The sequence below is a fragment of the Lissotriton vulgaris genome, unplaced genomic scaffold (genome assembly GCF_964263255.1).
Source record: "Lissotriton vulgaris unplaced genomic scaffold, aLisVul1.2 SCAFFOLD_620, whole genome shotgun sequence".
NCBI classification, from domain to species: Eukaryota; Metazoa; Chordata; class Amphibia; order Caudata; family Salamandridae; genus Lissotriton; species Lissotriton vulgaris.
In genome coordinates, this window is record NW_028253177.1 from 59,386 (window position 1) to 203,564 (window position 144,179).

Consider the following 144,179-nt stretch of genomic DNA (forward strand, 5'->3'; position numbering starts at 1 on the left):
ATGCAATGGAATAATGGGGGAATTAAATGCTACTTTGTATCAATGAGCAGGTCCCAATAAATGTGAGGGAGTACATTGGATTGTCTCAGAACCTGGCTGAGGGTCTTTACCTCTTTAAAACTTGATGTTGAATTGAAGATAGTCGAATACTGCAAAGCTTCTGGGTAAGCAGCAATTTATGTGGAAGGCGGAAGAGATTTAGGAAGCACCCCTACTTCCGAGATTCTGTGACAACTGTGCTTTGCGGCCTATGCAGTGACAGTGGTTTGCCTTCGATCTAGCAGTAAACCTGATCCCTCTCTGGCCTTGCAGTGCCGTGGTTTGATGATGACCCGTTTTTCTGGTTTGAGAACAGAAACACCCTGCTCCGGTTTCTGGTGTCTGTAACCGCACGATCTGAGAAATCTTTCAAATAAAGAAGGGAATGGTAAATAAAAGTTAACATGCTTTTGCTAGAAAATACTGATAATTTTGCACTGTATCTACAGAATGGGAACTGCTCAATTTTAAATTGTTCCATAACTAAGTTCAGGCACAAAAAAAACTGCAAGACACCAGTAAATCCTGGTTTAAAGACCACTATTCTAACTATTGAGCTCTGCACCCTCTAATAAAGCAGGGACTACTTGAATGGCCAAATAAACCCCCTAGATGTCATACTGCAGTACACATCTTATAGCAGCTGGGAAACCAGACATGGAACATAATAAGTTGATAAGTTCTGGCATAAAGCATTTTAGTTAGCCGAAGCAGTGTGTGCCCACTAGTTACATTTAATTAACACTTTCACCTCATTGTCAGTGTTTTCTGTGCTGGGAGCACTGTTGACTAGGTCATTCTGTGACACTCAAGCAAAGCAGAGTTGTAGTCCTATGCACAAGGCCAGCATTAGATGTTCAAACATGAATGGTAAAATATCCTAGTTTGTAGATGTTTTCCACATAATTATAGCTCTGCCATATTTTTCCACATGATACATCTGCCGCATAATCTTATGGTTTTATCAAAAAAATTGTTTGTAGCGCAAACGGATCAAAAGTTACTAAATAACGTGAATTGTGTTGCTGTGGAGTGGATGGCCGTATGCAACGGTTGACTGGTCACCTTTCTCACCGCTGCATTGGCATGTTACACTGGGATTAATGAGGTGAAAGCTTTCCAGAGACTGTTAGTATGTGTAAAAATGTCAAATTAATAAAGTATCAGAAAATGTGCTATATAACCCTGCAGTCTTTTTTTGCTTCATAATTTAGGCATACCTCCAACATTATGTTGTCCTCCTTTGCTGCATAATTGCAGTGGGTCGAATGCAGGCAGCACATGTTTAAAGGGATTGTGTATGAAGACGAGATACCATGAAGTTTGGGACATATTCATGGGAATGGTGGCGCAGGGCAGCACAGCATGTTACTTTGCTGCACTGCCCTGTATCGCAGGGAAAGGGCAGGAATGCACGTTATTTATCCGTGGCTTTTAAAACATGACTTTGAGCTTTGCATTGTGCATGTACCACATTGCAAGCATAACTACACCCAGCACTCCCCTTGCTCCCCCTCAATTCCTAGCATATCATTACCCTGCTTCTAGCATACCCGGACCCAGCCCGCCCTTGCCACCCTCACTTCCTGGCAACGCTCATTGCCCTGTTTCTAGCATACCCACATCCTGGCCTCCCCTCGCTCCCCCTCACTTCCTGGCAACACTCATTACCCTGTTTCTAGCATACCCACATCCTGGCCTCCCCTCGCTCCCCCTCACTTCCTGGCAATACTCATTACCCTGTTTCTAGCATACCCACATCCTGGCCTCCCCTCGCTCCCCCTCACTTCCTGGCAATACTCATTACCCTGTTTCTAGCATACCCACATCCTGGCCTCCCCTCGCTCCCCCTCACTTCCTGGCAATACTCATTACCCTGTTTCTAGCATACCCACATCCTGGCCTCCCCTCGCTCCCCCTCACTTCCTGGCAACACTCATTACCCTGTTTCTAGCATACCCACATCCTGGCCTCCCCTCGCTCCCCCTCACTTCCTGGCAACACCCATTACCCTGTTTCTAGCATACCCACATCCTGGCCTCCCCTCGCTCCCCCTCACTTCCTGGCAACACTCATTACCCTGTTTCTAGCATACCCACATCCTGGCCTCCCCTCGCTCCCCCTCACTTCCTGGCAACACTCATTACCCTGTTTCTAGCATACCCACATCCTGGCCTCCCCTCGCTCCCCCTCACTTCCTGGCAACACTCATTACCCTGTTTCTAGCATACCCACATCCTGGCCTCCCCTCGCTCCCCCTCACTTCCTGGCAATACTCATTACCCTGTTTCTAGCATACCCACATCCTGGCCTCCCCTCGCTCCCCCTCACTTCCTGGCAATACTCATTACCCTGTTTCTAGCATACCCACATCCTGGCCTCCCCTCGCTCCCCCTCACTTCCTGGCAATACTCATTACCCTGTTTCTAGCATACCCACATCCTGGCCTCCCCTCGCTCCGCCTCACTTCCTGGCAATACTCATTACCCTGTTTCTAGCATACCCACATCCTGGCCTCCCCTCGCTCCCCCTCACTTCCTGGCAACACTCATTACCCTGTTTCTAGCATACCCACATCCTAGCCTCCCCTCGCTCCCCCTCACTTCCTGGCAACACCCATTACCCTGCTTCTAGCATACCCACATCCTGGCCTCCCCTTGCTCCCCCTCACTTCCTGGCAACACTCATTACCCTGTTTCTAGCATACCCACATCCTGGCCTCCCCTCGCTCCCCCTCACTTCCTGGCAATACTCATTACCCTGTTTCTAGCATACCCACATCCTGGCCTCCCCTCGCTCCCCCTCACTTCCTGGCAACACTCATTACCCTGTTTCTAGCATACCCACATCCTGGCCTCCCCTCGCTCCCCCTCACTTCCTGGCAATACTCATTACCCTGTTTCTAGCATACCCACATCCTGGCCTCCCCTCGCTCCCCCTCACTTCCTGGCAATACTCATTACCCTGTTTCTAGCATACCCACATCCTGGCCTCCCCTCGCTCCCCCTCACTTCCTGGCAACACTCATTACCCTGTTTCTAGCATACCCACATCCTAGCCTCCCCTCGCTCCCCCTCACTTCCTGGCAACACCCATTACCCTGCTTCTAGCATACCCACATCCTGGCCTCCCCTCGCTCCCCCTCACTTCCTGGCAACACTCATTACCCTGTTTCTAGCATACCCACATCCTGGCCTCCCCTCGCTCCCCCTCACTTCCTGGCAATACTCATTACCCTGTTTCTAGCATACCCACATCCTGGCCTCCCCTCGCTCCGCCTCACTTCCTGGCAATACTCATTACCCTGTTTCTAGCATACCCACATCCTGGCCTCCCCTCGCTCCCCCTCACTTCCTGGCAACACTCATTACCCTGTTTCTAGCATACCCACATCCTAGCCTCCCCTCGCTCCCCCTCACTTCCTGGCAACACCCATTACCCTGCTTCTAGCATACCCACATCCTGGCCTCCCCTTGCTCCCCCTCACTTCCTGGCAACACTCATTACCCTGTTTCTAGCATACCCACATCCTGGCCTCCCCTTGCTCCCCCTCACTTCCTGGCAACACTCATTACCCTGTTTCTAGCATACCCACATCCTGGCCTCCCCTCGCTCCCCCTCACTTCCTGGCAACACTCATTACCCTGTTTCTAGCATACTCACATCCTGGCCTCCCCTCGCTCCCCCTCACTTCCTGGCAACACTCATTACCCTGTTTCTAGCATACCCACATCCTGGCCTCCCCTCGCTCCCCCTCACTTCCTGGCAATACTCATTACCCTGTTTCTAGCATACCCACATCCTGGCCTCCCCTCGGTCCCCCTCACTTCCTGGCAATACCCATTACCCTGTTTCTAGCATACCCACATCCTGGCCTCCCCTCGCTCCCCCTCACTTCCTGGCAACACTCATTACCCTGTTTCTAGCATACCCACATCCTAGCCTCCCCTCGCTCCCCCTCACTTCCTGGCAACACCCATTACCCTGCTTCTAGCATACCCACATCCTGGCCTCCCCTCGCTCCCCCTCACTTCCTGGCAATACTCATTACCCTGTTTCTAGCATACCCACATCCTGGCCTCCCCTCGCTCCCCCTCACTTCCTGGCAATACTCATTACCCTGTTTCTAGCATACCCACATCCTGGCCTCCCCTCGCTCCCCCTCACTTCCTGGCAACACTCATTACCCTGTTTCTAGCATACCCACATCCTAGCCTCCCCTCGCTCCCCCTCACTTCCTGGCAACACCCATTACCCTGCTTCTAGCATACCCACATCCTGGTCTCCCCTAGCTCCCCCTCACTTCCTGGTATTTCTCATTACCCTGCTTCTAGTATACCCAGATCCAGCCCTGCCTCACCACCCTCACCTCCTGGCATATCATTCAGACTAAGTGATGTTTTTGGTTATGGCTGTTAGCGGCACTATTATGGAGTCAAGATCCCTGTATTGAAGTAAAATAAGAATGAGAAATATGAATGTGCATGCATCAGGAGAGTTGGAGTGAGCTCTCTAGGTCTCATACGGGATGGAAGTGATGTGCGCTCTACAAATCCGGCTAACGTGTGCTCTACAAAAGACCGTATAGTGCTACAGGAGCCTGTAGATAGGGATAATAACAGAGAGTGATGTGAATGCTTCTTGTCACCGGCACACTACTTATCAGCGCATGGGCTTTGCTTTGACATGTGCTATCAATTGGGATCACAGAAAAGGCTAATTATGCAGCAAACAATGAGAGCAGGGTCGGCCCGTGCCTGAGGTTTTACCAATGCCAATGGTTATGACAGTGTGAGCCGGTTCAAGGAGTAAATAAAAGCCGACCTTGAGATGGATAGCCTGGAGAATGAGAGCCACCCTAATAGCAAAGCTGAGGAATGATCGCCATCCACACATCAGTCCAGGACCTGGCAACTCAAAACCCATTAATGTTTACACCCATTCCAGCGGCAGGCGGAACCTACAGCTTACACCCAGCACACGCCCTACCACACTGGCCCTGGACCACGTCTCACCCTTCTCCGGACAGTCCAGGAATGGCTGTAACCTTTGTGCTCCCCCACCCGTGGCACCTTTTAGAAGAGGAGAACATTTTGCAGTGCTCACATTTGAAAAGTCATTCCCTGCTAGTATTTGTTACACAACTGTGTTTGCCATGTCTCATGTTTGTAAACTGGATGTAATTTAAGAGGTGGCTTCATGTGGTGAAAACTTTTTTGCAACTTTCAGGGGCGGCTGGTGACATTTGAAAGTGGTGAGGCGTAAACTAATTTGCATATTGCACCGCAGCGAGCGAGCCCGAACCACCTTGCATCCATCCATACATCATTCATGCATCTACCCATCCATCCACCCACCCACCCATCCTGCATCCATACATCATTCATTCATGCATCCACCCATCCATCCATCCATCCACCCATCCATCCATCCACCATCCATGCATGCATCCACCCATCCATCCATCCTGCATCCATCATTCATTCATGCATCCACCCATCCATCCACCCATCCATCCTGCATCCATCATTCATTCATGCATCCACCCATCCATCCATCCTGCATCCATCATTCATTCATGTATCCACCCATCCACCCATACATCCACCAATTCTGCATCCATCCTGCATCCATCATTCATTCATGCATCCACCATCCACCCATACATCCACCAATTCTGCATCCATCCTGCATCCATCATTCATTCATGCATCCACCATCCATACATCCACCCATCCATCCACCCATCCATCCATCATCCACCCATCCATCCTGCATCCATCCTGCATCCATCATTCATTCATGCATCCACCCATCCGCCTATCCATCCATCCACCCATCCATCCTGCATCCATCATTCATTCATGCACCCATCCATCCATCCATCCACCCTGCATCCATCCTGCATCCATCCTGCATCCATCCTGCATCCATCATTCATTCATGCATCCACCCATCCATCCATCCACCCATCCATCCACCATCCATTCATGCATCCACCCATCCATCCATCCATCCATCATTCATTCATGCATCCACCCATCCATCCACCCATCCATCCTGCATCCATCCTGCATCCATCATTCATTCATGCATCCACCCATCCATCCACCCACCCATCCATCCTGCGCATCCATCATTCATTCATGCATCCACCCATCCATCCACCCATCCATCCTGCATCCATCCTGCATCCATCATCCACCCATCCATCCACCCACCCATCCTGCATCCATCCTGCATCCATCATTCATTCATGCATCCACCCATCCATCCTGCATCCATCATTCATTCATGCATCCACCCATCCATCCATCCACCCATACATCCTCCAATTCTGCATCCATCCTGCATCCATCATTCATTCATGCATCCACCCATCCATCCACCCATCCACCCACCCATCCACCCATCCATCCATCCATCCACCCATCCATCCATCATCCATCATTCATTCATGCATCCACCCATCCATCCATCCACCCATCCATCCATCCACCCATCCATCCTGCATCCATCATTCATTCATGCACCCATCCATCCATCCACCCTGCATCCATCCTGCATCCATCATTCATTCATGCATCCGCCCATCCATCCATCCACCCATCAATCCTGCATCCATCATTCATTCATGCATCCACCCACCCATCCATCCTGCATTCATCCTGCATCCATCATTCATTCATGCATGAGGGCAAACCGATATGTTGTGGGTATTAAATTGCTTAATAAACGACAATATTGGAATTAGAATTAGTAGAGGGGATCTTATGTTATCATTACACCTGTCAAATGACTGCATTGTTACTTCATTCAGTGTGTTTAAGAGTTTAGTGAAAAACGTTTTCTGCACAGGAAAATGTATGTTTATTTCGGTTTTCATACTTTTACAGACTGGCTTCCTCTGTTCTAAGTGAAATCTTTTTGTCATCTGCCTGGGGCTTCTTATCTCTGTGTTCTGGGAAGTGCGGGCGGGTTTTCTACACAGTAATATAAGGCCAGCTTTACGTTAGATGCCAGCCCCCCAAATAATTGAGAATAACACAATGTTCATGCATGTAGATTGTTTTTTTTAAAGTAAGAATGCCGCAAATAAGTTAGGGACACTGCCTTAGAGGAAGGCCAATTGTGTTTACAGTCTGCCTACTCCTGAAATACGTCCATTATTGCAGGCTACCAGAGCACTGTCCCTACCAGCCAGGAGGCCAGTCCATCACAGGACCAGTGCCCAAGCTGAGTCATGCACATTGAAGAAAGTAGGGCAGACCATAGCGACAGTTCAAGCACCCCACAGCCAGGTGGCATGGCGGTAAGCAAAGCAAGCCACATTGATCCCCAGCAACTCCTGCATACCACCCAACACTTCTGCGCATCCTTGCTTCAGAATGCTGCACACCCCACCATAGAGCCTCCATAAGTACGAGCACACCTGGGTACTTATAATGAATCTGGGTCAGAGCTTATAGAGGTACCAGCAGCAAACGTCACTACTAAGTGGGCCTAATCAGTAGATTCTCTAACCTCGGTGCAAACGGTTTGAGATGTGACCCGTATACATCACACTTTCACAGGATGGCAGAAAAATACAAGCGAGTAAGAAGCAGGTGATGGAGTGAAGAAAAGAGAATGGTTTGGAGATAAAATACGAGGAAAGGCAGAGAGAAAGAAGACAGAAGCAGCAAAGAAAAGGGATAAGGAGAATTATGCACCAGGTGTTTTATTCCCCCCACTTACTTACTTGATGTTTGGGGAGTTCGGCTTCAGAGGCAGTCCAGGCTCCTCGTGCAGGCCCGGTTCAGCGAAAGGGTAGAGCTGTAAAGGAGGGGTCAGGGACCTCTGGGCAGGCACGGGTCGGAGAGTAATTTACAGGAGAGGCTGGTGGGGCTGGGTCAGCTTTTCAGTGGCTGGCTGGCGAGCAGATATGTAGCAAGTCAAGAAGTCCCCCAGGTGGCGTCCCTCAGTCTGATTGACACCAAAAGAATCATTGGTCACAGTGGGGGCTGGCAGCGTTGCGAGGTGTGAATCACGGGCTCACAGCAGCCACAGGGCCATCAGAGTAGCCGTTTTCACACCATGCTACACTGATGGCCCTTTCACTCTCGCTTTGCAGGCCCATTAGACACAGCAGGGAAGGGGAGGAGGCCGGGCGCCCTGCAGAGGCCTCCTGAATATTCACGGTGCACCACTCGTGCGGCGAAAAAAAAAGTGTACTTTTAAAGTATGGCAACTTTACAGTCCCCGGTACGCTCTATCAAATGTAAGAAGTAGGGGAACGGACTAACACAATTTTAAGAAGTAGGGGCACGCCGTGCCCTTCCGTCCCCGCCCACTTCTAACGCTGCATTCACTTCAGTTTCTCTTCAGCAGCGACGCACAGGCTGCTTCAGGGCTGACACCTGTTGTGTCGGGTGACCTACGCTCATCAAGGGGCATCTAACCCTGACTAGGCCTAGCACGTGGTCCTGGAATAAACTCAGCCAGACACTGGGAATAAAGTTGCTTGGTCGGTCGGCGCGCGTCTCTGAACGCCCTCTCACGTGCTCGACCTCTTTTTATTATATGGCGGTCACATGACCAACTTGTCCGTCCCTCCGGACCTCGGGGGCGGACCCTCGGGGACACAACATTCCTCCTAAAACACGAAAAACAACAAAACCAACAACACACTGTAACACTGCAAATATAGTCTGATCGAGCCCACTGTCTCATTAGCATCGGGATTGATACCTTCAGCGTCTTTCACAAATGCTAGCGCATTCGGTTCAAAACATTGCAGGCGCACGTATAAATTAGAACAGTCTTACGTAAAGTAGTCTCTCAGCCAGCTGGAGGGGGTGGGGTTAGCACGTAGCTGGCGCTGGGACCCTCGCTGCGTCATCGGCTCGGTTCCAGTCTCCACCTCTTGGCTTGGCGCCTCGTTGTCGGCCCCCTCCGGATCTGGGGCCTCATCCAGGGCCTCCAGGTCTCCGCCCACATCCTCACCAGGGACCGGCTGCTCAGCACGTGGCCGGACCTCGTGCTGAGATGTTGATTCACCAGGCGGCACCATAGTTGCAGTTTCGGTTTCTCTGTCGCCTTGCTGGCGCCTTGGCTCACTACTCGCCGGGTGGTAGAGTTTGAAATGGGATACGTTGCGAGTCACCTTGTCTCGTCCTCGAGTAACTGTGATGCGGGTGCCCTTCACACCACTGACTCGCCATGGTCGTTTTTCATAACTGAGTTTGAATTTTCCCCCAGTGGCCCGATTTTTTATGAGTACAAGGTCACCTCTTTTGATGTGGGGGGCCACCGCCCTCCGTTTCTTGCTGATCTGATCATAGGCGGCCCGCCTCTTCATTTCTACAGTCTGTTCCTTTATCAGTTCAGGGGCCCACTGGGGATGATGAGGAATGGAGTCCGTTATTACTCGTCCTACGAGAAGGTGTGCAGGAGCTACCCCCGTTGTAGAGTGAGGGGTCTGGCGGTAGCTGCGGAGAAAGGTGAAGATGGCCATCTCCACAGACTGTCCTTTATCATGTGCAATTCGGATTACTTTGTTTAATGTTCTCATGAATCGTTCGGCCTCTCCATTGGCCTGAGGCCATCTTGGGGTGATGCGCCTGTGGCGAATTCCTTGGGATAAGAGATAGTCTGCAAAGTCTTGGCCCTGAAATGGCGGGCCATTGTCCGTTCTGAGTTCTTTCATGGCTCCGTGCGTGGCAATAATTTTCTCTATTTTGGGAATCACACAGTCGGCACTGGTGCTGGTGATGATTTCGACTTCCGGGTACTTGGAGTGATCATCGATCATCACTAGCGTGTGCCGTCCATCCGGAAGGCTGCCAAAGTCCATGCTGACCCTTTCCCAAGGACCTCGGGGCCTGGGTTCCACGATAATGGGTGCTTCGCGGGGGCTGTCACCTGTGGTCTGGCAGGCCGTGCATGTGCGCACAGCTGTTTCCACCATGTCGTCCATTAGCGGGAACCACACCTTTGTCCGCAGCCGGGCCTTTGTTTTAACCATTCCCTGGTGTCCTACATGCGCCAGTTGAACTACTCGGCTCGTCAAGGCCGTCGGGATCACCAGACGATGCCCTCGCAGGAGGCACCCTGCCTCGTCTTCATTCAGTTCAGCCCTCACGTGGTACAGACCGTCCATGATTTTCTGGGCCACGGGGGTGAGCACCTTCCAGCTCTCCCTAGCTTTCTGCCAGTTGGCTGTCCGGAGCAGATCTTTGGCCCGCTGTATGCAGGCGTCCTGAGTCGTGGCGCTCACCACCTCTTCCAGGGATATGGGGCGCGGGCATGATCTGGCCACGACCCATCGCACATAGGCCTCCGTCTCTTCAGCTTCCTCCATCTCCTCTGGGGTGGCCGCCCGGGGGTGTCGTGACAGATAGTCCGCCGGATTCTTTGCCCCTGGCTGGTACTCAATGGTGCAGTTATACTCCTGTAATTGCAGAATCCACTTCTCAATTCTGGGGGGTGGTTTGGATGATGTACCTGAGAACAGCGACAGCAGTGGCTTGTGGTCCGTTACTACTGTGAAGGGTTTGCCATATACATACAGATGGAAGTGCCGGCATCCCCAATGAATTGCAATGGCTTCCTTTTCAATTTGGGAGTACCTTTGTTCAGTGTCCGTGAGGGACCGGCTGGCAAAAGCGACGGGGGCCCAGTCCACCTCGTCCCGGGCTCTCTGCATCAGGACGGCCCCCAATCCCGCCGGTCCAGCATCTACAGCAATGAGGGTGAAACGTCTGGGGTCAAAAAACGCCAGCGTGGTGTCGCTGGACAGCGCACTCTTGATGGCTTGGAATGCTCTTTCCTGCTCCGGTCCCCAGTTCCATGGTGTGGAGTCTTTGGTTAGCTCCCGCAGAGGGAGGGTCAGGTTAGCTAGGTCTCTTATGAAGCGACCACAGTAGTTCACCATTCCGAGGAAGCTTCGGACTTCCGTGACAGTCGTGGGCGGAGGTGCATCTTTGACGTCTTTGACCTTGTCCGGATCAGGAGTAACGCCATCGGCCGAGAATACATAGCCGAAGAACCCCAGCTTGGTCTGAAGGAACTCGCATTTGTCTCGGTGCAGAGTGAGTCCAGCGCTGCGGAGCCTGCGGAACACCTGTGCCAAGCGTTGATTGTGCTCAGGAATTGTCCTCGCGTGCACCATGATGTCGTCACTAACATTGATCACCCCCGGTATGCCAGCAATGAGCTCTTGGATGACATTCTGGAATACCTCGGCAGCACTGGAGATCCCGAAACTCAGTCTGGTGTACCTGCGCAGTCCGACGTGAGTGGAGAACGTCGTGATGTTCCGAGACTCTCTATCCAGCACGAGCTGATGGTACCCCGCTCTGAGGTCCAACTTGGAAAACCACCGGGCTCCAGCCATCTCTCCGATCAGGTCATCGATCGTGGGGGTGATGTGTCTTTCCCGTTTGATGGCCGCATTGGGGAGGCGCATGTCCACGCATATCCGGACCGCTCCCGGCTGCTTGGGCTTCCGAGTGACCACGATGGGCGATACCCAGGGGGTGGGTCCGGACACTTTCTCAATGATGCCCGCTGCTTCCAACTTCTGTAGCTCTTCTTCAACCAGGGGCCTCAGATGAAACGCGACCCGCCGGTGTCGCAGGGCCACCGGTTGGACAGTGGGGTCCACATGCAAGTGTATTTCCCGGCCCTTGAATCGGCCGATCCCTTCAAACAGGTCCGAAAAGTCTATGATCAGTTGCTGCACTGACTCCTCGTGCACCCCAAATGCAAAAGAGACCACTCCCAGGTCTTCTGCCGTCCGGCAACTCAGGAGCATGCCTTGGCCTTCCTCCGACACAAAGATGTTGGCACGCGTGATCTTATCTCCGTGCCGGACTGCTGCTTTGAACTTTCCTCGAATACGGAGGGGCACATCCTGGCCATAGGCAAAAACAGTGATCGGAGTGGGGCGGAGGCTGGGTGGAGTAGCCATGTCTCCATAGAGGGACGCACTCATCAGGTTTATTGATGCGCCCGTATCCACCGTCGCCATGATGTCCTGATCAGCCACTTGTATTGCGCATTGTGGTAGGGTCATTGTGCGTCGGGTGGCTGTGCCGATCATGTGCACCTTGTGTGGGGACCTTTCCTCCTCGTCGTCGTCCATGTCACTGTTGCTGGGCCCTCCTTCCGCGCTTTCAGGCTCCACCACCGCGTGTACGGTCTGGCGGGGCTTGCTGAACTTTTTAGACCGACACACCTTTTCAAAATGGTTCATTTTCCCGCACCCGGAGCAGATCTTGCCCCGTGCTGGACATTCTGGCGCCGGGTGTCTCGGGCCTCCGCAGTAACCACATGACTGCGCCGAGGCTCCGCCCTGCGGAGTTGTTGTTCTCTTCACCCATTTGGGCTGTGGGCGGACCTGCAGTTTGTTCACCGGTTCCACTTTCATATTGGCCTGCAGAGCTGCTTCCATGTGGGCTGCCCTGGCCTTGGACAGCTCCTTCGTGCGGCCCAGCGTGAGAATGTCTGGGAGGGGTTTCCCGGACTCTTCTAGAATTCTCTCGCGCAGTTTGGCAGAAGCGCAGCCCTGAATGATCTGTCCTCTGATTTCCTCCGTGACATCCTGAAATCCACACGTTAGTGCCAGTTTCTTCAGCCTCGAGTGATAGGCGTCCAGTGATTCTTCTGGCAGTTGCCGCGCTTGCCTGAAGATGAACCGTTCATAGTCTTGGTTGGCCATGGGTTCAAAATGCGCATTGAGCGCATTTATGAGCGTGTGGTGGGTTTTGGGAGTTGCTTCCGTGAGGGTGCGGGCGATGGAATGAATGTCCTTGCCACCAAGATGGAGGATCATGGCCCGCTTCTGCTCCTTGTGGACCTTGGTGGCCTCAAAGAATATGAATAGCCTGTCCACCCATTCTTTCCACTTCGGTGCGAGAGTGGACGGTGCACCTTCCACCACGAACGGCTCAATGGGCGGAATGTTAGCCATCGCTTTGGACGGCAGGGAGGATATCCGTGGGTAGCCGGGATGTGATCCAGCGGCAGCCGGAGCGCCGGACGCGCCTCGCGCGACCAATCAGACTGCTGTGCGCCGCAGAGAGATGCAGGCCAGCGCTGCTCACCTGATGAGAGCCAGGGATCAGAGTGTTTCCTCCAGGCGGGCAGAGCGGGGGGGGGTGTGTGGTGGCAAGGCACGAGCACCGCGGACACGTGGTAGTGCCCGCAGCCGCCTCACCCCAATAGGGACACACACACGCACCCCGAGCGGGGAATCGATCACCACCCTCGTCGCCAATTGTTGTGTCGGGTGACCTACGCTCATCAAGGGGCATCTAACCCTGACTAGGCCTAGCACGTGGTCCTGGAATAAACTCAGCCAGACACTGGGAATAAAGTTGCTTGGTCGGTCGGCGCGCGTCTCTGAACGCCCTCTCACGTGCTCGACCTCTTTTTATTATATGGCGGTCACATGACCAACTTGTCCGTCCCTCCGGACCTCGGGGGCGGACCCTCGGGGACACAACAACACCATCTACGCTGGAGGGCAGTGTTCCTGTTGCCAGTTAAACTATTTATTATTTCTGACCCCCCCCCCCACCCCCCCCCCCCCAGCCTTGCAATGCAGTTTTCTTGCGCCCGAAGCGCAGAGGCTTTGAGGAGGAGATCGGATCATCACCAGGACTCCCAGCAGACGACCTTGGGGGGCCCTTTGCTCACCGAGGACGGACGGTATCCGTGTGGAAACCCCCCACATAAAAACCTGCAACGAGACACAAAACTCACCCTAGAAATGTTCTCACGCCTGACGAAGTCATTGCATTGGTACTATTTATAAGATTAATTTAAATAGAAGGCAGCGGAACACCACTTCCTTAAGAGCAGCCTACGACGGGTATGAATACATCTACAGGAATGCAGTGTTCCCTGCTCTTGCGGGAAATGAACCTGCCATCACTGGCCCGGAAGAGGAAAGTCCATTTCGCCTTTCACCAGCAGAAAAACACAAATTAATAAAACTACCAGAATGTTAGCCCCAGAACTCCCAAGTGCATTATGGGGTATGCAGTTCACTGTAATGTTTCAAGCATGCGACATTCACCAAGAGAGAATAGTCCATTTGGTCTGAGGGAGCCTCATTTTCAAATGTCACTAGCTCCACTTTAGCAACGAGCGCACCCCCATGTTTCGTCCACTGCATTGAACCCACAGCTTCCAGGGGCGCTTCACACAAAGAGCTGAACGCTGCGGGTGAGTCAAACCCCAACTGGCCAGACCAACACACGTTGTCACAGTTGCGCACGAGCAGGACCACGCGTCACAGCTGCGCACGAGCAGGACCACGCGTCACAGGTGCGCATGTGCGGAGCGAAGATAGGACTGAAATCGCCGAGTTAGGACGTAGTCCTGGACAGATCTCACTCAACCTGCGCAGAGAAAAGACACTTCCTCCGCATAGAGGAGCCAACCCGAGGCGCTTAAAGATATCTCAGCATGTGCGGTGTGTTGTCCTCAGCGCATGCGCAGTTAGTCTAAGGGCTCTTTACCCCGCGCAGTGGGAAGTCACCAGCGCATGCGCATTTAAACATGTTGTCCAAAGCGCATGCGCAGTTAGTCTAAGACCTCTTTACCCCGCCTGTGGGAAGTGCTTTCTATCACCAGCGCATGCGCAGTTGTTCATCCACGGCTCTCTTTTAACCCGACCATAGCAGGGCCCACAGGACCCACATGAAACCCCAGGTGAGGTCAAGAGGCACAAAGATTGTCTGGTGCTGGAGGGTCTCGAGCCTGCAGCTGTCCGGGATTCATACGTTGTTGTTGTCTGCATCGATCGATGATTATTTGTATCAAAAATGCTCATTGACCCTCATTGGTCATCCATTCCTATGTGACCCTTGAGTATATCCATTCGTGTCCCTTCCCTATGTATATAGAGATAACTCTAATCACTAGTATATGCAGCAGACCTTTGTACTCTACCATTCCTATGTGACTCTTAGAGTATATCCATCCGTATGGCTTCCCTATGTATATAGAGATAACTCTAATCACTAGTATATGCAGTAGACCTTTGTACTCTCTGACATTCTTATGTGACTCTTAGAGTATATCCATTCGTATCCCTTCCCTATGTATATAGAGATAACTCTAATCACTAGTATATGCAGTAGACCTTTGTACTCTCTACCATTCCTATGTGACCCTTGAGTATATCCATTCGTGTCCCTTCCCTATCTATATAGAGATAACTCTAATCACTAGTATATGCAGCAGACCTTTGTACTCTACCATTCCTATGTGACTCTTAGAGTATATCCATCCGTATCCCTTCCCTATGTATATAGAGATAACTCTAATCACTAGTATATGCAGTAGACCTTTGTACTCTCTGCCATTCCTATGTGACTCTTAGAGTATATCCATTCGTATCCCTTCCCTATGTATATAGAGATAACTCTAATCACTAGTATATGCAGCAGACCTTTGTACTCTCTGCCATTCCTATGTGACTCTTAGAGTATATCCATTCGTATCCCTTCCCTATGTATATAGAGATAACTCTAATCACTAGTATATGCAGTAGACCTTTGTACTCTCTACCATTCCTATGTGACTCTTAGAGTATATCCATTCGTATCCCTTCCCTATGTATATAGAGATAACTCTAATCACTAGTATATGCAGCAGACCTTTGTACTCTCTCCCATTCCTATGTGACTCTTAGAGTATATCCATCCGTATCCCTTCCCTATGTATATAGAGATAACTCTAATCACTAGTATATGCAGCAGACCTTTGTACTCTCTACCATTCCTATGTAACTCTTAGAGTATATCCATTCGTATCCCTTCCCTTTGTATATAGAGATAACTCTAATCACTAGTATATGCAGCAGACCTTTGTACTCTCTCCCATTCCTATGTGACTCTTAGAGTATATCCATCCGTATCCCTTCCCTATGTATATAGAGATAACTCTAATCACTAGTATATGCAGTAGACCGTTGTACTCTCTACCATTCCTATGTCTCTTAGAGTATATCCATCCGTATCCCTTCCCTATGTATATAGAGATAACTCTAATCACTAGTATATGCAGCAGACCTTTGTACTCTCTACCATTCCTATGTAACTCTTAGAGTATATCCATTCGTATCCCTTCCCTTTGTATATAGAGATAACTCTAATCACTAGTATATGCAGCAGACCTTTGTACTCTCTCCCATTCCTATGTGACTCTTAGAGTATATCCATCCGTATCCCTTCCCTATGTATATAGAGATAACTCTAATCACTAGTATATGCTGTCGACCTTTGTACTCTACCATTCCTGTGTGACTCTTAGAGTATATCCATTCGTATCCCTTCCCTATGTATATAGAGATAACTCTAATTACTAGTATATGCAGTAGACCTTTGTACTCTCTTCCATTCCTATGTGACTCTTAGAGTATATCCATTCGTATCCCTTCCCTATGTATATAGAGATACTCTAATCACTAGTATATGCAGTAGACCTTTGTACTCTCTACCAATCCTATGTGACTCTTAGAGTATATCCATTTGTATCCCTTCCCTATGTATATAGAGATAACTCTAATCACTAGTATATGCAGTAGACCTTTGTGCTCTCTTCCATTCCTACGTGACTCTTAGAGTATATCCATCCGTATCCCTTCCCTATGTATATAGAGATAACTCTGAACACTAGTATATGCAGTAGACCTGTTATATGTGACTCTTAGAGTATATCCATTCGTATCCCTTCCCTATGTATATAGAGATAACTCTAATTACTAGTATATGCAGTAGATGTTTGTACTCTCTTACATTCCTATGTGACTCTTAGATTATATCCAGTCATATCCCTTCCCTATGTATATAGAGATAACTCTAATCACTAGTTTATGCAGTAGACCGTTGTGCTCTATTCCATTTCTATGTGACTCTTAGAGTATATCCATGTCTATCCCTTCCCCATGTATACAGAGATAACTCCAATCACTAGTAAATGCAGGAGACCTTTTTACTATCTTAGAGTATATCCACGTGTATCGCCTCCTTGTGTGACTTTACATCTTGTACATTTGCAATTTTTTCCGTGTGTATCCTTCTTTTGTAACGCATGTAATCCTAAGTCCTTATGTTTCTCAACTGGTGCTTATTCAAAGTGCTCTGACACCTTCGGGTAAAGTTCGCGCTATAGAAAATCGCATAAATAAATTGGTGGAGTTGGGTCACTCTTTTTTTTCCCGCTGGGTCTGGGTACCTCAAGGTCTGTACTGCACAGCAGCTATACTGGGTCTCCTTGTGTCTGCTGAGTTGGGTCACTCTTTTCAAGGCCTCAGCAAACGTTGACATTTTTTCAGCCTGAAAACTCAGTGTGATGAGAAGATCGACTCGAATTCCGTTTTTGGCTTTCACCAGAGTAAAGGGGGGCAGCCCCGTCAATTGAAAGTGAAAGATCACACTCACAGTCAGCACATACACGCACGCACACATACAGAGACACCCTACTCCCCCGTCGCACACAGAGACACACACACGAGCACACCTACACGCACGCACACATACAGAGACACCCCCCTGTATGTGTGCACATAGACACACACACAGAGACACACACATGAGCGCACATACACGCATGTACACATATAGAAACACCCCCCCCCAACCGTCGCACACATACACACACGCGCGCACACATACACGAGCTTACCGACACCCCCCTGCCGCCCCCCCTACAAGTAAGGCTCACTTACTGGCACTCCGGACATCTGCAGCCTACGCGGGGCTCTCCCTCGGGCATAGGAGCCCTGCGTCACCACTGCTCTTCCAGGCACGCTTTCACCAGGCACACACACACCACCAGCCGTCAGAGCACACTTTCACCAGGCACACACACACACCACCAGCCGTCGGTGCACGCTTTCACCAGGCACACTCACACCACCAGCCGTCAGTGCATGCTTTCACCAGGCACACACACACCACCAGCCGTCAGTGCACACTTCCACCAGGCCCACACACACCACCAGCCATCAGTGCACGCTTCCACCAGGAACACACACCACCTGCCGTCAGTGCAGGTATCAGAGTGCTTTAAATCAGCATGCTTATAACAAGCAAGACTAGCACTCTATATTACTGCCAACTTTGCTTAGCATAAGCAACAGCTAACCATTCACAAACAATGTTTATATACCAATTGCAAATTAAAAAAAAAAAATTAATGCAAAGCATTGTCATTTACAATGCCAGTAACTCTAACTTTAATGCTGCGAGACCTATTGCATTGTAAATGCTTGTTCTAACTGCAATTAACCTTTAAATAAGTGTTTGCTGTATATGTACGTTTCTTTTTCATGTTAGTTCTGAGTCAAGTAAACAGCAGCCCAGTGCTGCTGCTGCCGAGGGGCCCGCATGTAAAGACCTGGAGGGCTGGGGCTGCCCTTCCAGATGCTCACACCCTGCACAGCTCAAGAAGCTGCCATGGCTTAACAAGAGAAACAGGAAGAATCTGAGAAACTGACACAGGTCAGACACACAGTACCAGAGAGTACTAACTGAGAACTTGCTTGTTTGCACAGTCTCTTTAAGCCAGAGTATTTTGAATGATTGAATGTATCGCTTTTAAAATTACTCTGGATGCTTCTAAGACAATCGCATTTTAAATTTAAAGCTTTTTGAAACAAATGTTTTTTAAACTGAAATTGCATTGAATGCTTACTCACTGTGGGTAAGCCTGACTTACGTCGAACAGTAGAACGGGAGCTGGGCTGGGCAGGACCAGTGACCACAGCTGGAGGACTCGCCCTCGTGGGGAGCGAGGGACAGGTCAGCGCTCTAGTAGTTAAGCATAAGCCTACTTATGGTGCCCACAGCATGGACGCGCAGCGGCACGCTGCTGGCGCCCCTAAGGATAGCCCGCCTGTTTCCGGACACGGTCTAGGGCAAGGAACCATGCCGGATTCGTCCCAGAAAACGGTAAGCTCATCACATATGATAGAGCATTATTACTCTCATTTAGATACTCGGGTAGAGCCCATTGTGAGATGATTATTGCGCCAACAAGCTTGATAGGGTGGAAGATGTCATGCTCTATCTGCCGGACTAAGTTTAACTCAGGCATGGTGATGGATGTGGTGGTTATGGACGTGGTGATGGTGGTGGACATGGTGGCGGTGGATGTGGTGGACATGGTGGTAGTGGACGTGGTGGTGGTAGGTGTGGTGGTGGTGGGCGTGGTAGTGGTGGACGTGTTTTGTACACAAATACAGTGCCATTTAATACAATTAAAAATGTGTCAATTCACATGAAGAATAATGACAACCTGTATTTTATTATTCTTCATGTGAATTGACACGTTTTTAATTGTATTAAATGGCACTGTATTTGTGTACAAAAGTATTGTTTTATATCGAATAAATTGTACAATTTTCTTAATATTTTCTCAAAATTGTTTTGATCTTATTTTTCTATTTTTGTGTTTTATTAGAAATGTGGTTATGGTCTGTGAGTTATGAGTGGTCGCATTTTGCATTCCTTTTCATTTTTGGAAAAATAGGGACTTGCTTTTATTACTAGTCTCGTATATACAACACATATTGCATTACAAATGCTATAGGTGTCACATTTGCGAAAGTTATAACTATTGGCATTGTAAATGACAAAGCTATTAATTTTGCTATTTTCAAAACCAACACATAAATAAAAAAATTGTCATTTACAATACCAATAGCTCAAACTTTCCTAATGCGAGACCTATTGCATTGCAAATGCTTGTTTAAGTATTTGACACAATATTGAATTTATAACCTTTGTTTTTTATGGTCATGAGTCACCAGAATACTAAAAACGTGTCTTTTATTTTCAGGGTCAATTAAGTAATGGTCACCAGCTTGGAAGCTCTGTTCATTCTTCAGTATTTGTCATTGATCTCCACTTGTGGCTGGTTTGGGTCTGCCCCCTGCATCGTTCCCGATAACTCGCACAGGTAAGGAGCTTGTAGCAGCAACATGATAACCCCATACTCGTCTGTAAGAAGTGCGCTCTGAGGCAGGAATCCGATCATTTTTGTGAAACAAGGAAGGGCCAATATCTGCTATGTATATTTGTAAAAATAAAACAGTCAAATCACAGTATACTGTTCCAGAGGTTCGTCCCAGAGACAGTTTCTGTAACTGAATGCAGACATCCTAGAAAGCATGTGCTTTTAAGACAAGTTGTGTTTACTCACCTGAAGGTGACATGTTTCATCATTGGGCTATACTCCTCACCAGGCCGGTGCTACAATGCCTGGCGGGCACCACTAGAAGGCACTCTGTCGGAGATCTTTTAATAAGTAAGTTGGATGAGCATAGTAGGACAGAGGATGTTGTGTCATAAGATGTGAGATTGGTGAAGTCTGAATATAAGATCAACTATCGACCAGTTGCCGCAATATACTTAATGTGATCTTCCTGGTCCATGTTGAGATTAAAAACAGTGGCAGAGAAATTGAGGAACTAAGGGCGCCTATCACTGTGTGAAAGTGTTGATCACCTATGGACCTGCGGGTAAGCTGGGGTCTATACTTCAGGTCAACTTTGTTCATGCCTTGTGTAGTCATGGAGCAATCTGTTGGCATTTCATCAGGACCAAATATGGGAAAATGGGTAAATAGGACCTAATCTTCTCCACAGCGTGAGGAGCTCTGTAACTCAAAGCCCTGCACCATGCATAGGTGATAAGGTGCCTAGTAACATCTTACTACCACAGGTGAGCACTCTCTAACAGAGTGCACTAGATACGGTAACCCTCCTAAAATTCAGGACAAACTGATTTATTCAATAACTTGGACGCCGCATCAGGGGGCAACTGGTTTGAAAAGCACATGCTTCCTAGGGTGTTCAGTTAGAGATAATGTCTGTGGGACTGAACCTCCAGAACAGTATACTGTGGGTTGATTTATACAAAGAATGTGTATACTGGACTGTCTATTCCTCGTCATCTCTTATGATATGTAAAATAAAACACAACACACCTGGAGGCCAACACATCTATCATAAATTTAATGCAAAAATAGCAAAAGGCCAAGCAAACTAACAAGTGACAATTGTCTTTGCAATGGACAAGAGCATCCACCCTAAAGCATGTTGGAGTATATAATGCTAATGCTACCCATGTATTTTTATACACTTTTCTCCTAATTCAAGTCAATAAAACATGAACACGTGATAGAAACAGTTACTAAAACAATACTAATGAGTAGGAGGCAAGATCTTCTCTCGAGAGGAATGTGAGGAGTCCGTGAGGTGCAGATAAAAAATACACAGACAAGCTGCAGAATTCACTGTTTCTGGAAATAACACTTCTGTTTGTCAATATTCAATTTACGACAAGGTGCAGGAAAGTGTGGAGATGGACATCACTAAATAAAACGGTTCTGGGCCTAATAGAATCATGTAACTTTGCAGGCATATGAAGGCGAACAGTCGCATCAAATTAATATAAGAACATTGTAATTTGGTAATGTAATATATTAATGCACGTGCGGCATTCATGTGTAACCAATTATCGGTGTTAAAGAAACCAGTATATCCAGTTATGCTTTCTCAATTCCTTCTTCCAAGAGGCCACCACTGCTGCCATCCAGCTGTATTCATCAGTGCCACCTGTGACCTGGAATCCTGCATTTAATCAATACCAAAGGTCGTCAATGCTTCTAGCCAACTCCGGTCACTGGTGCCACTCGCACCCCACCACCCTTGGGCCTGTTATTCTTTTAGCCAGCTCCAGTCAGTAGTGGCCCCTTGGACCTGTATGTAAGCCTACTAGCCAGCTCCTGTTAGTACTGGTCCCTGGGACCTGTTATCATCCTAGCCAACTTGAGTCATTAGTAGCACCTTGGGACTAGTGATCATACTAACCAGCTTCAGTCAGTATTGGCTCCCTGAGACCTAGTATCCTGCTAAGTAACTCCAGTCAGTAGTGACCCCTGTACCTTACATCCTGCTAATCTACAAAACCAGAGGTCAACTCTACTGCCAACCAGTTCCAGTCAATATTGACATGCATTGTTAGCCTGCTTGTCATGAATACCAGAGGCCAGCTTTGTTGCTAACCAGCTTCAGTCAATATTGGCTCCCTGAGACCTATTATCCTGCTAAGTAACTCCAGTCAGTAGTGACCCCTGTACCTTAATTCCTGCTAATATTCAAAACCAGAGGTTAACTTTACTGCCAACCAGTTCCAGTGAATATTGACATGTATTGTTACCCTGCTTGTAATGGATAACAGAGGCCAGCGTTGTTGCTAGCCAGCTCCAGTCACCATCGGCCCGTCACATATTATCCTCAATAGGATCAATGCCCAAGGTCTGTGCAGCTGCTAACCAGCTCTAGTCAGCAGTGACTTCCCGGACCTGTTATTCTGCATATAATCAGCATGTCTTCAGACCTAAATACACTCACCCCACATCCTTACTGTATAATAGCAATTATTTACTTACATCATACAGTAGGTACCGCACTATATCACACGATCCCAAAAACAAAGAAAATAAAAAACGCCTAAGCCTTCAGTACTCCACCTTGTCAAAAATGACCAAATCACACCAAGCACTATAGCCTGCCACATCACATGGCACACTCAGCCACAACATGACGATACCACAGCAGGGATTTGGGGCCATTAATCCTCTGTTCTAGGCATGTATGCTGTAGATGCAATGCTTTGCATACTCCTGCCATCTTGTGTTGGGTCCGGATGTTTGCAAGTTGTTTATCTTTGAAGAAGTCTTTCCAGTCACGAGGTAAGGTGACCATCTTTCGGTGATAGTGCACATGGGCATTGACTCCATTGTTAGATTGTTTTTTACCCCAAACGGGTTCGGGTGCATATTGCTGCACTCTGAAACCGCTCTTCGGGTTCCCCTTAGTGCGCAGTCCACTCTACCCTCAACTGTATTGTTTCAGTACACATTTCCCTGTTCTCCTCGTTTCAAATAGTTTGGAAAACTCTCCATTTTTGATAGAAAACCTTGTGGGCAACCGTCGGGCCTTGCTGCGTAGGGCCAGCCATCTGCAAATGGAACGGACTCCATTCTATTTCTGTCCTGAGTGCCACACCAAGTACCCTCCACCGACGTACATCAAGTTTGTAACTTGTTCCTCTCTCCGGAGCACAAGAAGGAAGACTGCGACCCTTGTAAGTCGTTTTGGTCCAAGAGAACTCTACCCGATCATCAGGCTCGATGACAAGAGAGGCAGCATCAAACCGTTCAGCATGAGAAGAAGTTCATCTCGATGCCAGAGCACAATCGCTGGGGCATGCTGGGGCAGTCATGTGATTGCAATTCTACGTCATGCCAGTACCATAGGCGACTGACAAAATGTATAGGTTATCTTGCGCCCTTCTGACATCTAAACAGGCCTAATAAACAGCATTTGGGTGTCAGCTCAATACTTAGTTTTGTGGCATGCACCATTTCTTCGACAGCTTGTTGCTAGAAGGAGTGTATTGCATCGCAGGACCATGGTTAATGTACGAAATCAGCCCCCACAATGTTGCAGCGCAAGCATATATCTGGCCAAGACCCGACCATTCGATGAAGGTCTTGCGCCGTTTAGTAGGTTCTTCGCAGAAAATTATAATGTATCAGTCGAAAATGGGCATTACTAGAAACCATGCGTATTAGTTCACAGGCCTGCTGCCAGTCTTGATCTTCCATTGGAATGTCAAAGTCTAAATCCCAGGCCTCTCGGGCCCGTGTGTAGTGCCTACTGTATCTGATCGCATTGTTCTGTAAAGATGCATAATTAGGTGTCTACACGCACCATAGGTTAGCAGTATCTCAAGGGTTGGAGTATGCGGCCGAGCTGTCGGACAGCATGGCCAGTTGTGCTTAGTTGTGTCTGCCAAGCACGCATGTTGTAAAAATTGCCCCTGGCTTAGACCAAACTCTTTGCGGGCATGTTTAAAGGGGATAAGTCTCATCTGGGTGCAATTCACCTTATTGCTCGCATCCCCCTCACTCCATGCCTTGAAGGACATACTGAGTGCCATCTGCCTGATTGGTTTTAATATCTAGATTAGGAGCTCCCTATGGAATGGTGCGCGCTTAAGTACTCTCACTACAAACCAATGCCATACTCTGGCCGTTTGTCGCACAATATATGGATTATCTCTTGGTGTTCCCGATTCTTCCATTAACAGCTCCGGAAGACAACCAGCATCCACCATTCCCGCCGAGAGCCGAATTTCCCAACTAGGGACTGTGTTGAGCCATCGAGCTGCGTGTTGAAAATGAACGGCATAATATTAGGGGTCCAAATCCCCCGCTGCATACGTCCTGGTCAGTGTGGCCAAAGCCACTCTGCTATGTGTAATGGCCTTGTTGAAAGATTTAACAAGACAATGAAGGGCATGATCGGTGGACTTCCTGAAAAACTCAAAAGAAGAAGGGATATCTTACTTCCCTGCTTGCTTTTTGCCTATTGGGAAGGGCCACAGAAAGGAGTAGGGTCCTCCTTATCTTAACTTCTGTTTGGGTTTCCTGTCGGTACCACTGTGCCTTGTGAAAGAGGGATTGGAGAAACCTCTTGTTGAACCATAGCAGATATAGTGGACTATGTGTTTGGCTTTTGCTCCAGGATGTATGAGTACGTGGAAATAGCAAGCAAAAACGTCGAGGCCAGCCTAGCTCCAGAAGCTCTGGTAATGCCAAAAGGCTGCTATGGTTGAGTTCCAGCCAGGGCAGATGGTGTGGGTTTTGGGGCCTGTGACTCCTAGGGCTCTGCAAGGTAAGTGGAGTGGACCCTACCCTATCCTAGAAAGAAAACTGGTGGTCACCTACCTGGTAGACTCTGGCTCAGACAGGAACCATAAGAGGGTCGTCCATCTTAACCGCCTTACACCCTACTATGACATGGCAGATGTGACCATGCTCATGGTTACAGATGAGGATCGGGAAGCAAAGAGTGAACCTGCCCCTGACCTGTCCAGCAATCAAAAGATGGGTCAGTGGAAGGTGTGGTCTTGTCAGACACCCTACCTGCCCATCAGGAGACTGATTGCAGGCAAGTCCTAAATCAGTTTGCTGAGCTCTTCTTTTTGACCTGTCGCCAGACTAGCTGGTGTATCCATGCTGTAGACGCTGATGAAAGGCTACCTTTCGAGAATAAAACATACAGGCCGACCGAACATGTGAAAGAGAGCATCAAAGCTGAAATAAGCATGATGCTGGAATTGGGAGTTCTAACGCCTTCTGAGAGCCCCTGGACCTGCCCAGTTGTCTTAATCCCCAAGCCTCATAGCCAGGATGGTAAGAAAGAAATGAGGTTTTGTGTGGACTATTGGGGCGTGAATGCTGTGATCAAAACTGATGCATGCCAAATTCCATGGGCAGATTAACTTATTGACAGGTTGGGAGCAGCCAAGTATCTGAGTATGTTTGATCTCACATCAGAGTACTGGCATATAGGTCTGACGACTCCAGGAGCAAAATAAATATCTGCATTTTCAACCCCAGATGGGTATTATCAGTTCACTGTAATGCCCTTTGGTTTGAAAAATGCATCTGCCACTTTTCAAAGGTTGGTGAACTAAGCCCTTGCTGGGTTGGAATCCTTGAATGCAGCATTTCTACACACTATTGCTGACTTTAGCTCCACCTGCAGGATCACCTGAACCACCTTAGGAAAGTACTGTGGGCTCTGAGAAGTGCAGGCCTCATTATCAAGGCATTCAAGTGTCAGATAGGGCAGGGAAAGGTTGCATACTTGGGTCACCTTGTTAGTGGAGGCCAGGTTCAACCCTTACACCCCAAGATCTAGACGATTCTGGACTGGGTGGCTCCAACTACCCAGACTCAAGTGAGAGCCTTCCTTGGCTTCCCTAGTACTGTAGGAGGTTTGTGAGGGATTATGGCACCATTGTGGCACCCCTCACAGACTGACTTCCAAAAGAATGCCACAAATAGTGAACTGGACTGTGAGCTGTCTAATAAAGACATATAAAGCGTGCGCACACCACAACGTTTCATGGTGCTGCGGACAAGGGAGTCCTGCCGCTAAGTATTTCATTCATAAGCCTGGCGAAAAAACCAGGTCTTTAATAGTTTCCAAAATTGAGGATATGATATCATCGATCTAATGTCCCGAGGGAGAGAATTCCAAAATTGAGGGGCCAGGACCGTAAATCTTATTCCCCGCGATTTCTAGCGTTTAAAGGACGGAGTAGCTAGGGGATTCAAATGGGAAGACCTAAGATCCTGAAAGTGGATATATTTCTGGACCCGAGTAGATACAGACAATGGGCAGTTGCCATGGAGCGCTTTAAAGAGGAGGCATCCCAAATGCACTGCGTTCGACTACCAGAAGCCAATGTAACTTTTTCATAAGAGGGGTGACATACTGCATTCTTGCCTGGCGATATATTACTCTAGCAGCCTGGTTTGGCACTGGTTTGGCACTAGTTGCAGTCTTTTCGATTGATATGCCGGAATGCCAAAGTAAAAATTTGAACCCACCGGACAAACACAGGGGGAATCCCATCCTGTACAATATGGAAAGCATGTATTTCCATTCGATGGAGTCGAACGCCTTGGCTGCATCCAGTAGCACAGCCACAGCAGGCAACTCGGGGTTCAGCACATGGAACATGGCAAAAATCGTCCTGAGATTCCAAGACGTGGAGCGGTCCGGGATGAAGCCAGACTGGTCTGGTAAAACCAGTAGGGGCATTAAAGGATGTATATTTTAGAGAGGACTTTGGCGTCAATGTTAATCAAGGATAAGGGGCGATACGATTCGCACCGTGATGGGTCTTTATCTTTCTTTATCAGGGTGATAATAAGTGCCTGCCGGAGGGATGGAGGGAGATGGCCAACCTCATGCCCCTCCGCATACACTGCCAAGAGGTGAGGCGCAAGCAAGTCAACATATTGCTTATAAAATTCTGCTGACAGCCTATCGGGCCCAGGAGCCTTCTTGTTGGGCATTGATAGTATAGCGTCCTTGACGTCTTGCACATCGATGGGCAAGCTTAAGAATTTTCTATGTACATCAGATAACGATGCGCAAGCTGTATCCGAAAGGTAGTCTGTTAAGGCGGATTCTGGCAGGTCACCTCGAGAGGTATAAAGTGTCTCATAGAAGCTACAAAATTGACCTAGGATGTCCCCAGGGGTGATGTGTTCCCCCCCCCCCCCATCGTCCACAATGCGCTCTATCTGGGGGGCATCCATACGGTCACGAAGACGGTTAGCCAGCACTCGGCCCGGCCGGCCACCCTCCCCATACGCTCTTGCCACAAACCTCTTAGACAAGTACTTCACTTCAGAGGCAGCTAATGTGTTGTATTCGTCAATGTATTCTCGAATGAGTGTAAGTGTCTCAGGCGAGGGCGTTACATCATAAGAGGATTCCAATTCTCGCAATTTATCCTTGGTGCGCCGCAATTGCCCCCTTAAGTCCTGCAATATGCCTGCCGGCGTACCTATGCATACTCCCCTTATTGTGACCTTGAAGGCCTCCCACAGGGTGGCCGCGCTATCAACCGAGCCCACATTCAGATCAAAATACTGTACTATGGCTTTCCTAATGGTATCCTCATATACAGGGTTTAGGAGAGAGTCTGCCCGAAACTGCCAAGTAAATGGCCTGTGTATGTTGTGTGGCACTAGGAGTTGTAATATAACCGGATTGTGATCCGAAAGGATCCTCGGGAGGGCGCTAACCTCAGTGACCCAGCCATTCGCCTCACCACCCAACAGCCAGTAATCTAGCCGTGACCATGTATTGTAAGCAGGTGGGATATGCGTGCCCTCTCTAGCTCCAGCATGTCGGGAGCGCCAGATGTCCGATAACCCCCTCTCCTCCATGAAATCCCACACACATTGGACAACCTTGATCATACGTTGACTAGATGAGGGAGACTTGTCCATGTGTGGATCTAAACAGGTGTTTAAATCGCCCCCCCCAGCAACAAGGCCGATTCCGGCCACTCACGCAGTACCTGAAATAGAGATAGAAAAGATGCTGGCTCATCAACCACCGGGCCGTAAATATTAGCTATTGTCACCAACACCTTCCCCAACTTACCCCGCACGACAGCCCATCTCCCCTCTCCATCTACCCTGGTATCCAGTGGCCCCTTCTTCACAAGGATTAAGGCACCTCTGGCAGAGCTAGAGTATGAAGAGGCCAAACGAAAGGTGGCCCAACGCCTTGCTATAGACCCCTCCGTATGTTTAGTTAGATGGGTTTCCTGCAATAAGGCTATGTGGACACCATGCCTATCCAAGTGCGCGAGCACCTGCCTGGTCTTCTTAGGCGTATTCAGCCCACGTACATTCCAAGTAATACACCCGTACTTCTCACCCTTCAGACTTCCCCCTTGTAGCCAATCTCAAGCCATCATCTCCCCACAACGAGAAATAACACGCCTCAGTTTATGCAAATATCACCAGTACAGTAACTAAGCAGTGAGCAGACTCAGACCCCCCCCTACCACCCACTTTGGCACCCCCAACCCGCCAAAGACACAATACACCCACCCCCCTTGCCCCAACATACCCAACAACAACCAATATACTTTTTGGGGCATTCCCATTGAGGGCCGTGGTGGTGACATACACTCCCGGCGCTAGGTGGAAGTGGGCCACCGCAGTCTACTTTACCCACACCTCAGAGACCGCTGACATTAGTGACATAAGTGACTACGTAGGAGCAATCAGCACTCCATATACCATACGGACATTGGGAACTGTCAATTATCCCTCCCGTCTCGGATAGTCTGTAAGTACATTACATTGTTTAAGCCCAACAACATTTCCGCCATTCGAGGAGAAACACCGCTTGTGCAACCGCCCGTCCCACTCCTTATCCCCAAAGTTCCAGCAGTATTGAAAAAACAAAGGAAGGAACACAATACTGGCATTCAGAAAACAAAGATACATATCTCAAGCATTGTCATACTCAGTCATCAACCTCAGAAGTGGAGCCATCAGATTTGCGCTTTTTCTGCAAGGATTTAGCATATGCCATGGCCTGTTTCGGCGTCGCAAAGATTTTCCCTCCATCATACTCGCCGATCCGCAGTCGCGCAGGATACAGCATGGCATAGGGGATGTTTTCTTGCAGGAGCAGTTTTTTCACATTCTGGAATTCTTTCCGCGCTGCCTGTACTTGAGCCGTAAAGTCCGGGTAGAATGATAACGGAGTGTTCTGGTATACTACTTTGCCCTTCCGCCTAGTAATACGCAGAACAGTGTCTCTGTCCCGGTAGTTGAGCAGGCGAACAATGATAGGCCTTGGCGGGGTACCCGGGGGTGGACGCACCGCCAAAGACCGATGTGCCCTCTCCACCACAAACATGGCCGCACACCTCTCGTAGCATGGTCTCCATATAGTCCTCCATCCGGCCCACATTCGTCGACTCCGGCAGCCCCAGCACGCGAATATTGTTGCGCCTCGAGCGTGCTTGGATGTCCTCGTTCTTCGCTTGTATGACCGCAAGCAGCTTGGTGAGGTCTGACGTTTTTTCCCCCACCTGTTGGAGGAGTCCATCCTCTGCGTCGGAGATCCTTTGTTCCGCCTCGCCAATGCGGGCCGCTTGCTTGTCGAGTTTGGCGGAGAACAGGTCCATGCGACCATTGAGGGCTTCAATCTTCCCATCTATGGCCTGGAGGCTATGTTGGATGGCTGCCAGCGCTTTCTGCAGGCTGGGGGCACCATGAGACGCGGTCTCCATGTCTGGGTCCGACGTTTCAGATTGTGGTGGTTTGCCATTTTTTCTGAGTTCGAATGTGAGCTTCGGTTGGGCCCTGTCTGGCTTGCCCATGTTGCAGTCTCGAGCTGGCTAGTCACTCGGCACAACCACGTAGCTGGCGCCCTTCAGACCTTACTGTCCCGTCACTCACCGACGTTTTTCTTTAGGGGTACTGTCACCGCCTCCTTACACTCTTCGCACCTCACCCTGCACGCTAACCTGGGGCGGCTCCCCTGCACAACGTCAATGGCGACCAACCTCACCCCCGGGAGACTTGAATAAGTGTTGCGGTAGGGGCGGTCGTCGGTTAGGCGCACCTCCTTCCCACCTCTTGTGTAATCACCGCCAGGCTTCACAAAACCTCAGTAAAAGGCACAGGCACTCCACGAGCCCAGTGGCGTCCTCCGGTCATGGGAGTATCAACGGAGACCACAGTGTATAAGGACACTCACAATCTCCCATCCGGTAGATCTCAACGCAGTGGCTCCACACACATGTCCATACGGGCAGGGGTGAGGTCCCAGTGATGGCTAATGACCCTTCCTCTGTTGCCCAATCGGTCAATACCAAAGTCCCAGCCTCGAGGGTCGCGGCCTATCCGCGGCCTAGTGCACCCTCAAGAGCAGGGCGCTGACCTGGTGATGGTGCCCGGCTCTCTGGAGCCCCGCTCAGCAGCGCGAAACTCGAGGGCCGCCCACAGCAGTTCTTAGATGTTCCCCCACTGTGATCTAAAAGGGGGAGGGTACAAAACAGGGGCAACAGTCACTTCAATTGGGGACTCTAACTGGCAACTAATCGTCCATGCCGGGAGTCGGGAGGTGGAGTAAGCAGCTTCACAGTGGCCTACTATGGGAGCCGGCCACCTCCCCGCAGTGGTTCACTCACCCCGGCTGCACGAATCTCGAGGTCCGCTCGCGGCGGTCCTTTGCGTCCTGTATCCAGCCGTTATACACCGGGCACAGTCTCCTCTGCTGTTTCGGTGGTTGCGTGGACCTGTAGTGTTCCCCAGTAGCGTCCGATGGGCCTCACTGCAGCCACACTCCGTACTGTGCCCGGAGCCGGGGGCGATGTCCGGTGCCACTTAACTAAGCACCGCGGCTCACCTCAGTCTCCGTAGACCCCACGCTTGGTAGCAGTTTATGAACACAGTCCGCTCCGTTCCAAACAGGCAAGCATCTGTCTCCGATAGGGCAGGATATTTCAGGATATTGCACGGTGGCCCGTGGAGCAGCACTACAGCGCTGCCATCTTGCCGCGCGCCAAGCCGCGCCCCCAGGCTGAGCACTCTTAAATTAAGAAATGAAAGAAATATAAACCAGGAATAGAGAGAAACAGACAAAGCAATAAGAAAGAGAAAAAAAAGAGTAATAAAGATAATGAAAACAAGAGAAATAGAAAGTATGAAAGAAAGAAACAAGGCTCCCCTATATCATATTCAGTAGTGCTTGTAACACGACGGCCAGGATATCTGTCACGTTTGTGTCTGAGTAACCCTGCCAGTCACCCGGCCAGCGAACTCTAAATCAGGCTCTTGACACTTTGCATGTTGCTGCTGTTAACTGTGCACTATTACTTCTTCAGAAGTCGCGAGCAAGAGACACCTGGTCACCTGTAACATACCTTTTATAATTACAAGGGTGTGACAACACCGCATAAACAACACGTGCTGAGTAAACCACAGGGTTCAAATAAACCCACACACACACCATAAGATTAAACCTGTACTAAACACACAAGCCTCAGTATCTGATAGAGACTACTAGCAGCAGATTCCTTAACGTAGAATTATCCCCAGGCGTGGGACTGGATCCGGAAAACTTTTTGCCACAGCATCCCTGTGCGCCAGGGAGATGGCATCACGCGACTCCGCCCAGGCGTTGTCCGTGTAAGCGAGGTCACATAAGTCCCACCCCGGTGCGCCTATGTCAGTTTTTTCTTTGGATCCGGTCCCTGTTTGGGCCTGTTTAGGCCCCTTTTTCTTTCATCATTGTGATATTTTTTGGTGGAACAGTGTGTGAATGCCTTCGGGCTTTAACACCTTGGCTGCTATTGATAATCCTCTCCTGTGCTGGGCCACAATAGAAATGGGTGTGGTCATGACGGCCGGGAGCAGTCATCAGCACACAAGCACTGTGTGCCATGACGGCTCCTGGCCGTCATCAGCATGGAAGGGGTTAAGACTTGCATATCGTGTGTGCGCCTTATGTCGGCGATGGACCCTCACCTCATTTGCATGTGGTGTTAGGGGAAGATCACGGCACCACTGATTGTGAGGCGTGCCAACAGTTGAAGCAGAAGTCACGACGGGAGCGCCGGAAGAAACTACTCTCGGCGCGTCGCTCAAGATCGGCTTCTTCCCCTCGATCAGCCTTGGCAGACTGTTTCAGAAGCGGCCGTACTCGTCGGCGTCCTCATCCCTCTCCGATGTCGCACGAGCACCGCTCCCCAGTGAGTGAGTGTTGCAGCTTGTCCCCGGGTGCTGGTGTTCGGCCTGCCGGGGGTGTGAGCTCTCCGCGGGTGATGCGGCCCTGCGTGTCGTCCTCCTATCTACGGTTTCCCAGTGAGGGGGCGTTGAGAGCCCAGATGGAGACATATGCGGCGACTTTGCAGGCCTCGCTGGTGTCTCCTCCTCCTTCCCATGCTGGGACGTCGGCGGATCCCTTGCATTGCGCGGCCCTCTGCGGCGTCGCCGGCGGCTCTGGCACCGACTGGCTCGGCTCCAGGATTGGAGGATATGATGCTGTTGGGGTGCGGACCTTTGGGGGTTCCTCCTTCGGATCACGCAAACTCCTGCGCAAGTTCCTGTGGTGACGCGGGAGGTCACCGGGGCTCGGGTCGCATCCCCGAGTCCCACTCCGCCCTCTAGACAGGCGACGACCTTTACCACGGCTGAGCTGACGCCGCTACGGCGCCGGCGCCTGCTGGCCCTGGCAGCGCCACAAGGGTCGGTAGACCCGCTCATCCTGCTCTGGGTCGTGGCTGGACGGGGCCCTTTGTCCCCCTCCGGGCCCCTCTCGTCCCGCCACGCAGGAAGCTGCCTCATCGGAGGTCGAGTCGGAGATTGAATCGGCCCTGGCGGCGCTGCATGCGTCGGCGGACCACCTACGTCACATTCTGGGCCGAGGCTGCAGAGGGCTTCTTGTCACTCCCCTGGTCCCTCTCATCCCTCCACGCAGGCGGCTGCCTCGTCAGAGGTCGAGTTGGTGCCGATCCGGCGCCGCCCCTTGGCCACTTCGGCTCCGGTCTCCGGCGCTGCGTGATTTGGAGGAGCCCTATCCGGCGTCTCCTTCGGCGCCGGATGGTGATGACGTCCTGCCTCGGGCTGCAGACTCTACGACACCGGACAGACATTGAGTTGCGGATTCGGCTTCGGATAGTCATAGTCATAGTCAGACATTCTTATTAAGCGCGCAAATCACCAAAGTAGGTCTCAGGGTGCTCCCTCTTCTCCGGAGGTTGGGTGCCTGCTGGCGTCATCCTCACCGGAGGCAGGCCGCCGCATGGTGGCTTTTTCACCGGCGTCATCAATGGGCAGCTCCCCACCATTACCAATGCTGCGGCGTTTTCCGGAGGTGCAACAGGTCCCCCACTCTTCGGTTCCTCCTTCGAACTTCCAGGTCTGGTCTTTGCCCGCCCCGCCCCGCTTGGCTTCGGGGACGGGCGTCTTAGTTTACAGCCGTATCCCACGGAGGAGCTGCTTCTCCACTGCAGGGCCCTAAGAAGGCGGGTGCGGCCTTCACTCACGCAGTGTCCACGGCTGTGGGTATTCTGCACATTGGTGACCCGCTTGCTCATTTCCCGGCAGACCACCTTTTGGAGGTTCTCCCCCAGGGCTCTGGTGGGAGGAAGCTATTGCTACCCTTTGAGGGTTCGCTCCTTTCTTCCCTGATGGGGACCTGGGGGCGTCCCGCCACAGGCGATCCGGTGCCCCAACACCTCCTGCAACGGCACCTTCCAGCGCCAAGTGACTCGGCGTGTCTTTCCCTCCACTCCTCTGCCTCCAGTCCACATTTGCGGGCTGTTTTTCCCTCCCTGCCGCCACTGTTGTTGCCGCCGTCCCGGTAGGTACGCTGGCTGGACTTGAGGGCACAACATGTTTGCCTCGACCAGCGACGCTTTGCGGGCCCTTAACACCTTATGAGTGTTGGCTAGGGCCGCCTCTTCTCTGTGGGACTCTGCTGAGTCCATGGGATCCACTGCTTCACAGGAGACCGTTCAGGTCAACTTACGCCATCATGCGTTGGATGGCCGGGAGCTAGCGGCGTTTATTCTCCGCTCCGCTCTGGACATCTCGGAGGTGGTGGGCCATGCCATGGCTTCCTCGGTCGCCCTTGGTCGGCATGCTTAGCTTCGAGATGGTGTGTTCCCTGAAAATGTTCAGGAGTGGCTGGTTGATCTTCCATTCAATAGCACTCTGTTATTCCATGCCCCAGCAGACTCCGCCATCCAGAGGTTCTTGGCAGGGCTCAGTCCTCCTCCTCCTCTTTCTCCTCCTCCACCTTCTCCCCCTCAGTTACTGCTGAGTTTATCTGGTTCTTGGACCTTCTTTTGGGCAGGCTGCCCTGGCTGTGAGGTGTGTTTTATGGCCACTCGAGTCCTTCTTGCTGAGACTGTGGCATTGTTGGCTGCTGGACGGCCCTTTGTTGACTGTGTGTGTGTTTGCTTGAGTTATCTGCACATAATTGGCCCTGAGATTAGGCCTTCTGTTTTTGTTTTGGGCTGCTTAACAAGTCTTCTGTGGGTTTTCCCCCCCGTGGCTCTTTTGTTTTTTCCTCTGCTGCGGAAGTTTCTTCCAAAGAGGGTTCCCTTGCATTGGGATTTAACGTACGCTATGTGGGGTAGTCGTAGCTGTTATACAGCTTGCGCTCTGCTAGGGAGTTCTGGTCGCCTTTGTGTCTCTGCTCTCCATGGCGTTTATGTATGTTGCTGATGCTTCTTTGGGTCGTGTGCGCGGACCCCTCGTAGTAGTGTGTCCGGGCATTTCCTCGCCTTCATGCTCCTGTCCTGGAGGCTGGGTTGGTTCTGTGTTTCTCCCTTCGTCAGGCATAGCCTGCCCGGTCTTCCTGGGGCCCGAGCTGTTCTTCCTGCTTTCGGTGGCTCATTACTGCCGGCGCCGCTCTGTCTCGTCTATTGCCTTGAGTGCATGGTGGGCTCGCCTTCTTTTTCCTCGTTTCCTTGGGCCCTCTAGGCTTTTCTTCTTCCTCTTCCTTGCCCTGGCATTGGATAGAAGCTCTGTTGCCTTTTAGGGGCATGGGGTGCTTCAGCCTCCCTGGCCTTTCCCTTGGTTCCTCTGTTGAGAGTGAACAGGCTTTCTTCTTCTTCCCACACCCTTCTTGGGGTTGGTGGATTTCTGCTTGTGGGGGTTCCCCCTCATGCCTGGGAGGGCGGGGCTCTTCACCCTGTTCATTGGACTAGTCCCCTGTGGGACCCTCTGTCATGTCCAGGCTGGTGGGGTCCTTCCGCAGACCCTCCTTCCCCATGGGTATGGCTAGGGTATCTATGCTACGTTAAGGAATCTGCGGCTAGTAGTCTCTATCAGATGTACGAGTTACATACCTTCGGTAACAATGTATCTGGTAGAGACAATTCTAGCCGCAGATTCCTCACGGCCCGCCCTTCCTCCCCGTTCTGCGAGGACCCTTTGGCTTGCCCTTCTGCACTCGCCGGCGGATGACTATGATGAGTGAGTGCATTCTTTCGCTCTCTCGCCAAGACGTTGTCTTGCTTTGTTCCTTCCTCTTCCTTGGCAATGTAGAGGCTGGGTCTATAGGTACTCCTGTGCCCCTCTACTCTGGTTGCTCCAGGATTGAGGCTGGTGTTCTTTCATCCCTCTTGTTCCTGAGGGTCCTGGTCCCTCTGCTACCCTCTGAGTTTGGGTCATTTGGCCGTGCCCTGCCCTGGCTCCCTTAGGGAGGTTGTCGCACTCTGTTCTAGGGTTGCCTTGGAGGTCTGTCATTCCCTGTTTGTCTTGGAACTGGCTCCCCTTGATGGGTCTTGGTCGGGGTTGTAGTCCTGCTGCATGTTGTCATGACATTTTGCATATGTTCCTTGTCTTAAGCGGGAACTATTTTCATACTGGCAGGGTGGCTGCTCAGGGCTGTGCTCTGTTCTTTCTTCTTTCCCTGTTTTGGGTACTGCAGTGTTGGCACTGGTTCTTATGGTGTTCTTCGACACCATTCCTTCTTTTCCATTTTTCTGCTGTTTCACACACTGTTCCCATGCTCCCACAGCTTCTCTGCTGGCTCAGCGTTGTGGTGCGGAAAAGTTCTCCTAACAAAACTGACGTAGGCGCGCCGGGGTGGGACTTATGGAACCTCGCTGACGTCACGTACGCAGACGACGCCTGGGCGGAGTCGCGTAATGCTGTCCCCCTGGTGCGCAGGGATGCTGTGGCAAAAAGTTTTCCGGATCCAGTCTCACGCCTGGGGATAATTCTACGTTAAGGAATCTGCGGCTAGAATCGTCTCTACCAGATACATCGTTACCGAAGGTAAGTAACTCGTACAACAGGTACATCATAGAAAGACTGATGGACATATTGAAGCGGACCTAGAGATATATGCATAACACAGAAAATATAGAGGTCTTGATTTAGAGTTTGATGAGCAGGGTACTCCACCACAAATGTGGTGGAGTACCCTGTCCAACAAACGAATGGTCTGCCTGATCTAGTGCAAGTCAGCAGGATTGTCATGTGTCCAGCCTTGCTTGAGTGGCATCAGTGTGAATACATCGGATGGCCCTTCCTCTCTAGATCAGGCTGTCTGATGTATTTTTCTCTTATTCAGGACCACCAGGGAATACCTGGCAGTCGTGATGAGAATTTCTTTTTAAATGAACCCCACTTCCTGGGAGAAAATTAATCAGGGAGAAAGTTCCAAGGGTGTGAGAGTGATTAGTTATTTGTTTTTAAAAACAAACTCCAGCTTTGGAAGCTTGTTTTTGAAAAACACAAATATTGGTGAATGGGCGCCTGAAACATGGCAGCCGCTCACCACCCCTGCAGTGCCTTCAGAGGAGCCACCATTGCTACTGCTCCTCTGAAGGGCCAGAGAGCGCCACAGGGCCAGCAGAGATCTCTAACAAGTCGGGTTACCCATTGAACTTAAAATCAGACCCATAGTCTTGATAATTGACAAATAGAGGAGTGGAGAAAAGAGAGAGTTAATTAGAATGCTTCCTATATGTTATTTCTTTTATGTGAATAAGTAAATGACAAGACGCTGCTGTGTTCCTTACCTTAACGCAGCCTTTTTTTAAAAACCTGCTATCTATGTTTCCGGGTTTATCTCTGCAATGTCAGCTGAACAAGTTACTGGTTATGTTCAAATCAAATTGTCTTTATTCTGGTTTCGACAATCATTGAAACACCATAAAAGTACATAAAATACATTGTTTACATGATTATTTAAAAACATTAGAACGGGACTATTTAGATTGTCCGAGGATTAAGACAAAATACACATAAATGTACAGTTAATTAAAAGCTTGCTTTAGGGATGCTTATTGTACAAAACGAAAGCAGTTAAAATTAATGGTACCGACTTGTATCACATGTTGGCCAATCTGGAGCGAGTCAGCTCCATTCACACTAGCTGTACATTTTTCACAGATTTGCACGGTGCCTAATACAAAATTTAAGAAAGTAGGCTACAGGTTTGGCTATAAGTTCGTTTTCCAGGCACTGGAAGGCCAAAAAGGCTGGGCGACACTGCCTCAAGTTCCATGCCTTTAAAATGGGAACAATCCATCGCCTCCGTGGAATTGAATACAATTTGCAGAAAAACAAAACATGTATGGTAGATTGTGACGAACTTAGATCACAGGGACAGGGGGATAGATTTGAGGTCCAATCATTCTGGGAAGGGAAAGAAATCAGACGATGAAATACATTGAACCTGAAACGGGTCAACAGAAATTTACCATATTGGTTTATGTTGTAGTTCAGGTATGGCTGAATAGTAGGGGCTGTCTGTTTGCATTAACAGACATTGCTGGACAGAAGGTTTCCCTATCTCACTCAACAGCCGGAGTACATTCAAGTGTGACAAACAAACCATTTTTAACTCCTTCCTTGTAATATCCAAATAAAACCTTGCAAGACCTATGTCTGTTAAGAATGACTTTACATATGCTAGCCATCCTATTTTTCCAGTATTGTCTAACTTCATACAATCCTTCACAATTGACCTCGTTAGATGACACTGGTCCGTGACCCAAATTCGTCTCCACAACATAACTGGTTGGATTTTTATAATGTCTGTTAGATAATCCACTCCCAGTTCAATTTGGCACCCATATGTTGTCTAACTTTTCGGGACTGCCAGCAAATACCTAAGGAAAGAGTTTACAATTAGCTGGAGCTGGTCTACGTTCGCCCCACCCCAAATCCCTGCCCCATAAGTTGCAGCACTGACACACTTTGCCCTATATATTGTGAGCATTTCTGCAGGGGGTCTTTTCCCCAGTTTTTGGGCAAAAGATTTCAGTGCGGCAACCGCCCTTAGGAAGACTAGTTTGCGTGATTTGATGGCTTCCTTCCATTTGAGTGCCTCATCGAATAAGATTCCCAAATAGGGATATGTAGCTGTGCATTCGAGAGGGGCCGTGTTCACGAAGATTTTCCTGAGGTTTCCAGTCTTTGGGCCAACATGCATCACAAAAGTTTTCTTTATATTTACTTTTAGATTCAGACTATTCATAAACGAGCAGTACTTGTTCAGAACCCGTTGTAGCTGGACTGGGGTTCGGGCCAGGATAACTGCGTCGTCGGCATATAATAATGCTGGTATCTGCCGACGACCAATGACAGGGAGATCAACTGCGCCCTCAAGAAGGGCGGCCTCTAGGCCGTTGGTGTATAGGGTGAATAGGAAGGGGGCCAGGACGCACCCTTGCCTGACCCCCTTCTCCACCACAAAACTATCCGTCAGTTGCCCCTTGGTTCCAAATCCGACTCTCCCGGTAGCCCCAGAATACAGTTCCCGTAAAAAATTGACAATAGGGGGGTCAATTCCCATTTCTAGTAGGGTTGTCCACAGCCTCGTATGCACAACGCAGTCGAATGCTGCGGACAAGTCGATGAATACCATGTACTGGTTATGTTAAATTATGTCATGCTGGATTGCGGTCTAGAAAACATACAAGGACCAAATGCTTCAGCTTGACAAAGCAAGGGAGTTTCAGTCCTGTCTCTATGTTAGTCCACTTCTGGGGCCTCTAATAGGTCAAAGGGGCCCCCTGGGGAGGATGTAGGGCAGGTCAGCAGGGGAAAAGTCAAGATTCTAAGCAAGGGAGGGACCTACCCTGTATTTCATCAACTAGCGGCTCATCAGGAGTCCAGCATTTACAATCAGTCGCAACTTTGAGCTCTCTACCTTTTTAGTGCCACATTAATTAATCAGAGAATTCATTCATTCCAAAAATATACTTTTTATTTTTATTGTAGTTTTTCCATATATTATTTGTAAAACAGTACATTGGTTAATCAGATTCGACAAAGAAATTATAAATAGCACACTTCCCCTCTAGTTCATACATTCATGCATCCCATTCCGCAGCAAACCTCACACATTCGCATTCACTATTCCTCATAACACACAACACAGCTTTAATCAATAGTGCTCTGAGAACATCCTGAGTAGGTCCTCTCAGCCATCGGCAGGGGACCCAGAACTGGAAACTCAGGACAAGATGTAGTAACGCCAACGCGCGTTTCGGTGCGAGGCCCAATGACCAGCCGCACCTTCGTCCATTTCTGGGGCCATGGGATAGGCAGCGGCTACTGGGTTGAGGTCACTTTCCTTTGATGTTATGTGACCTGTCCTAGTAAGGCTGTGCAAACTGACCAAGTAAACCCTTTTTTGTACTTGACTCTCAAGTTAGCGAGGGCGAGCAGTCACAATATTCACAGCTTTGTAATGTCGACCAGCTTGAACTCAGAACTCAGAGCTCAACAATAGATCAACAGACTCAATTGAATAATGTCCAGCACACTGATTATCTTGCCAAGACACAGTTACTTTTAAATACTCTTTTTATTGAACTAGTGCTCAATTGATGGTGTTGACAACGAAAATACGGTGCACATTAGTGAGAGTGATTAGACCAAAAAGTCTGCAAATATGGAGTGAGTAACATAGCTTGGCTTTTCCTGATACTCCCTGGCCAAATCCCACTACATAAACCTAGATCGCAAGGATGGTACATATTTAACTTTCTCTACCTCATGGCCAGTCACATGGCCCAGTAGCTCTGCCAGCCCTCCCATATCTTTTCCCATTTACAAGGGCAGCCCCTGCTGAGATACACCCTGTGTCCACCCGTTGACACCAATCGAGATCTGCTTCCCAATCCTCCACTCTGGGGGAGAGCTGTCTCCCCACCCCGTGCAATATTATGCTTGCCAACCGCTGAAGCCAGGGCCAGTCATATTCTGCGAAAACTATGCCATGTCACCTCACTCGTGATATCCATGAGGTGCCATTTGGCCCCCATGGGGATCGCTAGTCCCATGACCTGGGACTTTATTCTCATGATCTCTACCCAGTAGCATTGAATTACCGGACAACTCCACACCGCATTAAAACAAGCCCCCCCACATTCCCTTACGCAGAGAGGTGGCCACCCGCCCTATTCGGTGCAACAAAGTTCTGGAGTAGTAGGTCCTATGTAGGATCTGTAGTTAAATTAGACCAAAACGAGTTCTAATTGCCACCTCCCTGGCACCCTGAATGGCCTCAACCCAATCGCCATCGCCAAGCGTGCCTAGGTCCCTCTCTCACATATCCCTCCGAGTCCCCAAGGGATCCAGGGAATTGTAGATCAACTTCCTATAGATGGTTGAGATTGCTTTTTTGGTCAGGGGATTAGTTAGCAGATGGTCCTCCAGTAGGGATGCTTCAGGCAACTGCTCCCCTTCCCACATGTGACCATGCAGAGCGTGACCCACCTGCAAATGTCAGAACCGTTTTTAGTCACCTAATTTATACTTTTGTTGTAGGTTTGTGAAGGACACAAGCGCCTGTCCCCTCCACACATCGCCCGGCCGCTCTAAGCTAACAATCCCCATTTTGTGAAGCCCTGCAATCCTCCCGCTGCACTTACGAGATCACCACCATACAGTGGAGTAATTTCAGTCAGCTTACCTTCCCAGCCTAAATACTTGGTAGCCTCTCTCCACACCCTTACCAATGTTTGTGTATGAGTAGGTAGGGTGCACTCATACTTTCTTCGATATAGCACCGGGGTGGGGTAACCTCTCTTGCCCATGGCCTATCCATCTACCCGGTAACAGGTTCTTCACGGTCCGCAAAAATCCAGTTGTTGACTGCGACCAGCTGCGTGGCCCAGTAATACTTGAGCATGCTCCGGACCGCCGGTCCACCTTAAACTCCCCTCTGCAACTTACTCAGCGCGAAGTGCCACCATCCCACAACAGGAGCCGAAGTTCTCCGACTACCTTTTGAAAGAAAATGCCTGCTGGGATCTTAAAGGACGTTTTTTGCACAATGTACAGCGTGCCAGTTTGGGTTATCCCTGCGACACCGGTCTAATTTCGGGAGTATGTTTCTGCCTGTGGCTCTCTTGTAATGAACACACCCAAATATTTTGTTTGAAATACATTTTTATTTGGTAGGTAAAGAATAGAACACAGGTCCAGATATACACAGCGTTAAGCTCACAACCCTATTTAGAGCCGGCAGCGTACTGTGAGAGTCTACAAGAGTATAGAGAAGCAGTAGCAAAGTAGCTTGAACACAGCATGTCGCCTACAACCTTCGTACCACATTATTTATAGCAATATTGGTCTATTGTGGGAAGTCGCAGGACCCTTTAAAAACAACAGCACTAAGAACACGGGCAAGAAGCCCATAAGAAGTGAGCAGTTATGAGTGGACAGAAAAGTGTCGGAAAGAGAAAAGGTAGTAGGAAAGACAGATTACGCCCAAATATTTAAAGCCATGTAGTGCCACCCGAACTGTGCACCTAGAGTGTAGCCGTATGGTCCATTGCCTCCAGCAGGAATATTAAGAACTTCTTCCAATTGATCCTCCATCCTGAATGATCTCCAAATATGTGAAAAATTTGTAAGATTTGTGCACTCGAAAAGGCTGGTTGTGTGTCATATAGCAAAACATCAGTGTAGAGGGAGATTCTCTCATCCCACTCCTGATAAACTGGAATACCCCATCTGAGAGGTCCTGACTAACCCACGCACCTGAGAAGAGCATAGAAGACAAGGAACATCCCTGTCGGAGGGAAAAGACTCGGGAGACTGTATTAATGACGCTCATGTGTACTAGAGGGGCCACATTACAAGAGCTTGACAGCAACGCCACTGGTTTTAGCAAAGGAATCCCCTGTTGCATATGGTACTCCATTAAGGTGTTGGAAATTTAAGCGCGTTCCCGGGTGTGGCATAAAGCCCGATTGATCAGGATGAACCACTGTTGCAATTACTGTCCGCAGGCAGATCGCCAGGGTGTACGCAAGGACCTTAGCCTCAAAATTAAGCAGGTAGATAGGTCTATAAGACCCACACTCAGTTGCTGGTTCGACCTTTTCTGGGATGACCACCACCTCAGACGTTCTTTGGTCCTCTGGGAGACACCCTTATTTTCACGTAGTCTTATACCTCCTCTGGAGGCACTCTCTGCTTTTATATATTTGTAAGGGGAGCTCATCAGGCCCTGTCGCTTGCCCTGTTTGCAAGGTTCCTATTGTCTTATTTATTTAGTCTACTGGCAGGTCTTGGTCTAGTGCGTCTCAGTCCTCATTCGTTAGCATTGGCAGGGTCAGGTCTTTCAGGAAGTCTCTCCCAATATTTCCGTCCCCTTGTAGTCAGTGTCCTCAAGGATCCTGTTCCGTCCTTTGTCTTGTCTCTCTAACCATATAAGCAACTCATTGGCTTTATCACCAACATCATAGAGACCATTCTGGGTAGCCAGCGCATGAGTGCCCGCTATTTTCCATTAGTGCTCTTAATGTGTGCTGCTTCAGTTGATGGTGTAATAGGAAAGAATCTCATTCCCCACTTGCAAAGGGAACCTCCAGGAAAGCACATTCCTTGTCCTGAGCCTCGCACCTCAATTTACGTTCCTTCGGCATTCCCCCATCAAGGTTTGTTGCTTGGCTTGAATTACTGCCTTGAATTTATCCTATAGCACGCAAGATGATTAGACAGGCCGCCCGGTCTCCATAAAATAGAAGTCTGCTCCATCTCTCATACGAGCTTTGAACATCTTGTCTTATAAATATCACAGATCAACCCTTGGGGGTAGCATGAAGTCCACAACCGGACCATCGAGTTGCACCTCCATCAGCGAATGGTCTGAGATTCCCCCTGCTATGTGTGCAGCGGCTCTAAAATCAACTTTATGGCTAGTCTGGGTGAAAGGATGGTGCATGCATGCCAGACTACCATGTGCTGCAGACAGGTGCGTCCGGTTCTGATCCCCTCTTCCCCTCTAGGGGCATTTAGGAGTATCATGAATATAGTATAGGTGCAGTTCTGTCACTCCAGTCACCCCAATGCGTATATGCTCTGTCGTAAACATCTTACCCTTCCACAGGATGAGTCAGTCTTGCTTGGGTCTCTTTCCTGTTTCCCGGCACTTGAATGGCACGCCCGAACACTCGAGAGAGCAGTGACCCACCAGCAGGCTTTTGTGGAGCACTTTTGTCCTGGATGTAGGGCTGCATACAGTAGGGCACACACTCTGTCTTTTCTTTGCGGTTGCCTGAAGATCAGCAGTCCCAAAGTAGCAGTCACACCTGGCCTGTCGGTAAGTGCAGCCCCTCTGTAGGCCTGACTGTCAGCAATTGAGCCCACACTGTGGCCGGCTCAGACAGGGTGTTCAACACTGGGGTAGTTGTAGTCCCTCATGGGCCTCTGACACAGAGTAGTCAGGAATTCAGCCGCTAAAAGCCCAACACAGGCTTTCCAGTAAGCCAATAGATTCAGACCCAGTTGTGTTAGGAATTTGGCAAATGCAACCTTGAACGTGTCATGTGCTTATCTAGGTTCCTGATCGATACTGTGACCTTATGCCCCTATTCGGCTATAAATCCATTTATTCCCTATATTGGCATAACCGTTCAAGTGCGATTTTCTGTAAAGTCATCTCTGGCCTCACACGAGCAGAGCCACAGAGCCACATTCCAGCATGACTCTCTGCTACTTCCTTTGCGACCAATTAGTGCAATGACAGAGCAGCAGTCACTATCTGATATTCCTAGATAACACTCCGAGTTCTTCAACAAGATAAAAACTTAGCAAACCTGGAAATCCCCGCTTGCTATGTTTTGATTAGTAATGGAACTCTAATGAGCAACTGATAACTATCACTTCCTAGTGACATCTTTAATTGACGTCTTATGTCCAGCAAACTTGCGTCAAACCCGGCACCTGTCAGGTATAAATATTACCAACGTTGCCTTAAGCAATGCGAAGCTAGCTGCTGTTGAGCGAGCGAACATGTTGCTGATGCCAGCTGCCTGCATGACCCCGTGTTGGTAAAAACTAGCACTCTGTCGCTGCAGCCTGCTATCCTGTGGTGGTGAAGCTACTGATTACCATTATCGCCGCTACAGCGCGACCTATGGTGCAGTACGCTTGAGGAGCCGTGCAGCCGTCCTCTGCGAAGACATCCAGCCCAGCTGCCCGCGGACGCTGTCACCCCTCCTTCCTCGACGCGCTGAGAGAAGCCGCTGCCTTTCTCGTGCAGAGAAATCCAGTCCCGGCGCTTCCAGTTTACCCTCGCAGGTGACTGGGATATCGAGAGAGACCCCTGAAGGAGATACCAATCCTCCATCATTCTATTCAGAGGTATGGTGTTGATTAAACCCTTAGACGAGAATTCTTGAAACAAACCTTGGCAAAACCAACTTAACTTAAGCTACTTACTTACTCCCCTTCTCACGTGTTAGGCCTAGGTCAGGCACACTGGGGTAGGCTTAGTTAGAAGCACCAGTTGAGTATGTTAGCCTAATGTATATATGACTGTATATATGTTTTATTACTTTTAAACCATTGTATGGCTAAGAAACCATATCAATGCTTTTACAGTTCTACTTCGCTATTCTTATCTTACTGTACGTACTTTTTATAATAACAGTTATTGCAATTGTGGCAATACGTTTCTCTTGTATGAGAAGAAAGACTGTTCAATAAATGTTAACCTTTATTGATACACGCCCGTCTCTCTATTCTCTACATACCGTGAAAGTAAACTGCACTAGACTGACTGAGTGAAATCTATGTCTATTGTTTCACACGACCCTAGAGATCGACTCTTGATCTGAGGAGCAAAGTTGTCATGTTGCACGGTTGTTGGAAAGCTGAATCCCTTCTTGTCTGTGCCAAGGAAGCTGATCACTTCCTATGCAGAGAAGAAAGTTTCCAGTGACCTCTGAGCTAGTTGGTAACACAACCCAATTAAGTTTAGCATAGTCAGTGGAGGCCTGGAATATAGCCAGTTCCACGTCGATACTACTGTTTATGTTATTCCAATGCGCAGGGCCTAGTGGGAAACTAGGAACTACACTACATGGCGCCCTAACGTTTGGTAAGGCGATAAACTAACGTAAGACTTGTAGAGTAACTCAGTCGTGCATATTTCACACCCCTTTTTCCCGTAAATACTCCAATAGACGTCTGGAGTGGGTGAAAGGTTAAAATCCGCCCGACCTTAGTAGGAAGAGATTCCTATGTAAAGCTCTGGTTTATTCAACGTTGAAGGATACAGTGTTCCAAAATATTGTGCATCTAATCTTTGTCTCCTTGGAGACCTACTCTGCAAAAACTGCATTTATACAATGTCAGTAGAAAACAACGGCACCACTGGGGCCGCAGTAGATGCGACTCAGCAAGGTCCCGAATACACAGACCCGGGTGCTATTATCATCCCGGTCCAGTTAAGAAGATCTATAACTTTAAAACTTATAGAACACGGACTGACACCTCAAGGTGGTACAGTAATTTTCGTGATAGAGGCTCACGAGTATCGGCAGACAGAGGTATTCTATTCATGGATAAACTTTCCAGCGGTAAACGCTATAACACAAGAGTTTCACTATTACAAAATAGAGGAACCTCCGGGAGAGTACGCTCCTTTCGAGGAGGTTGAAATCCCACTTAAATTTCAAGAGCACCTGCTCTGGTTTAATGGCGCCCTAAAACACAATGATCACATAACTAGGCTCGGTCCACTAGGTAGACCAGGAGCCACGTGGCCGGTTCTAGCCAGCTACACACCACATCCTGACATTACAAGAATGTCTAGAGAAGAGCTGTTAGCACAGCTAAACACATTAATAAAAATACATAGGCAATTAGTCCAATATGTAATACGGACTGCAACAGTCCAGCCAGCTGTTAATTCACCACAGCTGACCCCTCATCAGGGGAACACAAATAAAATTACACCACAGAACATACAGTCATGTCTTGGTAAAACACCCGTAAAACGGGAACAAATTCCTTTCTGGTTAGCCCAGAAAATCACTCAAATAGAGGCAGTATTTCCTGATACTACCCCTATTGAGAAACACAGAATCTTGACCATCTGCCTTCCTATGGGAATCGCACCACACGTGGAGGACTGCGACACTTGGGGTACAGTCTTTGCTTCCATTTACACAAAAACACACGGTGTTCCGTCTATGGCGGTAATACCAGACGTGCTAAAACAGATTCAAAATGAATTCGGTCCAGAACCAGCTTTAAATCTAGGTATGAAATTACTGAAAGATTTCAAGCAGGTCACGGCTATATTATTAGCCAACATAAAGGGAGAAGCAGCATCGGTGGCGATTCGCCAGAAGTTGAGGGAAACAGATATAAAAGATCCTGTTGAGCTTGCAAAAATCATAGAAAAATGCTATGAAGAATTAGGTAGAGACAGCTTGGGTGGAAAACCAGTTAAACCCCAACTGCTCGAAAATCCTGAAAAATTATTTATTAAAAATAATTCAAACACTCCTAAAAAGAGCTGGGATGGAAATAAACAATCCACTCCCAAGGAAAAAGTTTTCCAGTCCAGAGGAAGGTCTCCTCGACGGAGGGAAAGAACTCCGACTCGAGAACGCCAGTCTCCCCAACGGGAGCCCTCTGAGAAAAGATATAACCTTAGAAATAGGGATAATCTAAAAAAACCTGATAGATATCAAAGTATTGATACACGTCCCTCTCGATCTCTTCCACAGAATTCGGAAAGAAGAGGACGGTCAGACCCAGGAGAGCACACCAAGTCCAAAGACAAGGAACCTGCTCAAAATAAGAAATCTCAATTTCAGAAAAAGAAGGTAGCCAGTATTAGAGTAATCAACCATGCCGAGAATACTGAGGACACAGTTGAAAAACGGGGAGTGGGCATTGACAATGTTGGACAGTGCAGCAGAAATCAGTATAGCGCGCAAGATCTTGATGAGTCATCTGGAGACAGTGGACACGAATGAATACATTCAGGTTGAAACTGCCGACGCCAGACTTAGCGAGCCCCATAAAATATACGAAATAACATTGCGTATGGAGGGTGATAAGACTAGGAAAATTAAGGGTCTATTTTGGGATAAGCTCTCAAAAGGCTATGATATTCTGTTAGCTGAAAAAGATTGGCCCCCGGAGTTTGTCAGGGAGTGCCCTCGTGGCGAAGAAGTGATTATGCCTGCCTTCTCGAATCACATACCGATTCACAAAAAATACACATATGCAAGGAAATGGGCAGTAGCCCAGGCACCTGCATTGTATAAAAATCATGTAGGATGGGATGAGGATTCTCCGCCTCACAAAATCCAACTAAAAAGTGAACCAACTGCCCAATGGCAGTATCCCATTAAGCAAGAAGCTAAAAAACAGGTCAGGGAGATCTTAGATCAACTTGAGTACCAGGGGGTGATTGAAACATGCACCTCTCAAATGAACAATCCTTTGTTTCCTGTCTCCAAGCCAGACAATTCATATCGTCTAGTTTTGGACTACAGACATCTTAATACGTGTTGCAAAACTTTTGCAGTACAAAACTCGCATAGTGCAGCCCTAATGAATAACATAGTTAGGAAAAAATACAAAACGACATTAGACATTTCTAATGGTTTCTTTTGTCAAAACATTGCACCGGAAAGCAGATACTTGACCGCTTTCTCCGCATTTGGGTCACAGAAAAAATTCTGTCGACTCCCACAGGGGTTCAAGAACAGCCCAGGACTATTCTCAGCTAGGGTAACAGAGTTACTACAAATCTATGATGATGAAGCATTATCTTACGTAGATGATATTTATCTCACAGACGATGACTTGGATACTCACTTGAAAAGAGTGAACACCATTATACTTGGGTTCGCAGCAGAGGGTTACAAATTCAACTTTAAAAAGTCTCGAATTGCCCATCTGACAGTACTGTTTTTAGGGTACGAATTATCAAGTGAAGGAAAAAGCCTAGCGGACAACTTCTTAGAGAAGTGCGCTGTACTCCAAGCTCCAAAAACGCTGAAGAATTTACAATCCATACTAGGTTTTCTGAATTTCAGAAGAACTTACATTCTAAATTACGCAGAGAGGGTTAAACCTCTCTACGAACTAATAAAACCTGATTTAAAACAAATCAATTGGACTCAAAAACACACAGAAATTTTGAGATCACTGCAAACAGACATGTTAGCAAAAACAAAATTAGATACACGTGACAACACACGTGATCTTGTAATCCGAGTCATCCCAGGAAGATGCGGATTCACGTACCTAACCTCTAATGAGGGAGAAAAGGTACCTATTTCAATTAAATCTCACTTGTACACACAAGCAGAAAAAACATTCAGTCACACAGAAAGAACTGTGAACGCAGTACAAATCGCATTAGCAAATGAAAGAGAACTAGCACACGGCAAACGGATTAATATCCTTACAGCGGAATCCGCCTTCGAAGCGCTATTCAGCCCAGTAAACCTGCCTACAGTGTCACTGGATCCAAAATGGATACAGTGCATAGATTCTCTAGGAGCGGAAGATGTGAAATACTATTTCGCCCCGCAATACGAAGAACTGAATGATTTAGAATATGAAGAAGAATATCCTCTGCCAATCGAAATCCTGCCTCTCCCACAATACGCATGTATAATCTATACAGATAGCTTTGTACAGCATTTCAACGTAGAGAGAAAATCCTACGATGCAGCATGTGCGATTATTAAAGGTCGTTGGCTGTGCGGTAAATTCAGACCGAAAGTAACAAAAACTGAATCTGTAAGAAACTGTTCGGTTCAGAGAACTGAAATCAGATCTTTAAAGATGGCGCTCGAAAATGCAGAACGCGAATTCCCCACACTTATAGTGTGCGATTCTCATTTTTGCGTCAATTCTTACAACAACAAACTGCAGAGTTGGATCGAAAACGACTACAAAGATGACACAGGTGCCACAATAAAGCATAAATTGCTTTGGGAACAAGTAGCTCTTTTACACAAAGAACTACAAAAGACTCACGTGATTCACGCACAGAGTCTTCAACGTGATGGCGTTCACGTTGCAGGGAATTCATTGGCTAATACAGCCACCACGGAAGCAACTAAACCGGCTTCCGTAGCCACAAAAAAGCGTACAGATAAGTATATAGACGGGGAAACCATGCTAGCAGTAAAAACGACCGTAAAAGGCGACTGTGCAGCACTACCCGTAAACTATCCACTCAATTATGCATACATAATCGATGCAAACTCCGTTCCTTTTGCTCGAATCCCTGGAGTGGGGGATAGAGTAATTCCAAACAGGAGCAGGAGGGGCTTCCTCCTACTGGAAGCACACATGGGGTTGGGTCTGAAACACCAAACAATCAAAGCCTCTCTGAAAGAATTGCAATCAGAGTACTGGTGGCCAGGAATGAGTATAGATATTCAATGTTTTGCTCAAAATTGTGAAGACTGCAACAGAGATCGCAGTAATGAACAGGCCAGTGTAGTTTCAGGATCCCTTCTAGACAGCATAAGGCGGTCTATCTGCGCAATCAAAGAAGAGAAGCGCGTCCCAGTGTACAACGTTTAAGACGAAATGCACTTAAAAAATGAGGCCACCAGCACTCGGCTGACGCCTAGAACTGTTATAAAAGATTAGCGAGTCCATATCGGCACATACGCAATTACCACGTTCCATTCTGACCAGGGTCCTGCTTTCAGCTCTCGAGCCTATAAGAGGGCCATGGCTAGCATGGGAATTGGGTTGTGGTATTCTTGTCAGTCATACCCCGGGAGGGAATAGTGTGATAGAAAGAAAAAACCGGGACGTAAAGCAATCTATAACAGCGAAGGTATTAGGTTCAGGCGCTGGGTGGGTCAAACATTTAATAAGTGTCCAGACTAGTCTTAACAACATGCCAAGAAATTCTCTAAAAGGTTTCAGCCCATACGAACTATTGTTCGGAATAAGAATGAACGTTCAGGACCTCGATAGTCAGATGTCAGTGGTACAAGCAGAAACAAAGCAGTTTGAAGTAAAAGACCGTTTGGCTGTTTTACAGGAACTGAATGAAACAGGAAAATCATTAAGCAACATAAAGTTAAAGCAACAGCCAAATACCACTGACGAGGCACCACCCGCAACAGCCCCAGCAAGGCCTGTCTGGATTCCAAAGATTGGGGATCTAGTCAGAGAAAAGATCGCGGTTAAGAAGGAATTTGGGCCTTCTTACAGAAAAGCAGTACCTGTCTTAGCAGTCACCGGAACAAGATCAGTTGTGCTACCGCCCCTTGCTGGTAAAAAGGAGAACAGAGTCGTGTCCATCGATCTGGTAAAACCACAAGCATGTGGCCTATAATCAACAGTAGGCCCAGTGGACTCCAAAGAAACAACAGAATACCCAAACTTGCAACAATCCAAGAGGTTCAAACTTAAAGACTCATCACATTCGATCAGCCTGCAGTGCACAGTGAAGGACTATGCAATAATGCCATGGAACTCGTGCCTCTTGAAACACAGATTGAAACAGTTCGTCAAGAAACAACACCAGTCTACAATGATGTGGCATCAGAAAGTGCTACCGAGAGACAGCTTGAAAGAACAATCCCATCAATTGACAGAACTGCCTCTGGTTATTTCATCAACTTCGACAACTTCTCTGAAGATTTAAATGACCCGGAAGTGATGCCAGAAACAAAAAAGTCTTTTAAAGAAAAAGCAACGGAACTCTTTCATCAACTGAAGGAAATCTACCTCATTTCCCCTTGGCTAGAGTTCTGGTTCGGTCTAGGTGTATTTTTCCTCCTGCTTTGGCTCATCATGGTACTGTGTTTGGGAAAATTCATTGAAGGAAAATATATTACAATGGACACAGCAAGTCAGAACATCAACCTAGTCCTGAAACCACACAGATCATCCCACGTGAAGAAAAGAGAACTGTCAACAGTAAATGTCACAGCAATTCCAATACCTGGTGGGGTAGTATGGGAGAAAACAGACTATGAGATCTATGGTCCGGTCGAAATCCTGAAGTATCCTCATCAACTAAAGGTTTCCTTAAGTGACTTTGTTACACCTAGTACATTCTCTGATAATTGGGACTTTAACAGTATTAATGACATGATGTCTGATTTAGTAATGTCAGCTAGATTCACAGATCATGATTATTTACAAGGTTCATCTAGTTATGAGCAGTTATTCTGTTACACCCACTATGGGGATCATTACTTGCATAAATCTGCACAGCCTAGAAATGTTTTTATGTATAATCAATGGGAACATTGTAGTACACCACCTAAAAGCAGTTCTAAAGCATTTTTTGAGAAATTCAAATATTTTTCAGGGTTTAACACCAGTGATGCAGAAACGTTTTATTATAAACTGTTAGATAAAACAGGAATGAAAACAATGCTGACAAATTCTAAATTGATATATTCAGAAGCATTTTATGACAAAATGATGACATTTGGTTTTGATTATTGGAAAAATAATATTGAAACGAAATCAATTTGGGGTACAAAAGATTGGCAGGTGCAAGGCATAGAAGCACTATTTAGAACCTGCATGATACCAGAACAAATGTTATTTTTAAATGACACTGTACACCAAACATCTTGTCTTGGCCTAGCCAAGAACAGAGAAATGAAAACACCGTCTATACCAAAGCCAATAGCTGAGAATACAACTGCAGATAATGAGTTAGACGTGTCACACATTTTACATTTCAACAGAACACATCCTGATTGGAAAAAATGGTTAATCTGGCCTACAGACACAAATAGCTGTCAAGATAGGTTCCTGAATAAAACACAGGGTTTAAAAATGACCAGATTAGACCCTAGATATTCCCAGAGACAACATCCAGGAATTATAACCACATACAGTGTAGGCAAACTCTGCCTAGAATGGCTAACTACATCCACACTGGCTGAAATTAAGCAACATTTGTCTTTATTAAAAGATGGTGCTGATTTGCGCGACTTCATTCTTGGACCACGCAAACAGCGTCAAAAGCGTTTCATAGCGACCAGCATCTATGCTGCTTACAACGAGGCTTGGAAAGTAAAGCAAATTGAAACTGCTGAAAAGATACGAGAAATTGATCGTATTAATTTGGAGAAATCACTTTCTGTAGTAGACAATGGGTTAATGACTCTGTCTTCCAGAATATATTCTTTGGACAATATTGTATCCTCTGCCTTTGATGTGATAGACAGGGATTTGCTAATGTTACAACATGGCCAGTCTCAATTACGCTCTATTATAGAACTAGGCTGGACGCTGCAAAATCTTCGTTCAGGCTATGTGCCTTGGCGTCTGATAAACACAACGTCATTATTTTCCATTTTTAACCTTACTGATAAACAGATCAGTTTGGCACAGAAAGGAGCAGACTATACAATCTTGAGCATCGAGAAACTTGAGAGATTACCATTGACAATGTCAGAGAGTCCTGTCATTGAATGGATAATACACGGAATTATCACAATTCCGATCACAACTTTCCGCTTTAAAAAGTGCCTTGAATACATACCTGCTGGCCAGTATGAACAATTGGGTAAGGGATATGTTAAATCCGAATGGAAATTACCATACACTCATTCTTGCTATAGTGACAGCGACAAAAATGTATTTCTTAGTGGTGACAACTGTAAACACTCACTAAGCGGTATACTTTTGTGTCAGGGTATTAATTTACACGGAGCATGTGATGGAAATTCAAACAACCTTTCATGCCACCAGCTAGTCACACCTGCAACTCAGATAGAGCACTTCTTTATGCAACTCGCAAACGGGAGTTACATTCTAAGAACGGATCACAGGTGCTGTGGCCTCGCGCAGGGAAAAAGTTATCTAGTAGAAGTAACCGGTTGGCAGCACACAATCGTCCAACTGGGCCTCAACAATCACGTTGTCGTAGAGTATTAGATTCTGCCTTGAACTGTTGTGAGCGTCTTGGGGTAGGGGTGTCCCTCAGACTAGCGGTTTACTCTGTCGCACTCTCACATTGCATTTATCCTACGCACACCAACACCCTAAACATGCACTTGATGTTGGCGCAAAGTCTGGGCACAGGCATAGAAATGGAGCATTACATGGGTGTGTCAGTAGGACGCCACTCGCAAAGATCGCATCAGGCTATTGATCCTTACAACAGGGTGCATTGCCACCACCGCTCTAGCTGTTAAACCCATGACAGTCCTCTGCCTTAAATAAGAGCACACCCGTCCTAGACCTCTCATAGCCCCTTGTTAGAAGTTGCACAGTACTGGAGTGGCAGAAAGATCTCATGTAATTGTTTTTTTTTACTTTGTGGTAGATTTACCCCAGTAACGTCCAGTTACAAGTTTGACGCAATGGACTGACGAGTTGCCACGAGGAACAGATTCTTCTGCCTGTCAAACCACATGCCATTCACTATTTCATAGTGTTTTTCTGCTTTTATTTGCCACTTATTTTAAGCAGGTGGTAGATATATGCATGTTGTTGGTTGGGGGGAGATAGGTGAAGCAGGGGAGGGAAGGGTAAAGCATTTTCTAACAGAGGGAGTAAGGTAAATTGTATTTACATGATTAACAAAAATCTTACAATTACTACATTCTTAAAAGAAAACACACCACTTTAAAATACAGACCAATAATTTTAACATTTCAAAAAATCCAAATTAGTTTGATTAACAAACACAATTTATAGACCGTCATCTTTCCAGGACTTAATATAAATAATGTCAATTAATATTTCTGTAATTTATGTGTGATATCATAAAAATTGTCCTAAATGTTGTCCTTAATTATCTTAGACTTCCAGATTTCCTGTGGGCACCTCACAAGTATCCAACTTCTTTTTAACAAGTATTAAAAATGTTGTAAAATTGGCGTTCATCTTAATAACCGTTGGTCTAAAACAAACTACCATGGCATGTCTGCTGGTACGAACACCTCTGTCAATGAAGCAGTTTTTCAAATTTCGTTTTCTTTCTGCCATCATTACTGCATATATACAAACAAAATGCAAAATACTCTCGTCCCATAGGTTGCATACTCTGCACATAGTCGGCTTAGATGGTCTCAGCCAGGGCACTACATGTTTAAAGCCAGGTAAGTTGCCGAATCGTGCTTTCATAAAGGTGTTTTTGGTTTGTAGAGACCATGGTATTTATAAATATAGTTGGACCTTAAGACTTGTACAATCCTGGACCAACATGCATGTGTGGGATCTCTTAATAAACAGTTCTTTGTCTTTTAAAAGTGACAAATATTCTACTGATTTGTTAATTATTTTCTTAAACTATGTACTGTTAAAGACATTTCCCAGATCTCAGCAATTGACAATTCTTCAAGAGCTTTTTTCAGATATTTACAGAAGGACAATTTTTTCATTTTGTTGCATTTCTTTCCACAAAAATGTGCACATTGGGTTATTGACATTAGTTTTGATTTGTCTCCAGGTCTTACCGTACTGACCCATTCTTGCATATTGTTGATTACAAAAGCCAAATTCTAGCCTTATCTGAGCAGGTGATACATTAAGTGGAAGCCGAAACAGATGTTTAAATGTATTTGTAATAGCATTATTTAATAATGCAGAATCCAAAACACAGAGTATTTCACTTCCATATAAGGCTCGGGAGCAATTTTGCTTTTATTACTTTTATTAATGGGGTATAAGTTGGGCCTCCCAAGGAGCTATAAAGTAGGCGAAAAGCCCCTTGTAGACTTTTGGCTCTTATCTTCATCTCCATTTTATGGTATGAAAAAGATCCTTTCTCGTCAAACAGTATCCCAAGATATTTATAACATTGAACTTTTTCTAGCTCCCGCTTTTGGTGGTACCATTTAAATTGACTGCCCTTCCGTTTCTTGGTACTGACTTCGATTACTTTTGTTTTTGTTTCGTTTATTGTCATTTTGTTCTCAATTGAATACATTGATGTTTTGTTTATTAATTGCTGCAGACCATTTTTCGACAGCATTTGAATAATCTCCTTCGAAGTGAAAATCAACAATTGCCTGCGCAGTGTTTATAATAGAATCTTTGGTGTTATCTGACCAATAAAGTTTCTTATAATTTACTGTCGTTAGTTCTCCCGGAAGTGTCATATAGTTTTCAAATCTTAGGCCATTTAGGTTTAACTCCATTATTTGTTGATCGTGGTCGCTTATATCTATTCCCACTGTCTGATAAGACAGAAATGTATGAAATAGATGCAACAATGCTATGGTATAATCTATTCTAGACCTATGACACCCTTCTTGAAAAGTCCATGCTGATGGTGAATCTTGGGGAAATTGCTCATTTAGCACCCTTAGACCTATGATGTATAATTCTTTTACAAGAGTCTTGCCGATTTTTTCATTCTTTTGTTCCCTCATACCCATTGTTGATGATAATCTTGGAATTGACCATAAGTAATTTTGCCATTGTATTTCAACATCTCTATCGTAAGACCATAGCATGTTCATGTTATATTTCCCGGTAATAATAATCTCAGTTTGGGTGTCATTGTCCAGTTGCTGCGTTATCATAATTATCAAATTGGTCGCCATTGTTCTTCGTGATTATATACGTTGATTACTACACGAGATTTAATTATATTTTGCTCCTTGTATCGTATTTTGACAATTAGATCATCCTTTTGACTTGGGACGTCCATTTCACTTACCATTTTTAGCTCAGTATATATTAAAAATAGCCAAAACCCCACGAGGTCTGCCATAGTTACTTGTTCTCTTAGCTAATGAGTAATAAGCCTATACCCTTCCAATCTAAAAGGAACTAAAGCCCAAGTGTCTTGTAAACAAATGATTTGAAAACAGCACAAAGTAGCTAATTGGTTATTCTGAATCTTTGCTTGAACGCCATTTATATTCCACGAACATAATCGGACCCTTTCATTCATAATTGTTGGCCCCCTTAAAGAAACTTCAGATTGTAGATGTCAATCCTGCCTGACATTATGGAGGGCTGCTGTTAGTCAACCTAATTTGACAGTGTCAAAAAATAATTCTCCTATTTTTTCCCTCTAATTATTTTAAAAGATGCCTGTTGGTCATACCTATGGGGTTTTTTAATATGGAATATTTCTTATTATTCTCGGTTCTCATTTGGTTATGATTTTGTAATTTTGATGAAACAAAAGGGCTAGGATAGGAAGGTTGCAGGGGAGTTGTTATTGTTATTCCCCAGTCCTGAAAGAGATTATGTTATTGCATAATACGGCTGGCGGCAGTAGAAGATGCCCAAATTACTAATGTCGATTCGCGATTATTATTCTTGATGTGTCTAATTCAATTGATTCTATGCAGGTACATTTAATTTTCTTTAAAGAGGGTACTGCATTACACAATTTTAATATGTTCCCACGAGTCAAGATATCATTATTACCCCTAGATTGATATTCTGGCATAAAAATTACCTGCACCACTCCTTCTTTTTTTATCTGGGTTACTTAATTTAATTTGTTGCAGACTATTTTCACCTTGAGCATGTTCAATTAACCTTCCATTATGATTACTAAGAGTTTGAGACCATGATTGTCGATGTTTATGTAACTGCTTCGTTTTGGTTCCCAGATCTTGTGGTAATTTAATATCCTTCCAGGTTTTTAACAAATCTCTATTCGTTTCATCTTCTCTAATACTCTCACTCTTTGCTCTATTTGTTTCTAATTGTGATGGCTTATTTTCCACCTGTTTATTACTTTCCTCCACTTGCAGCATTTCTAAGGACTGAATTTTCCCATTCTCTATCATTTCCATACTATCAGCTTGCTTGTTTAAGCATTTATTTTTCATAACACATTTCACATTAATTAATTAATAAATCTCAAATTTTTTATCAATGAAAAAGTCAAAGTTAACCCGGCTCAACTCTCCAAGCCCAAAGTCTGGAAAAGAGACTTGAAAAAGCTTAACTCAGGCTCTTTGCCCCCTAACAGTTGCAACCTCCTACTGCCACCGACAGGCGCTACAGACGTCCAAACTCTGACGGACCACTATCTCAACGCTATGACATCTATAATTAATGAGGCTGCACCTATGGAGCTGAAAAGAGACTCTACTAAAATCTCCAAACCATGGTACGACGGGAGTCTCAATGAGGATAGACGAGACATGCGAATGGCAGAGCGTACCTGGAGATCAGCCCCCTCTGCAATGCACCTAAAAGAGCTGAAGAAAAAGAGAAACGCATACTTCAGGAAAATAAAACGCTCAAAATCAGACTTCTTCAGCCTCCAACTCGACCAAGCAAAAAACCGCCCGAGAAAACTGTTTGAGCTAATCAGAACACAATCCAAGGAACAACCCCAACCGCTCAACACTAGGCGTGAGGCACCCTCCTGTGAAGACTTCGCTGCTTTCTTCATCCAAAAAACTGACAAAATAAAAAGCGATCTCCTCATTGACGCAAGCCTCTACTCCAAACCCCAACGCCTAGCACCCACTGAACCAAAAAACAATGCTACATGGTCAACCTTCGGCACATACTCGGAAGAAGAAATTGGCAAACTGCTCAGCACCCTGAAACCATCCAATCACCTCACGGACCCCCTCCCTGCCTCCGCAGTAAAAGACTTTACCCCTTTGCTTCTCCCTCTCTGGACTAAAATTTTCAACAGCTCTCTCCAACAAGGAAGCATACCTGACTCCCTCAAAATTGGTCAGATCACACCTCAACTAAAGAAACCTACAGCCGACCCCTCTGATCTTAACAATTACCGTCCCATCACCAATATTCCTACTCTCGCCAAGCTATTGGAAAAATGCGCACAACTACAATTGACTAAACACATTGAGCAATTTGATCTCCTCAACACCCACCAGTCAGGCTTCCGAGCAGGACACAGCACAGAAACTGCTATGACTCACATAATCGACGACGCACTTCAAATGCTAGACCAAAACAACACCTGCCTCCTCATCCTTCTAGATCTCTCTTCAGCATTCGACACCGTTAAACATGAGAATCTACTAGAACTACTAAATACAAGAATGGGTTTATCTGGAACTGTTCTCAAGTGGTTCACTTCCTTTCTTAACAACAGGTCGCAGAAATTCAAGAGCAACAACCTGATGTCCTCGCCAATACCTGTAACGCTAGGCGTCCCCCAAGGATCCTCTCTATCCCCAACTTTGTTCAACCTAGTCATGGAACCTCTCACCTCCTTGCTACAAGCATCCAATGTAAACTTTCACATGTACGCCGATGACACTCCGCTATATTTCAAGTTACAATCCCCCAAAGACATCTTACGTCTGAACTCAACGATCAGGAGCACCCAATCTTGGCTGGCTGATAACCACCTCAAATTAAACGCTATGAAGACGGAGTTCCTTCTGATCTCACCTCCCACGAAAATATCTACCACACAAACATGGCTGAAGCACCTAACAGCACTCAATGTCCAACCGACCATAGTGGATTCAGCAAAATCTTTAGGCATAACACTTGACACCAACCTCAACATGCAGCAACATATCAGCAAGGCAACAAAGGGAGCGAACTTCCAGATCAATACTCTGAGGAAACTTAAACCCTACCTCCCAGCCAAAGACTTCCAAACAGCAGTACAAGCGCTAGTCATCCCACGTATTGAATACGGCAGCACCGCCCTCTGCGGACTCCCCCTAACTACTACCGCACCACTAAGAACTTCTCTGAATGCTGCAGCGAGACTCATCACTGGGTCAAAAAAGCACTCCCATATTACCCCTGACTTGAAATCCCTGAACTGGCTGTCTTTTGAAGCCAGAATACATCTGAAAATCGCCTGCATGACACACAAGGCGGTACACCTAAACTCACCCGGCTACCTCGCTCAGAAACTGACAATCTCTGGGGGAACTAGAAACACGAGAGGCACAAACAATCTTCTGCTGAAACCTCGAAGATTCCGGAAGGAAAAAACATGCAAGCGCTCCTTCTCAGGATTGGCGCCTAGGATTTGGAACTCACTCCCCCCCCGAAACCAGGCTTATCTCTTCCACTACACTCATTAAAAAAGAAGTAAAAGCTATCCTCATGGCTAAATACACTTGATCTATTATCTCGAACTCTGTTAACACCCTGCACCGATCTGTATTACATGCTTGACTCATTTACTTATTTGTATGAGTTGTCTTATTACTCACGTGATGGCTTCGCAGCCACCTATTTGTACTGTGTGATCTATTGATTTACTGTTTGACTATGTTCCCTCATGTACCCCTCTATGTAAAGCGCTCTGATATCTGTGAAGATCTTGTTCGCGCTATATAAAACTTTGAAAATAAATAAATAAAATAAATAACTGCTTTTACCTCCGATATATCCTTATTAAATAGAGGGTAAAAGGGTTTTGTTGGTAACATTTTTTTACCCTCACCTTCACAATATGATATTTGGTCATGGCTGTTTCCAGTGTTCAATCTCACTATATCTGATGAATTTGTATTTTTTATACTTTTAGAAGCTTTATTTCTTGCTTTCTGTTGTTTTTTCTCTGTCTTTTTGATAGATGAACTTCTGGAGCTGCGTTTGTCAATGTTGATTGTGTCCAGCATAGGTGTATCACTTCTTGATCTTTTGTTTTATCATCTATTTTTTCTTTAACAACAACAGTATTGTCTTTACATTTTATTGTATCTTTAGAGGGGCAGTCGGTCTTGATGGGTTGAATTCCCACATTAGGAAAATTCCCTTTTACATTGTCAATTATCGTTTTTAAAATATCCGGAATGGTAGCAAGTTTGTTAATTAGCGGGGCACAACTACACTCTGCATACGTAGATATTGGCTGAGATTGTGCCCTTACTATTAGATTATTTTGCGTTGTTATCTTCTGCTCAATTCCGGCAACAGAGGATGCCATAGCCCTCAAGAGATCTATTTGGACCTCCATTTTGTTGGACTGATATGTTAAAGCTTCCAGATTTACTTGCGAGGTTTTGAAGAATAAATCCCAAATTGCTCCCGCGTTCCCACTTCCAGGTACCTGAGTACCTGGGCAATGGTGTTGCCCATTTATGAATGATAGGTCCTTATACTCCTCTTTTTGTGGTCCTTGAAAATCATGTCCCTCGTCACAGCCGCCGCACCAGCAGCACCGCAGGCCAAGGCTCCCTTGACCCCTGCAGCGTCCGCCGCACAAGCAGCACCAGCAGTGCCTTAGCACTGCGGTGCCGGCAGTGGCCGTTCCTGCCCACAAAACAGATCCGTCGAACTTAAAGCGCCCGTATAACAGGACGCAGGTGAAGCGGGAGAAACCTTCGGGAGCGGGAACTGGTCACAAAACAAACCCGGGCAGTCGTCCCATGCTCCGCTCCTCTTGCTCGTTAACTCCTCCTCGGCTCGGCCCCTCGGCTCTACTCGATACGCTCTGCACTCAATGCCGAATCATAGGCCGACAACGACTGTGAACACCAACAGAGGGAAGAATTGTGGTTTTCCCCCAGTTAGTAAAGAAAACAGCATAAGTCTTGGCTGCTTCTGCTGCACCCCCAGAGTCTCATGCGTCTTTTCAGTCTAATTTTTCTGTCTGGAAAATAATTGTGTCCTGATTTTCTGCACCCAGTAATTCCAGGTGCAGAAAAACCTAACAACTGATAATCAGGTGGAATAAAATGAACACATGAAAGTACGCCTTCATTTTATTGCCCTTGATTCATACTCTGGACCATAGTCGAGGGATAGGTCTAGGCATAGTCCTCGCAGCACATAATAGATTTGTTTGAGGCAGAGGCCAAAACTCAAAAGTCAGGATACCAGATACAAGTAGGCGGTAACTCAGGGCAGGGGAGAATGCCTGTTGTCCGTGGCGGAGTCCTTTAAGTCCCAGAAATTTGCATTACAAATTAATTAATAGTGTATATTATTTTAATATCAGTTTGGTGCCAGTCCATATGACTTTAATATCTGCCTTTGGGATTCTATGTTACAACTCCATAGGGTATCCTTTGTGAGCTTAATAAAATGCTGAAAATTCTACAAATCCTCACTCCTACATCCAAGTACTCTCAGGCTACCATTCTACACTCTGCTCTGTCTGAAAAACAGCTCAACATTTTAAAAATCCTGCATTGATTTGGCTTGTGAATTATTATTTTTGGAAATGTACATGTATTAACTATTTAATTTTAATACTATAGGTGATTGAAATTACGGACGAAGAAAGCAAGATTTAGCACTAAGCCACTAAATGTCAGTGCCATAAGAAGGATTATTTTGAAAAAGCTGAAGGACATCCAGCATTCTACGTTTAAATAATTTCCAAAAATCTAAGTGTGGCGAGGAAAGTACTCTACCTGTAAGTGAAGTCTCTAATTTTGCATTTCATTAACCCAGAGCAAAGCCATATCTGTGCACACAGCATCAGAAATAATGTAGAAAGACCACTTCAGCATCCTCATCTGAAATATTATCAGAAAGACAAATTGCCTCAGCATGACAGAATAACGTTCATCTAAAGCATCATGTAATTCTAGAGAGGAAGCACACACTGCATAAAAGAAAGTTACAACAAAAGGTTTCTTCAGCATACCATCAAAGAAAAGACGCTCCAAGAAGACTCCAAAGCTGACACCTTAACACCAAAAGATTGGAAAATCACCTTTGTTCAACAACCGTTTTTAACCAGTTACATAAGTTTGAGACTATCTGCCTCTGGATATAACACCTCGACCCACTCTGCTCACTCTGGCGAAAACCTTAAAAATTCACAACTTTATTGTTTTCATGACCATCTCAGATTGTTTCCTTTTTAATGTGTACTGTTCTGTAATTCTATGTAAATCGCCTCAACATTCTGTTGTGCAGGAGTGATATGTAAAACTGTTAAATATAAAAATGGATTAAATGAGCACCGTTGCGCTATAGCTAATGTAAATAAATCCTCGTCTTTAGAACTACACCTTATAGAAAGGGTATAATTAACTGATGTTCTGCGACTGGTGAGCCACAATAGTACTGTGCATGTTCTAATGTTCTCAGTTACTGCCATTACGTCAGTGCAAAAAGGTACTTCTCAGTTTAATCATTAAATATCAGACTAACACCTTATCACTGCATTGCTAAGAACCTATACAAATATATTTGGGAAAAACTTCAGTCACAAAATAAGTTGCTGCCGGAGAGGCTATAACCAAAAGACTTTTATCTGCTAGAAACATTTCAACAGGTTTTACAGGGCTGCTTCGAGACATATTTTGCTTAATTCAAACGTTAAGCAGATTACACACAATTTCTTTTAGAGATAAATACTGAACATTATCTAAACAAGCCAGACTCTAAAATCTAGTTCAATCTTACGGTGGCATATAAGCAAGAGAAAACTAAATGTAACTCTAGAAATACACCTTACAAAAACACAGACTGTGAGAACAAATTCAGTGTTCAAACCCGCCTCAATCAAAGCAAAATAACCCAAGTTGGGGAAATAAGTTACCTGTACCAAAAAAAATTCAGCCATCAATCGCATCTCACTGAATTTGAGAGAATGCAGACTGGGAAAAACCTCTCTCAGTGCTCAGTGTGCCAAAAAAGTTTCATCAGTAAATATTATCTCATTGAGCATATGAGAATCCACACTGGGGAAAAACCTTATCAGTGCGCTGAATGTCAAAAAAGTTTCAGCAGTAAATATTATCTCACTGAGCATTTGAGAATCCACACTGGGAAAAACCTCTCTCAGTGCTCTGAATGCACAAAAAGTTTCAGGCGTAAATCTTATCTCACTGAGCATATGAGAATCCACACTGGGGAAAAACCTTATCAGTGCTCTGAATGCCAGAAAAGGTTTAGTGTCAAAGCGAGTCTATATCGACATGCATTAACCCACTCTTTGGAAAAACCTTACCAGTGTGCTGAATGCCAAAAAAGTTTCAGCCGTAAATCTTATCTCACTGAACATATGAGAATCCACTCTGGGGAAAAACCTTACCAGTGCCCTGAATGCCAGAAATGTCTCAGTGACCAAAACAGTCTCACTCGGCATATAAGAACCCACACTGGGGATAAACCTTATCAGTGCACGGATTGCCAGAAATGTTTCATTGAGAAAAGAAGTCTCACTCTTCATATAAGAACCCACACTGGGGAGAAACATTTTCAGTGCTCTGAATGCCCAAAACATTTCAACGTTAAATCACTTCTAACTGCACATGTGAGATTTCACACTGGGGAAAAACCTTATCAGTGCTCTGAATGCCAGAAATGTTTCAGTTTAAAACGTACTCTCACACGGCATACAAAGATCCACGCTGGGCTAAAGATCCACGCTGGGGTAAAACGTTATCAGTGCTCTGAATGCCAGAAATGTTTCATTGACAAAAACAGTCTCACTCTTCATGTAAGAACCCACACTGGGGAGAAACCTTTTCAGTGCTCTGAATGCCAGAAATGTTTCATTGACAAAAACAGTCTCACTTTTCATGTAAGAACCCACACTGGGGAGAAACCTTATCAGTGCTCTGAATGCCAGAAATGTTTCAGTTTAAAACGTACTCTCACACGGCATACAAAGATCCACACTGGGGAAAAACCTTATCAGTGCTCTGAATGCCAGAAATGTTTCATTGACAAACTCAGTCTCACTCAGCATATAAGAACCCATACTGGGGAAAAACCTTATCAGTGCTCTGAATGTCAGAAATGTTTCAGAGACAAACTCAGTCTCACTCAGCATATAAGAACCCATACTGGGGAAAAACCTTATCAGTGCTCTGAATGTCAGAAATGTTTCAGAGGCAAATTCAGTCTCACTCAGCATATAAGAACCCACACTGGGGAAAAACCTTATCAGTGCTCTGAATGTCAGAAATGTTTCAGAGACAAACTCAGTCTCACTCAGCATATAAGAACCCACACTGGGGAAAAACCTTATCAGTGCTCTGAATGTCAGAAATGTTTCATATACAAACTCAGTCTCACTCAGCATATAAGAACCCACACTGGGGAAAAACCTTATCAGTGCTCTGAATGCGACAAATGTTTTATTGATAAAAGCCATCTCACTCAGCATATAAGAACCCACACTGGGGAAAAACCTTATCAGTGCTTTGAATGCCAAAAAATTTTCTGCCAAAAAAACAGTCTCGATAATCACATAAGAACCCACACTGGGGAAAAACCTTATCGGTGCTCTGAATGCCACAAATGTTTCAGTGAAAAAGGCAGTCTCACTCACCATATAAGAACCCACACTGGGGAAAAACCTTATAGGTGCTCTGAATGCCAGATATGTTTCAGTGTAAAAGGCAGACTCACTCAGCATATAAGAACCCACACTGGGGAAAAACCTTAACAGTGCTCCGAATGCCAAATATTTTTCAGCCTTAAATGTAATCTCACTAAACATATGAGAATCCACACTGGGGAAGAAAATTATCAGTGCTCTAAATGTCAGAAAAGATTCAGAGGAAGAGATCATTTTAAGCGCCATAAGAAAACACACCAAAATATTTTAGTGCTTTGAATGCCAGAAAAGCATCAATTTAAAACACAATCTCACTCTACATGAGCAGACGCACACAGGGAAAAAACATTACCAATGCTGTGAATACCAGAAATTCCTATTTGATAAGCACAGCCTCACTAACCATAAGCGATTCTCCATACTGATGAAAAACCTTATGAGTGTTCTGAATGCCAGAAAAGCTGCAGAGAAAAACGCTATCTCACTATGAGAAACTCCACACTGGAGATAATCTTTATGCCAAAAAAGCTTGTATCTGAAAGACAGAATCTGAAAGAAATATTATTGTTCGCTTGGCGTTGTTCAATTATAGCCCTGCTCCCATCTTCTATCTCTGCCCTTCCACTCAACACAATGTGGTTAGTCACTGCAATATCATTAGATGAGATGAAGTAGGATTAGAACAGGGGCACTGATATCAGCTGCATTACTCGTAGGCAGAGGGGTAGAGGGAATTTCAGATTCATTAGTTTGCTTAGATAATCTCTTTTGTTTTTCTGTTATCCCTTTATCCTGTTTCCCACCCCGTGCCTGAGCCGAAGCAAACGATAATTGGAGACTTGCAAGCCTGTTTTCTATCAAGTTAAGTCTGTCATAAATGGCGAGACATGTCTTTTAAAAAACGTGTTCAAGTTTGGTCCAAAAGTCCAATCCCAACTCAGCGGGGAACACAACACCAGGACTCAATATCGATGTGGGCTCTTCCGTGATGGCCTGGCATGTAGCAGGACTATGCGGAGTTGGTGGTATTGTACTTCCCCCTACTTTATCAGATTTCTGAATTTTAGCTTTTCTTTTGACACTTAATGTTGGAGGTCCAGAATGCACAGTGTGAAGGTTAGGGGCATTTCTAGTATTTAGCATGGCGGCTTCACATACTGGGTTGCAAGGCCAGCCTCCAGCAATTTGCAATTGTTGGTTGCCCTCTCGCACGTCATTGCCTTCTGGCCTTGTAAGATCAATATTTTGTAGGGGGTTTGGTGAAGATGCCTGGGCCAAACTTCCCATTGATGCCCGTTTGTTGAAAGCAGGGTCAAGTGGCAATCTTCTTTCTGTCAGCTCTATTTCGTGGGCCAGAACGGAAGATGCTCTCGCAAGAAACTGGTCCAGGGTACCCACTATTGACCCACCATTAGTTGATTTCCTGCCTCTCCCAGCCTTAGGAGTGGTCATTTCCGATGAGGTTTAGAACAACTACATCTTTGAGTGTGTAAATGATAGCTAGTAATTAGATAATCTACAACAAATGGCAGGGTATAAATCATGCACCGACCTTGTAGTGGAGATATTAGGGGGGAACCCCGTCTCGTCCTCGGTCGTTCTCGTACGGGCTCAAACGGGCCCGCCCTTGGCCCGGGCTTCGCCCGGCGCCCGCCCGCACGCGTTCTGCGAAGCGGGGGCCTCGAGCCGTAAAATAGCGCGGTGGGCGGGATTGCGCTTCAGCCCAGGTGAGTGCAGTTAAGGGGATTCTGGTGTCTGTAGTTCCCCAAGCTTCCTTGTAGCAGAGAACACCCAGCAGCAACAAAGTCCGGCTGCGAGCAAGCATTTGTTGTACACACTCAGTCAGCAAAAGGTTTCACACACTCAAGGACTGAACTCCAGGCCAATTGTTTTATATCCACAGTTATAGTTGTTTTATTTTTGGAAACAACAGTTATAAAAATATACTTTTCTTGTAATGAGTACTCTCATGTAATTACTTTGCAAAGCAGCAATAAAGGTTGTGCACACAAGGGATACAGTATTGGAAGTAAGCAACACAAACCTAAAACACACTATAGCATTGAGCTCGGTGGGTTTTCCACATATAAGTACAGTTGATTACTTTATAGATTACTTTGGTAGTTCCAGGACTAGATCCTAGATTCAGTCCTGGGGTCTAAGCTGAAACCAGATTAGCAAAAACGTTTAAGTTACTGTAGTGAATTTTCATGAATATAAAGTTGTTTTAAAAGTTAACACTTAGAAACTTTTCAATGGAAATCTGGCTATGTTATTCAATGGGAGAAAATTCAGGTTGCAGGTAAATTACGATTGCGTTACTTTTATAATCCAGCACTGGTCTCCTAGGGCCAGCACTGGGGTCTTGACTTAAAACAGGTAGGTTATTGCGCTTCAGAATTTCGTGTGATTTTTAAAGAATGTTTCAAGTTTTCAAAAGTAGACACTTAAAATAAATTTCATAGAAAAGCAGACAATGGGTTCCTATGGAGAAAATACTGATTAATAGTAAACCCGGAAAGGATTACTTTTACGGTTCAGTACTGGGCTGAAAGGTACAGTACTGACTTCTCCCCTGGTCACAGTTGAGTACTTTGGAATTCGGACTTTGGCTGATTTTATGTGAATATTTTCAGTTTTCAAAACTTCACACTTAAAACATTTTCGAGTCAAAATTGGTCAATGTTATCCAATGGCAGGTAAGTGAGCTACCGGTTTCCAGGTGAGTGCCTGGTGGGTCAAATTAAGGTTCTGGGCATAGACTCAGGGGTCCCCCAGGGTCAGGTAAGTACTGTTAGTTCAATCCCAGCAGCACAGGGGCGGCCAGGTGCAGAGGTAGGTAGGCCCAATGATATCCAATGAGGGAAAGGAAGCCTTCGGTTGGTGGCTGCTGGCAAGCAGGCCTCGCGGCTGTGGGAGCCGGGCTCCTGGTCACTTGCTCAGGGCAAGGGGGAAGTAGGCTAGGACAAAGGTGGCACAGCCAGCGGCACTCAGGCAGCTGGGTACAGGGTGGTTTTGAGCCGTCGGCGCTCAATGTTATTCAATGGGAAAGGTCAAAAAGGAAAAGGTCTTGGAGCCCAGGTTGGTACCCCAAAGGGGGGCACAGGGAGCCGCGGGTGCCGGGTGCAGGGGTGTCTTTGGGTGTCGGAAAAGCTTACCCTCGGGGTGGCCCCTGGTTCTGAGTCTGCAGGCGTCGTCTGGTTCGTTGAGGAGGGTCTTTAGGCACTGGACTTCGGGTCCCAGTCGCGGGGGGGACGTTCTCGTGGTCTTGTTCGGTTGGGCACGGCCTGGGCTCGGCGGGTGCAGAGTGGGCTGGTCCGGAGCTTCCTGGTTGGCACCAGGGTGGTTGTTGCAGCAGAGCCTCTGCTGAAGGGAGTCCCAATCTTCAAGAGGGTCAAGGCAGGCAGGTCCTCTGGATGTCCCAAGGTTGCTGTCCACAGGAGTCGCCAGGGTGAGGCAGGATCAGGTTCCAGGATCAACAGGCCAGTAAATTTAGGGATGTTACAGGTAGGACAAGGACAGTGACCAATGTGTCCCTGTCCTGGGGTGAGTACACCCCCTAGCCTGCTCCTCTCCTGGGGGAGGGGGGCAGAAGCCTAGCTGGGATTGGGCAGGGCCCCCCATCTACAAGATGGCCGGAGCCCAGGGTTGTGCTTCACCTCTCCTCCCCCACCTGAGGGGTGGAGTTGGCAAGGCTGGCACACCCCCCCTTCCTGATGTAGTTTGTCCCGCCAGTCTTGTTATGTTATGTTAGTCTTTATTTGTAGAGCGGATGTACACCAGGTTGGTTTCTTGGCGCTGATCTAGAGGTGATAAACTGGGGTGTTAATAGTATGCCTGCTTGAATAACCACATTTCTGATAGATACATCTGCCAGTGGATTCCTCAACTTGTGAATATCCCCTTGCGTCAGCAACATCCGGAAATTCTTTTTGGAGCTTCGCGCCGACCTGGACGTCGTCACCGAGGCACGGCATCGCGCGAGACTCCGCTGACGTCACCGACACCATAATAGGCCCACGCCGGCGTGCTGACATCAGTTTCCTTTTTTCCGTGTTGTCGACGCTAACGTTTTCTGGGAATCTCTGTAGGTGTAGTAACTTTGTTACTGTTTTCTCTGTTTTCTTGCTTCTTTGTCTCGCTGAAAGATGTCCAGGTTCAAGCCATTTGGGGAGTGCGCAAAAAGATGTCGATCACGGACCCGCACGATGACTGTATCTGGTGTCTGAGTTCGGACCACGATGTCGAAAGCTGTTCTTCGTGCAAGAAGATGAACTCGAAGGCACTCCGAGAGAGAGAAGCTAAACTTCTGGTGGCGAAGTTGAAAGGTAGAATGGAAAAGAATACTTCGAGATTGCATTCGAGAAAGTCGAGGTCGAAGACAAGGGCGCTGTCGAAATCCAGGTCGAGATCCCGTACGGCGTCGCCTGCGAGGTCTTCTTCCGATCATGCTTCAAAGTCAAGTAAGAAGCATAAGAAGCGGAGGCATGGATCTTGCCATCATTCCGGTAAGGAGTCGGACTCGAGGCCGAAGTCGTCTAAGAGGAGACATGGAGAGGATGTAGTGTCTCTGTCGCCCGAGGTCTTGGATCCAGAAGGTGAGGCTCCGGTTTCGAATCCATCTCATGCACCGTCTCCGGCTCGAGAGGATGAGGAGGTTCCATTGGCAGAGGGCTCGATGACTCCGACCCAGCCACCTGTGGAAGAAGAGGCGAATCCGGTACCTCCCAAGGTTCAGCCAGCGGGTTCTTACCCACCCTTCTCAGCTCCTGGACAAGACCCTACTGCGTTTTTAAACGCTATGTATGGAGTCTATTCGAGAGCTTGGTACCCCTCTGGTGCGCCTTCGGGTCCCATGGGTCCTATGGCATATAATTTACGAGTTCCCCATTCCTATGCTCCAGCTCCTTTCATGCCATTTATGCCGGCGTTAAATCCGCCTTGGCCTTTTCCGGCGCCGCCGAGGTTGTCGACGCTGATGCCGTCGATGCCGGCTCGGATTCGACCTCGAGAGCAGCGCATTGTTCCTCCGGATTCGATCTAAACACCCATACCGGCTCCGTCGGAGTCGTTCACGGATCCGACGGCGCGGCGTGTGAAGGAGAGATCCAGAAGGGATGCTCAGCGCCTTGTTGAGGAGCAAATATATAGGGAAGCTGAGGCTGATATGGAAGAAGGTGAGCTTCAGGAGGACTGTTGATGATTTAAGAGAAGCAAGTGGGCTAGAGCTTTCTCCTGAATGGGAACTGCCATCTGTGTCTGACGCCTCTTCAAAAGACAATGTGCCATACCATGTGGTTATTAAGAAGGCTGCGGAACTTTTAAATTTAACCTTGCCTACAGTGGAATATAAATCCAATCTCTTCACTGAGGTCCTTCCTTCTCAGAGTTCTGTTGTCGAACCGTTGCTCCCTTTTAATGATGCGTTAACTCAGCCTATATTGGAGGTTTGGGGCAAGCCTCTTACAGCTCCTGCAGTGCCAAAGGTGTTGCAAGGAGGTATAGAGTTGCACCTGGGGATCCTGAATTTTTATCCTCGCATCCTTTGCCTGAAAGTCTGGTTATTCAGGCAGCCTGTTCAAAAAAGACTGTGGGTGCATTTCCTCAGGTGCCTGGGGATAATGAATCCAAGAAAAAGGATCAGACTGCTAAGAAGGTTTTCTCTTCAGCAAGCATGGCATTGAAATCGACCAATGCCACTTGTCTTTTGGGGAGGTGTATACATGCCCTGATGGACTCAGTACGCCAGTTGGCTCCTAAAATTCCTGAGGACAGCAGGAAGGATTTTAATGAGGTATTGGCCGATACGCAAGCGGCTGCACGCCAAGTGATTCAAGTCGGCTTGACACTGCTGATTCAGTTGCTCGTATTATGGGTACTTCTGTTGCCTCTAGAAGGGCTGCCTGGCTGAAGTCATCTGACTTTTCTGCGGATGTTCAGGCTGCGTTGTTGGATTTGCCCTTTGATGGTGTTGGGCTATTTGGTAAAAAGGCTGATGCGGCTTTGGAAAGATTTAAGGACTTTAGGGCTACTGCCAGATCTTTAGGGCTGCAGACCAGAGGTTCAACAAGTAAAAGGTATAGAGGTTTTGCAAACGTGCTTCCTTCCGTCCCTACAGTCAAGTTCAACAGCAGCAGCAACAGCAAAATACGCTGTATAAGTCATACAGGGGCAGACAAAGAGCTCGTCCTCGAGGGCGTCAAGCCTCCTCCTCCTCCTCCTCTTCCTCTTCTAACCCCCCTCCAACCACAGCAAAGCAGCCTTAGATCTGCCATTCCAGATCATGCGGGTCCTGTGGGGGGTTGGCTTACCAATTTTCTACAAGATTGGGAATCTGTTACATCAGATCTTTGGGTTCTCAATCTTGTAGAAAATGGGTATGCTCTTCCTTTTCAGGAGTTTCCACCGAATTACCCTCCTTGCCAAGGTTTTTGCATGGAGGAACACCTGTTGCTCCTGCAGGAAGAAGTCCTGGCACTGTTAAGAAAGGGTGCGAAAGAGGTGGTTTGGAGCAGGAAAGGTTCAGGGATGCTACTCCCAGTATTTCCTGATTCCCAAGAAGGATGGCAGACTTCGTCCAAACCTAGATCTCAGGATCTTGAACCTTTACGTGAAGCAGGAAAAGTTCAAGATGCTCACCCTTGCGCAGGTTCTTCAGGCACTGATGGAAGGAGACTGGATGGTGTCGATAGATTTGCAGGATGCATATTTTCACATCCCTATCCTGCAGTCTCACAGGAAGTATCTCTGTTTTACGGTGGGATCTCAGCATTACCAGTTTATGGTCCATCCGTTTGGTCTTACTACTGCGCCTCGAGTCTTCACCAAGGTGATGGCTGTGGTGGCAGCACATCTCAGAAGGTCGGGGATTCCGGTATTCCCTTATCTGGACGACTGGCTGACCAAAGCAGAGTCGCCAGAGATAGTGCTCTATCATCTGCAAGAGACAACTCAATTGTTGCACAGATTGGGTTTTTCGATAAATGTACCCAAATCTCACCTGGTGCCCTCCCAGCGCAACCTGTTCATAGGTGCGGTACCGGACACAACTGTTTGTCTTGCATTCCCTCCACCTCAAAGGATTCAGGAAATGATTCCTTTATTTTACAATGGAGCGGTTGTTCCAGTCCTGAAGGTCCTTTGTCTGCTCAGTCTGATGGCTTTTTGCATTCTGTTGGTCAACCATGCACGCTGGCACATGAGGGCGCTCCAGTGGTGCTTCCACAGGCAGTGGTATCAACATCAAGGGGATCTCAGGGAGTCTGTGAGGATCTCCAGAGAAGCTGCAGCAGATCTGTCTTGGTGGGGCGTGGAAGGCAATCTGTCACAAGGAAAGCCTTTTCAACTGCCTCCATCGGTGGCCACAGTAATAACGGATGCATCCACTCTAGGGTGGGGTGCTCATCTGGGGGATCTGGAGGTCAAAGGTCTTTGGTCTCCGGAGGAAAGGTTGCTTCACATTAACCTTCTAGAGTTGCGGGCAATACGTCTAGCGCTCAAGGCCTTCCTCCCTTCCCTTCGCGGTCGGTTCAAGTCCTGACGGACAACACCACCGCGATGTGGTATATCAACAAACAGGGAGGTATGGGGTCGCAGTGTCTCTGGTCCTGGGTTAAGAACCATCAGATTTGTCTGATGGCAAATCACCTGGCCGGAGTTCGGAACGTGCGTGCAGACAGTCTCAGTAGGCAGTTCTCGGCCGACCACGAGTGGAGGCTTCACCCAGAGGTGGTTCATTACATTTTTTGGATGTGGGGGACTCCTCAGGTGTTCGCTACTGTCGAGAATGCTCACTGCCCGTCATTCTGCAGTCTCCAGTTTCTGATACAGGGAGCTTTGGAGGACGCGTATCAGTTGAGTTGGGACTCAAAACTACTTTACGCGTTTCCTCCCATACCCTTGATTCCTCGGGTTCTGAGGAAGATTCGCCAAGACCGGGCCCAAGTCATATTGGTTGCCCCGGATTGGCCAAGAAGGGTGTGGTACACAAATCTTCACCGCCTCTCCTCCTGCTCGCCGCTCCGTCTCCCTCTCAGGGCAGATCTCCTCTCTCAGATGGAGGGGCAGGTTCTACACCCCCACCTCCAGACCTTACACCTTCATGCCTGTTGATTGAACGGGGCAACCTGAATTCCTTTTCTCTCCCACCTACTGTGGTGGATGTCATCTTATCAGCCAGGCGTGACTCCACCAAGTCTATCTACTCTTATAGGTGGTCCAAATTTGTTTCCTCGTGTGGAGAGAGATCTATTGACCCCTTGAGGGCTCGTTTGTCCAACATACTTCAGTTTGCTCTTTATTTGGCCCAGCAGGGTTTTGCTATTTCAACTGTAAAAGGTTATTTATCGGCCTTGTCGGCATTCCTTTGTTTGCCGGACCAGCCGTCTTTATTTAAATCACCTATTGTGTTATGTTTTATAAAAGGTCTGACTAACAAATTCCCTCCTACTACATTTATTGTGCCTCAATGGGACTTGAATCTTGTTTTGACCTATTTGATGGGTTCACCTTTTGAACCATTACACAGGTGTCCCATGAGGCTAACTCCGCCACCTTCCCGGAAGACTGGAAACACGCTGAACTCACCGCCCTTCTGAAAAAACCCACAGCGGACCCCAACGAACTCAAAAATTACCGCCCCATTTCGCTCCTTCCATTCCCGGCCAAAGTCATCGAGAAAGCTGTCAACAACCAGCTCGCCGCTTTCCTCGAAGCCAACAAATCCCTCGACTCCTCACAATCTGGCTTCCGAGCAAAACACAGCACTGAGACCGCCCTCATCGCAGCAACAGACGACATTCGAACTCTACTAGACAATGGAGACACAGTCGCCCTCATCCTCCTCGACCTCTCTGCAGCATTCGACACAGTCTGCCACAGCACCCTTTTACAACGCCTCAATAACATCGGAATACAAGGAAAAGCACTTGAATGGATCACCTCGTTCCTCACCGGAAGAACCCAGAGAGTCCGCCTTCCACCATTCAAGTCCGAGGCCACTGAAGTCATCTGTGGCGTACCACAAGGATCCTCACTCAGCCCCACCCTCTTCAACGTATACATGAGCCCCCTCGCGGCCATCGCCCGCCAACACAACCTCAACATCATCTCTTACGCGGATGACACTCAACTAATCCTTTCTCTCACCAATGACCCCAGCACCGCCAAAACTAACCTACATGAAGGAATGAAAGAAGTTGCCGAATGGATGAAACAAAGCCGTCTGAAACTGAACTCAGACAAAACAGAAGTCCTCATCTTAGGTACCTCCCCCTCTGCATGGGACGACTCTTGGTGGCCGGAAGCCCTTGGAAAAGCACCCATCCCGACAGACCACGCACGGAACCTAGGCGTCATCCTGGATTCTTCACTCTCAATGAACAGACAAGTCAGCGCCGTATCCTCATCCTGCTTCAACATTCTTCGCATGCTCAAAAAAACATTTCGCTGGATCCCCACCGAAACCAGGAAAACAGTCACCCATGCTCTGGTCACGAGCCGACTGGACTACGGAAACACCCTCTACGCAGGTACTACCGCTAAACTCCAGAAGAAACTCCAACGAATCCAAAGCGCCTCAGCCAGGATCATATTAGACATCCCGCGCAACGAACACATCTCTGGTCACCTGAAAGACCTCCACTGGCTACCCGTCAATAAGAGAATCACTTTCCGACTGCTAACCCACGCACACAAATCACTCTACGACATCGGACCAGAATGCCTCAACTCACGACTGTCCTTCTACACCCCCTCCCGCCAACTACGTTCTTCCAGCCAAGCCCTCGCCACTGTACCTCGCATCAACAAGACCACCATGGGAGGCAGATCCTTCTCATACCTGGCTGCTAAAACATGGAACTCACTCCCCGCTAACCTGCGCCTCACCCAGAACCACCTAGCATTCAGAAAGCAACTTAAAACATGGATATTTGACAAGTAATCTTCCTCCCCTTCCTAAGCGCCTTGAGACCCTCTGGGTATGTAGTGCGCTATATAAATTCTCTGACTTGACTTGACTTGACTTAGTTCTAAGCCCTCATTCTTGACTATTCACGCTGAACGAATGGTACTCAGGACCAGGGCTGCTTTTCTGCCAAGGTGGTAACTCCCTTCCATCTAGGACAGTCCATTACCCTTCCTACCTTCTATCCTCCCCCTCACCCTTCCAAGGAGGAGGAGAGACTACACCGTCTGGACCCTAAGAGGGCGGTGAGCTTTTATCTCGATAGGACTAAAGACTATTGTGTGGATGACCAGCTCTTTGTTGGTTTTGCTGGCTGCAAGAAAGGAAGGGCACGCTATCAAGATGGATTATCCTGTGCATTAAGATATGCTACGCTCTTGCTGGTAAGGAACCTCCATAAGGCATAAGAGCTCACTCTACTAGAGCAAAGTCATCAACATCTGCTTTGTCTAGAGGTGTACTTGTTGAGGACATTTGTAGGGCGGCAACTTGGACCTCCCTCCACACTTTTGCAAAGCATTAATTCTTGGATACCGAGGTGAGGAGGGACGGCCACTTTGCGCGCTCTGTCCTCCAGGATTTTCTGGTATAAGAGAGTGGACACCCTCCTCCGGGATTGGGGACTGGTGTGGGACTCTATTCACAAGGTGAGGAATCCACTGGCAGATGTATCTATCAGAAGAACAAGTTACTTACCTTCGGTAACGCTTTTTCTGGTAGATACAGTATCTGCCTGTGGATTCCTCACTGGCCTCCCCGTTGTCCACTCTTCTATACCTGAGTTACTGTAATGTAAATATTTTTTATTGTCAAAGGAAATGTTTTATTTCAATTGCTTTCCTTCATTGGTTTCACACTGTGTGTGTTATCTTGGCATTTGTGTATTGTGTATTCTGTGCATATATCTACTGTCATCGCTCCGTCCGCGTGCCTCCAAAGCACGGAAAAAGGGCGGAACTGATGTCATCACTCCGGCGTGGGCCTATTATGGTGTCGGTGACATCAGCGGAGTCGCGCGCAATGCCGTGCCTCTGTGACGTCGTCCACGTCGGCGCGAAGCTACAAAAAGAATTTCCGGATGTTGCTGACGCAATGGGATATTCACAAGGTGAGGAATCCACAGGCAGATACTGTATCTACCAGAAAAAGTGTTACCGAAGGTAAGTAACTTGTTCTTTTAGTAGTTTCCGGAATCTCATGAGGTCTGTGCACGCTCTAGCTTCCAGAGTTAAGGAGTTCCACATTTTTGGGCCTAGGGTGGCGAATCTTGACCCTCCAGCGCGTTTTAGCCTGAAGGGGGGGTATGACCAGAAGGTGCAGATGGGCAGATCGCAGTTTGCGAGTGGGAATGTATCTGTTGATCAAATTATCGATGAATTTAGGATTTTTATTATTCAAGGGTTTGAAAATGATACATCCCACTTTGAAGGCGCATCTCTGGGTTATAGGGAGCCAGTGTAGCTTCTTTAGCAGTGGGGTGGTGTGTTGGCTCCTATTTGCTTGAAGGACCAGCCTGGCTGTCTGATTTTGAACCATTTGAATGCGGTTGATGAGGTAGGAAATAAAGGGAGTTGGCGTAGTCGATGTGGGATATTACCATCGCAAGGACTGCCTGAATCTATGCTTCCTGGCTAAGGAATCTACTATTTTTTCTTATTTTTCTTAGCTGGAAACAGCAAGTAGAGACCACAGCTCCAATTTGTTTGATCATGGTAAGATCGCTGTTGATTATTACCCCAGGGTTTTAGCAGAGGTAGAGGGGGTTGGGGATTGTCCCAGATCTTTAGGCCAAAAAAGGGGGCTCCAAGGGTTCGTTAGGCCACCTGTGAGGATGACTTCCGTTTTGTCCGGGTTCAAGCTTAAGGTGATTGCTGTTCATCCAGTCACGGATGAACAGCATTGTTGTCTGGAATTCGTGGACAGTAGTGGGGGAGTTATTGATTGGGAAGATTAACTGAAAATCATCCACGTAGTTAAAGGTTTGAATTTTTCTTTCCTTAAGTGCATGGATGAGTGGGAGAAGGTATAGGTTGAATAAGTGGGGGGAAAGGGAGGAGCCCTGGGGGACACTGCATGTATTTTTAATCTTGGAGGTTGTGAAGTTTCCCAGACGGACCGCTTGGTAGCGGTTGTATAGGAAGGAGCTTATCCATTTGAGGGCTAGTCCTTGGATTCCAGCCCATGACCCGGTCGACCAAGGTGCTGTGGTCGACCGTGTCAAACGCGGCGGAGAGATCCAGAAGCACAAGTGCTTGGGGGGATCCTCCATTTTGCTCGTAATTGGTCCAAGACTGATAATATAACTGCTTCTGTAGAGTGTGCAGGGCGGAACCCTGCTTGGTGAGTGTCCAGGTAGTCTGACTGCTCCAAAAAGGCAGACAAGTTTTTGGCTACATGGGCTTCAAGTAGTTTGGCCATGTAAGGGGTCAAAGAGATGGGACGGTAATTTGTGAGAGACCCGGGGTCTGCTCCTGGTTTTTTCAGGAGAGGGATGACTGACGCCTCTTCTAAAATGTTGGGAACATAGCCATGAGATAGTGAGAGGTTTAATAAGGCCATGGGTGGATCTGGGCAAGCCGTAAAGGCTTCCTTTAGGATCCTCGGGGGGCAGCAATCTTCAGGGGAGCCAGATTTGACCTTCATCATAAGGTCCCTGAAAGCTTCTTGGTCAAAATCAAAGATTTCCACCGGTAAAGAAAGCAGAGGCTCCATCAGTGGAAACATGACGATTAGCCCAACTTTAAACATAGCACTCAACTCCAAAGTGGTGGATTTCCCTGCCTGCAAAGTACGTAATTTCTGAATATTCATTGTGAGCAAGCCCATGAACACCCCTATATGACAGGTGGCTTTATTTAAAATAATAACTGGTTCTTTAATATAGCACTTGATATCAAAGTTTTCCTTTTTTAAGATGGTGATGCTAATGTTAACCAACTTAAAAGTATTCAGTATATCAACCTCGTAAGGATGAAAATCTAAATTGACCTATTCAGCATTTAAACACATGACCTGCAGGTGACACAGATTAATTTTCATGGCTTTAAAGTCCACTTTCCCTCATTTGCTAATTAAACTCACTCCCAGACTGGCCTGTTAAAGGTGAAGTGTAACACAAATAGAGGGGCGGACCTGTTCACACTTTACTCTTCCAATAAACAGGCAGAATCAAAGCTTGTGCCTCGCCTATGCTGTCTATATACGTTACTAGGCGTCTGCTCAGGAACTGAAGTGAGGAGTGAATGTTACGACAAATTGTCACTTTGTTCAGGGAAGCAAAATCTTACCGTCACTCCCAGTTCTTGTCAAAACGTTTTTGCACAAAGTATCTTAGAGAAGCTGACTGGGAAAATAAATGTGCACAGTTCACCAGGATTCTGGTCCATTTTGCTGCCAAAAAGGCCTGGATGGCCAGTAAGGAACGTCCGGCGAGTTAGCGGTAAAGAAAGGTCGTCTGGGGTTTACAAATGTGATTCAGCACCACCATCTGCTGGTCGTTTGTTTTTCCTCCGGTTCCTACTTCAAAATGCATCAGAGAGCTTTTTAACAGTCTGATAATTGAGAAATGTGTTGATTCTTACGGGCACAAAGGCTAGGCTACGGAGCTATTCTCAGACTAATCCTGTCCAATTAAAAGGTCTCGTCAGGTAAGTGTTACTCAAAATAACGCGAATAGAGTGAGGACTCCATGAGACTCCCACAGATAGCGTAACTGCTTGACATTAAACCATCCTCCTCTGACTAAAAAAGAATCGAGCATTGGTAAAAATAATAAATCGGTCCTTGGAAAGCTGGTGCGATATTTATTTATTTTATATTTTGAAAGCATATTCCACTGAATAAAAAAGAAGAAAAGAAAACGCAGTGCCTGCTAAAGTGTCAGCCTTATGTTTGCAGTAATAAAAACATTTAAAACAAGCTCTTGGCATTGATGAGGGGGGAGGAGAAATGTGAGACACGGCCTGGCGGCCGTGAAAGTGAAAATACTGCCGGCCGGCCGTGGGCAGTGAATAATTAGGGGAGGAGAAATGCCTGAGGCCGAGCGCACGCTGGGGGAAGCTTCAGATGCCTTTGATGTGGACGCGCTTTCCGCTTGACTGCTCCACAGGCACTGTACGAAATCCGCCAATGGTTTAGCCCTGGTTTAGCCCCTATATATCTCGCCAGCAATGCGCAAGCGTATTGGCAGGCGAGACCTAAAAAGGAGTTGTTATATACTAAACCTCCAGAAACGTTTGATTAATCAGTTATAAAGTCATGTCTAGCTTAGTTAGTTTATAGTCTTTTTTTAATAGAAATTATTTCACATTGTTACTGGATCTGCATTGCTAAACACTTATAAGGTCCCAAAGGCGAGACCTATTGGCTATGCCAATGCTTGTAATTGATTGAGTACAATGAGCAGCAGCACTTTTGATTAGGTTCTGAAGAAAGCCGCAAACACTTCTTTGAAGGGCTAATAGGCTGAAACATGTTGACCTCCTATTAACACTAACAGTGCATATATATTTCTACCACAGTGCCCTGTTTTTAATCGTGGCCCAAGGGAGTACAAATAATGGAAACCATATACCCTTTACCAAGTTTTAACTTTCATTCTGCTGCCCCCACTACCCTGAGCTCATTATTGTGGTATTTAGTATACCTTTCTCTATAACAAAACATGCCTGAACTCCTCCCTCTCAGTGAGGGGGTTGTACCCCGTACCGTGACTAGGTATAACTGAGCGAGGAGATTCCAAATGAGGAAGCATGCCAACTATGGTGGGTGAGGGAAATCTTCCTTTTAAAGGGATATTTCATCTTAGTTAGGTCTTAATTTGCAACAGTAATCCTCATAGACCCAAGGGTTTCTTGATTGTGGTAGAAATACATTTTTACCCCTTCATTGTACATTTAAGCACATACCATTGCTTGAAATGTTGTGATCAATGTAGGAACAATACTCTGTGCACTGAGAAAATGTGTTAAAATAATGGAAAGTTGATAATCGCAGTTAACACCTTCTCATACCTGGATTTATGTAGAAGAGAAGTCTATTAATTCTAGCAGATTTTTGATACCACAAGGTATAAGAAATAAGGGGATCTTTATCCGATATCTTTATCAGTAAATTATCTGAAATTATTTAACTAATGTTTGCAAGTATTATTTCTAAAGATAAAGGAAGGCCTATATTTGTCTTTTTAAAATGAACCCCAGTGCGTATGACTACAATAACCACCGCTCTCAAATCAATATTGTGCTTGGTTTAGTGAGAAAGCTAAATGATCTAGGAGAAACCAGGACTGCGCGTCAGTATTTTTCTTAGGAAGCTTTAAGTTGGAGAGTGAAATTTTTTTTTAGAATGCCCCAAAAATTGTGATAAAGATATTTCAATATGTTTGACAAAAAAATAGGTACATTTCATGACAATATTGAAATAACAGAAACACATATTTACACAACATTACAAAAATATTAGAGACTACATTTCAGCAATATAGGAAATACTGAGGTTCACGTATTAATAATCCATTTGGTAAAAGTGGTTGTTTGTGGAGTCAGCACACTACTGTGTCTGTGATTGCTTTTAAATAAAGGCATTTTTAATGCACCCCATTTTACTTTCAGATTCACAAATGTCCCTTTGGGTTACTACCTCCTGTTACTGTTTTTCAGCCCACATACAGTTTCAAAGCTTAATACATACCTTAAGGATGTATAACATATTCAGAAAGGACACTATTAACATTCCCCTTCCAAATTATGGATTGTTAAATGGGCTTAGTACAATTCAAAAAGGGGTTTAGCATTTGCAAACTCTGTGAATTACCGAACCAGTGGATTTTTGAACAATAAAACCCTTGGTACATGAGGCAATTTTTCTCAATTCCCTCCAAATTAAGTTTGCTAATAATGTTAGTTGAATGATAACCTGTGCACATAGCTATTTAGTGATAGTGTTGCTTCAGATCAAATAAAAATCATCACACAAAACTCTTACACAATACTTAAAGACAGAATTTCTGACATCCAGCTTTAATGTTTTGTTAAGTATATTTGCAAATGTTGTTACTTAAACAGGAAAGCATTTAAAGCGGTCTCTGGACATAAATGGGATGTAATCATAATCTTTAGATACATTTTCTGAGTTTTAGGACTAATGTGTGTCTTCTGGGTTTAAACCACTATAATAAACATATTCAATCCTTTTAGATTTGATCTGTTTATACTGATTTCTATTGCAGACAATAATCTAGATTTAGACCAAGGATCAATTCTATCCATGGATTTTAAAATCTATTTATCATTGATCTCTTTTAGTGTTATCGCAAGTAAAACTGTAATAGAACTGATCTGAGAGATGGACTTTCAAGTATTATGCCTAGTCAATTTATTGAACAAACTATGGAGTTAAAATCTGAATAGATTAGATCCACAAGCATTGCCTGACAACTGCATTTTACATCAATAGATTACTAATCAGCACATTTTCTCTAAGTACAATTCACTCATCTTCAATTTTTCGCGGAGCTCGTGCTGGATCTGTTTGAACTCTTTTAAAATATGACATTTAAATGTCCAAAAGTTCAGGAACTCTAGTTTCAAGCTTGGTCAAACCTTAATGAATGCTATACCTAAAGACGCCCTTCGGTTCCTACATTTTATTGTGCACCATGATTCAGAAATGGCATGTTTTTCCTTTTGGAGGTAAAATTCTAAACATATTTATTGTTGTTGCCATCTGAAACATTATCACTAATTGGGAAGATAACAACAAGTGGTCCTGTGATGGTTGCTGGAATGGGAACTGTTTAATCAAAAGGTGGATTGAATTCAAGTTTAGGTGACAATTTTACAAAAGTGTATGGATTTTGCATATATTTAAAATTGCTGATCTCCAAAAAGCCTAAATGAATTAATTGAATTGAAATTCAAGTTTATCATTGTAATCCTATTGTTGGAAAAGATGTGCTTTTGAACCCCATGAGGCGGTTCCTTTCCAGAAAGCATTCAGGTTATAATCATGAGTCAAATAATGCTGAGGAGGGTAAAATATTCAAATTGAATTCAAATTACACATGAAATGTTCATTGTTCAATATATTTCTCTTAGTATTTTAGTGTGCAGACATTATTGCTTAAGGAAAATAATTAATTTTGATTTTCTATATGTAAAAGCATTACATTAATGAAATTACTGTATCCTACCACCTTTCTTTCCTGTTCTTTATGAACGTTTCTATCGTTGAACTTTAAAGATTGCCCGAAATTAGGAATTGTGCTCTACATAACTTTGCAGTGTTACAGTATGTTGATTTTTATGTACATTTTTTGTCTCTTATGTGTATGGTAACTGATGTTCTGTTTTGCTTTAATAATCAGATTATATTTATTAGGTTTTATTATTCAATAAAATGTTTCAAACACAACAAATGGTAGTTGATATGTATTTACAACTGCAGCATATTTATTGTATGGGCAGTTTCAAAGGGGCTAAACATATGGTCTGTGGGTTGACGTAGGACCACATTGGCATCATCAGGGGAGGTTTGGGCAGGTGATTGGGGGTATATGTAAGGTTGGAAGTAGGGGGAACAAAGCATGTACATTGTGTGAACTGTGACTCCTGGAGTTATTGTGAGGGATACTATGCTACCCTGTAAATGAATCCCCTAGTGATTATTATCAACAAACTTTATTCGGTTTTATAAAGGAAAACCATAAAAGTCATGTATAAAATGATAAAACATCTTCCAAGTTGCAGATTGACAAATATAATATGTCCAAGTTAATCAAAACATAAAATACAAATTCATGAATTACAGTACAGAAGTTAATCGCAGCTTGACCTGAGTCTAACAGCGACCAGTAAAAAGTATAGCATATGCAAAACAGTGTCATAAGAGAGGAGTTGTAAAAAGATAAGAGCTGGTCTCACACTCCTAAAACCCGCTTTTTAGGGCTCGGCCTAGCGTACACTGCGCAGCAGTGTCACGCAGCCGATATCTTATGTTTCCCTAGTACTGGGGCTTGAACCCGCCTTCTCTTCCATAGGCTAGCTTCATAAATGAAGGCTAGCCATTGGAAGAGATGTGTGTCACTCAATTCTGTCCCCGGCTTGAGCAGATTCGTGGGCGTTTCTTGCTTTTTTTAAGCCCGCCCCTTTTTTTGGTCATTCAGAGGTGGGCATTTCCTTTTTTGTTTTTTTTGGCAGCGCTTTTGTTTTGCCATTTCCCCCGACCGCCGCCGGAAGAAATCGTCCTCAGGTGAGTGCTTCCTGTCCTGCCCCCCTCGTTGTTCGTGCTTCCTGTCCTGCCCCCCCCTTGTTCGTGCTTGCTGTCCTGCCCTCCCCCCATGTTCGTCGTGCTTGTTTTTTTTTTGTTGTTGTGAGGAACAGCTCAGATGTTCGGGTTTGGTCCTGTTTTTCCTCCTCTCCGACTTTTTACTCGTGGATTTATTGGAACCGCTTCATTCCGTCTGAAGACACCCAGCAGGGCGCTGTTCCTCTTCCCTTTTACCTCAGCGTTCTTACCACTGCCCCATCATCTGGCCCGGCCCTTTGAACTGTCCGTTTGTTCCAGCACATGCGCTAAACCAGAATCTGCCATTTTACCCCGAGACCTGCCTTCTCGCCCCCCGGATCTGCACCCTGAGCGCTGCCGGGATCGCCCCGTGTTCTGCCGGTGGGGTCTCTGCCTGGGCCCCCTCACCGCTGGATTTTGGATTTGACCCGCAGCTGTCCGTCTCCTGCAGCTGCCCCCCAGCCCGGCGTGCGGCACCCACCCTGCACCTGCCCCCGGTGAGTCCAGACTGCCCCCTTGTTTCTTGCCTCCAGTTTTTCTTAAACATCCACTTAATTAGGAGCCACAAAAGAGGAGCTCTTTTTTGTGGAGCTTTCATTTTGCCACATTCTTTCTTTGCAGTAATGCATCTTTGCTAAATGAATACATTGACTCAGAGTTTGTCTAATTAGTTTCGTTCATGGACTTTCCTTTCCTTCTCCTGTTTTCTTCAAACATAATGTTATCTCAGTGAGCATACTGTGGCACCTGGCAGTTAGGTGAGGCATAGTGAAGTAAAAGATGCAAATGCAGGAAAAGCACACAGTTGAGGAAATTGCACCTTTTTATGGAATTAAAAGATAAAGAGTGGCGGAAGAAGATGAATCTTAAATTTGTTTATTTTCTATTTTCCCTGTGGTCTTCATTCCTTTCAGCTTGAATTCATTGCTTTGGGTTTTTATCATTCAACTTTACCTATTGCCACTTCACTCCTTTTGGGTGAGAGCTTTTCTGTGGATGTTTGTGAGTCCCCTCTGAGCTTTCTCATTAGTCAATTTCACTCTTACGTCTCTACGAATTTTCTTAAGTTCAAGAAAGATTTTATTGACCAAAGAAAAATAGGCAATGAAATAAAAAGAAAGGGAAAGGGTAACAATAAAAGGGGGAAAAGAAAAATTAAACAGTTTCACATAAATACCTGTTACAAGGAAGAATCATGAGTCAAGGAGAGTATAACATTGGTATAAAGTAATTACAATGGATAGCAAATTACAAAAAGAAGACAACCAGTGCATATGATAACAGAAAAATTAAGGAATGATAAGGCAATCAAGGAGGTTTGGAGACCTCCTGCTGAACAGGTGGCAGACAATGGGAGCGAGTAGCACATCTGTCAAGATATAAAACAACAGGGAGCCATAAGACCGCCCTTTTCGGAGCCAGCTGAGGAGGAAAGACAAAAGTAGTGTCCAGTCTGTGGTTATACCAAACATTGTACCACCATGCTTGAAAAGAAAGACTAGGCAAAGACTTCCAGTGAATGGTAATCTGTTGGAAAGCAACAGCCAGCAGCAGGTCAATGATACGTACATCAAGCTGAGATGACTCCCAGCACGGTGAAAGGCTTCCCAGAAACACGTGAACATGAGAAAAAGGGATACAAGTTTGAAATATGACATTAATTTGAGCCCACACCTGTAACCAAAAGTTATGAACAGACGGACACAAAAACAGCATGTGAAACATGGTAGTATTGGAAGAGGAGCAAGACCAACAAGTGTCTGGAGTAGAGGGGAATCTCTTATGTAGGACCGAGGGAGTGATAAGTAACCTGTTATAAATAAAGAACATAGACTGCGTGAGAGACGCCGCCCTGAATGACTTGCGTACCTTAAGCCATAGTCTGTCCCATAGAGGTAAGGGCCACATCTCCCCGAAATCTCGTTCCCACTGCTCCTCCACCTTAGACTTGGGTCTAGGCATCTCAGTAATAAGAAGGTGTTTGTATATGGCGGAAGCCTTAGGGGCAGTGTTATTTATGTTATGTTATATGGAGTTTTCTTATGCGCTCTATTACTGGGGAGTATCCTGGCGCGATGAAGAGGCAGAAAGCAGCAGAGCCAACTACACCTTACTGTTGAACAGATGTGTTTTCAAGTTCTTTTTTAACTGACCCAAACAGTTACAGGACCGCAGGGGGAGAGGGAGGGTGTTCCAAGCCCTGGCAGTAATCACAGAGATTGACTGGCCTCCAATCCTGGCCCTCTTAAAGCGGGGGATGGTCAGTCTAAACAGGGACGCTGACCTAAGGCATCGTGTTGGAACATAGAACGAGAAGCGCTTCCTTAGGTAGGAAGGTCCCAGCTCATGAACCGCACAGTATGCAAGCACCAGGGATTTAAATCGGATGCGCTGCGCCACCGGCAGCCAGTGAAGGCTACGCAAATGAGTGCGAACGCTTATCCATCTGGGGATGTTAAAGAGAAGACGGACGGCCGCATTCTGGACAACCTGCAGACGGTTGACTAAGTATGCAGGGATGCCACAGAACAGAGCGTTCGCATAGTCCAGTCTGGACAGAATTAGTGCTCGCGCTACAGTCTCCTTCGCTACTTGAGGGAGCAAAGGGAGAAATTTGCGCAGTGCTTTTAAGGTGACAAAGCAGATGCTGGACAGTTTCTTTATATGTTCCGTGTACCTAAGGTCTTCACGGAACCAAATACCTAGATTTTTTTACGGGGCCTCCCATCACCCTTGGGTTAGGAAAATCAGAGGGCCACAGGCTGTCCTCAAAGTTGGCAGGAAAGGTGCCGTAGAACAGAACCTCCGATTAATCCTCGTTGCATTTAAGCTGGGCCGAGGTAAGCCAGCGAAACACAGCAGACAGACAGAGTTTAACCCCTGCAGTACACAACTGCTCGTCAGGCCAAGTGAACAAAAGCTGGGTGTCATCAGCGTAGCCAATTATTTTAGCCCCAAACTGTTCAGCGAGATAGACCAAAGGTGTGATGTAAATATTGAACAGCAGGGGACTAAGCGTGGAGCCCTGTGGTACCCCCGTAAACAGGGGCTTGAGCTCCGAGGCATAAGGCGGCACCCAGACCTGCTGCGTCCTATCAGTGAGAAATGACGACAGCCAAGCCAGCACCCGACCCCCAATACCAATAGACGACAGTCTGGCCAGAAGGAGGTCGTGAGGGACAGTATCGAATGCGGCAGAGAGGTCCAGAAGAATCAGGACCGCTCTGCCACCCGCATCCAGACACTGTCGAATGGACTCCGAGATCTCTACCAGTGCTGTCTCAGTACTGTAAGCCGCTCTGAAACCTGACTGAGCAGGATGGAGGGCGCCAAATGTTTCCACGAACTTCTCCAGTTGGCGAAAGACTACCTTCTCGCATACCTTCGCCATAGCGGGCAGAAGGGAGATCGGACGGTAGTTGCTGGGAAGCCTCGCATCCAGGCCCGGTTTCTTCAGTAGTGGCAGAAGCTTGGCCTGCTTCCAGCAGCCAGGAACAGTGGCAGAAGCAAGAGAAAGATTCACAATTTGGGTGACATCTGTATGAGTGATTTTAGCCACCTCGGAAAACACCCGAGCAGGGCATGGGTCAGCAGGGGACCCTGATTTTAGCGCCTGGATGATGGCCAAAATGTCCTTCTCCTCGGCCGCTGAGAAATCTGTGAGCTGGCAAGGGACACCTTGCGAGCTAGGAGGGGCCGAAACCAAGGGAATATTGGCCGTTGGCTGAGCTGAAATTAGGTCCCTCTGAATTTTAGCAATCTTTTCAATGAAAAAGGTCGATAGTTCCTCACACCATTCAGTAGAAGCTGGCGTCAGAGGCGTATCGGCCACCGGGGACATAAAGCTCTTGACAATAGCAAATATCTCTTTGCTATTGTTTTGCGCCTTCTCAATTCTCTCGGCGTAGTACTTGCCTTTGGCCGTTCTGATAGCAGCGTAATAACCCTTTTGGGCTATCCTCAGGGCAACCTTGGCCTCAGGGTGGTAATCATGCCTCCAGACACGCTCCAATTTTGTCCAGTGCAAAGAAGGCAGTGTAAGCGTGCTACGGAAGTGAGGGATGGAGACGTTGTCTGTGCGTGCAGGAGTCTTGTATTCACCGCCATCACCGCTGCCTTGCGCAGTGAGTATTTGGAAGCAAAGGATGCAGGCAAGGTATACATCAATCTGAGACTTGGGAAAGACATAAATGTAGAGTGGGAGAACAATTGCGAGATCCAAAGTAAGCCTCTCTGCCTCCAGGATTTCCAGTAGAAAGGCCTAGCCTGGATTAGAAGATGAGTATTGTGCCAAACGGGAGAAGAGAGAAAGTCCGCAATAGAGCGAGGAGGAGAGGGAGATGAGGCCAGGAGGAGTTTGGTGGTAAATCTGTGAATATGTGTGGAAATAGAGGAGGGTTTACAAGAAAAGGAAATGTACTTAGCAAAGGAGAAGGGAGAGAGGAAGAGACGTTCAACCTTAGCCCACAGGGGACACGGAGCATCAGGATCTTGCAACCAAAAAGATGCCTGTCTTAACAGAAAAGCCTTTTGATAGGCTGGAAAATCTGGCAAGTTAACACCGCCCTCTGAGGCTGGGCGAACCAATCTAGTAAGGGACATCCGTGGCTTTTTGTTATTCCAAAGGAAGGCAGACAAAATAGAATTAATCTTCTTAAAGGACTTAGCAGGAATAGGCACAGGAATATTTGAAATGGTATATAGAATAATCGGGTCAACATCATCTTGATTGTATCAAGACGCCCCCACCAAGATAGGTAAAGGGGATGCCACCTAGCGGTGAGGTCCGAGATTTTCTGAATGCATTTACTCAGGCATAGGGAGACCGTGTCTGGGATAGAAGGAGTAATATGCAGGCCAAGATATTTAAGGTGTGAGGAGTTCCATACAAAATTAGACGCAAGAAAGTCTGGTTTGAAGGTGAATTTGGTCAGGGGCAATATCTCGCATTTATTATGATTAAGTTTGTAACCCGAAATCTGAGAGTATTCCTGCACTTCCTCCAAAAAAGCAGGAATGGAGGTTTCGGGTTCGGAAAGAAAAAGCAAGATGTCGTCCGCGTAAGCGGCGAGTTTTATGTGGGAATCGGTAAAATGAAAACCATGGATATTGGGATTCTGACGTAATCTAGATAAGAAAGGTTCCAAAGCCAAATTAAAAATAAAGGGTCAGAGGGGGCAGCCTTGGCGAACACCTCTACCCAAATCAAAAAGGAAGAGATTTGACCGTTGGCACAGACTGCAGCACGTGGGTGTGAGTACAAAAGGGAGATCAGGGAAATAAAATGAGGGCCAAAACCAAACCATTTAAGAGTGTGAAAAAGGTAGGACCACTCAACCCTATCAAACGCCTTCTCCGCGTCTAGGGCAATCGCGGCAAGCGAAGACTGCATTCGCTGGGATTTCGTCAGGATGTTAAAAAGTAGCATGGTATTGTCGGTGATAAATCGACCCTTGACGAAGCCGGATTGTTCCTCGCCCAAAAGATCAGGAAGCAAGGAATCCAACCGTGCAGCCAGAGATTTGGCAAAAATGTTATAATCAATATTTACCAATGATATGGGTCTGTAATTCTTTCAGTGCTGGGCATCCTTGCCTTCCTTGGGTATCAGACATATATGAGCTTCTGAGAAGGTCCCTGAAGAACCTCCAAGGGCAGAGAAAGAGTTGAGGATAGAATGAAGCTTAGGGATGAGAAGTTTAGAAAAGTGAAGGTATAATTCGACAGTGAAACCATCAGGTCCCGGGGCTTTGTTCAATTTAAGATGTTGGAGTGCTGTGAGCAGTTCTTTCTGAGTAACATCAGACTCCAAATTGGATAAATCCAGGGGAAAGTGGGCAGGTTTCTGAATTGTAGAGAAAATATGAGTGAGTGAGTGGGGAGTGGGTTGAGTCTCGGAGGAGTATAGGGTCTTGTAAAAGAGGGAAAACTCAGAAAGAATGTCAGTGTTGTTGTGTTGAAGGACAGAGTTAGTGTCATAGATAGCTTCAATGTTCAATTTATTGTGCTTGATCTTCAGATAATTAGCAAGGAGCTTCCCAGCCTTATTTCTGCCCCCGTAGAATTTGGCACTAAATTTCAGCAAGAACAATGAGGCATCCTCAGTAGATTTCTTATTAAAATGCATTTTAGCAGCCACCAATGCAGTGAGGGACTCTTGGGAATGAGAGGTAAAATAGGCGTACTCCAGTCTCTTAATGTCCAATAAAATGTGTTGGGTAGACGCACGGGCAAGTTTGCGCTTCTTTGCCACAAAACGAATAATGAAGTCACGTGCTGCTGCTTTGAAAGCATCCCAAATGGTATGCGTTGGGATAGAGGGGGCATCATTAAGCAAAAAGAAATCGTCAAAAAAAGTAGTGAACGAGGAGGTGAAGGCAGGGTCCAAAAGAAGGGCATTATTAAAACGCCACCTCTTAGGACCGTCAGACTTAGGAACTATCTCAATAGTGATGAGGACAGGGGCATGATCTGAAAACAAAATCGGGCCAATCTCAGCAGCAGTGAGAGTTTGGGTGAGAGTATGGGTAAGAAAAATATAATCAATCCGGGACTGAGAGCGGTGGGATCGGGAATAAAAAGTGAATTCTTGCAAGGTGGGATTACATATGCGCCATGCGTCAACCAGTTTATGTTGGGAAATAGCTTGGGCGAAGAGCTTGTGGGGTTTATTGGGGACGTAATGAACCTTGGAGTTTCGATCAACAAAGGGGTCTAAAGGGTGGTTGCAATCTCCCGCAAGGATGAAATTGTCATCCATAAATCTTGTGATATGGCGGGAGAAGTCAGACCAAAACAGAGGTTTACCAACAGTAGGTGCATAGACATGAAGAAAAGAGACTGAAGCACCTCTAAGCGACAGTTTGACATACGTCCACCTTCCATTAGTGTCCGATTCCTGGGAGACAATGGAAAGGGGGAGCGACCTCCTGCACAAAATAGCCACTCCATTACGCTTCCCATCTCCTGGTGAATAGAAAACCTCACCCACCCAACCTCTTTTAAGTTTAAGAGATTTAGAATCAGACAAATGAGTTTCCTGGAGGAAAGCCACATCCACATTCAACTTGGCCAGATGTGACAGGATTCGCTGATGTTTGATTGGAGAGTTGATGCCCTTAACATTCCACGGTGTTATATTAAATGACATTGCATAAAAATGATATCAAGCATAATGCAATAGAGAAGAGAGAAAAGAAAACCCATGCAATCAAGTGAAAGGATAGAAAGAGGAAGAACAAGTAAGATGAAAAGGAGAGAAAGGAAAAAGAGAGGGTCAAAAAGGAGTAAAAAAGTGAGATAAAGTAGCATAAAGAAGATGTGAAAATGGAGTAAAGTCAAGAGATTAAAGAGGACAACACCGAAGGTAAGAAGCAACACTGAAGATACATGAAGAACAGCTGAGGGGAAAGGAAAAAAGGACCAGAAAGGGAAGGGGAGAAGCTAAACGCAAAAGGAAAAGAAAACGAATACCAGCGAAGAGTAAATACGAAAAGGGGAGGCATTGGAAAAAAATAGAGACAAAATACAAAAGGAAGTTATAAAACAAAAGACAAAAGGGAACCATACCTACAGCGAGGAGAGTATGAGAAAAACACGAAGGAGGGATGGAGCGACAAGGGCGAGACGACACACCAAGGTCGACCACACGGGGAGGCCGGAGGACAAGGTGAAACTGGAAGGGGGAGTCCTGTATGGGCAAAAAAGAAAAAAAAAAGAGTAACATAAGGGGTTAGAACATGTAAGAGAGTCATATCAGTACCAAGAACAACACCAAATAAGCAAACAACATGGAGGGAATAACAACCAACATATTTGAACAACGTAAAGAAGAAGAGAGTTAAACTGCAACAACCAAGTAGAGGATATACTCAAAAATCGGAAAAAGCCAAATGAAGCAATATTAGAGAGTTAACACAGCCACTGGTCAGCCAGGCGCAGTAGAACGTGACCCAGTTGAATCCATAGCAGAAGTCTTGTGCGCGTTAATGAAGCTCCGGAGGTGGACAGGATCCTCAAAGGCAGTGGTCTTGTTATTATAGGTGACCTTGAACAGGCATGGGTGGTAAAGGCCATATCTCACCCCCATCTCTCGGAGATCTGCTCTGAGATTGAGAAACTCCCTGCAACGATTGGCGCTAGCTTTTGCATAGTCCTGGGCAAAAAACAAGGATGATCCAGACCACGACAACGCTGGAGCAGATTTGGCTGCCGGCAGAACCTTCAATAAATCGGTGTATTCCAGGAAGTGGAGAATAACGCCTCTGGGCTTCTGTGAGGGAGAAAGCGTAGAAGAAGGCCGTCCCAAGCGGTGCGCACGTTGAATGTTGAGCGAAGTCCCTTCAGGAAGGCACAGCAGCTTAGGAAGGAAAGACTTAAAGAAGGTGAGAGAGTCCGACCCCTCAAGTCCCTCCGACAGGCCGTAAATGCGAAGGTTATTCCGCCTGTTTCTATTCTCCAACTCCTCCACCTGTCGTTGTAGGGCAGACACTTGAGAGTTTAGATGAGAAACTGTGGAACAAGTTTCTTGGAATGACTCAACAGAACGCTCAACGGAAGTGACTCTGGTTTCCATCTGTGACCAGTGATCCGTGAGAACCTGGAGCTTAACATTGGTTTCTTCCATAAAAGGACGTAGGGATCTGATCTCATCCAACAACAGTTCCATTGAAACAGGCGTGGGTTGTTTGAGAGGCGAGGGGGGGTCTTTCTTCAGTCTTTTGGAGTTAGCTTTCCCCGAAGAGGCTTGGGAGGGCTCCATGGTTGTATCGGAGCCAGAAGTAGTTAAGGGATCCTCTATCCTAGAAAACGCAGAAAAAACCTTAGAGTTCTTGATAATGGCAGACTTGGTCGTGCGAGGTATGTGCGACATGGATTTAAGCCTGCCATGTATAGGATACTTGAAATAAGGCAAGACACCCCTGCAGTCAGTGGTATGAGAGGCTAAAAGTCACTTGTAGCAGCACCATAAATTGGAGTAGAAGTGGACAGCCTCCCACACGGCTTGAAGCAGAGCAAAGTGTAGTCCGCACCAAAGGCACAGCAAAGAGTCACAAAATAAAGCGCCTAGTGTGCACTGGATTCAGAAATATTGCTGGGTAACTGCAGGACAAAGCTCTTAATATGAAGATGCGTGAAGTTTGAGGTGAAGCGCCACTTCCCAACCGCCTCAATGAGCATCAGCCAGACCGCCTGAGCAGATAAGCAGAAGCAGCTCTGCAAAGCAAATAATGAGCAACCAGCACAAAAACGAATATAAAACAGTAAGGCTGCAATCCACAACTAATCCAAAAGTGCCAAGGAGAAAGCAGAGTGCAGGAAAAAACGTATTCCAAAGGTGGCCATGAGGAAAGAGCGAGCAATGTAAAGCGCAAAGGCTGGATGCGCAAAATGGCGGCCGCAAGTAAAACGAGCCTCCGTCAACAAATTAGATCGTGAAAACAGGCAGTTCAGCATTTGCAAGGAGACATGAAAGCTGGCTGTACCTTGGAAAGGCGGCTTGAGGCTTCACAGCAAGGAGGAGCCGTGCAGGTTCGGCGAAAGCAGGGAATTGCGCAATGAACAGCAGTACCTCAAAATGGCGAACGCGCCATCGGTAAATCGCCTGGGAACAGCGCATCCAAATTGCTCCTTAAACGTCGACCAAAAACACGGTGTCTCGGCATGGAAAGTCTCTGGGCATGTTCCGCTTCACATAGAACACCCCATATCCAGAGAAGAGTGAGTGAGGCTCCGAAGTCCCACGGAGCCTCACTCAGGCACCGCCATCGCCGTCGGCACTAAGCCACGCCCCCCTCTATGAATTTTCTGATTTAGCTGGAAGCCAAGTTAAAAGTGCTGGCTTTTTCAGTATTGTTACTGTAGACATGTGATGAACCCTTTAAAAAGTGATGGGGAAGATATTTCAGGGAAGTGGTTTGGCGACAGGGAATGAGAGCCTGCTTTGTGATGACTTTGTAGCCTTTTGTGATTCTAATGTGAGATGATGAGGATAACCTTAAGCTTGCTATGGCTGGCTCAGGGTCTTCATTATTAAGGCAGTGTGATTACTTGCCATTCGTGCACTTGTACTTTCTTGTTTGATCATTATCACTATTTTTTTTCATTTATATCTCCTTCTTTTAAATCCTTAACAAGTATAGGTGTCTGTACTCTTTTTGTAGAGCATGATTGATGTTCTGCAATGATTATTCGGAAGAGATTATCATTAATGTGCAAGTGACCATGTATTTAACACACCACAGAAGAAAAGTAGTGCTGTTTACTGAATGAAAAAATAAATTAATGTTGATGAGGGTGTAAAGTGAAACTAATTTTTGAGGCTGTTCCTCACATCTGCCCCCCTGATTGTACCATTTTTTTCTTGCCTTCTGCCCCCTGATTGTGCCATTTTTCTTGCCTTCTGCCCCCTGATTGTGCCGCTTTTCTTGCCTTCTGCCCCCTGATTGTGCTGCTTTTCTTGCCTTCTGCCCCCTGATTGTGCCGTTTTTCTTGCCTCTGTTCCCCTGATTGTGCCGCTTTTCTTGCCTTCTGCCCCCTGATTGTGCCGCTTTTCTTGCCTTCTGCCCCCTGATTGTGCCGTTTTTCTTGCCTATGTTCCCCTGATTGTGCAGTTTTTCTTGCCTTCTGCCCCTGATTGTGCCGTTTTTCTTGCCTTGTGTGTGTGGCTCTGTGTGTGGCTCTGTGTGTATGTGGCTCTGTCTGTGTGTGTGTGGCTCTGTGTGTATGTGGCTCTGTCTGTGTGTGTGTGTGGCTCTGTGTGTGTGGGGCTATGTCTGTGTGGCTCTGTGTGTTGGGGCTCTGTGTGTTGGGGCTCTGTATGTGTTGGGGCTCTGTATGTGTTGGGGCTCTGTCTGTGTTGGGGCTCTGTCTGTGTTGGGCTCTGTCTGTGTGGCTAGCTTTTTTTGTAGGTGGCTCTATGTGTGGGTGGCTGTGTGTGTGTGTAGGTGGCTCTGTGTGTGTGGGTGGCTCTGTGTGTGTGTGGGTGGCTCTGTGTGTGTGTGGGTGGCTCTATGTGAATGACTGTGTGGGTGGCTCTGTATGTGTGTGTGGGTGGCTTTGTGTGTGTGGCTCTGTGTGGGTGCAAAAGCAATAGGTCTCGCATGTGCGCGCGATTAAGCTATTGGCATTGTAAATGACAATGCCATTTATTTATGTTTTAAAAACATAAATACAAATAATGTCACGAGCAATGCCAATAGCTCTAACTTTAACAATGCCGAGACCATTGCATTGTAAATGCTTGTTTGAGAATGGGAATAATAAATAACTTTCTAGCGACAGCATAAAAACTACAAAACATTATAAAGTGCATCATGTCCTGAGGAGACTCGCTGTTGCAGCCACAGGGCAGGAGGCACTGGCCTCTGTGGAAGCCGCGAGGGTGTGCCATGAGGTAATGGATGAGGTTGAGCCGAAACCTGGTCAATAGAAAATGACTATGGCTGCTTTTAAGCCCTAGAAGATAAGGTTTGCTGGTTGGTACAGTTTTTAACGCGATGTACTTACGCACACTAGGCTTACACCGCTCATTTCCCATATCACAGTGGCTCATTCTTAAAAAACACTCTTTGACCAGAGAAAGGTCCCTCTTACATCTGCACTCAGGGTTAGGGAATAGTTCCTACTTACCCTAGAGAGGCCAACTCTTATATACTGGAGCCATCGGATGCGTAAGACACGGTCAAGTGAAAGGCATTCCCGTAGGATGTCTTTGCTGAGTGTATTTTCTTGCTTTGCCCAAATATTAAGCCACAAAGCCAGGGGACGGAAAGTTAGTACATCTGAGAGGAAAGGCATTCCGAACTCTTCGTGCATGACATAAAACAAAATACTTTGTGGGACAGAAAGGGCCCTTCGGAGGAAAGAGTTTTCAGCACTTTGCACTGCTCCTACCCCAATGTGGCCCAAAATCTCACTCCCATAACTAACCTTTGAGATATATTTGTCTTCATATGTCTTCGAAAGAGCCCCTATTGGCTTCCCTCCCACTCTGCTGGCAAAGTTAAAAACAGCTGCAAAAGCTTTAACTAGATCCCCTTTCTACCAAATGAGCAAAGGGCACCAACTCAAGGAACCATCAAAAACCACTCTCAAATAGTAGAAAACATTGGTCTTCGGTATTGATGAAAGTCAGAGTTTAAAAGTGAACTGCTTAGCTTTACTAGGTCCCACCTGCATAATGAACGACTTGGCATGATGAAACAAAAGGGCCAAGTCCTCCATAAAAAGGGCAAAATAATTAAGAGGAAGTTGTAGGCCCCTAGCTGTCCTCGCCAAGAGGACTGCGTTGTCTGTGTATAGGAGGACTGGCAGGCTAAGCTTGCCTACCTGGAGACAATCCGCATTTGTGGCCAAAAGGGCCTTCTCTAAGGAATTAATATATAGGTTAAAAAGTAAGGGTGCTAAAATGCACCCCTGAAGCACCCCTCTCTTGATGTCAAGCTGACTGGACACTTTCAGGTCCTTTGAATAGCGGACAACCGCAGTTTAATCACAGTGAATAAAATGATGTTACTGTCAATGCCAATGGAGGACATCAACTGCCACAGCTTGGACCTATTAACACAGTTTTTAATTTATTTTATTTATTGCCATTTTCAACAAAACAATTCCGTTACATTCCAACAAGCCAGTACGAAATGGATTGAAAAGGAGCGTATACAGTCTGTCTTTTCAGTACACAATGCTAATAGTAGCTCGCATCGTACCCACCTACAACAAATCTCAGGCATGATAATAATCAAGCTAGGAATATTGCACACATTTCAACAATTATTAACACAAATGTAATGATGATACACATATCTTCCCAGATACGGCCTTTGCTAGAGTTGTACATTGTGGCCTCTGGCCGGAGCTATCTCTTCATGTGCTCTAGCATTGAAATTGGGTGTGGATATATCACGTCTGGGGAGCAGTTTGCGTGCCCTCCGCGTCTGTTACTTCAGTCGTTATTTGTAAGGCAGCATTCCACGTTAAGAACGGCTCCCATATATTGCGGGGTCTGGATGAGGGTGGCATCAATTCCCAAAATGTGCTCAATTGTGCGTGCCCATATGTGACGTCTCTAACCCAATCTTTAAGGGAAGGCACTCGCTGTCTGCCCCAATTAACTACAACCTGTCTCTTAGTAAACAGTAGGAGGAGTGCGTGCAGTTAACGCAACTTTGGCGGAGTGTCCTTTACGCACCCTAATAGGCTAAGGATGGGAGACGGAGCCAGCGACACCCCCAATATGCTGTTCACCGACTCAAAAATCTGCACCCAGAAGTCGGCTATCTTGGAACATTGCCATGCAACATGTAAGAACGTAGCTGAAGCACAGCCACATCTCCAACAGGTATCCTCATCGCGAATGCCCATCCGGTGAAGGCCCACTGGGATCCTGCAGTATCTATGCAAATATTTAAAGTGGATCAGCCTCAATTCATAATTCGGGGAAAGCTCAGACAGCTGCCACAGCAATAGTCCCACTGGGCTTCAGTCAATGGCGTTTCTAGTTTGTCGTTCCAATGCTTAAAAGAGTTTGGCGTTACTATCGGAGCAGTGTCTTGCATGCGGACATAGAGGTGTGTAATAAGTGTATGGGGAGACGGGAATTTCAGCAGATTTTCAAATGCAGGCAGGGTCGGCGGCACCCTCAGGAATTCCTGACAGAGGGCACTACATGCTGTGCGTATTCTATGATACAAAAAGATCTCAGTAAACGGGACATGTTGACCCTCGGGTGCCACAGGGGAGGTCAGAATTCATCTCCAGGGTATAGGTCTTCGAATGTCTGAAGAATCATTTTCTGAGCTAAAGCCTTACTCATACTGTCCCTTATGCAAGGCATCATTGGGTTCTGAGATAATGGGATGAAAGGGGCAAATAGCAACGGGATCCCCGCTCGGTTGCGCTGTTCATCCCATGACCAGCACAGGGTCCCAGCAGAGTCCATGTCACCACAAGAGCGGCGTGCCGTCCAAAAGAATACATCTTCATTGAAAGACTGAACACAGTAGTAGAAGTCACTCACAATTAAAGTAGTCACAGGAGGGTCAGCAAACTCCAGTGCAAGCACTACAGCACGTAGCTCTGCCAACTGGGCGGTTCAGTCACCTAATGTCTGCATGTGCACGACATCGGACTTTAATTCACCATTCACTATGGTACCAGCCACTATTGTGCAGGCCGCTGAATAAGAATGCTTAGAGGCTATCGCCGATTGCGAAGAACCGTCAGTGTAAAAGATACAATGGTAATCATCAAGCGGGCGCATGGGCAGAGGAAACAGAATGAACAAACTCATACTGTAAGAACTCCTGAGTCTGCATTGAGGGGTCTAAGATAGATGTGACATCCGGAAATGTCAGCGCGGTGGCACATTGTATCCAACGAGGATGTAAAGCTTTAGAATTTGGTACACTGACTGCTTCAAGTGCAGGAAAGGTGTAACAACTACAATGCGTTTTCCTTGTGACAGCGCTCTCTCTTTTAGAATCGCCATCTGCACAGCCGTCAAGACTTTTTCATCAGAAGAAAATCGCATTTCAGCCGGTGTACAAGTGTGACTTGTATGCGATAGACACTGTGTCTCCTTCATTAAACGTGAAGTACGTGAAACCCACGGCACCTGGCACAATTCTTATTACCAGGTAAGTGTGCTTATCACGAGTCAATAAGTACTTAGATTCAGGAAGATATGACTGAAAAGATTGCAGAATAGCTGAATGTTCAGGAAGCCAGCATGACTTGGTAAATTTTGGTTTTATCAAAGCATATAGCGGCTTGATACGCTGGGCATAATCGGGAATGTAAGTACGCCCCCAAATTCAAAAATCCCAGCAAGGATTGTAGCTTTTTCAGTGTTGTAGGAGATTGCAAACGTGCACATTTCTCCAGGAAGTGAGGTGCAAGACCCCTACCTTCATTGTTGAGCTCATAGCCCAGGAACAACACTGTGTACTCTGCAATATGTGATTTTTATAACCGAAGTCCGCGAACATAACTATGATGCGGTCAACGCGACACAGATGCAGCCATAATTCGTTATCCGTGACCTAAATATCATCAACGTATGAGTATGTATCAGGGGCAATGCCATCTAACATACAGAAGACACACACGGCAAAGATGCCTGGGCTGTTTTTATAGCCCATGGCCAATCTTTTAAATTGTTTGTGTTGCCGCCACAAGTGAACGCTGTCCATTGACTACTAACAGAGGACAGGTTATGACTAAAAAGGCAGTTGGAAATGTCTAGTGTGGTCCTAAATCTTTTTGGCACCAGACTGTCAACGAGAGCTGAACTGTGGGTGTTCTGTGACACACATGTACGACAATGTGAATTTAAATGTCGATAATCCAAAACCAGGCGGTATAACCCATGAGGTTTAGTAACAGTGAAAAGAGGATTATTCATGTGTGACACACATGTCTCTATCACACGTTGGTATTCTAATTGTTCAAGGATTTCTGCAATGGGAGCTTTAGCCTCTCGCCCGCATGGGATATTCGGGTTTTGGTTGTGGCATAGACCGCAATGGAATCTCGTAGCTGGGAGAAAGTTTATCCCACCTGACCTGAGTACGATACAACGCTGGTGCAAGCACCAGAGCCCACTCTTCTGCAAAGTTATGCGCCTGTTCCTTGGGCGCTGTGTGCAAAAAACTAGGGAAGATCACCTCCTCCCCTCTCGGAGGGGCCAAAATGAAAGGCGGGTTCCAGTCTGCCTCAGCTAACAGAATGTCATATGTAGAGGTCAAAATTTCCCCAAAAATCCCTTCTGTAGTAGGGGATCTCTGTGTATAGTCATAATCTAGTGAATAGTCCCGCTCATGTGCGCGGACCCCGGAGCAATCAAAAATAATCTCTTAAGGTGTCAAAAAATGCAAACTGCATAGACACTTAAGAGAGAATTTAAAGACAGATAATGCAGCCTATACAAAAGGCCACACTGTCCAGTACTTAACTAGAAATTCCACCAGAAACCACAAACAGCACAGCCTGTACAGCCTTTTCCTCCAAAAAAAGCTTTCCTTTTCAGCAGAAAGCCTCTGGAATGATAGAGAGGAAGAAATGGACAGACAAGCCCCTTAGGCTGCCATTATGTGGCTTAAACAGGATACTGTGCCTTTAAGAGAAACTTCTAGAACCTCTCCCAGTATCCAAGAATGCACTGCAGGTCCCTTTTACTTTCAGTTCTTTTTTCTGGCTCCTGCTAGCAGGACCCTTGAGCTTGAGCTCTCCCTTTTCAAGGGGTTTTGGGATTATTTTAGCACTTTTTGGACTTTAAAAGTGTTAGTTATTGTGAACTTGGTTAACTCCTTTCATTCCTGTGTGTTTATTAGGCATTGCAGGGCTCTGAAATGCCTGCTTTATTCAATAAATGCCCAGTATGTGGGAGGAAGATGGCCAAGTCGGACCCACACGAGGTCTGTGTGATCTGCCTTCCTGAGGCACATGTGCCTGAAGATTGCAACATCTGCCAATCTTTTTTCCTCGAGGACTTTGAAGGAAAGACTGAAGAACAGGCTGCAAGGCCTGGAGGAAAGGCGTCTGCAGGTGGGTCTGGCCAGGTTGGGAAGGCTCCCTCTGCTTCTAATGAGGCCTCTGGGGGGCTCCCCAGAGGCAAAAAGACCAGCAAACGCTCCCGGTCTCCGTCAGCGTCGATGGCGTCGAGAGGGATGGCTGTGGTGTGTTCCCCTTCTCCCCAGGGCTCTGGGTCGAGAAGACGAGGGGTTTCGACGTCGAAGCCGCCGTCAAAGTCACCGCCGACGGATTCTTTTTTTTTTTAAAGATTTTTGAAAACCTTTATTTATACAAAGGGTGCACACAGCTATTTAGCCGAACATCCCGGAGGCACAGCAGCAAATTAGAAACTCAAATGTTTACGGCACACACGGACAATAGCACCGGATAAAATAAGTTAATTTTATGATTAATACAGGATATATACGGTGAAAAAATAGTGAATTTCAGTATAATAACGAAGAAATAGAAACAGAGGAATGGGAGGGAGCCGGCGACAGGGTCTAAATCGCATTCAACCAATGGGCGCATGAGGAAGCAGGTCCATCATTATAAACGACAACAATAAAATAAGCAATCAGTATATGCAGGCATTCCATCGCTAAATACACCCGGCTAATGCCCGCGCAATGATTCCAATGACAGGAGAAACTTAACGGCGAAAGTCACAGCATAGCATAGAGAATCCAAACGATAACCTGTCACACTGATCCCAAACCCAGAAAAAGAAAAAGGAGAGATAGTCCAATTAAACTAAAAGAAGAAAAAAGGGGGCCATAGAAACAAAGAATGGAAAAACAATAATACCCCACCCCCCAACCCCCACCCTGCACCCCTGCAGATGGCTACGGCCTACCCCCCTAGCAGCGTGCCTATCACCCAACTTCCAAAAACCCGAAATATAGAAGAAAAGGGATCAGTGTAAGGAAGGAAAATAGAAAAAAGAAGAAAAAGTGGAGGAGGAGAAAAATCACACATGCCCCCGGCCACACTACCCCCCGCCTGCAACGTACAGCCCCAGTCCTGAATCCAACCAACACACAATACATTTATATACAACAGCACCCAGGGAAGACGTCTGACACCGCCCCACCACCCGATAGCAAGAAAATGGCGGATCCCCGGTCCTTCACACACCCCAAAAGTCCAAATCGATCATCAGTCTCACCCTTGACCCCTGCGAATGTACACACTGAGTTCCACAAACTGCACTAGCACATCTCCCGGATGAATCAAAGTCCCAGCCAGTCCACGAATCCGTGTGGCGAGTCCGATCAAAATCCTCAGTCCTCCGCAATCATCAGCCGCCATGACACTCGCCGCTGTCAAACAAAAGTTCGAACATCTCAAGCTCCCACAAGACACAGCTCACACGGTCGGAAAACGTTTGCAGCATCCGTCGGGTCTTAATATCCATAGTTCCAGTAAGGGACAGGACCATGAACACGACCATAGACGGATGCATCAATAATGGTGGGCGATTCTCCAGAACAACGGGTCCGGCCACACCCTGTGATCCGGGCGATGGTATCGAGGCTTCGACACATGAGGGGTCTCGATCTTTTGGTTCCGGGGTTAGCGTAGGAGAAACAGCCAGCTCAGGGGCACCAGACAGATCAGGGTCCTTACACGATCGGTCAGTTACGGTGTTATCCGCGATCGTCTTGTGGAGCAGAGCAACCGTATAGGATTGCAGTTCCCTAATGGCGGCCATCACGGTTCTCAAAGACGGCTCTTCTTCACCCCGCACCGTCTCCACTTGGTCAGCTCCAGACATCTGTGTGCTCTTCGGAGTACCCGATTCCCCCGGGGACCGAAGTGCGAGCAGGGCAGGCGGGGACAGGAGGCGCACTGTCGAGCAGCGATGGGGCCTCTCGGGCGGGGGCTCCAACCCGGCAGGGCGGGATACCGCCGGGAAGGGGACCCCCGACCACACAGCCACTTTCAGGATTAATGCACCTCCGTATTGCGTTTAGAACCGCAGGCACTCCACCAATTCAGGGACAGGTTGCTCTCCACGTCAATCGTCCGGACCGTGTCTGGGTCCCCCAGCCGCTGTTGTTGCACTGTAACCAGTACTCGAGGTCCCAGGACACGGACGGCGTTAGGCCAAGAACTTCCGCACGACACAACTCCGCCAATCCGGGTGGTAAAGTTCCCGGGACCACACCGCCAGTATCAGCAATGGTTAACCCGCACGGGGGTGAGGCGTGAAAACAGGATTATCGACAGGATCTTCAAGCAACAGGCGGAGGTCGACGGAGCCGCAAGCTTATGCGGCCATCCTTGTTCGTCGCTAGGCTCCTCCTCCCGCCGACGGATTCTTCGTCGTCGACGTCAGCGTCGAGGCATTGGTGCCGAAGAGAGTCCAGCAGGCATCGGCGCTCGCCGTCAAGGCGACACCGCCGGTCTTCATCGAGAAGTGGCCCGACGTCGAGGGGATCCTCGTCGTCGAGGGCGTCGAGACGATCGACGTCGAGGAGCCATCGACGCTCGTCGTCGAAGAAAAGACGCTCGTCGTCGAAGGCAATGTCGACGTCGAGGATAAGGAGCTCGATGTCGCGGAGGCGACGCTCGATGTCGCGGAGGCGACGCTCGACGTCGAAGAAGAGACGCTCGACATCGAGGAGAAAGAGATCGGCGTCTCAGAGGATTTCTGGCTCTCCTAAGCGGCGCAGAAGGAGTTCTGGCACCGTGAGTCACGCTGGATCGGGGGAAGGACGCCGGAGACGGCGATCACCTACTGGAGGGGCTGGATCACAGTCCCCTCCTCCGAAGAAGTCACCGGACTCGGTGTACTCAGTGGTTTATACACCACCTCGACCTAGGACACCTACTCCTCCTCTTCCTCCTCCTCCTCATCGTCCGAAGTCACCACCTCCTCCTCTCCCGAAGGAGGCTCCTCCCGTCAAACCTCCTCTTCCGCCACAGGATATGCCTCCAGTTGCTCCTCCGAGATCGATGTCGTTACCCCGATTTCCTACACCTCCGAAGGGGACGCCTCAGCCGAAGCCCTTGGAGAGGCCAAGGAAGACGCCTCCGCGGAGGCCTGTGGAGCGGCGGAAAGGAGGGAGTTTGCGATCTCGCTCCAGAAGAAGGGGAAGATCGCGGAGTCGCGACAGGTCACGCTCTAGGCGACGTCACAGAAGACGTAGGTCCCGTTCATATACGGGGTCTTCCAGGGACTACTTGCCGACCTTGTCAGAGTCTCCGGATACAAGGGTCTCAGAGGTGGATGATCTGGTGTCCTTCCAGGACGTCCTCTTGAGAGGTGTGGTGAAGCTAGGCATCACATTGACGGTGCCCACACCCAAGACATCGTGATTTTCGAAACTTTACATAAAATACACCTGTCTCGACCGTTGCTACCGCTGGTGCCGGGCTTGGAAGAACCTGCCATGGATCTATTCCTTAACCCGGCGGTTACTAAGGCGGCGCACTCTCGCCTCCTGAAGAAATACAGGGCTCCCGACTCGAATCCGGCTTTTCCGAGGGTGGATCCTCCGCCGGATTCGGTTATAGTCACGGCGGCTCGGAATCTGCATGCCACCTCACCATCGTCCATGGTCCCGCAGATAAAGACTCTAATTGGCTGGACTCGGCGGGGCGAAAGGTCTGTGGAGCTTCAGCAACATCAATGAAGGCTGCAAGTGCGACAGCATTGCTTGGAAGATATGACCATTCACTCTGGGAATCCCTTCAGCAGTTTACAGACCTGCTGCCTCGGGACAAGAAGGAGGACTTCTTGGAAGTGGTGAATAAAGGGATGTTGGTGGCGAATCAGGTCATCAGTGCTGCGGCTGATTCTGCCCTCTTGGCTGCGCATGGCTACTGCCATGGAGTTCACCAGCGACGGCATGCCTGGCTTCGCCTCACCTCACTCAAGCCTGAAGCACAGCAAAGGGTTGCCAACCTTCCATTCTCTGGCGAAACCCTATTCGGCAAGCATGCGGATGATGAAATGGCCCGCATGAAGGCTGAGGCTGAGACACTCACGGCTGTGGGGCTGGAAAAGCCTTTGGAGGCGAAGAAGCCTTACCGACCGTTCCAAAAGCGGTTCGGAGGACAGAGAAAGGGTCGTGGCCAATCTTCGGGACAACAGCAGCAGCAACAACACCAGCAGCAGTACCGAAGACCCTTCCAGAAATGCCAGAAGGGCAGAGGTGGCCAGCAGTCGGCAGCAGCGACTAAAGGCCAGGCCGGGTCGAGGCCCTGAGCGCTTACTTCCCCTGCATCAGTTACCTACTGCGGTGAGGGAAGCGTTCAATTTTTTCTGGCAGAGTGGAGAAAAATTACTCAGACAAGTGGGTGCTGAATATTGTTTGCAATGGATACAGTCTTCGGTTCACGAGCCCGCCTCCAGCGATTCCGCCGGTAAGCAGCAGTTCCAGCTGCGAGAGCTTCAGGCGGAGGCAGATACCCTGTTGAGGAAACGGGCGATAGAATACGTACCTCGGTCTCAAAGAGGAAGGGGTCTGTACTCGAGGTTCTTTCTGGTTCGCAAGAAGGACAATAACGAGTTCTGCCCCATTCTGGACTTGCGGCAAGCAAACAAATGGATTCGCAGAGAAACGTTTCACATGCTATCGTTGCATCAGATTTATCCTCAGCTGCAACGAGGGGATTGGCTGTGTGCCATAGACCTACAAGATGCGTACTTCCATGTGCCCATTGCACAGAAACACCGGAAGTTCCTGCGGTTCCAAGTCAGCACCAATCATTATCAGTACACAGTACTTCCATTCGGGCTAAAGTCAGCGCCCAGGACATTCTCGAAGTGCATGGCAGTGGTAGCGGCACACCTCAGAAAGAACAAGGTGTTTGTCTACCCGTACCTGGACGATTTGTTGATCAAGGCATCCTCCTTCACGGAAGCTCAAGCGGACTTCCAGAAGACGTGCGTTCTCTTGAACAAGCTGGGGTTGCACATCAACATGTCCAAGTCTGTCCCGACTCCGGTCCAGTGCATTCAGTACTTGGGAGCCTCCATCAATACGCTGTCGGCAAGCGTGTCTCCTTCGGCTCTTATGACCGGTCCATCTACAACAGTGAGGACGGTGTCTTCTCTACTGGGGTCGATGGCCTCTTGTATCTTCCTCTCACCTCATGCACGGCTGCACATGAGACCTATGCAGGAGTGCTTGGAGGACCAGTGGGATCAGAAGAGAGGTTCTTTGGACGACAGGATACGACTGTCTCTTCATACTCTTCAGTCTCTAAGGTGGTGGTGTTCGGCGGAGAATCTCCTCAGAGGGATTCCTTTCCACAAGGACATTCCCACGCAGACCATCGTGACGGATGCGTCTCTCCAAGGCTGGGGAGCGCATTCTGGAGAATTACAGATTCAAGGGACGTGGTCCCAGACGGAGGCCACGTACCACATCAACTTCCTGGAACTCAGAGCTGTTCACTTAGCCCTGAAGGCTTTTCTTCCGTCCTTCCAGACCAGCTCTCTGCTTGTTCAGACGGACAGTACGACCACAATGTATTATCTGAACAAACAAGGGGGCTTGAGATCGCGCACTCTGTCTCAGGAGGCGCAGACGATCTGGCGAAGGCTTCTGGCCAGAGGACTGACGATAACGGCCACTCATCTACCAGGTGTGCAAAAGGTTCAGGCAGACGTGCTGAGCAGACTGATTTAGGAAAATCACGAATGGGTCATAAACGACGATGTGCTAGGAGAGGTCTTCGCAAGGTGGGGAACTCCAGACATAGATCTGTTCGCCACTGTAGGAAGGTGGATACCAGACTATGGTTGCCCCCAACTTTTTGCCTAGTGTTTAGCTGGTTTTTCGACATAGTTGGCCTGGGATCCTGCTAACCAGGGCCCCAGGCTTCCTGCTCTCTCTGTAAAATGGACTCCAGGTACCCTAGGTACATAATTTGATTGGATGCTGGTTCACCTTATCAGCCCCTGTACAGTGTACCTTAGGTACCCAGGGCATAGGTGTACCCAGGGCCTACCAGGGGCTGCAGCATGTATTATGCCACCCCTGGCTGGCCATCCAAAACTGACACAACTGGCTGCTAGACAGCTGGGGCAAGGTGGTGTAATCACCCTTTGCTATAGATATAGTATTCCTATATCTAACCTAAAGTGGGCACATATATTCCTATAAGTCACTCCTAAGGTAGGCCTCATCAATCCTGGAGGCAGAGTGCTTGGAAATATGTGAGATTGTGCTCTAGCATGAGCTGAGCCTGTCTGCAGCTTTTGGAACCATGTCCTTTAGCTGTTTCCACGGTAACGCTATACCATATACTCTTAAGTGCATTATAATCCTCGCGGTTATTGCCAACTTTGGTATAGCATTATCAAAACATGTCGAGTAAGGTGTCATACGATTTAGAATACTACCCCCACGCCAGTTCTGGCGACGGGGGTAGCATTCCACCCTTCTAGAGGGACACGACATGTCCAGAACCAGAAACCCGGTTAAATTTAACCAGAGCCTCAGCATCACAAAATGGATGCTGCCTAAGCATGGGCGGAAAATCCGTTACGCTCGCGGATTTTGCGGATTTTCGGGAAATCCGCAATCCGCGAGATTTGCGAATTTCCCGCAAAATCCGCAAATCCGCGAGCAGCGGATTTTGCTCGCACTGCTCGCACTGTTCGCGTGAGTTCGCGCCCCGCGAACAAGTGCAAAATTGCAGAAATACGATCTTAGCAAAACTGAAAGTAACTACTTACCAGGTTCAAAAGTTCAGGCACATCATTAGTAGCCATTTCCTGTAGTGCTTCCTGAGGGGCCCCTCCAGAGTTCAGTTGCCAGTTGAAACTATTATGTGACCCTGCTCTGAACCTCAGAATAGTTACACATATGCCACAATGGTCCTGAATTACAGCTAAGGGAGACAAGCAGGAGCCAGGCTGGAAGTTAAAATCCATTAATCAGCCCCTAATTCATTATTGTCAGTTGGGGCAGGGCAGGTGTTGTAACTAATTTTGCAACAATGAAAGCACTTAGCAAGTGCAAAAGATCACTAATCAGGGCGCACTAAGGAAGCAGGTGCCAGCTAAAAAAATATTCTGTGACACATTAATCAGCCCCAAATTAATTCAGGTCACTTGAGGCAGGGAAGGTGTGCTTTGCTTTGCCGAAAATAATGTACACTGGACAACCAGAGGGTGTGGTGATGAAACAGAGGGTGGCATTGGTGGGCCAGAGGGTTGCATGAGTAGTCAGAGAGTGGCAGTGGTGACAGAGAGTGGCAGTGATGAAGAAGAGTGTCCCAAACAGGCTGGACACGTAGAAACAACAAGTTCGCAAAACTTGCGACCCGACAGGTAAGTTCGCAAATTGCGAAATTGTAAAAACCCTCGCGAACTGGCAGAAACACGGGCGAACACAAAAAAAAAAAAATTCGCGCGAATTCGCGGATTTTGCGGATTGCGAATCCGCAAATCCGCAAAATTCGCGAACGCGAGATCCGAAAAATTCGCCCATGCTTAATGCTGCCACCAGACACAAGTCTGACCTCGTGCTGCTGGGAGTCCTTCCAGCGAGGGAGGCTTGGACAAAGGGTTTACTGTCCGGGGAGGTGCCAGCACCACCCCAGACGGACCCTTGTGTATTAGGGAGGACCAGGCTGAATAGAATGAGACATGCCTGGGGCACACAAGGTGTCCCTTGCATACACCGGTTCAAACCAGTCGCTAAGGCACTCATGCCCCAGCTCTGGCGCGAAACCTGACAAAGGAAAGGGGATGTAACCACCCCCCTTCCTGGTCCAACCCAGGTGAGGGACCTAGTCGTAGTGCAGCCCCCTTTAGTCGCATAAAGGTAGGAGCTGGTCTCAGCTAACATTAGATTAATCTTGACAACTTCCACGAAGAAACTCTTGACCTTCTGCCCTCTGACCATCAGAACTGAAGAATCTCCCCTATGGTCAGGGAGTGACCATCCTGCTTTGCAGGCACCATCAAGCTCCTGTGCGGTTTGCTGCAAGTCCTTCCATCCCGGAAACAGACGACCCAGCTCGACGAGGCCCGGACCTCCAGACGCCTCTGACCTCTACCTACATCCACAGCACAGCTGGGATCCGTGGGTGCGACGAGCACCTTGGAGACGGCCATCTTGAAGAAACCTGCACAGCGCTTCCAGCACGACCGCCGAGGGATCCTCATGTGAGTGCACCGGGGTCTGAGAAGCCCCACACCGAAGCAGCCCCTGCATCAAAGACCAGCCCCCCAGGATCCACGTGATCTGCATGGGGCCCTTTTGCTTGGTTCCTGCTTCCCTGGTTGTCTGGTCACTAGCCGGCTGGCTTGTGACCTCTGAGACGACGACCCGAAGATTTCGACTCTGCTAGTCTGGTCCCCCAGACTGGCCCTTGCATCCTTGTAAAAGGGAAGTACCCCGGACCCTCCTGGTCCGCGCCAGACGCCATCTTTGCTCCACCGCGTGGCTTGCATTTGCCAAGGCCTGTTGACCAGATCGACTACTCAACACCGCCAACAGCAGCAGACTTTGTGGGACAGCTCGTGCCTCCAGCCTGGTCGTGAAGAACAGCTCCTGGTCCGTGCTTCTGCAGAGAGAAGCGTCCCTTCTTTCACCTGATCGCGGCGACAGCACCTGGTTCCAGCACCGTCACTGGCTAGTGACCGAGACTCTGCCCCCTTCCCTTTCAGGACTTCTTCTTTCCCTTTCCATCCTTGGAACCACCGGACTCCTCCATCTGCCTGCCTGCCAGCAACTTCATGTTTCAGGCATCATCAGGACCAACGCAGCAAACCCGACACAACTTCAGCCCTATGCACCCGCAGTAGCCTGTGGGTTAGGTAACTAAAGCTTCTAGGTGCTGAAGTCTGTGTTCACTCTCCTAGTGTCCAGGTCCACTATTGTTTTTCCTCCATCCATTTGTGTTCGTCCGGAATCCTTACTTCTTTGAACTGTAGCATCCATAGGCGTTGGTACGCATCCCGCGTGAGAGTTTCCTCTCTGCACGTGGCTCCCGTGGGCCTCCTGCTCCTTACTCACCTAGTTTGTAGCGTAGTCCCAGCGATCCTCCAGCCTCTGGATCTCCTTACAGTATTTTCTTTCCTCGCATTCCATTGTTTACAGTATATGGTTTGTCGTGCCCCTAAGGCACACGTGTAATTATTGTGGAAACTCGTATTTCTTTTGTAGTATTGTCATGTGCTTAGGCCTCTGACCTCATCAAGAGTTCAGAGGTATTGTTACTAAATAAATGGACAGTTTATTTTTATAACATCTTGTGTGGTGTCTTTTCATTTGGTATTCAAAGGTTATATGTGGTAAAACAGCTGGCTTCACATGCCATTCAGAGTTTAGCCTAAAGACTGCTCTTGTCCACGCTACTAGGATAGCTGGTCTATAAGGTTGACTTACAACCAATTACCATAAGGGTTGTTTGGACTGATACAAAGTGCTCACTAGAACTAGTGAACATTATATATCAGGCCAACTTCTCACAGCCACCACAGAAAACAGAAAAGGCAGAGACTTCGCCTCCAGGTACTACCAGCAGGGGACGCTGGGGAATGCACTATGGATCGACTGGTCGAACAGCTTTTTATACGCTTTTCCACCCATCCCCCTGATTTCAGCGGTACTGGTCAAGTTGTCCCAGTCCAGGGCGTGGATGATCCTGATCGCCCCGGAATGCAGATGGTGCACCCGAACCTCTCGTCTTTGAGTTTGGCGGCATGGCTCCTGAGATAGTGCAATATGGCCATCTGAATCTTCCAGAGGATTGTATAGACATACTAAAGGAGGCAAAGCGGCCTTCCACTAGGACGTCTTATGCTTACAAGTGGAAGAGATTCTGCATCTGGTGCAAGTCCAAGAACTTTGATCCACCAAAATGTCAGGAAGATGTCATCCTTCCGTACCTTCTCCATTTGGCGCAGTCTGGCCTTAATGTTCATTCCATTAAGGTTCATCTTGCTGCGTTGACTTCACAGACTTCCTTCTTCCAGATCCCTGTGATCAAAGACTTTTTGGAAGGCTTGAAGAAATTGTTCCCTCCTGTCAGGCTTCCTTCGCCTTCATGGGAATTGAATGTGGTGCTGTCCAGGTTGATGAAGGAGCCTTTTGAACCCATTCATAAGGCTTCGTTGCAGCACCTGTCCTGGAAGGCGGCGTTCCTTGTGGCCATCACATCAGCCCGCAGGGTGTGTGAAATTCAGGTGTTGTGTTGCCAAGAACCTTATACTGTATTTCATGCTGCTAAGGTTGTTATGCGTACTCACCCTAAATTTCTTCCCAAGGTTGTCTCTGATTTCCATATAAACCAGACCATAACGTTGCCTACGTTTTTTCAGAATCCTTCATCTCCAGCGGAAAGGTCTTTGCATTCCCTGGATGTTAGGAGGGTGTTGAAATTTTATCTTGATAAGACCAAAGATATTCGTAGGTCAGACCAATTGTTTATCAATTATGGATCGGTCAGGACAGGTCTTGCGACCTCTAAGCAGTCCATCTCTAGGTGGATTGTGTCCTGCATACAATTGTGTTACCAAAAAGCGAATAAGACCTTAGGAGGTAAGCCTAAGGCTCATTCCACCAGAGGCAAAGCTGCTACGACAGCTTTGTTGCGTAATGTTCCCATTGCGGAAATTTGCAAGGCGGCCACTTGGAAGTCGGTTCATACCTTTGCTAAGCATTACTGTCTGGACACTGATGCCAGGGCAGATGCTCAGGTTGGACAGGCTTCGCTGCGGAATTTGTTTGCGCATTAGTGGTTGTTTCTTGGTCTCCACCGCCTGTTGTGGGGATGGGCTTGCCATTCTATTCACTAGATTATGATTATACACAGAGATCCCCTACTACAGAAGGAGTAGTTTCTGTCCTCTAACTCCAGTTCTGTAGTAGGGGTATCTCTGTTATAGTCCTAAGCGCCCGCCCTCCTCCCCGGTGGAGACAGATATTATAGGATGCAGTGCTACAGGTCTGGCGTGCTACGCCTTCAAAAAGAACTGAAAGTAAAAGGGACCTGCAGTGCATTCTGGGATACTGGGAGAGGTTCTAGAAGTTTCTCCTAAAGGCACAGTATCCTGTTTAAGCCTCATAATGGCAGCCTAAGGGGCTTGTCTGTCCATTTCTTCCTCTCTATCATTCCAGAGGCTTTCTGCTGAAAAGGAAAGCTTTTTTTGGAGGAAAAGGCTGTACAGGCTGTGCTGTTTGTGGTTTCTGGTGGAATTTCCAGTTGAAGTACTGGACAGTGTGGCCTTTTGTATAGGCTGCATTATCTGTCTTTAAATTCTCTCTTAAGTGTCTATGCAGTTTGCATTTTTTGACACCTTAAGAGATTATTTTTGATTGCTCCGGGGTCCGCTCACATGAGCGGGACTATTCACTAGATTATGACTATACACAGAGATACCCCTACTACAGAACTGGAGTTACAGGACAGAAACTACTCCTTTTATTACACGTTGTATGTCACCTTCTATCAAAAGAACAATGTCATATAGTCTTTTAATGCCCATGTCAGGTTCCGAAGCTGTGTTCTCACTATCTGTGGCATACCTTGCAGTTAATGTAGCAGCTTTCTTTTTCTGAAACAGAGGGCGTTGAAATTGAAAGTCGTCCTGCTTGCCTTTACCATCAGTCGGGCGGGGCTGCTCAGGTCCTTGTTGGGCGCCCCAACTTCTGCTGCGTTCTCCTCCACCGGCGTACATGCCTGATATTTCCTGTGAAGAACGAGGAGAACGTTGATCAGGAACCTGAAATCTATCAGGAGACCTCATTCTCGTGCAGCCGCAGAAATCATAAGTGTGCTCAGTAGACACTGGTATAGGTGACGCAGGATGTGACCCTTGTTTCTGTTGCTGCTTTCCCTGTTTTTTATTCTTCCAATTCTGTTTTGGAAAATTTGGACGGTTGTCTTTAGTAGACTTTGCCGTCTGAGTTTGCGGTTGTGCTTCTGATTTAGTAAAACACCCAAACTATTGCGGCCAATGGTCTTATAAGCCTCCACAATAATTTTCGGTAACACACAACACAACTCCGCCAATGCGGGTGGTAAAGTTCCCGGGACCACACCGCCAGTATCAGCAATGGTTAACCCGCACGGGGGTGAGGCGTGAAAACAGGATTATCGACAGGATCTTCAAGCAACAGGCGGAGGTCAACGGAGCCGCGAGCTTATGCGGCCATCTTTGTTCGTCGCTAGGCTCCTCCTCCCGCCGACGGATTCTTCGTCGTCGACGTCAGCGTCGAGGCATTGATGCCGAAGAGAGTCCAGCAGGCATCGGCGCTCGCCGTCGAGGCGACACCGCCGGTCGCCATCGAGAAGTGGCCCGACGTCGAGGGGATCCTCGTCGTCGAGGGCGTCGAGACGATCGACGTCGAGGAGCCATCGACGCTCGCCGTCGAAGAAAAGACGCTCGTCGTCGAAGGCAATGTCGATGTCGAGGTTAAGGAGGTCGACGTCGTGGAGGCGACGCTCGACGTTGGAGAGGCGCTCGATGTAGCGGAGGTGACGCTCGATGTCGCGGAGGCGACGCTCGACGTCGAGGAGAAAGAGATCGGCGTCTCAGAGGATTTCTGGCTCTCCTAAGCGGCGCAGAAGGAGTTCTGGCACCGTGAGTCACGCTGGATCGGGGGAAGGACGCCGGAGACGGCGATTACCTACTGGAGGGGCTGGATCACAGTACCCTCCTCCGAAGAAGTCACCGGAGTCGGTGTACTCAGTGGTTTATACACCACCTCGACCTAGGACACATACTCCTCCTCCTCCTCCTCCTCCTCATCGTCCGAAGTCACCACCTCCTCCTCTCCCGAAGGAGGTTCCTCCCATCAAACCTCCTCTTCCGCCACAGGATATGCCTCCAGTTGCTCCTCCGAGATCGGTGTCGTTACCCCGATTTCCTACACCTCCGAAGGGGACGCCTCAGCCGAAGCCCTTGGAGAGGCCAAGGAAGACGCTCCGCGGAGGCCTTTGGAGCGGCGGAAAGGAGGGAGTTTGCGATCTCGCTCCAGAAGAAGGGGAAGATCGTGGAGTCGCGACAGGTCACGCTCTAGGCGACGTCACAGGAGACGTAGGTCCCGTTCATATACGGGGTCTTCCAGGGACTACTTGCCGACCTTGTCAGAGTCTCCGGATACAAGGGTCTCACCGGTGGATGATCTGGTGTCCTTCGAGGACGTCCTCATGAGAGGTGTGGTGAAGCTAGGCATCACATTGACGGTGCCCACACCCAAGTCATCAGTGATTTTCGAAACTTTACATAAAAAACACCTGTCTCGACCGTTGCTACCGCTGGTGCCGGGCTTGGAAGAACCTGCCATGGATCTATTCCTTAACCCAGCGGTTACTAAGGCGGCGCCCTCTCGCCTCCTGAAGAAATACAGGGCTCCCGACTCGGATCCGGCTTTTCCGAGGGTGGATCCTCCGCCGGATTCGGTTATAGTCACGGCGGCTCGGAAGCTGCATGCCACCTCGCCATCGTCCACGGTCCCGCAGATAAAGACTCTAATTGGCTGGACTCGGCGGGGCGAAAGGTCTGTGGAACTTCAGCAACATCAATGAAGGCTGCAAGTGCGACAGCATTGCTTGGAAGATATGACCATTCACTCTGGGAATCCCTTCAGCAGTTTACAGACCTGCTGCCTCGGGACAAGAAGGAGGACTTCTTGGAAGTGGTGAATGAAGGGATATTGGTGGCGAATCAGGTCATCAGTGCTGCGGCTGATTCTGCCCTCTTGGCTGCGCATGGCTACTGACATGGAGTTTACCAGCGACGGCATGCCTGGCTTCGCCTCACCTCACTCAAGCCTGAAGCACAGCAAAGGGTTGCCAACCTTCCATTCTCTGGCGAAACCCTATTCAGCAAGCATGCGGATGATGAAATGGCCCGCATGAAGGCTGAGGCTGAGACACTCACGGCTGTGGGGCTGGAAAAGCCCAAGGAGGCGAAGAAGCCTTACAGACCGTTCCAAAAGCGGTTCGGAGGACAGAGCAAGGGTCGTGGCCAATCTTCGGGACAACAGCAGCAGCAACAACACCAGCAGCAGTACCGAAGACCCTTCCAGAAATGCCAGAAGGGCAGAGGTGGCCAGCAGTCGGCAGCAGCGACTAAAGGCCAGGCCGGGTCGAGGCCCTGAGCGCTTACTTCCCCTGCATCAGTTACCTACTCCGGTGGGGGAAGCGTTCAATTTTTTCTGGCAGAGTGGAGAAAAATTACTCAGACAAGTGGGTGCTGAATATTGTTTGCAATGGATACAGTCTTCGGTTCACGAGCCCGCCTCCAGCGATTCCGCCGGTAAGCAGCAGTTCCAGCTGCGAGAGCTTCAGGCGGAGGCAGATACCCTGTTGAGGAAACGGGCGATAGAATACGTACCTCGGTCTCAAAGAGGAAGGGGTCTGTACTCGAGGTTCTTTCTGGTTCGCAAGAAGGACAATAACGAGTTCTGCCCCATTCTGGACTTGCGGCAAGCAAACAAATGGATTCGCAGAGAAACGTTTCGCATGCTATCATTGCATCAGATTTATCCTCAGCTGCAACGAGGGGATTGGCTGTGTGCCATAGACCTACAAGATGCGTACTTCCATGTGCCCATTGCACAGAAACACCGGAAGTTCCTGCGGTTCAAAGTCGGCACCAATCATTATCAGTACACAGTACTTCCATTCGGGCTAAAGTCAGCGCCCAGGACATTCTCGAAGTGCATGGCAGTGGTAGCGGCACACCTCACAAAGAACAAGGTGTTTGTCTACCCGTACCTGGACGATTTGTTGATCAAGGCATCCTCCTTCACGGAAGCTCAAGCGGACTTCCAGAAGACGTGCGTTCTCTTGAACAAGCTGGGGTTGCACATCAACATGTCCAAGTCTGTCCCGACTCCGGTCCAGTGCATTCAGTACTTGGGAGCCTCCATCAATACGCTGTCGGCAAGCGTGTCTCCTTCGGCTCTTATGACCGGTCCATCTACAACAGTGAGGACGGTGTCTTCTCTACTGGGGTCGATGGCCTCTTGTATCTTCCTCTCACCTCATGCACGGCTGCACATGAGACTTATGCAGGAGTGCTTGGAGGACCAGTGGGATCAGAAGAGAGGATCTTGGGACGACAGGATACGGCTGTCTCTTCATGCTCTTCAGTCTCTAAGGTGGTGGTGTTCGGCGGAGAATCTCCTCAGAGGGATTCCTTTCCACAAGGACATTCCCACTCAGACCATCGTGACGGATGCGTCTCTCCAAGGCTGGGGAGCGCATTCTGGAGAATTACAGATTCAAGGGACGTGGTCCCAGACGGAGGCCACGTACCACATCAACTTCCTGGAACTCAGAGCTGTTCACTTGGCCCTGAAGGCTTTTCTTCCGTCCTTCCAGACCAGCTCACTGCTTGTTCAGACGGACAGTACGACCACGATGTATTATCTGAACAAACAGGGGGGCTTGAGATCGCGCACTCTGTCTCAGGAGGCGCAGACGATCTGGCGAAGGCTTCTGGCCAGAGGACTGACGATAACGGCCACTCATCTACCAGGTGTGCAAAATGTTCAGGCAGACGTGCTGAGCAGACTGATTCAGGAATATCACGAATGGGTCATAAACGACGATGTGCTAGGAGAGGTCTTCGCAAGGTGGGGAACTCCAGACATAGATCTGTTCGCCACTGTAGGAAGGTGGATACCTGACTATGGTTGCCCCCAACTTTTTGCCTAGTGTTTAGCTGGTTTTTCGACATAGTTGGCCTGGGATCCTGCTAACCAGGGCCCCAGGCTTCCTGCTCTCTCTGTAAAATGGACTCCAGGTACCCTAGGTACATAATTTGATTGGATGCTGGTTCACCTTATCAGCCCCTGTACAGTGTACCTTAGGTACCCAGGGCATAGGTGTACCCAGGGCCTACCAGGGGCTGCAGCATGTATTATGCCACCCCTGGCTGGCCATCCAAAACTGACACAACTGGCTGCTAGACAGCTGGGGCAAGGTGGTGTAATCACCCTTTGCTATAGATATAGTATTCCTATATCTAACCTAAAGTGGGCACATATGTTCCTATAAGTCACTCCTATGGTAGGCCTCATCAATCCTGGAGGTAGAGTGCTTGGAAATATGTGAGATTGTGCTCTAGCATGAGCTGAGCCTGTCTGCAGCTTTTGGAACCATGTCCTTTAGCTGTTTCCACGATAACGCTATACCATATACTCTTAAGTGCATTATAATCCTCGCGGTTATTGCCAACTTTGGTATAGCATTATCAAAACATGTCGAGTAAGGTGTCATACGATTTGGAATACTACCCCCTCGCCAGTTCTGGCGACGGGGGTAGCATTCCACCCTTCTAGAGGGACACGACATGTCCAGAACCAGAAACCCAGTTAAATTTAACCAGAGCCTCAGCATCACAAAATGGATGCTGCCACCAGACACAAGTCTGACCGCCTGCTGCTGGGAGTCCTTCCAGCGAGGGAGGCTTGGACAAAGGGTTTCCTGTCCGGGGAGGTGCCAGCACCACCCCAGACGGACCCTTGTGTATTAGGGAGGACCAGGCTGAATAGAATGAGACATGCCTGGGGCACACAAGGTGTCCCTTGCATACACCGGTTCAAACCAGTCGCTGGGGCACTCATGCCCCAGCTCTGGCGCGAAACCTGACAAAGGAAAGGGGGTGTAACCACCCCCCTTCCTGGTCCCACCCAGGTGAGGGACCTAGTCGTAGTGCAGCCCCCTTTAGTCGCATAAAGGTAGGAGCTGGTCTCAGCTAACATTAGATTAATCTTGACAACTTCCACGAAGAAACTCTTGACCTTCAGCCCTCTAACCATCAGAACTGAAGAATCTCCCCTATGGTCAGGGAGTGACCATCCTGCTTTGCAGGCACCATCAAGCTCCTGTGCGGTTTTCTGCAAGTCCTTCCATCCCGGAAACAGACGACCCAGCTCGACGAGACCCGGACCTCCAGACGCCTCTGACCTCTACCTACATCCACAGCACATCTGGGACCCGTGGGTGCGACGAGCAACTTGGAGACGGCCATCTTGAAGAAACCTGCACAGCGCTTCCAGCACGACCGCCGAGGGATCCTCATGTGAGTGCACCGGGGTCTGAGAAGCCCCACACCGAAGCAGCCCCTGCATCAAAGACCAGCCCCCCAGGATCCACGTGATCTGCATGGGGCCCTTTTGCTTGGTTCCTGCTTCCCTGGTTGTCTGGTCACTAGCCGGCTGGCTTGTGACCTCTGAGACGACGACCCCAAGATTTCGACTCTGCTAGTCCGGTCCCCCAGACTGGCCCTTGCTTCCTTGTAAAAGGGAAGTACCCCGGACCCTCCTGGTCCACGCCAGACGCCATCTTTGCTCCACCGCGTGGCTTGCATTTGCCAAGGCCTGTTGACCAGATCGACGACTCAACACCGCCAACAGCAGCAGACTTCGTGGGACAGCTCGTGCCTCCAGCCTGGTCGTGAAGAACAGCTCCTGGTCCGTGCAGCTGCAGAGAGAAGCGTCCCTTCTTTCACCTGATCGCGGCGACAGCACCTGGTTCCCTCCTGGTTCCAGCACCGTCACTGGCTAGTGACCGAGACTCTGTCCCCTTCCCTTTCAGGACTTCTTCTTTCCCGTTCCATCCTTGGAACCACCGGACTCCTCCATCTGGCTGCCTGCCAGCAACTTCTTGTTTCAGGCATCATCAGGACCAACGCAGCAAACCCGACACAACTTCAGCCCTATGCACCCGCAGCAGCCTGTGGGTTAGGTAACTAAAGCTTCTAGGTGCTGAAGTCTGTGTTCACTCTCCTAGTGTCTAGGTCCACTATTGTTTTTCCTCCATCCATTTCGGTTCGTCCGGAATCCTTACTTCTTTGAACTGTAGCATCCATAGGCGTTGGTACGCATCCCGCGTGAGAGTTTCCTCTCTGCACGTGGGTCCCGTGGGCCTCTTGCTCCTTACTCACCTAGTTTGTAGCGTAGTCCCAGCGATCCTCCAGCCTCTGGATCTCCTTACAGTATTTTCTTTCCTCGCATTCCATTGTTTACAGTATATGGTTTGTCGTGCCCCTAAGGCACACGTGTAATTATTGTGGAAACTCATATTTCTTTTGTAGTATTGTCATGTGCTTAGGTCTCTGACCTCATCAAGAGTTCAGAGGTATTGTTACTAAATAAATAGACATTTATTTTTATAACATCTTGTGTGGTGTCTTTTCATTTGGTATTCAAAGGTTATATGTGGTAAAACAGCTGGCTTCACATGCCATTCAGAATTTAGCCTAAAGACTGCTCTTGTCCACGCTACTAGGATAGCTGGTCTATAAGGTTGACTTACAACCAATTACCATAAGGGTTGTTTGGACTGATACAAAGTGCTCACTAGAACTAGTGAACATTATATATCAGGCCAACTTCTCACAGCCACCACAGAAAACAGAAAATGCAGAGACTTCGCCTCCAGGTACTACCAGCAGGGGACGCTGGGGAATGCACTATGGATCGACTGGTCGAACAGCTTTCTATACGCTTTTCCACCCATCCCCCTGATTCCAGCGGTACTGGTCAAGTTGTCCCAGTCCAGGGCGTGGATGATCCTGATCGCCCCGGAATGCAGATGGTGCACCCGAACCTCTCGTCTTTGAGTTTGGCGGCATGGCTCCTGAGATAGTGCAATATGGCCATCTGAATCTTCCAGAGGATTGTATGGACATACTAAAGGAGGCAAAGCGGCCTTCCACTAGGACGTCTTATGCTTACAAGTGGAAGAGATTCTGCATCTGGTGCAAGTCCAAGAACTTTGATCCACCAAAATGTCAGGAAGATGTCATCCTTCTGTACCTTCTCCATTTGGCGCAGTCTGGCCTTAATGTTCATTCCATTAAGGTTCATCTTGCTGCGTTGACTTCACAGACTTCCTTCTTCCAGATCCCTGTGATCAAAGACTTTTTGGAAGGCTTGAAGAAATTGTTCCCTCCTGTCAGGCTTCCTTCGCCTTCATGGGAATTGAATGTGGTGCTGTCCAGGTTGATGAAGGAGCCTTTTGAACCCATTCATAAGGCTTCATTGCAGCACCTGTCCTGGAAGGCGGCGTTCCTTGTGGCCATCACATCAGCCCGCAGGGTGTGTGAAATTCAGGTGTTGTGTTGCCAAGAACCTTAAACTGTATTTCATGCTGCTAAGGTTGTTATGCGTACTCACCCTAAATTTCTTCCCAAGGTTGTCTCTGATTTCCATGTAAACCAGACCATAACGTTGCCTACGTTTTTTCAGAATCCTTCATCTCCAGCGGAAAGATCTTTGCATTCCCTGGATGTTAGGAGGGTGTTGAAATTTTATCTTGATAAGACCAAAGATATTCGTAGGTCAGACCAATTGTTTATCAATTATGGATCGGTCAGGACAGGTCTTGCGACCTCTAAGCAGTCCATCTCTAGGTGGATTGTGTCCTGCATACAATTGTGTTACCAAAAAGCGAATAAGACCTTAGGAGGTAAGCCTAAGGCTCATTCCACCAGAGGCAAAGTTGCTACGACAGCTTGGTTGCATAATGTTCCCATTGCGGAAATTTGCAAGGCGGCCACTTGGAAGTCGGTTCATACCTTTGCTAAGCATTACTGTCTGGACACTGATGCCAGGGCAGATGCTCAGGTTGGACAGGCTTCGCTGCGGAATTTGTTTGCGCATTAGTGGTTGTTTCTTGGTCTCCACCGCCTGTTGTGGGGATGGGCTTGCCATTCTATTCACTAGATTATGATTATACACAGAGATCCCCTACTACAGAAGGAGTAGTTTCTGTCCTCTAACTCCAGTTCTGTAGTAGGGGTATCTCTGTTATAGTCCTAAGCGCCCGCCCTCCTCCCCGGTGGAGACAGATATTATAGGATGCAGTGCTACAGGTCTGGCGTGCTACGCCTTCAAAAAGAACTGAAAGTAAAAGGGACCTGCAGTGCATTCTGGGATACGGGGAGAGGTTCTAGAAGTTTCTCCTAAAGGCACAGTATCCTGTTTAAGCCTCATAATGGCAGCCTATGGGGCTTGTCTGTCCATTTCTTCCTCTCTATCATTCCAGAGGCTTTCTGCTGAAAAGGAAAGCTTTTTTTGGAGGAAAAGGCTGTACAGGCTGTGCTGTTTGTGGTTTCTGGTGGAATTTCCAGTTGAAGTACTGGACAGTGTGGCCTTTTGTATAGGCTGCATTATCTGTCTTTAAATTCTCTCTTAAGTGTCTATGCAGTTTGCATTTTTTGACACCTTAAGAGATTATTTTTGATTGCTCCGGGGTCCGCTCACATGAGCGGGACTATTCACTAGATTATGACTATAACAGAGATACCCCTACTACAGAACTGGAGTTACAGGACAGAAACTACTCCTTTTATTACACGTTGTATGTCACCTTCTATCAAAAGAACAATGTCATATAGTCTTTTAATGCCCATGTCAGGTTCCGAAGCTGTGTTCTCACTATCTGTGGCATACCTTGCAGTTAACGTAGCAACTTTCTTTTCCTGAAACTGAGGGCGTTGACATGGAAAGTCGTCCTGCTTGCCTTTACCATCAGTCGGGCGGGGCTGCTCACGACCTTGTTGGGCGCCCCAACTTCTGCTGCGTTCTCCTCCACCGGCTTACATGCCTGATATTTCCTGTGAAGAACGAGGAGAACGTTGATCAGGAACCTGAAATCTATCAGGAGACCTCATTCTCGTGCAGCCGCACAAATCATAAGTGTGCTCAGTAGACACTGGTATAGGTGACACAGGATGTGACCCTTGTTTCTGTTGCTGCTTCCCCTGTTTTTTGTTCTTCCAATTCTGTTTTGGAAAATTTGGACGGTCGTCTTTAGTAGACTTTGCCGTCTGAGTTTGCGGTTGTGCTGCTGATTTAGTAAAACACCCAAACTATTGCGGCCAATGGTCTTATAAGCCTCCACAATAATTTTCGGTAACGCTCAGGGTTTGTCGACGTCTGGGACAAGGCGCAAAGCATTTGACACCTCAAAGTTAACCGCAGCTCCCTTTACATTCGAAAGGATGAGATCAGCAACTACGTCAAACACTCCAACAAGCCTCATTCCCAACACGACACCCGCCTCCGGACCGTGCTCATCTTGAACATGTTTGATCACGGAGGGCAGGACAGTCATAGACGGTGTGTCGAAGTACTTCGCATATACTGCTGCAAATACTTTACCCCAATTCTCACAATCTGTTACCTCTGGCACTAAGTCTTTCTGCAAACTAATTGTGAGCATCCTGTGTTTTTCCACAGGAGTGGTATTAGGAAATACTGCTTCCAGTTGGTCAAGTTTCTCAGCAAGCCAATAAGGCATATCGTCCTTAGTTTGGGGGCGCTTGCCCTTTACCTAATTAACCATGACTGGACTAATTGACAACCCGCCCGGTCCAACTGGTTGCACCGCAACCCCAGGTGCCCCCACCTGGACATTGCGAGAAACTTATTGAACTAAAGCCCCATGTACCCCAATCAAAGAGGTATAAAGTTGACGCAAGTCGTTAATCTGGACATTTAGATAACGTGGATGTGGTGTGAACCCGGAAGACTGGCCAAGTGGCCCCAGGAATTGACAAGGGACCTAACCGAACCGGAGTCACGGTGTGGGGGAGGGCGCCATTCAACCAAGCACGATGCTGCCATGCCTAAATCAGAATCTCTTATGTCCTATATGGAGAATAGTTCACAGGTATCACAGTGTGAGAGTACGTATGGAATGTATGATCATCCGCATTTACTGTAGGAAACATAACCCGAGAGTAGAAAAGGTCAGAAGGGAACGCTGCATCGGCACTCACCACAGAGATGACAGACATATCATTGTCAGGCACTCTAAACTGCATCAAATGATGCCGGAGCGCTGCGTGACTATGCCGAGCTATATCAATGTCGCCCATAAGAACACAGAGAAGAAAAACAATTTATATAAATTGTAGCACAAAAAGGGTAGTAATTCAAAACGTGAACCTTTTTATAAATCTGAAGCTTGAATGAACCTATAACACATTTGTATATGTAGGTTAATCCGTCACTCCTGTTAACCGGAAACAGTAGTGAGGGTATTGTGGACAGATACAAGCACTAATCAATTGTCTCGAATATAAGACCAAACGTAAGGTGTGCCATGTTTCTGGGATTCTGCTCGTGCACAGAAGTATGCGCAGGAAACCAGGACCTCAGTGTATTACGGTGTACCAAAAACCCACCTCAGTGCCCAGAACCCTAATCCGACTTGCATCCGTGTCTTATTCGTTCTCCGTACTACAGCAAAGCTACCAATGATTAGACAACCCAGAACAAGCGACTTAGGAACCTCTCAGGATTGTGGGAATCAAGAACACTCTTTCAGTTTTTATTCTCATAAAAGTACACAACTTGAGTAATCAGAGACACGGTATAGTTTAAAATGTTTATTTCAACTAAGTGCTCTAAGAAGCAGTATCTTTCCCAACATAAGTAAAAAGATGCATAAAATCAATACAATCAGCATTGTTACAATTCCATAAAATACAAAGGGAAAAATCATATTATAATGCTAGTGGAACCAGGTCTATAGTGCCTTGTGTACCACCCTCCCTTGGCTAGGAGCTATGTATTATAATAATAGAAGATCTCTAGGTTAAAACGGGGAACCCCATACCTCCAAAATCAGGTGAAGTGAATCACATTCCAAATCAGCACAGCTCTTTGTTGATAGAAGGGTTTCTTCCAAGTGCCTGAAAACATGCCTGCAATGTAATATTAAAGGCAGTTTCAGATATTTGCAGCTGTGTGCGTGTTGTGTCTAGAGCGTGGGCCGATCAACCTGGATCAACAGCATACATTGTTATTATCACCTTGAAGACTTCTGCACGCAGTGTACAGACTTGAGGTTGCAGTGTGAGTCTAGAGATGTGAAAAACAGACTGTTCTCATGTGAATGAAAGCAAGCAGTTTGTTTTTATAAAAACTGAGACTTGTAGTGCTGTGTGCAAAAGCAGCAAAATGGCGTTTGAGCAACTAACTCACTTATGCTAACATAGCAATGTGTGCAGGCCGAACCGTATCCGCACTACAAGAGTTCTGCCAGTAAGTTCACAGGTAACGCTGGTGCCCACGGGATCCAGGTGTTTCTCCACACACCAACGAACCCATCATCTCCAAGCCACTTACTACCTCCTGGTAGTTCCTGGGGCCCACGCCTGCTGGATGAGGAATTCAGCCCCTTGTGAAAGGCTGACGTCCTGCCAGTGTCCCCTGGTAGTGTCACAGAGAAAACCTCTGTGCCTAGAGCTTATAGCTCAGTGAAGCACAACGTGCCCCAACCTTACACAGGACAAAGCATGTCCTTTTAGAAGACCCCTCACTCACCAACCTAGTTGGTGACATGCTTCATCATCGGGGTCCCACCCTGAAGGCCGAGTGCCAACAGGGTGTGCTGCGACACCTGACTACAGTGGAGCGGGTATTTGTTTTTCTTTTTATATGTGCAGAAATTCTAAGGTGATATGTAATTTAAAAAGGGGCCAATACTACTCACCACAAGACTTTATTCTCGAGTGATTGAACCCCCATAAAAAGGAATGTGACACCTATGCCTAATTAGGTAGGCTGCGGTGTCTAAGACGTGTAGTGTTTAAAAATAGCGAAGTGTGCTATGTGATTTTTAAAAAGAAGTTTGGTCTGCATGTTTCAACCATTTAGCGATTGTTGGTTTTCTTCAGGACCAGTGTGACTGACCTGGGTACTCCTCCATTTGTTGTAGAAAACTTAAGCAGGGGACCGGGAGTTCAGGGGACGGGGAGTTCCCACCTCACCTATTGGTTGAAAACCCTTACTCTCTCCTGTTGATTTGCAAAGTCCTGCCAGTGTCATCTGAAAGCCACCATGCATGAGATGAAGATGGCCCTCGAGGACCAGTGGGTGTGGCTGGCCCAGGTGATTTGTCAAGATCTTGGCAATGGTTGGAAGACATACCGGCGTGGCCCATGCAAGCTCCAGAAGGGAAGAGAACCATGCTTGTGCACGCCAAATCAGAGTGTTCAGCACCAGAGAGGCCCGTTGACGCCTGGCTTGGGCCGCCAATCAGTGAATAAATTGGAAAGGAGGGAAGACATAGACTTGAGTTGTCAACCAGTCTTGCAGGAAGGCATTCACCGCCTCCGGATCCGGTCTCCAGCTGACATAGCGCACAAGTTGGGTGTCCCATCTGGAGGCAAAGAGGTCCACTTGGCAAGGACCCCAAAATGACATGAGAGCCTGAAATACTCTAGGGCAGAGCCTTCGGTCGCTTGCGTCCCTGAGGTATCTGGAGTTCCAGTCTGCCACTAAGTTCATTGCTCCTGGAAGGTATTCCTCCATCACCGAGATCTGTAGTTGGAGGCAGTCATGCCAGAAAGCCTTGGCTAATTCTGCCAGAGCCCGTGAACAGGTACTGCCTAACTGATTGACATATTGCACTGCCGTCGTGTTGTCCATCCTCAACAGTACGCAGCAGGATATCCTGTCCCTCGTGAGGTATTGTATACCAAACGAGCCTGCAAGAATCTCAAAGCAATTGTTGTGGAGGCTGAGTTCCTCCTCCATCCATCTGCCTCCCATGGAGATCGAGCCGCATTTGGTTCCCCAACCCAGACGGTGGGCGTCCGACTCTTTCACCAGGTCTGGAAATGATCCGAAGATTGCCTGCCTGTTCCAGGCTTCCATGTGGTCTATCCACCACTGCATCTCCGTCCTGACTTCCATCGTCAAAGTCACCATCTCTGAATAGGTAAGGCCCCTCCCAAGGTGAGCTGCCTGCAGCCTCTGGAGAGCCCAGTAAAGTAATGGGCCCGGGAAGATAGCTTGTATCGAGGACGGTAATAAGCCAACAATCCTGGCCAGTTGATGCCGCGAAATACTGTCCCTCCGGAGTACCTTTCTCAGTTCTTTTTTGATCTTGGTTATCTTCTGGCTGGGTAAGCTCAGGGTCGCCACCCTGGAGTCTATACAGAATCCTAGAAAGGTCATGGTCTTTTGAGCCATCAGATTCGACTTCTATTGGTTTATGTCAAATCCCAGTTCTTCGGAAATGTATGGTGGTGTTTGGGTGGGCTATTAGGTGGTTCCGTGATTGGTCCATCAGCAGAATGTCGTCCAGGTAGATGATAAATCTGATGTCCAGAGTCCGGAGGTACTTAACTACTGGCTTAAGGAGCTTAGTGAAGCACCAGTGTGCCGAAGATAGGCCGAACAGGAAAGTCCGGAACTCAAATATTTGCCCTCTCCGTTCAAATTGGAGATATCTGCAGTGAGGTGGGAAGATGGGAACCGTCAGGTAGGCGTCTTGGAGCTCGGACGAGGGTTGCTCCGGAGTAAAACCGAAGTTTGCGGAGTTGCGGAGTGCGACCCAACATGGCGCCCGGACTCCTTTGTCCCCCTTTGTCCCCCTGTTCGGACCCACTGACTTGAAGAAGTGCCGCGGGCAGCGACTGGCGCCCGGCTTCGCCATCCCCGGCTGTTCCGGGCATTGGACATTTACTGGATTGGACTTTTTGCAACGGATTTGCACTCGGTTGGATGGCCGGGCGGATGCCCACGCTGTAGAGGGCACCGGGAGCGGACGCCCTGTGATCCAAGCGGTGGCCCGCCTCGCGACTCCGCAACTAGCTACGGCTTCCTGGCCAGTCCACTTCCATGGGAGGCGCAACACTCTGGCGCCACAAATCATCCGAGGGAGTTGGTGACCCTCACCCCGGGGCTATAGTGGGTGAGCGGGTCTGCCCGACTCGGCGACGGTTGTCTCCGCCCCCTCATCGGTGCCCTCGGACGCCGTGGCGGTGGCGTGAGCCGAAGCGGCGGAGTCTCCACAGGCCCTGGAGAAGGAGGTCGCCCATACCCGAATTGAGGACAAGTACCCGGGAAGGTCGTGGTCGACACCTGCACGCGGAGACGCCTACTCCGGGACCCTCGCGGAGTGCCCCTGGAGGCATGGGGAAACCTAGAGGAGCCAAGGGATCCACCCAGACCGCCTCGGACTCTGAAGCCCAGGACAAAGAGGAGCATGGGGACCCAAAAAGTTCTGGTGGCGCGCCGATGCAACACCAGTTCGACCGTGTCCTAGAGGCGATAGAGACCACGAGATCGGCCCTCCAACAGGACATTGCTCAGGTGGCGACGAGCCTGGGCCTCCTCAGAGCGGACCATGGCAAACTTTCAGACCGGGTCAAGGAGGTGGAGAGCACGGTGAAAACCTTGGAGCCGGCGCAGCGAACCTTGGCTGCGACGATGAAGGACGCCCTATCCCGAATTGAGTGGTGGGCCTGCCGGAAAAGATCGAGGATGGCGACATGGTGACATACTTGGAGACCTGGCTCCGAGACACGGTGGTCCCGGAGGGACTGTCCTCCTTCTACACTTTGGAGCGTGCCCACAGAGTCCCAGCACGGCCCCCACAACAGGGACGCACCCCGAGACCGGTGGTGGCGCGGTTGCTGCATTTTCGAGACAGGGACTTAATCCTCAATGCCGCCAGACACAATGGCCCGTTCAAAGTAGCGAACAGTCAGGTGAACATCTTCCCGGATTACACCTACGAGACTCAACGCAAGAGGTTCTCCTTCCTAGCGGTTAAGCGCGAGCTCAGGAGCGAGGGCATTCAGTATTCACTCCTCTACCCTGCAAGGCTCCGCATCATTGTCGATGACAAAACCCAGTTCTTCGACACCCCGGAGGATGTCTGTGTCTGGCTCGAGCTCTACAGGACAGGGAAAGATGGCTTTGGCTCCTCGTCCCAACAGGCAGATGAGCCGGAACAAAGGCGGCGATCCAAGAGGGTCAGGAATCGCCGCGGCCGCACAGGAGGGCCCTCAACTGCGGAGACATCATCGGAGCGGAGGGGAGTGCTGGAAGTATTGTCGGAGTTGTCGGGGGCACGGGATGAAGCCATCGAGGAGGAAGAAAACCCGGGTGCAGAAGGAGCACCATCGGACTCGGAGGACTCAGTGGCCGATAGTGCCCATACACCGGTGATCACACCGAAGTCGGTGGAGGACCTTTTGGATGGACAAGGGTAACGGGGTATGCTGCCTTGTTTTGGGTGGGGGCCCGGCAGGGGGGAGGCGGTTGCCGTCCTTTATTGCTGACAAAGAGGGAGAGAGGGTTGGGGGGCCTCTGCTTTTGCCCCGAGAAGTTTTTGGCACTGTTTGGGGCTTGTTATAGTCCTGGTGGCCTGAGCGACGAGGGCCCACTGCCTCCGCCCAGCCCGCACCTGGCCCATAAGGCCTTCCTACGGTGGCGACCGTAGGATTAGTGGGGGTTCTTGGGTTGATGAAAGACGAGGTTTGGATGGGATCTAGATGGTGCAGTTTGGGTCCTGTTCTGGGGTGGGTGGGTGGGGGTTTGGCTGGTTTTTGGGTTGTTTGGTTTTGGTTGGGGAAAATGGCCGCCATCAGCGCTGAGAGGATTGATGTCTTTTCTTTGTGGGGACCCGGAGGGGGGGACTGTGCAAGAACAATCTGGGACAATGGCTGATGTTGCTAACTTGAAATGTGTTACTTGGAACGTAAGGGGGCTTCACACTATCTCCAGGCGCCACAAGGTCCACGCTTATTTAGTGCGTAGGGGAGTGCAAATGGCGCTGCTGCAGGAAACTCATCTGAACAAGGCGGAAGGGGCGGCGCTTCAGCGTAGATGGCGGGGGCAGGTCTTTTCCAAGTCGTACTCCGCTTATGCCAGGGGGGCGCTAATATGGATCAGAGCAGGGGTCCCCTTCCAAGTCACGAGGACAGTGTTAGATCCAGAGGGGCGTTTCGTGGCCATCTCGGGCACTCTAGGGGGGAGGGACCTGAACGTTTGCTGTGTATACGCTCCTAATGTAGACCAGACTGCCTTCCTTTCCAGGTTATCGGGCTCGTTGGCCCACTTCTTCTCCGGGCCCCTCCTGCTTGGGGGAGACTTTAACTCCGTAGTGGATGTGGACATAGACCGCTCGCATCCCCCGCTTCCCGATTCCCCGGTCCGTCGCACGGCTAAGGGTCGTCAGGATTGGCAAACCCGCTGGGGTTTGACCGACATTTGGAGGGCGCATCACCCCGCATCTAGGGATTATTCATATTTCTCGAGACTCCATGAGTTGCATGTCAGACTAGATGGCTTTCTTGGATCGCCCGAACTGGTTTCGGCAGCGGTCCGATCGGAGTACTTATCTAGGACCATCTCGGACCATAACCCCCTCCTATTGGACCTTCGCTGGTTTCCCGGGACGCCGGCGGTGCCCACCTGGAAATTGCGACCCGAGATCCTCGAGGACAGTGTCTTCAAAGCGGATCTGGGGGAGAGAATATCGGATTACTTTGCGTCCAACGGCGGCTCCGCGAGTACTAGGGCGTTAGAATGGGACGCTTTTAAGGTAGTGGTGAGGGGTTACTGTATCTCTAAGAAGGTGGGCATGAGGCGCGTCATCCTGGCTGACTTAGACACAGCGGACCGGGAACTCCGCGAGCTTGAAATTCGCCGCCCCGGACACCCGGAATTGCAAGCACAAACGGCGGAGGCGAGGGAAAAGGTAGCGGCAGAGGTCGAACGGCTCCGCTGTTTTGATTATAAGGCCTATACGGTCCGGTCTATCGCGGAGGGTGACAGGTCGAGTGCGTTGTTGGCGTGGTTGGCCAACCCTACGCGCCAGTCCCAAACGACGACAAATATGCGTGGGGCAGACGGAACCGAGGTATGCACCCAACCGGAGATTCTTAGTTGCTTCCGGCATTATTATGAATGTTTGTACCGCAGTCGCTCCGCACGTGACCCTGACCGACTTGATAATTATCTTCGCCCACTGGAGCTCCGCACAGTGGAGCAGGAAGTGGCGAAAACCCTGGGATCCGACATTGAATTAGGGGAGATCCGCGGGGCCATTAAACGGATGGCGAGAAACAAGACCCCGGGCCTGGATGGCCTACCAGTGGAGTTTTATGCAGCTTACGCTGACCTCCTGGCCCCTCGATTATTGGTGGTCTACAGGGAGGCGAAGAGGCTGGGGCGACTCCCGAGCTCGATGTGTGAGGCGTTGGTGGTTCCTCTCCTCAAACCGGGCCGAGACTCATCCGACCCGGGATCCTACCGTCCCCTATCGATGTTGACAGTGGACTACAAAATACTGAGCAGCATCTTGGCCTCGAGGCTGCTGGGACGCATGAGTTCCCTGGTGCATGAGGACCAGGCCGGTTTCATCCCACGGCGGAACACGACTATGAATATTCGTAGGTTGTTCCGTTTGCTAGGGGAACCATTTGTGGATGCCCCGTCCCCGGTAGTCTTGTCGGTGGACCTGGAGAAGGCTTTTGATAGCCTGGAGTGGGACTACCTCTGCACGGTGTTACGGAGATTCGGCCTCGGGGAGGGTTTTGTCAGATGGACCGCGGTTCTTTATGCCTCTGCTTCGGCCAGGGTCCGAGCAGGCCCATTGATTTCATCGCGGTATCCGGTAGAACGAGGCACGCGGCAAGGGTGCTCATTGTCCCCACTTCTTTTTGCGCTGGCGGTGGAGCCACTGGCGCTGCACCTTCGATCGGGAGCCCACTATACGGGCTTGTGGACGCCTGCGGGCCCGCATTATGTCTCGCTATATGCGGACGACCTGTTGCTCTTCCTAGAGGACCCGATCGACGCTTTACGTGGAGCGGAGTTGGCGCTCACGGAGTTCGGAGAGGTTTCGGGCCTCCGAGTGAATTAGTCTAAGACCTGTCTTTTTCCGGTACGCAGGGGTACCCCCGCCCCTGCGCTAAGTAGGGAGATTAGATGGGAGGCCGACTGCTTTAAGTACCTTGGGGTATTTGTTTACCACGACCAACCCGACCTCCTAGATGGGAACATTGCCCGCTGCATTCGAGCACTCCGAGGTTGCATGGACTTTTGGGCCACGCTGCCGCTTTCGGTGGCGGGACGTATCGCCCTGCTCAAAATGGTGGCGCTTCCCCGGTTATTATATTACTTCCGGACTCTACCGATCTGGGTCCCGCCGGCCACGTTTCGCCAGTTACGCTCTATGGTGGTCGGATTCCTCTGGGGATCGGGCCGACGGCGGGTGGCCCTCAACACCTTGATGAGGCCGAAAGACGAGGGGGGGCTCGCTGTGCCGGACTTTGAAAAGTATTATCTGGCGGCGCAGCTCCAGACCTTCACCCAGGAGATCGCCAGGGAATTCCGGGGCCCGGAAGACGGAAGGGGGACGGGTATGGCCAGGCATGTTCTCTCCTTTATAGCGCTGCGACAACGTTTAGTCCTGCGGGACTTGTCGATGGAGGAGCGGACTGTCCGCCTGTGTTGGAATCGGGCCCACGCCCGAGGCCAACTGAGAACACCATATGCGCCTGAAATACCGTTGGGGATGCTGACGGCCCTCCCCCACGGAGGGGATTGGTCACGTTTGGCGGCCTGGGAGGATTCCGGTTTACAGCTCGTTGGTGATCTGTACGAGGACGGAGCGCTCTTGTCCTTTCAGGATCTCATTGACCTCTTCGGGATCCCCCGGGGTGACTTTCTGCTGCACTCGGCCATTGTGCGAGCGATCCAGGCACACTGGAGGAACGGGCAGGAGGAACCCCACTTATCTCAGGTGTGCCAGTACGTAATGATGTCGGCGGGCACGGTGAAGGCGGTCACTTGCCTCTACGGCAGGTTGATTAGCGAGGGATTGGCTCCTCTCACCACTTTGAGGAACCGCTGGAAGGAGGACATTGGTAGGGAGATCCCGGAGACGACCTGGTCCCAGTTGGTGAGACGAGCCTGGAAGGGCACACGTAACGCCCGTTTCCAGCTGGTCCACTATTATGTTCTCCATAGAGCGTACCTGACCCCGGTGAAAATCAGGCGATATTTTGCCACGGCTTCGGCGGAATGCCCTAGATGCCCGGCTCAGGAGGCGGACCTCCTACACATGTTATGGGCCTGTCCAGGACTGACGTCCTACTGGCAGGAGGTAGCGACGACCCTGGAGGAGGTGACAGGGAGACTCTTATCATTGGATGCGGCGGTGGGGCTCCTACACTGGTTCCCCCATACCCCCAGGAATAAAATTTCTAGTAAATTTATCGACCTAGGGCTCCTCCTTGCTAAACGAGAGGTGACCAGGAACTGGAAGGCACGAGCTGGTCCGGCAGGCAGCAGATGGCACAGTGAGCTTTTGAAGTGGGCGGCGGGAGAGAGCGCGCTGAGATATCAACTGGCTTGGAGGCAGGGTAATGAGAAGGCGCAGGAGGCCGCGTTGGGGTGGGAAATGTTGGTGCAGGCCCTCAGGGATTATTGTGCCCCCAGCGACTCTGAAAGTGAAGAAGCGACTCACCCCGAGTCCCGGTGAACGTTAGTACTGACAGTCCTATTGCTTTCCCCGTGGGTCCAATAGCAGATCCTATGTTGATAGCTCCCTGGCGCTGGTGGTGGAGGGGGGGGGGGTTTCTCTTAGTTAGTAGACATTTAAGGGGGGGGGTTTCTTTTGGGGGTTTTTAGGCTTGTTTGGAAAAGCAGATGACGGACAGTGCATTATCCGGACCAGCTCCAGCATCCTACTGACCCCCCATTGCATTTCGCCGCCCGACCCCAGGGTTGTGGGCCGGATGGCTGTGTACGGACTGTACGGTGGGGGGCCAGAGGGCTTTATTCTGTTAATATTGCTTATGATACAATGCTGGTCGTTATTGTAATGATCTACTAATTCCTGCAATAAAAATATATTTAAATAAAAAAAAAAACAGAACAGGGCTTACCGTTGTATCCACTGTTGTTGGATCCTCCTCGAGGTTAATTATGTTTCCCTCGACTGCCATTACGGGAGGGAAAGAAGGTTCTTAGACAATTCTAGCAACGGGGGTAGCATTCCACCCTTCCAGAGGGAGAAGACATGTTAAACTTACGATTCCCAGTTAAAGTTAACCAGAGCCCCGGCATCACAAAATGGACGCTGCTGCCACCAACACAAGTCTGACCTCCTGCTGCTGGGAGTCCTTCCAGCGACGGAGGCTTGGACAATAGGTTTCCTGCCTTGGGAGGTAATAGCACCACCCCAGACAGGACTTTGTGTATTGGGACAGGGAGGGCTGAAAGAAAAGAGACACTGCCTGGGGCACACAAGGTGTCCCATGCATAGCCCGGTTCAAAGCAGTTGCTGGGGCACTCCAGCCCCAGCTCTGGCGCGAAACTGGACAAAGGAAATGGGGTGTAACTACCCCCCTTCCTGGTCTCACCCATAGGAGGGACCTAGCAGGTAATCCAGCTCCCTAGATTAGTATATAGGTGGAAGCTGAGTCCTGAGACTTTAGATTAATCCTGACTGAAACCTGAAACGAAACTCTGGACCTTTGACGTTCTACTTGAAGATAGAAGACTTAAGAATCTCCCTTGTGGCCAAGGAGTGACCACCCTGTGCAAACAGGCACCATCAGCAATCAACAGCTTGCTTTGTCGACGTTCCTGCCGGAACCCTGGCACAGACCCTGACAAGACCCATACTTCCAGACTTCTTCGACCCTGATCCTCGACCACAGCAAGGTAGAGACCCGTAGAGGCGACAAGAGATGTGGGACAGGACCTCTTGAAAAGCCTGCAAATTGCTACATGTGCGGCTTCTGAGGCACCCTCGAAGTTTTGCATTGGGGATTGAGAAGCCCCAACTCAGAGCACCATCTGCACTGAAGATCAGCCATCCACCCTCCACGAGATCGGCGTGGGGCCCTTCTGCATTTTGCCTGCTCGACGTGTTGTCCGGCTACTGGCCCGCTGGCTAGTAGCCTCTGTGACAACCAACCCCTGCTTCCCTGTGAAAGAGAAGCCCCTCAGACCTTGATGGTCTGCATCAGAGGCCATCTTCGATTCCTGCGTGGGTTGCCTTTGCCAAGGCTTTTTTTTTCAGAACTAGAACCTTTGCCAAGGCTTTTTGACTCCAATCCGGAAGTCAACTCCTCCATCAGCGAGATCCTTCGTGGGACAGTCCGTATCCAGCTCCTTGTCGTCTTCGACGCCTCCTGGTCCACGTGGCTGCAGAGACAAGCTTCAAGACATCACCTGATTGCTCCTCGACATCGCCTGGTTCCTTCCTGTTTCCACGCGGTCACTGGCTAGTGACCCAGACTCTGTCCCCTCTGCTTTCAGGTACTCTTCATCCTCGATCCACCCTTGGATCCACCCGGACATCTTCCTCCTAGTCGCCTGCAGCCTCTTTCTCCAGGTCTCAATAGGATCCGGCTCCGAATTTGAAAGTAGACCGAATGCTGGAGTCATCTCTGCAGCCAGGGAACCCTTCAGATGGCAGGACAGGTTCGCTACAGAACCATACCAAGCCCCGTGCAGCAATATGTCCTGGCATATGAGTGATCCACTTAAAGCACTCTCACAGTTTGTACCGCTAAGAACACTTCTCAATCCCCACACCCGCATTGAATTCTGTATAGTAATTCCCAAGATTCCTTTAAAAAAAAAAGAAATTATTATTGGTCATTTCCCTTTTTTTGCAAGGAATAAATACATCAACAATCAGATATGAACAAATAAAAATAGAGTTCCTTGACAGAGAAAACTATACGAGAAGAAAATCAAGAACAACAGTTATATACACCAGAAAGAAAGCAGAAACCTAAATATAAAAAAAGGACAAAGGCACAAATACAATGATTGAAGAAAAAGCAAGGAAAGAGACAACTTTAATAAAACAAAGATATCTTTTAAATCCAGTCCGTAATGGGTCTCCAGATTTTAACTCCCATTGCCCTTTTTCTCCTGCCCTTGGTCTTATAAATAGCCATTTCCAGGTTATACATTGATAATAATCTTGCCCACCAGGTCAAAAAATGGAGTTTCAGTGTTGATCCACTCCTTCGTGATACAAGCTTGCGCGTGTGTGTAGCAATGTCAGAGCTCAGCCCAAACAGCACAAGTTCTGCTGTGATGTCATTTGTTACTCCCAACAGGGAATCCAAAAAATGCTCTATGGACAAGAAAAGTTCGGCTAATTTCGGCAAGAGAAAAACATATGAACTGTGTCTGCAGCAAACAACCCACACCTGTTACATTTAGTCCAAGCAGATGTGGCCCAGTTAGAGATCTTTTTTGGTGTATAATACAGGTCGTGAATAGCCATATAATGCTGGCTTCGCATCATCCCTGTCAACAAAACCTGATTTGCAAGACTTAACGAGTCTAGCATGTTAATCCCTGCTTGCCCAAGCTTTAGAGCCCACTTGTTTTGAAAAGTCTGTATATCTTCAGGGAGTACCTCAATCAGTAGAGTATACAGATGACCTATGGAAGCTTTACCCAGTTTCTCAATAAGCGGAATTGTTCTCAATTGATTTTCTCGCCCGAAACCTAAAGAATTAAAAAAACTCCGGATCTGAAAGTACTTGTAAAAATCGTGCTTAGGAAGGCCATATTTAGTTTGGAGCTCAGTAAATGATAGAAGCTGGCCTGCCTCACATAGATCTCCGAGTGTAACAATTCCCTTTAAGCACCATCTAAAAGAGATTTGATCACGGAAGATCAAAGGCAGCAGCCCGGCGGCAGAGAAGGGAATATAAGCACTAAGGTTGGGGATCTCTAGATGGCGCTTAACTTGTCTCCAGATACAATAAGCGGATTTAAGGATCTTGAATTTAGTTTTTTTTAAATAACTAGGCTCTAGGATTTTAACAAGACACCCATTAGCCTCCTCCCCCAGACTCAACGTAAATATTACTGGACTATGACAAACCAAAACTTCAGCGCTCTCAACCACTACTAATGGACTTATAACTTGCAGATCAGATGCCCAATAATAAAACAAAAAATAAGGAATACCCCAGCCACCACTATTTTTGGGCAAGACCATCTTCCTATAAGCCCTTCTCTGGCATCTATAACCCCATAAAAACCTAGAGCTAATGAGCTCTAATTTTTTGCTCTCAAAAACACTTGAACGCTGCGTACTCCTGCAACTGACACACCATCCTGACAACATCAATCTCCTGGACCCCCTCCAATCCGGCTTCAGACAAGGCCGCAGCACAGAAACCGCGATGCTGAACATCCTAGACGACATTCACAGATCTCTTGACGCGGACAAGTGCTGCCTCCCCATACTCCTTGATCTCTCCTCAACTTTCGATACGGTGGACCACAAGCTCCTCATCAAGACTCTTCAAGAAAGAGCCGGTCTTGGCGAGGTAGTCCTCAAGTGGTTCTCCTCCTTCTTGCATAACCGTACGCAAATAATAAAAATCAAGAACTTCACCTCCGAAACCCAGCAAGTCAACAACGGTGTCCCTCAAGGATCAGTGCTCTCTCCTCAGCTCTTTAACATCTATATGGAACCGCTCGCCAAGTTACTCAGGAATGCCAACATCCACTTCCACCTTTACGCGGATGACACGCAGATTTACCTGGAATCCTCTTCCCTTAATGACATCCACAGACTCAACGATGTCCTAAATCAAGTTCAAGACTGGCTGACAAAGAATCACCTGAAACTCAATCCCGACAAGACAGAAACACTCCTCATCTCAAACAAGGAAGATAACCCTCAAATCACCGAGTGGTTAAAGTCGATCGATGCTCTCAAAGGTAACCTCACGCTAGCCGACTCCGTTAAATCCCTGGGCTTCACCCTAGACCCCAAACTTACCCTGGCAAACCACATCAAGAATTCGGCGAAAAGCGCATTTTTCAACCTCAGACTTCTGAATAAAATCAAACCTTACATTCCCAATAAGGATCTCAAATTAGCCACGCAATCTCTAGTTCTATCAAGACTGGACTATGGGAACTCAATCCTAACAGGCATCCCCAAATCGCACCTGGCCCTACTAAAAACAACACTTCACGCGGCAGCGAGAATGATCACAGGCTGCAAAAAATCTGACCACATCTCCCCGGCACTCAAAGAACTCGAATGGCTCCCTGTGGAAATACGGAGTACCTTCAGAACGGCCTGCCTAACCCACAAGGCCCTCCATACCGGCAAACCGGAATACTTGACAAGCAAACTTAAAAAAGCAGGCAAAGCCAGAAATTTGAGAAGCTCTAACTCCCTGCTGCTCATCCTACCAAAAACCAGAAAGAAGAGAACTGCGGACGGCTCTTTCACAGGAAATGCCCCCAGAATATGGAACGCCATCCCCCTCACATCAGAACCATACCGTCCTATGCAGAATTCAAGAGTCAACTCAAATCCTTGTGCCTTATCCGCTCCCTTGGTTGTGGGTAACCTGGATCAGCAAGCGTCCCCAGAACCAAGCTGTAACGCTGAATCCTGTTACCAAGAAGTCCTGCTGTTCGAACTTTTCCACCTCCAAATGGTCGCTCGTTGTTCGCTTTTACTGAATTTGTGTCATGTTGTTCTCTTTTGCATTCCCTCTACTGTAAAGCGCTCTGCTACCTTCGGGTCTTGTTAGCGCTATAGAAAACTTCTAAATAAATAAATAAATCTCCTCAGACAGTGCAGACCGTAATCTTAATTGTTTGTTAATTATATAGCTCAGGGTTGCTCCGCGAGCGCCCGCTTTGAAAGCTTCCCAAACCATTTGGACAGACGCAGACCCACGATTAATCTTAAAGAAATCTGATATCCACTTGGACATCTGTTCGCAAAAATCGAGGTCCACCAATAATTTACGTTCGAACTACCAGGGTCTCAAGGGAGATCTATAGCCAGTTTCTAGCTCTAATAAAATCGGGTTGTGATCCGAGTTTATTTTAGGCTGGATATCAATCCTGGCAGAATTTGCGAGGTCAGCCGCCACAAAGAAGTAATCTAAGGGGACATGTTTTCGATGTGGTACAGAATAATAGGTGTTTCCTGACGCTCCATTCTCTTTCATACACCAAACATCTACAAGCCCAAAGTCCTATACTAGCCCTTTTGTTGCTTTAAAAGTTTGTCCCTTTTTCCCTGAATAATAGTAGTCGCTGGTTATATCTACATTCCCAGGTAAATGGAGATTAAAGTCCCCACAAAGGATCAGGGGGGAGGGCCATTGGGCTAGTTCAATACTAAGGTTGTTCAGCATACAAGGATCATCAAGGTTAGGGCCGTAAATAGAGTGTATGGTTACAACCCGACCATCTAAGCACAATTCCACAATCACCCAGCGACCGCAAGGATCCTCTTTCACCCTTTTACATCCCCCATCCGCACCTTTTCAGAACAGCCACCCCCCTGGTGGTGGTACCTTGTCGTGTACAGCAAACCAGCTCTAACCCCAGGTCTTTCAACCAGCCCCTATTGTTCTAAGCAATGTGAGTTTCTTGTAAACATAATAAATTACTTTCATTGATTTAAGTATCTGAGCGGTAATCCCCCTTTTCTTTTTATCGTTTAGGCCACAAATGTTCCATAAGCCGACTTCATATCTACCCATGTTCACAATGCGGTTGAGTTATCAAGTCTGAAATGACTTCCTCCCTTCTGAGCATAAGCATAGGAATTGCTATTCCAAACAAGTCAAAACATTTAGTGAAGAACATTTTAATCACACTTAAAAAGCTGTTACTGTATAAGCACAAAAATGTATTGTTCCTTGCCCCCCAACGCCCCCCAAACGCCCTCCCCAATTATCCCACCCTGAAGCCCCTCCCTACCTACCCAAGCAAACACCCAAATGAGGCAAAGGGACTGACTAGTCCCTATTGGTGATGGAGAGAAAGGACAAAATGCCCCCACCAAGCCCCCCCCACCCTCTAACTGAGGTAAACTAAATAAGCAAGAGAGTAACTGAGAAAAAGGGTGAACTGTTAATCGAACAATTAACCCCTTAATAATACCTTCCAGACATCCCACTAAATTGATCCCAAGAATTCCTTTGCTGCAATTTCTGAGATAAAAAATACTGTTTTATCCTTGAATATAATTTTACGTTTTGCAGGATTTAATAAATACGTTTCCGGCGCCTTAGCTTGAAATTGAGGGATCAACTGGTGAAAATGCCATCTCAGCTGTCCTGTGGCTTGGTAGTAGTCTGGGCGCACAAAGAATTTGCACACCTGCCCACGCCTCTTCCGATCATACAGGGATTCACAAAGTAAAAATGTTTTCAGACAGATCAAAATAGCTCTAGGCTTGCACTCTACACCAGTCTTGCCCCAACGTATCTGAAAAGGGAATCTATGCACCCCCTGCAATTCGAGTTCCCACTTCCACTTCGAAAGATCTGGAAATGCTTCCGAAAACAGATTGATGACTAATTGGCGAATGTCTGTTCCTTGAATTCCTTCAGGTACACCTAAAATATGAAGGTTATTCCTCCTTGATCTGTTTTCCATATCAGCCAGTTTCCAAGTAAAGTCAACTCGAAGAGACTGAAGGGAAAGTAAATCAGTTTTTTGTTGACTCTTATCATCCTCAATTGTTGAAATTCTACCCTCAACTTCACCAATCCTGGCAGAGATTTCCGTACAGTTCTTACTCATGCGGCGAACCGTATTCTGGAGTTTATGCACTGCACCCTGCAATCGGAGTCCTTCTGCCCGAGTCTCCTCCCGATGTGGCATTATTGCCTGGTATATAGAAGCTAAGGTGACGTTGTTCTGCATTGTCTCAGTGGAGCACAAACCTTCTCCCTGTACTTCTTCAATGACAGCCCGACTCTCGTTGGACCCTGCACCATAAGAATGAGGCAGCAAAGGAGATCCATTGTTAAGATCTGAGAGACCTTTATGGGAGATTATCTGAGGGACATCCTTCAGTTTTCTAACTGTATTAATATCTTCATGAACCAGAAGACTGTTTTCATCTTCGTCCGGAGGGGCTGAGCTGGTCACGCTTCTTTCATTGCCCTAGTCCCCTTCAGTGCTCCCGTTCTCAGAGTTATTAGAGAGGTCGGACATAGAGAAGAAGTTTACACCAGAGTCGCAAGAGTCCGGTTCTATTAGCACTGTTGGTGCTGCCGTACTACCGTTCTGACACAGAACATTGTCCACCTGCTGTGCGCTACTGGAGCCAGCAGTATCCGGAGCAAAATTTTCAGCAACATTGTCAGCATACTCCACTTTACTCTCAATACCCCCCTGCTCCTGCTCCTGCTCTTTCCCCTGCAAGCCAGGTAGGTTTTTCGTGCTGAGGAAATACCAATAGTTGACTCAATTAACTCAGATGTTGGACTAATAGCAAGTAGGGCTGAATTGCTATTACCTAAAAGACCGGCACAATCATTTATCCCTATCACTGTTTCAACAACAGGAAATGTCTTACCTCTGACTGAGGGTTGACTCTTTTTAATCATGCCCGGGATCTTCTTTTTGGCACCAGTATGACCTGTGCCAGACACAGCCCAGGGGGAAGAGAGTGTATTTTCTAGGATAGAGCAACTGTTAGACCCCACTTCTTGCATGGGGCCATTAAGGGCACCCGCCGGTGTCAAAGCATGAGCTGGAGCTTGGGCTGGAGAAGGTGCTGCATTCCCTACCTTGGCTGCTGTGACTCATGTCTTTGGCCCCTTCTGAACAGCACTAGCGTTTTTCGGGCCCATGCTTTTCGTAGGGCTCAAACTGCAACTCCGGTCCTGGTTTTCCACTGCGTTTGTTGGTGGTACAATGTTCTCCTGCAGCAAGCAAGAGCCCCACACTGTGCTGCTCAACTCTGTGGTTTGTGAGGCAAATGCTGTGGAACAAGCACCGAATGGGAGAGAATGCCTTGCCGCATCGCTCAGTGCATCGCTTGACTGCGGCACCAGCCAGGAGCCGCTACGATTCTCTATCGTCGCAGCCCGTAACTCTCTGTCGCAGCGCCTGAGGGTTGCATGCCGATAGTGCAACTGATAAAGTTGTGCCAGATAAAAGAGGAGCATTACTGCGAAGGCTCCAAAGCAGGTTTTAAACGAGGACCTCACGATTACCAGGATTTTGGTATTCAATCCTGCATAGGGAGTGTTTTGGTCACCCGCAGACAGCTCTCCCTCAGGTCGGGGATGTAGAGGGGTTGGACCGGTGGGAAGCACCTCTTGCCTGCCTATCTCGGACACGGTCGTGTCCGCCATCTTGCCTACTGATTCCCAAGATTCCTCGATTTATTCCCTACCCATCTTTTCATATTTGCCTGCCTGCTTATGTTCAAGGCAATACTGAAACTGGAAAGTAGCGACCGGGAGAGTTATGTGGCCATGGATGAGCCATTCTGTAGCCGGTGAGTCTGCTACGTTGAATACTAATCTGTCCAGTTTTTCAATACTAAGAATTGTATATTTTGCTCCCTTTTGTGCCATTTCTACCTGTTTATCTGTTAGATTATATTCAGAAAACAGAGAAGTACTGTTGATAAAACACCAAGGCACATAGCCTGCATGCAAAGATTGAAGCGCCTAGCCTAACAACATAACAGAACGTAACTGAGATGCAGTGTTGCAACATGGCCAAATCTTGTTCCAATATGTCTATCGCAGAAGATACAATGTTGCCTAAGGAATATATCCTTGAGGTCAATGTTGTTAACTCAAAAATATCAAAAAAGGGAGTGAAGAGGTGGTGCAACAAGGCACCGCGGTGGGCTAATCCTCCTCTTATGAACGCTTAAATAATCAACAGAGACCACCTGAAACAAATATACAATACATATTCCGATGTTGTTGGAATACACTCAGTGTGTTAAAATACCCCTCACACACCAAAAGGGCCCTTGGTGTCATGCTTCATCATCGGGGTCTTCCCGCCCCCGCTGCGGGACGGGGCAGTGCTGCGACAAGCGGCTACGCCGGAGCACCTTTTAATTGTGAGTACTATGTGAGTGATGATGGAGTGAGTGTCAGTGAGGTCAGGAGTGATAGACAGTGAAATTAAAAGATACCTGGCCTGGTGTTTAGAAAAAATTATTTAATAGGCACTGGCTGGTATCGTTAAAAGGGTGAGGCGGAGGGCAAGATCGGGTTACTAGTCTTGCTCTCCTGTGTGGGTCAACATGTTTCGGGGCGGCATGCCCCTTCGTCAGGACCGGGTTGTATAGATCCCCCTGTCACTCACTAATGCGCTACCACAGATAGAGAGTGTTGTGTTTGATCAATGTGTATAAATAATTTAAATACACGTGAAAAAAGCTCGATCAGTAATACTGATGATGTAAGCTTATTGAATGAGGAGACAATGCCCCATGAGCCAAGCTGGGCGAAGGGTATAGAGGGTCCAATCAACCCCCACACCTCAGTGCTTCCTCCTTCGTCAGTGGCTTCCGTGGTATTTTAACACACTGAGTGTATTCCAACAACATCGGAATATGTATTGTATATTTGTTTCAGGTGGTCTCTGTTGTCAATGTTGTTAACCCATTATTTACTACTGCCAAAGATTTTTCTAAATGTATACGGTCAATTTCCCGTATTTTCTCTGTGACCTTTTGTTGGGATATTTTCCATATTTCATTGTAGGCAGCGTAAACACCGGCATATATGAAACGTTTCAGACGTGGCTTCCTGGGACCTAGTAAGAATTCCCTAAGATCCACATCCTCTGTAAGTAAGCATAAGTGTTGTTTCACTTAGGTGAATGTTGAGGTTCCTAGCCAATCAAGGCACAACTTCCCAACACTGTAGGATGTCACTACCCCCGTATGTTGTCTTTGTAAATAACGTGGAACTGGCCTATGAATATTAATCCCTTCAGTTCTACCCAAGAATCTTGACTGACAACTATTGGTGTCTGTGGGCCAAATCAACCATTTCCTCCAATCGGGGTCTGATCTATTGTATTGAATGATGTCATCTAATGTAACTAGTTCTTGTGATGTATTGTTATCCTTGGTGTGTAATGTGTTGGCACCAAGGTGTGTTCAGGTCTTTGATCTTGGCTAGTCCAAGGCAAGACGGTTGTTGCACTGTCTCATTCAAAAACATGATCTGCTGAGGGATGAGGCATACTCTAAATAAAGCTTCCATCCCCTGAACTTACCAGTCTCTAGTATCCCAGACTGATTTTAGGTCTGTAATGTCTTTCCAAAGGTCGAACCCTTGTTGAGACAGCTTGGTAATAAAGGTAGCAGAGTAAATCTGTTTCGTATCTGTAAGCATATTTTTCTGTGCTGATGTAGGTGCAACCTTACCGTAATATGAGGCTGGGTGAGACATATTAAACCCTGAAAAATATGGAAACTTGTGCACGAATATTTTTGAACTGTCCTTTGGCGGTATTGGACAATGTTCCCACTGGTTTTATGTGAAGACATTTCTAGGTGTCGCGGATTTATGGAAAAAAGTATGGCCATAATGTTGATAACAATACATAAATTTATAATCTGATGAGCTTTCCAATGTTTCACTACTGGAAAATCCAGCAGATCTTTCTAAATCAGACAACATGTTATTTACAGTTTCAAAGTCCCAATCATCGGAAAATGTACTTGAGGTAATATCACTTAACGATATTCTATACAAATGTGGAATTTTTAAAAGTTCAGTCGGGCCAAATATGTCGAAATCAACTTTGTCCCACACTATACCATCCGGTACAGGCACTGCTGTAATGTTCACTGAAGACAAGTCTCTGTGTTCTTGATGAGAAGATGGATGTGGTGTTAAAATTAAATTCACGTTTTGGGCTGTAGAGCTTTGCCGAAGAAGGTTAGCATCCCAGCTTCTGCGGCAGTCCCTCCCACTTCCCCACGACAAAAGGGAGCGAGCAGAGCAGATGCCAGTAGCCAACACAAAACACTACGGGGGCAGTAACCAGAGCCCTGTCCGGCCACAGTAACGCCCGCACTTCTGTTCTGATTATTTTTAAATTGCCTGACTAGCTTTATAACTGTTGTAAAATGCCTGCTTTTAATTTGCGCCACATTTCCCGCTTTCACCAAAGTCTCCCCTGGTCCGCCGCGGCTGGTGCCGTTTGTGCGGAGGGGACCGACTCCGCCATTTCCTCTCCCCCTAGACTCAGGGGAGGTTAGCATCCCAGCTTCTGCAGCAGTCCCCCCACAACAAAAGGGATTGCGCAGAGCAGACTCGCACAGTGACACGCCAAAGGCAAGCCTGTTTGCGCCTGTCTGTCGCCAGGCGCCAGTCACGCTGCCTTTTTTATTCCTTTTTTACTCCTTTTTTAGTTTTATCCTTCTCAACTCATCACCCTTACTTAACATAAGAAATGACAATCATCAAATACACTAACCATGAGCTACACTCCTTAAACCGGGTCAGTACTACTTCCTTGATCACCAAGTTCCCTAACACCCCAGAATGCTTACACATTACTAAAGTAAGCGCACCAACAGTGAACAGCACCACTATCCCATGGCTTACCAATTCTAAGCCAGAATCAGAATTTATAAAAGCACTAGACTGCAATATACGCTCCCTCCCTAAGCACTCACTCCAAATATGGTCCCTACTAGACTCGGAGAAGCCAGACCTCTGCTTTTTTACTGAAACTTAGCTAAATGAGTCCTCTCAGCCTGACCTAGCGACTGCACTCCCCCCCCCGATTACCAGATGATCAGTCAGGCATGATAGGACGGGAAAGAAAGGAAGAGGGATAGCTATAGTGTTTAAATCTAACATGAAATTACGCACTGTTGAAGCCGTCCAGCCTGACTGGGGCGAAATCTGTATTTTCAGAATAGAAGGCACAAAAACTGAAGCATGGAAAGGTGCGCTCCTATACAGACCCCCGGGTAACAAAACTCAATTTGCGAATAATCTAACGGAAATGATTGCTCCACATGTTCTCACGGCAGATAGGTTTATATTCCTTGGAGATTTAAATTATCATGCCGAGCTTATAAATGACCCTTACACTGGAGACCTCCTCACCAACCTCGACTCACTCGGCTTAAAACAACTGATAGCAGACCCCACCCATAATGCTGGTCATACCCTAGATCTATTATTTACAAACTAACATTGCATAAAGATCAATCAAATTCTCCCCCATCCTAAGGTCAGACCATCACCTCATAAGCTTTCAAATAGGCCAAGGGATGCCTAAATTGACCTACAAAAAAGAGCAGAAGCTCTATCAATCATTCAGGAGTTTGTTGAAGCGCGACTACTCACCCGTAAGGGTCTCAAGGCGCTAGGGGTGGGGGGGATGTGGGGGGGTGCAGGTTCCATTCCATCAAGGAGGGGGTCTGTCGAAGAGCCAGGTTTTGAGGTTTCTTGCGAAGATGGGGAGCGATGTTGTCTGTCTGAGGTGGAGCGGAAGGGCGTTCCATGCTTTGGCCGCGAGGAAGGAGAAGGAGCGGCCTCCAGATCTGGTCTTTCTGGTGCGGGGGACCACAGCGTAGGAAAGCTGGGCTGATCGTAGGGTCCTTTGGGGTGCGTGGAATTTGAGTCGGCTGTTCAGGTATGCTGGTCCGGTGCCGCGGAGGGCCTTGTGTGCGAAGCTTAGCCGACCATGGAACAAGATCAACTTGAAATCATTTCAAACAGCCTTTGTCCCTATTCCTCCTTCTGAAATGACCAACATAAATGAGGCTGTGATAAAATTGGATGCGCCATAACCAGATCCCTAGACTCAATTACCCCGAAGAAAAAAATCAACTTCCCCATAAAATTATCCCCCTGGTTCACTCTGGATCTAAAACACATCAAGACAGCTGTCAGAAAGGCAGAACGTAAATGGAGACAAACTAAAAATACATCAGACAGATATCAATATAAAATGCTTCACCAACAATATATGGATAACATTGCTAATGCCCAAAAAACCTATCTTGGAAACCGCATCAATCAAGCCTCTAACTCCCACAAGGAACTTTATAAAATTCTAAAGGAGTTCACACACCCTGTCTCAGACATTCCTCCACATACCATCTCACAGGAGTGAGGAGACTCACTCGCAACCTTTTTTGTAAATAAAATAAATGATATCCATAAATGTTTTCCCCATGACTCTAACATACTACATAGTCAGAATAAAACTTCCCCCACCAGATACCCATTCTCTTTTTAGTAAACTTACAATAGAAGACACCTCCCTTCTACTTAATAGGATGAAATCCGGGTCACCAACCGACCCTGCATCTGCACAGATTCCACCCAAGATTGGTTCAGCACTCATCCCCAACCTGACCCATATCCTTAACCTCTCTTTATCAGAATCTACTGTGCCAGCACACTGGAAAAAGGCTATTCGACACCATCTCACATGACATTCTTTTAGAACGTCTAGGTGAGTTAGGTGTCGAGGGCCCGGCTCTGAAATCGCTAAAAAGCTACCTAGCGGA

At 47.7% G+C, this 144,179-nt stretch overlaps 1 protein-coding gene and 1 long non-coding RNA gene across 2 annotated transcripts; both read left to right on the forward strand.

Moving 5' to 3' along the window:
- The first annotated feature begins 14,677 nt into the window (after positions 1 to 14,677).
- Positions 14,678 to 61,414, forward strand: LOC147661131 (uncharacterized). Its single transcript, XR_015306025.1, has 3 exons — positions 14,678 to 14,742; positions 19,879 to 19,998; positions 61,332 to 61,414. It is a non-coding gene; the product is annotated as an uncharacterized LOC147661131 (long non-coding RNA).
- Positions 61,415 to 62,293: 879 nt separating this feature from the next.
- On the forward strand, positions 62,294 to 64,637 carry LOC147661132 (uncharacterized). Its single transcript, XM_086951299.1, has one exon. It carries the CDS (start codon positions 62,678 to 62,680, stop codon positions 64,481 to 64,483), a length of 1,806 nt encoding a protein of 601 aa, XP_086807425.1. The 5' UTR covers positions 62,294 to 62,677; the 3' UTR covers positions 64,484 to 64,637.
- Positions 64,638 to 144,179: the final 79,542 nt, after the last annotated feature.

Coding starts and splice junctions, on each gene's coding strand:
- LOC147661132 (XM_086951299.1), top strand. CDS start 62,678: ATGCAGACTGGGAAAAACCTCTCTCAGTGCTCAGTGTGCCAAAAAAGT.